The 144,179-nt window shown below is 34.1% G+C and overlaps 3 protein-coding genes and 1 non-coding gene across 4 annotated transcripts; 2 read left to right on the top strand and 2 right to left on the bottom strand.

Annotated features, from left to right (window-relative positions):
• Positions 1-25,291: 25,291 nt before the first annotated feature.
• On the bottom strand, positions 25,292-102,822 carry LOC129805066 (LIM/homeobox protein Lhx1). Its single transcript, XM_055852886.1, has 9 exons — positions 102,794-102,822; positions 102,538-102,703; positions 102,218-102,383; positions 91,012-91,207; positions 90,723-90,946; positions 61,064-61,248; positions 60,167-60,388; positions 30,257-30,527; positions 25,292-26,575 (listed from the first exon to the last, which is right to left on the bottom strand). Exons 1-9 carry the CDS (start codon positions 102,820-102,822, stop codon positions 26,316-26,318), a joined length of 1,719 nt encoding a protein of 572 aa, XP_055708861.1. The 3' UTR covers positions 25,292-26,315.
• A 10,183-nt stretch (positions 102,823-113,005) lies between these two features.
• LOC129803732 (beta-glucuronidase) lies at positions 113,006-123,646 on the top strand. Its single transcript, XM_055850490.1, has 5 exons — positions 113,006-113,065; positions 118,267-118,676; positions 118,742-119,401; positions 122,562-123,237; positions 123,300-123,646. Exons 2-5 carry the CDS (start codon positions 118,284-118,286, stop codon positions 123,536-123,538), a joined length of 1,968 nt encoding a protein of 655 aa, XP_055706465.1. The 5' UTR covers positions 113,006-113,065; positions 118,267-118,283; the 3' UTR covers positions 123,539-123,646.
• Positions 123,647-130,822: 7,176 nt separating this feature from the next.
• Positions 130,823-131,722, bottom strand: LOC129803737 (zinc finger HIT domain-containing protein 3). Its single transcript, XM_055850508.1, has 2 exons — positions 131,582-131,722; positions 130,823-131,519 (listed from the first exon to the last, which is right to left on the bottom strand). Exons 1-2 carry the CDS (start codon positions 131,659-131,661, stop codon positions 131,189-131,191), a joined length of 411 nt encoding a protein of 136 aa, XP_055706483.1. The 5' UTR covers positions 131,662-131,722; the 3' UTR covers positions 130,823-131,188.
• Positions 131,723-131,941: 219 nt separating this feature from the next.
• Trnar-ccu (transfer RNA arginine (anticodon CCU)) lies at positions 131,942-132,014 on the top strand. Its single transcript has one exon. It is a non-coding gene; the product is annotated as a tRNA-Arg (tRNA).
• The last annotated feature ends 12,165 nt before the right edge of the window (positions 132,015-144,179 follow it).

Raw genomic sequence — 144,179 nt, 5'->3', positions numbered from 1 at the left:
TGTAAAAGTAATTTTCCTTTATTTTGTAAGGAAATACGTTTATCGAGCCGTTTTCTAAAAGGTAATTTTGTGACCATTCTCAAAAATGCTGGGGCAAATAGTATCAGGCATGGGATATTATCATATTTTGATTCGCTTTGTTACGGGATTCCGGAAATTTAAAAAAAAATACTTAGATAACATATTTTCATAGGAAATTTATTTCTCTACACCTTTGTAAAACACCATTTTTTCTAATTGAACGATAAAAACGATTTTCAAGCAATTTTAGAAAAAAACACACAAAAGACTGCAAATCGTTTGACCGTGAGACATCATAAATTGTTTCGGTTTTTCTTTCTTTTTGCCCCATACATTTTGTTACTTTTTACCCCAAGTGGTCATTTTTAATAAAAAGATTTCTTGAGAGAAGAATCTTTGTAAATTCTAAAATAGATAGCGGATTTGTATTCAAAGAATCCAAGTCATTTAGGAAATAATCATCAGTGCATAAATTTTGAATAATAAGTAGGTAATAATTGATATATTCTTCAAGGAAAATATTTTAAAAATAGGGTAAAAATTTCGATATTTTTTATTTTCTAAATTCCTTGTTCGAATTCGAAGAAACATACAACATCGAAGAAGGTTTATGGAAGCTACTTGTGGTAAAAAATTTGAAGCCGCTATCTTATTTATCTCGGAAGATATTGAATTTTGAAATTTTCGATTTGTGACTTTTTGCCCCAGTCTCCCCTACACTAAATTTTAAGAGTCTTTAGATTGATTTTATAAATTATGTAGCATCAATTTAGAAACCTTATGGGTAAATTTTAGAACCAGTAAAGGTATTTCATGTGGTTCTCTAGGGTAAAGTGCTCTAGTTCTGAATTTTCAAAATTTCTTACTATTTTAGAAAATCCAAAATCTATTCTTTTACTGATCTTTTCCTTCTTTATTGTGGTTTTCTTTCTCTTTACTCATCTGTAACAGGTGGAATTCGCGGGGAGGGAGCAATAGTAGTACTTATCCAGGAGTCATATAGCCTCCATGGATTCCAATTAATCACCTAATGATATTGTACAGGGTTATTCTTGTACAGAGAACGTTTTGTCCTATTTTGAATACAATAAATTAAAAATGAATTGGATTGAATATTGTAGAGCGTAAGGCCTATTCGACACATGTCAACCCAGTCGACAGCCGGATCCCACCAGTCCTTATCCTTTATTATTTTGATATGCTCAACCAATACCATCTTTACAGGTGCTGAAAGGTTACTTTAGGGCTCTTGGTCTTAGGTAACTCAGTCTTCAGTGAGTTAGCATAATTCGCCGTGGACTGTTCATTCATTCTCATGAAGTGACAAATTTTAGCACCTTTAGTTCTTCAATTTCCTAAAATGTAGGAAATGATGACTAACATTTTGCTAGTTGTGTTAACATCTAGAGAAATCGAAATGTTGTAGTTTTCAAAGTTGAATAAAAACACAGAATATACGAGGAATTAAAATTAAACCCCATTTTAAATATTTCTTTTATTAAGAATCTATGAGATTTTAGTCCTAGGGTTTTTAAAACTCTTTCCCAAAAATATGTTTTATGGGTAAAATAGGATTTCTTATACTTTTATTTCGATTATCCGCAATTTTCCAATCACTGCCGAAATAAATTTACTCCTGTGAAGTTCAATCAAATAAAATGCAGGGAAGATTTTTTCACCTTTAGGAAAAACACAGGATTTTATATTCTCAAGGGTGGTTTTTCCTTCGGCCACTTTGGAAAAGAGCTGGGGCCCTCAATGGTTTGGTGATTTGTGATGTTTGATGGGTTGCAAAACAGTTAAACAAGATCGTTGAATTGAATGGCCGAGGGCTGCTTTCGTTCAAGAGTATATGGGGTGGAAAATCGAGTTTTGCCCCGAATCACCCTGCTGCTGGTTCAACTCAATGTGTTTGCTTTTGATAGAAATTATACATAACAATTTATACTGCATGCCTCCCTCTCCTTTTTTATCAGCCCATATGAACTACATATGTTGAACAATGCAAATATTTCAATGAATGGAAATTATAAAATAATATTTTCTCACCATAAATTGAATGATTTTTTTTTCTTTTGGAAAAACATTGAAGGAAATAAGGATATGGAAAATAATATACCTTAGAATTTGTAATTAGGGCGATCAACGATCAGGAAAATGTACACAAGGTCACGTGTAGAATTAGCTGGGATTGGTGAAAAGATGAGCATCAGCTGAAAAGTGAGCAATGCCTGAAAAGTCGTGTTTCCTGGCTGAAAATAGGAAAATTCCTCTTGAATTATTCAGGCCAAATGAGAGCAGAAATATGCTGTTTCATCATAAATTCCGCCCACTATTGACCCACCCCCTGCAGTGAAAAGTGCCCTCGTTTGCGACTAATCATCCCATTAGGCCACCCACCACCCTCCTGACCTGTCAAGGCCTCTTCCTTTGGCGCGAAAATCCAACGTCGCGTCGAGTTTCACGCGGCCACGTGTCTTCGTGTTTCGGGATGGCACGTGCGGATACACGTGCTTACTATCGCAGTTCCCGGTTCAGAGATTACCGCCCAGACTCCTGTCACAGCCAAAAATCACCAAAAAATCTTTCCACTCCAGGAATTTTCCAGGAGATCTAGAGAAGATTTTCATTTCAAGCTGTTTATAAATTACGCATTTGCTGTAAAGAAAAAAATAAATAATTTTATTTGCACGGGAAAATAGGACAATTTCGTCTCTTACATTTTTTAAAAATCCTTTTTTTTTGAAAAACTTCTTCCTGGGAAGCTCATAAATACTTAAAGGAAATTTATAACTAAAACACATTTTTAGACTATCCAAGAAGCATTTTTTCTTTTTATACTCTTGTAGAAGTCTCTAAGTAGAATGTTATATTTAGAACCAAAATTTTTATAATCTCCATATTCGTTCCGTTAGTGAGATTACTAAAAGTAAAGTGGTACAGTCTTAAGGGGTTACGCGGATCAAAAAGACTGGAAAATACCATATCGATCGCTCAGAATAAGAAACATATAAGTCGCAAAAGGCAAATTTTAGAGAAGATCAATTTGATACTGAAAATTTGCATCTTGAGCATAGGAGTTTTAAAATTGCAAAACCTCTATAACTTTGAAAATAATTAACCTTCAGGTATAATATTGACAGGGAAGGTAGAGGTTATAAAAGAGCATTTCGATGGAAAAACCGAATAAAACGAATTTTACAAAAAATCTAGTTATTCGACTTATATTCTGAGTCGTCGATATGTTCTCTACTTTTTTTCAATATCATAAATTTTTAATTTAATTTAAGTTTTTAAAGCATATGAAAGTTCAACATTTAAACTTTATTTTCTGAAATCTTTATTTAAAGATCTTAAAAATTCAGTCGTTCATTGGGACCTGATTATTGGAGACGATTTTTTGAAAAAACATACTTTTCTGTGGACAAGGTTTCTCAGAGTATATTCGTATGATGTCAGAAAACTAATTATTTCCAATTAGTTGATGAGTTAAATTCGTACTTGAATATGACATTTTTTTAAAAGAAACTTGGATTTTTAGCAGAATTTTATACAAAAAAAAATTTAGCTGTATTTTCCACCACGTCTTGTCTTGTAGAATAAACTGTGATCAAGTTAAAAAAAATTCTATCGTTCAAGTACAAGTTTAGCTCATCAGCTAACAGGAAATATTTAGTTTTGTGACGTCAAACAAATATAGGTACTCTAAGAAATCTTGTCTAACGAACAGTATATTTTTTCCAAAAAATCGTCTCCAAAAATCAAGTCCAAAGGGCTAAATTTTTAAAATTTTGAGATGCAAATTTCAGAAATATAGTTATAATGTTGTGCTTTTATAAGCTTAAGAGCTAGAACTAATTTTTTTTTATTTTATCGAAAAAATGTATAAAGAAAATGTCCTATATTTTAGTCTTCGAAATCTACGTAACCCCTTATGGGTTTTAAGAGCTTCTACAGGGATTACAAAGTCTTGCTTCTTAGTTATTTTGCTTCTTAAGTCAGCTCTTAACCCTTTAAGGACGATTGGAACACCGATGTCCCATAAAGAAAATAATTTTTCCTGACTACCTAAAGTTATTTTATCCTTATGTTTGTACATAATTGCAAAATGTAAGGTTCAAGGAATCTAGGATATTTTTTGGAAGTCTCCAGCTATTTGCTATGTAGTAATTTTTTAAGATAAAAAATGACGAATTTTTAAATTCTCATAATGAAAATTAATCTTAAATATTTTTTATACTTCCAATTTTTTTTAAGCAAAACCGTTTTGGGAAAAGAAACTACAATACTCAAACATAATATTAGATTGAAAATTATCATTCATTAGTATTGTCAGAAAAATTACTTATATTTTTAAACTATTTTTGTCCCTATCGTTCATAGAGACAAAAAATACACAAAATCAGATACTGTTGGCTTTTAGAAGGCCAAATATAAGACCTTTTACTAGTTTTGTACATTGGTTTCATTTTTATTGCTGATTTTCGGTCCATGAAAACTGTCTCGTCGTTAAAGGGTTAAGTAGTAATTTCATTCTGCTTTTTTTTACATATACCCCTCAATTTTTCCTTTCTTAATAGATTTCTTAAATAATTCTATTTAGTTCAATAGCCAAGAGGACAACAGTAGTACATCATACTATTCCCGGTGTAATCGTTCTATACCCATCCAATTTTGCCATTGCAGATAAATTTTATAAGTCAAATCTAAAAAAAGAACTATTAAAATTAATCTCTGGATTGGACTAGAATTGCCATGTCCTTAAAAAATAAGCCACGCCTCCTACAGTGGTCATCAACTAAACTTAATGCAAACTGACCAACTAAATTGACTTTGTTTTTAAATATTAGAAAATTTAATGTAAATTTGAAATGCTATAAGTGGGCAAAGGTATTTATAAGATAATACAATGGTTGTCTTAAATCCCCGCCCATTTATATGCATTGTCCATAACCGCCCCTAAATTTTACGCACTGCACCGAAAGATGGAAGTTAGAAAAAGAAAAGAAAGTAATCTCAATTTATACCAATTTCTATTTTTCCCTGAAAATCACGTAAAAGAAAAACTGCTGAAGATGGGAAATCTTCAAAGACCAAATATAACCTTTCATGATTCTTTTTTGCCATCAACATGATGTGGAAACTGGGAGAAAATTGCAAAAACGAAATGATACTGAGGTTAGCAAACCCATGGAACGTAATTCGTATTTAAGCAATTTGGAATTAAAGTGAAACCTGAGCCACAATCGTGGTCGGAAGAGCGTCAACATGAGGGGTTGAGGAATAATCAGGTTTTAGATTACTGAGCCATATCAAATCCTCAGGATCAGTTTTATGTTTTGATTGATCTGTCTATGTTTTTTCGAGGGATGAAAGCACTTCAGAGTCTTCCCCTGTTTATCTGGCAGTTTTTTTTTGCTCTCTCCTGGTGAACCCACATCGACGAAATGGTTGGATGCTGAAGAAGACTCTGGAGTGCTGGGTAAGAGGTTCTTTTAATCGGGTCATTCTCCATCGGCAAAGGCTTCCTGGTTGGCGATTGAGACACATTCCTGATTGGATAATCACCAGCAACTCCGACACGTGACCTCAAACGAGATAAATTATTCACAAGACCAATTGGGGCGTTTTTTCCATCCATCTCTTTGTCACATGTCTCCTCAAAGACTTTTTTCGTAGCGTTGGCAGGACGGAAAAGTGGGTGATAGTCGGAACATGAAATGGTGAGAAAAATACAATGAACCAGGCATTTAATTTTCATCCCTTTTGCACCCCTCGTTTGAGATTCTCTGAGGAAAGTATCGCATTCATTTTACAGTTTAGATTTAACCCTTTCCACAAATAAATGGAATCTAGTGTGGATTTAAATAAAAGTCTTACTTATAAAACTTAGGGAAATGTTGGCATGGTTCGCACAGAGTGAAGCTTCAAACAACGCAAATTTTCTCTTTATTTGCAAAGAGCTAGATCGTCATTTCTTATACATAAGATAGATCATTATTAAGCTCATGAAATGAGATGAGAAATGGTAGATCAGCTCTTTGCAAACAAAGAGAGAATTCGCATCGTTTGAAGGTTCATTCTGTACGAACCATGCCTGCATTCCCCTACTTTTCTACACTTAATTATTTAATTTTAATTCTACATTAGTTCAATTTTATTTGTAATAATTCATATTTAAAATCCTTTCAATTTTCGAGTTTTTGAGTCGAATACTGTAGTGAAAAGTGTCCAGTCCATGCTTTGCACAGCCCTAAGCTTCATAATGACTAAATTTTTCCTATGTTTTTTTCAATAAATGTGACTCCATTGCATCCATACTTTGAAAACTAATGGAAAGTGTCCCGTTTTTAATATATATGACGGAGTCATACTTATTCACAAACATATGAAAAAATTAGTCATTGCGAAGCTTGGGAACGTGTAAAGCATGGGCACTTTTCCCTACTACGACACTACAAAATTGATTAATTCCTTTTTAAAAAATGTAGTAAAGGCCTGTAAATGACTAATAAAAATAATTCAATGAGTTATTTAAAATAATGATTTAGTTATTATGCAATTCCAGAGTGCTTTAAAAAGTAGTTTAATTGGGTTTGCGGAATCTTCGTTTTTCCATTTTGTTTTTTGCACTTTTGTTCTTCCCAGTTTGTCTTTGCAATCTTTGCCTTCGATATTCTTTGTTTTTTGGAAACTTTCTCTTTGGTAACCTTGTCTTTCAAACTAGATATTTTACAATTTTATAAAAATAAGAAATTTACGCTGAGTTTGGAGTCGAACATCAAGCTTTTTAATGATTAGTCTTCACTGTTAGGGCCTTTAGGACAAAGGGAAATTTTCGGTATTTTTTAAAGTTATTATTAGTAAAGAAACAAAATGGAAAAAACGAAGATTCCCGATCCCATTTAACAAATAGTTTATCAATGTTTAGGGGATTTGTTCGAATCCTAGATTTATTTCAATATTTTAATCTAGTATTATGTCAGAAGATATCAAAATAGTATTTTTTGCATTTTCAAACTAGGGCTTATTTTAAGAATTATTGCGCTTTTTTTTATTCTGAACTTAGAAAACAATTTATCTGTGTCATTAGTCCCCGGCGAGTGGCCTTCAAAGTTGAAGCCAATTTCTTACTTTCACATACAAATGCGTATGGGAATTTTTCTGCACTCGTGATCGTTATGCTAAATATTTAAAAGTGAGAAGTTTTTCCGTATTATAAGATACCTTTCCATATGGAGGGATAAATATACTAAATTTTTGTTTAAATAATTTTTTTCCTCGGAGCACTGTGAGCTGAGTCCGAGATCAATTTAGGAATTGGCTTCAAATAGCTCCATATAAAAAGGCCAACTTGCCAGGCGCTTGATTCTTATGGTTTGAGAAATAAAGACAATATATAAGAATAGTCGTCAAATGAATTATGTATTTTAAACGATTTTATGATTTTGAAATTTTCATAATTTTAGAGAAATAATAGATGTCAATAAATCATAGTCTTTATTTAAATTTCCAGTATCTTAATATTTACTTATCTTAAGATCACGTTAAATTCCTGCAGTAAAGTTGTTAAATTTTAATCCTTTTTTTTAACATTTAATTAAATAAAAACATAACATATCGCTCTTATTATTTTATTAAAATATTTATTAGAGCTTTGATTTAAAACTCAATCTTTCAACATTTAGATTCTTCGCAATTCTAAATAGGGTAGAGGCACTTTTTGTGGCCTGTCCATACCTGGCCTGTTTGAATAAATCTTCATTTTTAATCTTTAAATAATTTCAAAATTAGAAGTTCGAAAATTATAAAAATTGTTTTCGATATGTAGTTTTCGGAGATAAAGATTTGATTTCAGTTAATTAGCAAGATGAATGCAAGACACCAATGCCCTTTCCGGAAGCGTCAGTCCGGAAGGAATTCATCCCTATTCACTGACGCTTCCGAAAAGGGCATTGGTGTCCTGCGTTCATCTTGAGATTTGCTACGTCAGTTTAAAATACAATTCAGTTAATTAGCTTTACTATAATTCTAACTTTTCTTTCCAGTTGTTTTTTTTTACTTTGAGAGATGTATTTTTTTCTGTGAATAAAACCAATTATCCTCATTTTTCCCCGAAAGACCATTCTCATAAACCCATTTTGAATTTTCCTCTTGGGGATCATTCTGCAAATTGAGACAAAAGAGTTTTATCCACACTTTGACCAACGCAACGGAAGAAAATTGCCTTTCAATCTTGGTGAAGGCAGAAAAAAAAGGAAGATGTGCTGGAAAAGTGGGTGAAGGAGGTGAAAAATGTGAAATGCAATTGAAAAGTCATTTGATGGATAATTTATAGGGTTCATGCTCGACCCTTCATGTGGGATTTCCCTTTTTCTTAGCACAGAGGGGGGATCTTTTTGTGCCCCTGTTGTGATGTTTTCGATAACAGATGCGCTTCAGTGATCCCCTGAGGCGATTTCAGCATAAACTCCTTCTCTCTGGCAGAATCCTCGAGGGTTCTGTGTTTTGTTTGATGCTCTCAACACTCCAACCTTTCCACCCTCGTGACACGTCCAGGACTTCTTCACAGAACGAAAGTCCTTAGTGAAAGGAATATGAAAAAAATGATGGTGAGAATACTTGAATCGCACGTAATTCATTTTAAAATCCATCTAACAGAAATGGATGGAAAATTGCTTCGAGAGCCATCCTAGAGAGAGACAATTGAGTTAGTCACTTGCTGAGCAAAAATATGCATTTTTCATAGAGTTCATCGAGTGCTGTGGATGAAAATTAGCGACAGTCTCGGAGTGGATGCCCGGGGAGAAGGTTACTCAACTCCTGGACCTCCCTTGGGGATTCATTGTACCAGCAAATATGTAATTTGTCGGTAACTTTAGTTACTTATTTCTCCTTTTTGCTTTCTTTATTTATTTCAGGGAACGCTCTCGAGAGGACATGTTTTTAAATTTAAAAAAAAATCTAAATAGGGTAAGTGTACTAAATTCCGGCCAGCTTGCAATTTCGGACACTTTTTTTGTTCCTCGAATTTCCATGAATTTTTAGTTTTTGTATACTCTACAGATTATACTTTGATTAATCAAAAACGAAAATAAAGACGCTAAACTGTCTACAAGGTTCCAAGCAACACTCCTTAAGAAGAAGGAATAAAAAAATAAATTTGTATTAAAAATATTACATTTCAAACTTTAGACTTTGGCGCTTGCATGCAACTATGCCGAAATTTGGCACATTTATCCTAGATTAGAATAAATTTAGCCACATTTAATATCTTGTGTTTTTTTTAATTTAGTTGTGAAGTCGTTAATAAAATTTAGACAGTTTTTTTTTTTGATAAAAAATAAATACAAAAACGTTTAAAAGTTTTAGGGAAAACCATTCATTTCTTTTTTAAATCCAATATTAGGCAAAGATTTAGCTGAAACTTCTTCAACAAGTTCCGCCCAAAAGTAATATTAAGCTACGCCCCCGCAGAAACTGTATGACACTTTAGCGACAATCCACTCGAACAATTTTAGATTAAGGAGGGACTTAAAAAGTGTTTCTTCTTAATCAAATAATTCTATGTGTCCTTTAAGACCTTAAATAAAATATAATAACAGTATATGGAATTACAAGTAGTACTAAATAAATAAAAAAATGTTAGTTGTTCTATGTTAAAGGTAAATAGTAGAAGATGTTTCATTTCCACGCCCTTTTGGAAGCCACACCCTCTCTTGTTTTTCATATTCTGTGATATTGTAGAAAATACTAAAAATAGGAAAAGTCTTCTCAGTAATTTCGTTTCCAATTCACACTAATTTAATTTTAAATTCGAAATATATTTAGAAATTATTTACATTTTCTTTTAAATTAATTATATAAATTAATTCTGTATTATCGCGCTCTGTGATAGGTTGAAGTGGTTGAAGCTTCACTGAGAGAAATCCGAAAAAGTTAAAATAACATTCCGGAAATGTTAATTTTACCCTGCAGTATTGATCCAAAATCGGTGTAAATATTACCCTTTTTAGGTGTATTAGGGGTTAAATTTACCCTTTTCATGTTAATTTTATCCTTAAAAAGGTGTAAAATTAACATTAAAAAATTTTGATATATTTTTACACCTAAAAAGTGTTAAAGTTATGAGAAAAACCGTTAATCGCACCCTCTTTTTTCTCAGTGTTGATAAATTTTGATTGTTTTCAAGCTTCGTCCAATCACGAATGCGATAGGACTAAAATTTTGTATATATCATTAAATATTTAATTATCTATGAAAAAAAGTTCTAGTTGTATTTTCTGTCCTTGATATAATGGAAAGGATGTTTTATTTTTGAATTTCTTAACCAACTGATAGCTCTCACAATTAAAATATTTGTAGCAATTTTAAATAATTACTTTATGTAACATTGAAAATTTTAAAAACACTTTAAACATATATTTCCGTTATATTTTCTATTTTTTTAAGTTTTCAATTTCTGGTCAGAATTATAACTACTTTTCGATTGTATATACTGAATAAATTCTAATTGATACTTATACCCTTTCCCTTGGCAAAAAAACTTACTCCGGGTTGTAGAGAAACATTTCAAGAGGACAAAAGAGCATACCAGGCCGATAGAGAAAGAATTTACTTTGGGTTAATTACTGGTGTACTTGGTAGAAATAAATATGATTCTGGAGAGGAATGAAGTGCACCCCTCAGTGATGCACCCTTGCAAATAAATTTCATATTTTCCCGTCACTGCTCTGCACCCTAACTCGGTGTACAGAATTATGCATTATTTATCGATCAAGCCTAGGACAATTGTGTGCAAGGCAATCTTTCCTCGCTTGGACAACAAATTGTCGATGAGCAATCTGTGACATTCACCAGTATTTTAATGTGGAGCACATCTGTCGAACTTCTTGGTGAGCAATAAAATATAAATTATGAGGTGGGTGGGTAGGATTGTGACTCTCTAATCGTCCCAATTCCATGTCAATGACTATCCCGGGGCTAATTTGCCCGCAAATCTCGTACGCCTGATCGCTAATAAATTCCATGGATGCCAGATAATTTCTGCATGCAATTGTCCATGCCAAAGCTCGATTAGGGCACAAATCGCAAATCTAAACCAAAATTTCGCAGAAAATATACCAACAAATTCATCATCGCGGCCACCAAAAATAAGCCATATGCATAATAAATCCAGCACGAACCATCTTCAAAATGTGGAGAAACATTTCACCTTCGCGGTATAAACAAACTTAATCAAGCGACTTAGGATTTCCATTAATCTCACCTGTCGAGTGGAACTTCTTTTTTTTTCTCCTTGCTGGTGCCTCAACAATGTTATTTAGGGTTGTGGCAGAAAAGAACTACGACGTTTTTTTCTAATTTATTCAAAAAAAAAATTATGAAAAGGGATCATGCTTTTTGAGGTTTAACCCATGTCTTGGGCTTTGCAGAGCAATATCTCATGGAGATATGGTTTGAATTAAAAAATGCGAAATTTAAAACTCCACCCATTTCCGCTCTGCGTCTTCAAGGAATGCACATAGCATGGAAATTGCCTTGTTCCCATTGACCAAATGACCAACAGAAGAATTCAAATTTAACCCCTTTACTTGATTAAGCGCGTGTGTCTTAAACTAAAATGACAGGATGAAATATTTTTGCTGAAAAATATTTCAGAAGAGTTTTTAATATTCTTTTTTATCTAAAGGATAGTGGCGTATAGTCTTAGTCAGAGAAATTCCCCAAAGCATTGTATAATCACATTTTATAGTATATTTATTGTCTCTCATGTAGTTATATTTGTACAGATGGCGCAAATAGATTTTCGAAACGACAATTTTAAATTTGTTTTGGAAGCAAATAATTTCCAAAACTGTAGATAAAATGCTATATAATTATTCGAAACAATGTTGATTTAGTATTTTTTATTGATCAATAAATCAATTATCGCTCGTTATACTTACAATTTCTTGAGCAACCCTTTAATTTTGAGTTTCTGGTAACAACCTCTTAATTTAACGGCAGAAAACACTGCAACATATCATGCAATATTGAAAAACAAATCAGGAAACTATAGCAGAATGCTTCCCATTGACTTCTCTCCCCATTTGCATTTGTAGGAAATCTCAGTGGAATCCCTCGAGAGAGAGAGAGTGAATTAATTTCCAACTATCTCTGGAGGGTTAGAACATTCCAGGAAATCACATTTGTGCCTCTGCCGAAGATTTCATTAGAGGCAAATTTGAGGGAGTTTGGGGTCCAAATCAGCCGCTAATTTTTCCGCAATTTTCCCATAATCGAATTCCGAGGAGCCTTTGTCGCCTCATCTCATGCTGCGATGCCCAGAATCATGGCAGGGAGGGTGAAACAGACACTCTGTGTAGGGTGCCAAGGAACACATGTCGAGGGTTGCACAACATCAACGCATTAGATATGCTCACGACATCCCCTAATCGTCCTCATGGTGGAATTTTATCCTTAGAAAGACCTGCTGAGACATTGTTCTACTGCAAGGGAGTTCACTTCATCAACTTTTGAAACATAATTTGAAAAAATAACCTTTATTTCGAGTTGCTAAATGCAAGAGGTACGATACATTAAGAAACAGTTAGTGAAAATAGAAATAAAATGATTTTGACAACATGGTGACGCTTTTATAACGTAAGATTTACGTTCCCGTGTAATATAAATCATTAGCGAAGTATTTAAAAATCATTGTCTATGCATTGTGTATTCTTTTAAATAGGAACTTTGTGCAAGTCCTTAAAAAATACTTATCAATTCCTTAATTAATGCATTTTTTCGCCGACTATAAAGACATCTGACGACAAAAAGTTGAAATTAATTAAGAGAATACGACATTTCAAAAAAAACACTACCTCAAAATGTTATCAAATGCTCGTTCTGTCATTCTCAAAATTATTTGTTTATGGCTCTGGCACACCTTTTAGATCGGTCAAATTTCATAAAATCAAAATTCACATCCCTTTCTTTCTTAAAAGCTTAGCATATGTCTATCCTACTCTTTTGTACTCTTCTTCTTCCTTTAAACATCACACCAAATTAAATTTGGTTCAGTCCAATTTTGAGACCGAAAGAGTGGGATAGACTTATGCAAGTCTTTTGAGAAAGAAAGAGAAATGAATTTTGCTTTCATTAAATTTGACCGATCTAAAAAAAGGTGTGCCGGAGCCATTAGGAATAAATTTACGTAGAGTAGAAATCATTTAAGTTTATAAATTTTTCAATAACATTCCTATCTGAATTTTGATATTGAAAGTTTAACACAAGAACCATTCCTTTAGTCCCATCAGTTTGTAACCCGGAAATGTAATTTTACTCAAAAGACGTCCAAAATCTTGCCTAAAATCTTATTTCAAATCTTTTCTCGAGGAATTAACGAACTGTTTTATTTGAATTAGGGTTTGTACTTCAAAAATAGGGAATAGAGCGCTACTTTCGGATTACTCAAACTTCGAACAATTCACTTTTTTCAACATGTTTTTAATGAATTTCACTAGTTCTAATATAATATTTTAATAGCTTGTTTAATGCCTCAAATATAGAGAAAAAAAACCCATGGGTCAAATCCATTAAAAACATAGAAAAAATAGTTGTCCGATGATGATGATCATTATCATCATCATTTTCAACAGCTTGTCTCTATTATACGGGCTTCAGACCTAAGGCTTAGCCACATGACTTAAATCCTTTAATTCCTTATTATGCAAGATTTTTGAAGAAATTGTTGCTTTTGGATTGGACATTAAGGGCAAGTTATCCATTGGATTTCGAAAAATCAACAAAATTGTTTGTCATTTAAATTTTTGAGGCCTTCGGGAACTGGGCTAAACCTCCAGTCTGAAGCCGGTATTAGGGTCACAGGCTTAGGACATTTAGATTAGCAGCTCACGTCTGTTGATCCTCCGTCACTTCAGAAAGATGTTCGGGTTCGATCCCAAGGCACTCAAAGGCAAGATCCCCTGATTTTGATTCAGCCACTTTGTCCTAAGGTCTGCTCTGAGGTCGAGGTCTCCTGACAATTACTTTCGTTTTTCTGGAGATTTTTTTCCTATTTAGTTTAAAGTCTTTAAGTAGTGAAAGGTGCTTTTCAACAATTTAATCTACAGTAGACTCGCTAATTCGGCTCTTTTAAGATCGGGCTACTTCTTAATTCGGACGACAGTTAAATTCGAAAAAAGTTTGTTGACGTTTTTCAAGTTTGATTATGATTATCAAATAAAGCAAATATTCTTAAATTTATCATGATTTGTCTTAGTTTTACGGCGTTATCACACTTGCACATTAAAATTTTAATATGATTCACATTAATTGTCGCTGGTGAGAGTCCAAATGAGTAATTTGTGTGTTTGAATAATTTTATATTCAAAATTTGATCTATTTGTTGATAAAAAGGTAGATTTGGCCCGCAAAATTTGATATAAATTGATTTATAGCATTAATGCGAAACATTAATGCGAAACATTAATGCGATTTTCTCTTTAATTTTTTAATGTGAAAAATATATGCTTTAGGTAGATTTAAACTTATTTTTGCAGGCCAAGTCCACTTATTTATCAATAAATAGAAAAACGCCAAATATTGAGTGCCTCAAAGACACAAATAACATATTTGGACGCTCACAAGCGACAATTAATGTGAATCACATTAAAATTTTAATGTGCAAGTGTGAGAACGCCGTTAATCTGATCTGGCATTATTAAGGGATTTTCATAAAATATAGAATATCTATGAGTATGTAAACTTAATATGTGCATGCAGATGAGCAAAAAATCGTTGCTTTTCAAAAAGTTTGTTGCCTGAATGTCTCCTTAATTCGGGTGACATTTCGGTCCCAGAGGCCCGAATTTGAGAGTCTGCTGTGGGGAAATTTTGCAAAAACTCTTAATAAGAACCTAGCGTTAATGCTGAGACATGGTATCTTGTTTCAACTTTTAGTCATCGAACGCTGACGTTTGTCTCATTTTAATTATTTTAAACGAAGTTAGTTTCTCTACAACTCTTCAAAATCAAGTGACTGAGTTAAGTACTTAATTAAGTTCTTAATAAGCACTTAATGTGTAATCTAGGTTAGAAAAGTTTAAAATAAAAGTTTAAACTTAAAGTATGCTTGTCGTGGCCTAAATAAGTTTATTCAACAACAAAACACTTTCTTAAAACCTCTACTCACTAACTAAGAGAGATTTCTTTAAAAAATACCTTTTTAAAGAAAATTTCCCCTATCCTTCTAAGCAAAAACGTCAGAATTTTTTAAAAAAGGCAATTTTTAACGAAAATTTCTTCTAGTGTGTAGACACCGTTAAGAGAAACTGATTTGTTTTTTATTCTTGTTTTGTGAATTTTATCAATCTGAAAAATATTTATTCCTTATTTCTTTTACATAATATAACCTTTAGTCAAGGATACTAATATTACCCTAAAATAAGAAAAATAAATATTACATTAAGAAGTTGTATTGAATTCCAAAGTACTTTAAAATGAATTTGAAATGTGAAATCGATGGAAATAAGTTGGTTTTAATAAAGGAAATAATGCGTTTTTTAGTCTTTAGTTTCTGAGATCGTAAGAAAATGCCAGGAGGGAGCTATACCATCCATGAAAATCAATTCGAGATGCCTTCTCGCGGGGAATTCGCTTGACAATTTCTGGCGAGAAATACTCTGATAGACCCCTCTTCCTATTTTTCCTGAACAAATGTTCAAGTCTCACATTTTGTTTAGAGGAAAAAAAGGTCATAAGGAAAAGAAATAAAAAAAAATAAGAATGACCTCTGACATTTTTATCCAATAAATGATTTCTTTGTGCCCAACCTCAATATTTCTGTCCTCCGGGTTTGGACACACTTTTTTTCCCGCCAAGCATCCAAGAGAGCTTTAAGCGTGTAGGGATGAATTTTTGGTGCTCTTTAATACCTAGCCCCCAGAGTTGGAACGGAAGCCAATAATGAAGCGATTTAAATGCATGGAACGAGCGCCACAATGTGGAGGACATTCAGGAGGGGTTTTGCTGCAAAAGGGTCGGATGGTCGGATGTGATATGAGCTGAGGGCAACTGGTCTTATCGCGGAACGTCGTAAACTTTATGCGCTTCTCACCATTTGACCATTGCTTTTATCACCACTTTCTGGCCCCGTGATCTCTAGAAGATTTCCCAGAGAATTCGGCTCTTGGGGTGGAAAATGCGAGAGATATCTGTGGTGGACGAAGGCAAAAGATTGCTGATAGGCCAGAGGACAAACACTCAAAAAGGGTGGAATTTTAATGAATTTCACCCCAAAGTCACCCCAAAATGAGGGGTTGCACGTCGCTCCTGGGAATTTTCCATAACCTCAGTGTCTTTCATCTCGTGTATGATGATGTCCTTTGTGAACAACCAGATGAATGCACTAAAAGTGACTTTTGTAGATGAGGGCGAGATGTAATAAAAATTATTTTTCTCTTGTTCAAATCGACTTTTCAGTGGCTTTCAGATCTTTAAACTAAAATTAAAGTAATTCCTGGACCTGTGTAAAAGTTAGACAAGGAACACAAAATATTATTATTATTTATTCATATTAAAAGGAAGGTATGACAATAAGAAGTGATGTAAATGTAGAAGCGAATCAGAGTTTTTAGAAGTGGAAGGTTTTTAGAATAACCCCGTAACTTATTGAATTTTCCATTAATTGAAGACGTTTCTAAGATTTTGAATTTAAATTTTTATATTTAAGCTAAGTTTTATATCATAGACTATTTTAAATTGGAATAGTAGCATAATTAAACAAGATTAATGTTGGTTATTCCTTTGAAAAATGAGAATGTTTTTTAGCACTTGACTGTTCTCAAGTGCTTCTGCATTATCGACTTTCTTTTCTTGGTTCCTGACTTGACTGTTTTCCAGTCTCAGCAGTCTTACTCGTTTTCCAAAATCTCTAAACAGTCGTGACAAGAATCAATACAAAGAAATGTCGATACCGTAGATGCGGGTGATCCCTAAGTACCCTCGTGGTCTTCAGACCATCTTTAAGCGCTTAAATTAAAGAATAACTTACTAATAAATACTTAATTAATAAATCTATTTTACATTTTTTACACTTTAATATTATGTGTTAAAGATATAGCATGGAAAGAAAACTTTAATTCTTTTCGTATGGTTGAATGCATTGCAACTGTTCCCATTTTTGCGCAACTGTAGGGTAAGTGCTCATAATTTTGGACAGTCTGCATATAAGCATCGATGTTCCAAGTTTGGAGTGCGATATTTTCAATACTAATTTACTTTTTTTGTTACTCTTTCTTCAGAAGGGTTGTTTAGAAACTTGGCAAGCTATTTATCGTCTTATTTTTACTAAAATTAGTTTTAATACGTTTAAAAATGAATTGATATGTAAAGGTGAATTTGACTCTTATTTTGGACAACTTGGTTATTAATTTGGACAACTTGGCTGTAAATTTGGACAGCTAAACCGCCTCAACAGGATACCCATTGTTCTTCATTTCATGAACCAATCTTACCAAGTCCTCTTCCTGTTCATGTAAGGGAAACGTAGAATGTCACAAGAAGCCCGGAAACTTTCCATATCATTCATTAAAGTGAGTTGACTTCGGTACTCCAAGTACGTGCGGATTCGCGCATTCCTTGACCTTTCCGGGAGCCTTTCAAGGCTTTTCTCGCTACATCTCTTTCGTAGAGATGATGCTCCTTTGTTTCTTAAGACATTTGTCCAACCTAGTCATCACAAAAGCTAAAATTTCGCAAAATTTTGAGAGAAAAACACCTGTTCAAAATAAGGAGTATCACATCACTGGTAAATTTCTTAAAAAATTTCCTATTTTTCACACGAAAAACATAATTCACAAGGCAAATCTCACTTCAGGTCAAATGTACAAATCACCACTAACGTGAATCAACACAATATTTAATGAATATTTAATAATATTACTCAAAAAATCCGAAGAAACATTGTTAGTACTTCACCACAGCTAATAAGACTGAAGTAAACACGAAGTTTTGTCATATTTCTCGTAAACAATTGCTCACATTGAATTTTCAACAAAGCAATTTCAACTCAAATCATATTCAAAATTTAACGTATTTAGTATTAAAATCTTCCAAAAAGAACAAATATTTAGATAGAATTCATTATTCATCAAATATTGGAATAAAAATCCATCATTTTAATCAATTTATTTTTAGTGTCCAATGTTATCCTCAAAGTGTCCAAAATAAGAAATTGGTCAAAATTATGAGTCTTTCCCCTACCTATTCCCGCTACGATTGCTCATATTCTCGGCACCAATGTACTTACCACGTCACTCGAATTGTTCACAGCACCAAACCTTAAAACTTTTATACAAATTCCCTCTTTTATTTGATTTTAAATATTTTTAAATTATGCTAATGAAATTTTAAAAATTACCAAAATTTTTGTTATATTATTTACATATTGTGAAAGATATTTAAAACAAAAATTTCGTCTAAAAGTTACTGAATTACTTACAATTTTTCTTTAAAGTAAAATTCTGTCGAGAAGTTTTGTGATTTTCTGGAATGCACCTGAAAGTTGGAAAAGGTAATCGTCTGTTGAATGTAACTATTTTATTATGATAACTAAGTTTTTCTTATTTTTCCGGCTTTTTTCTAGTTTTAGCTTTAAAAAAAATTGTAGAATGCTCAAGATCAAGGAGATATTTCCTCCTGACTATTCTTTAATCCCCAAAAACCCTAAAATCGAAGAGATTGATAGCTTTAGGGAGTAGAGAAGGTGGCAAGGGCGAGAAGATAAATGAAGAAGAGTACACTTGAGGGAATTCTCTGCTCATCTGCCATGAAATGGCGCGGCAATTTTCCAAAGCAAGCACAGGGGGAAAAGAGAGTTCCAACTACCAACACGCACATGGCCAGCAGAATTTTATGGGCTACAAATTCCTCACGATGCACTCGAGAGTGAAAGTGAATTTGTGGGGTTGAAAAAGATAATTAAAGTGCATTTTTGGCATTTCATTCAAACAAATTCCACCCGCCCATGGCGAATTGGGAGCACTCGCTGGAATTCACACAAAATCCAGGGGAAGATTCGACAGATTTCTGACTCAGTCTGGCCACAAATAAACCTTCGACAGCGGTTCTTTTGCAAAGTAAATCTCACGTGATTCAAACCCCTCTGTTTTTTCGGTTAAAACTTTTCAAACCCAGGTGCTTTTCGCGAGACATTTTCCCGGACTTAGGCACGTGTTTCAACCCTTGCGTGACCCACCTCGTCAGTCTCCTGTCTCTATTTCTGTCATTCGTGTCGCCTTCAATTGCAGGCAACTTCCTCGCCCGCAGAAAAGTCCCCGGAAGCTCAGTCCCCTTTCCACATAAATCGATTTAAAACGCCAGAAACAAAAGTTTTTTGGTGCTCGTGACTCAAGAAATGTCGATCACAGTCTCGAAAATTGACTCACTTGAGGATTTTGCGTGACTCTAAGATGTTATTGTCTCTCCTTAGTCCCGTAGAACTCTTGCACGCAAGCAACTAAGGAAGAGTTTTGAGATTCTTCAGAAGTTAAGGAGACTCCAAAGTTTGATTGATCAATTTAGAGCTTTCAAATTGTTGCTAAAAAGAAAAGAAAAATTTTGCGGGTATGGGATTTTTCTTTTTAGGATTTTGTGTGCATTTTTTTCGCTTTCGGTTTTTGTGTTTGCGATTTTTGATGCGTTCTGATCCTTCGTTTTCAATATTTCGTCTTTCACCATCTTTGATATTTCATCTTCGCTATTTCGTTTTTAATATTTCGTCTTCAATAATTCGTCTTTCGTATTTCGCCTTCAGAACTTCATCTTCAATAATCGTCTTTAATATTTCATCTTGAACAATCCGTCTTTCACATTTCATCTTCAACATATCGTCAATCATATTTCGTCTTTGAAACTTCGTCTTCAACAATTCGCATTTTCGAACAATTCGTCTTCAATATTTCGCCTTCAGAACTTCATCTTCAATAATCGTCTTTAATATTTCATCTTGAACAATCCGTCTTTAACATTTCATCTTCAACATATCGTCAATCATATTTCGTCTTTGAAACTTCGTCTTCAACAATTCGCATTTTCGAACAATTCGTCTTCAATATTTCGTCTTTAATATTTCCTCTTGAATCATTCGTCTTTCAGATTTCGTCTTCAACAATTTTTCTTTCATATTTCCTCGTCGAAACTTCGTCTTCAACAATTCGTCTTCGATATTTTATCTTTAATATTTCGTCTTGAATAATTCGTCTTTCACATTTCATCTTCAATAAATCGTCTTTTATATTTCGTCGTCGAAACTTCATTTTTAATAATCTGTCTTCAATATTTCGTTATTAATATTTCGTCTTCAAAACTTCATCTTCAACAATTAGTTTCCAATATTTCATCTTTGAAACCTCGTCTTCAACAATTCGTCTTTCATATTTCGTCTTCGAAACTTTGTCTTCAACAATTCATCTTCAATATTTCGTCTCGAATAATTCGTCTTTCACATTATGTCTTAAACAATTCCTTTTTCGTATTTCGTCTTCGAAACTTCGCCTTCAACAATTCGTCTTCGAAACTTCGCCTTCAACATTTCGTCAACGAAACTTTGTCTTCAAAACTTCGTCTTCAACAATTCGCCCTTTTGAACAATTCGTCTTCAATATTTCGTTTCCAATATTTCATCTTGAACAATTCTTTTTTCGTATTTCGTCTTTAATATTTCGTCTTGAAGAATTCATCTTCAAGATTTCGTTACCAATATTTCGTCCTCCAAAACTTTGTCTTCAGTAGTTTGTTTCCAATATTTCGTCTGTAATATTCCGTCTTAAACAATCCGTTTTTCACATTTCATCTTCAACAATTCGTCTTTTGTATTTCGTCTTCGAAACTTCGTCTTCAATAATTAGTCTTCGAAACTTCGCCTTCAACATTTCGTCAACGAAACCTTGTCTTCAAAAATTCGTCTTCAATATTTCGTCTTGAATAATTCGTCTTTCACATTTCATCTTCAATAAATCGTCTTTTATATTTCGTCGTCGAAACTTCATTTTTAATAATCTGTCTTCAATATTTCGTTATTAATATTTCGTCTTCAAAACTTCATCTTCAACAATTAGTTTCCAATATTTCATCTTTGAAACCTCGTCTTCAACAATTCGTCTTTCATATTTCGTCTTCGAAACTTTGTCTTCAACAATTCATCTTCAATATTTCGTCTCGAATAATTCGTCTTTCACATTATGTCTTAAACAATTCCTTTTTCGTATTTCGTCTTCGAAACTTCGTCTTCAACAATTCGTCTTCGAAACTTCGCCTTCAACATTTCGTCAACGAAACTTAGTCTTCAAAACTTCGTCTTCAACAATTCGCCCTTTTGAACAATTCGTCTTCAATATTTCGTTTCCAATATTTCATCTTGAACAATTCTTTTTTCGTATTTCGTCTTTAATATTTCGTCTTGAAGAATTCATCTTCAAGATTTCGTTACCAATATTTCGTCTTCCAAAACTTTGTCTTCAGTAGTTTGTTTCCAATATTTCGTCTGTAATATTCCGTCTTAAACAATCCGTTTTTCACATTTCATCTTCAACAATTCGTCTTTTGTATTTCGTCTTCGAAACTTCGTCTTCAATAATTAGTCTTCGAAACTTCGCCTTCAACATTTCGTCAACGAAACCTTGTCTTCAAAAATTCGTCTTCAATATTTCGTCTTGAATAATTCGTCTTTCACATTTCGTCTTCAACAATTCGACTTTAATTATTTCGTTTCAAACATTTCGCCTTTGTAATTTTTTAAAAAATATAATTCACTTTTTACATACCATTTCGTCTCCAGAATTTAGTCCTTCCGAATCGAATTGAATTTCCAATTCTCAAGCTCAAACCCTCTCAAAAATAAATCAAATTTCAAACACTTTGACACATCTGGGGTCGACTTTGCGCACAATAGCTACCCAAGATGATTAATTGGGATGGACCTGATGCAAAGAAGAAGGGCAATTGCCTACAATTTGTTGACAATTCACCACACAATTGCAATCCACCTGCTCAACTTTCGAACAACCCCTCACAGAAACAAAGGCTAGAAGGATCAGACATTTGCAATTGAAGTGGCGTATTTCGTCCTTTGGAGATGTTGTTATTATTTATATTAAAACTAGCAAGTTAGTATTTTGATTGCATATCCTAAAAATTCATTCAAATTTATGCCCCTTCCATTGCAATCGCGCGAAATGTTTCAATCCCATTGAGTTATTTTTTCCAGCAATTTTGGGCGTGTTTATGTTGGTGAAGGTTGTTATTACGTTTTGGGGGTGATATTTATGAAAATATTTCTAGCCAATTTCCCACCCAAAATTCGGTTTGACAAAAAAACCGCTCAATTCGTGACAAATAATTGCACAGTATTTGTAATTGGCAATTTCGGGAACGATGAATCCTTTTGATGTGCGAAAAATGGCTTTTTTTTTGTTAACAATTCAAGGGATGAGGTTTTAGGGGTTATGGTGTACTATTACTCCTAAATAGATTTTTTAATGGAATGGGAATTGCAAACAAAACAACAAACTCTCACGTATGGTTTAATTGAAAACAATTAGATAATTAATTAAACTTGTTGGTATGATTTGCAACAAGTGAGTCAGAGTCTTCATTAAATAGAAAATAATTTTCGTATTTTCTCATAAAGCTTCTCCCTTTGGAAGCTTTATTTTGAGAAAGCGGACTTTTCACCATATAACAATATATTTGTTTAATTTTTGCTACAAAACTTTTTTTCCTCGTTTGAATACCAATTGATAAGACAGATCGACTGGCGTTTTATTGACCTAAAGTTTGTTTATATTGCTTAACGAACCTGCATATAGCCATTGTTGTTGAGCGCTGTCAAATCTCCAATGATGATGCTTAACGAACCCAATTTCTTAAGATACGATTTTTTTGGAAATATTTTCTTTTATAATTTATATTTATATTATTATTTTATTTTATAATTGTATATCAAGCGCAAAAAATGATTTATCAAGTTTTGAAAAATCATTGTCATTACTCATAGTTTAGAAATTTAAGACTTTTGGTTACCCGTCTAAACACTTACTAAATTACGTACTAAACACTTACTAGTTACTGGCTTATAGTCTGAACACCGCGTATTAACATTTGTGCAGTTAAGAAGAATTCCCATTTGGATAATGTTGCGAATTAGGGGGTCACGGTCAAAATCCCGAAAACCAAAATATCGAAAACTTGAAAGTGTCATATCTACTCCCACGATTGTACCCGTGCTTGCTGGAGGCAAAAGGAAATTTTCCGTGTCTTGGGAAATTTTTCTACACATTATCTTCCATATAATTTCACCCTTTTCAAGATTTCGAAAATTCGAGATTTTGGCATCGGAATTTTGGCTTTCGGGATTTTGGCTGCCTCCGGAATTAGGTTATTCCATTCTCAGTTCATTTTTATAAAAAAGTTATGAAAAATATCTTCAAAAAACTTCTGTATTATATGAGTAACACTTCAGGCCAATTGATCAAGCATACTGCCTTTTACTCTTCGAACTCCACGTCCGCATAGAGAGCATTATGTGGAGCTCACAATGGAAAATTAACATATCCTAAGCTTTAATTAAGTTAAACTTAACTAATTTTGGAAATCTGATGTTTCGAGTTTTTGATGTCTGTGCTTCCAACCGTTACCATGCCTAGAGCCCAAACAGTTACACATAGAGACTTGGGCTCTTAGGGTGACCCCTCCATAAGTTAGCCCTGGGACCATTAACCTGCCTCATTTTTCTCCATCCCTTGAAAATCATGTACACTGGTAAAAATAAAATGGTCAAATTGACCCTTTTCAACAAAAATGGATCATATTTGGTTCTTTGAAAGGTTCACTTGAATCTTTTGAAATTTTGTATGCATATCACGATAGATTATGTTTTATCGTAAATTTATTACTCTTATCGTATTTCTCTCATCTGAGCGAACACCAAGACTTTTTCATTGCTTTTATTCGTTTATTCCGGAGATAAATAGGTGTCAAAGCAGTGACCCTTTCAACGGATCATCGGTGACCCTTTCATTTTTACCAGTGTATTTAGGGATTGCTCGAAAACACGTTGTGCGATTTCTTTTTATTTTTGCATAATGTTTTAGAAATTACCCAGGCGGACATTTCGTCCATATACGAAAATAATGGTTAAATCATCCCTAACAACAGTTTTTCCTAGTCAAAGATTAAAAAGGCTCTAAAGAGCGTATTTCTCAACGGAAAATGGTATCATGTTTGGGTTCATTGAAAAGGTCACCCTGAACCTGAAGCGATTCCATCCTTTACTCGATTCTATTTTCCGGTCAATAACCTAGGTATAATATTCAATACAACTCTCTATTGGTCTGATCAAGCTACTTTTATTTGTCGAAAGGTCAACTATTCTCTGTATACTCTGAGACGTTTCCGGGACATAACGCTCTATGACATTCGTTTGATCCTCGCCCGAGCGCTTCTTCTACCATTTTTTTAATCATGGAGCAGAGCTATTTTTTGCGGCGGATAATGACACAATTCGTCGCTTGACGGTTTTATTTAATCATTGTGTCAGGTATATTTGCGGCACAAACCGCCAGGATCACATCACTCCATATAGAAACGTTTTCAAAATAAAAACTAATTTTCTGCAGAACTAACCTTAAAACGAAATTTGTAAGGCAGTGCCATTTCCATATATTTGGTTAGCACTTTTTGTTCGAGAACTGCTGACCGACTCAGCAAAAATATGCCGAGAAAACGTTGCTCTTTTCAGCTATCTGTGCTCGCTGGGTTAGGAATTTTTTTAAAGTGTTAAAGTAAGTGGATGCGTTCCATATTTTAGCTGGGAAACTTAGAGAGATTATAACAATTAGCAAATACATTCTATCCAAGAAACGAACCAAACTAGGGGCAAATTTTCAAAAACTTAGTGATTCATTGCACAGTGGGGTGTTTCCAAAAAATCTAAGCTTAAAATAACCCTAGCTTTGCTATTGTTTGATTCTAAAGCGCTTACTGCTTACTAGTTCAATCAACTTAGAATATTTAAAACAATATGTACATCACTTACCTCTAGAGCGAAGCTCCCTTGACACGCATTGAAGTCAGAAAAAAATTCAAATTGCCCTTATGAAAGCAAATTTACGAGGGCTGAAAAATGTCACATGGAACGCCATTAATCACATGCAGATTGATGCTCACAAAAAACGCATTAACCGCAGTTACACAACAAACTTCGATGACCAAGAAAAATGCATTTTACTCAATTTTCTGATTTTTTTTTTATTTTCTCGTGTGATTCTTCTTTTTGTGTTATTTGTTTCTCTTCTTTCATTTTGCAATGGATTTCAGACGCATTTTAATTATAGTGTGTGTCTCTTAGACTATGATTTTTTTTCCATCAAATTATCAGATTTTTTCTTGTGATTCTATGTTTCTTTTTGTTCCATTAGATTAACAGGAAGAAAATGCAGTAGATTAAATGATTTTTCTTCATCTTAAGTCTATTTTCTTTTTTTTTTTTTTAGAAGATTTTCCGTGATATTTTTTTTCTTCAATTTGTGAGAATTCTCTGTGAAGAATTCTTTTTGCCTCTCTGGATTATTTCTCAATTTATAGGTTTTTTTTTATACAGGTTCCATTCACGATCTTCCAAAAGAAAATGTCCATCTCTTTGAGCTAAAATAGATATATTAGTGTTCACTTGAAGATAAACTTAGAGATGTCTTCATTTTCTCATCCTACTTTTGGAGAGTCTCTTACATTTATTTACACAATTATTTTACACCTATGTAATTTTATTAAACTACCACGTTTTTCTTTATCTCTTTTCTTTATTACAAATTATTTGTAACGAAAATGTTGAATATCATGAAGCATTCTAGGGATGAAAGGGAACAAAATTTTCTCTTTCATCCATGATTTTTCTTCTCTAACAAAAACCTCTTTCTTTTTTTTTGAAAAATGCATTTCTTTGAGGAATTTTTCAAACACTCCCGCGCTTAAAATTGTCTTTTAAATTGTCCTTTCTTTCCGGATCTTTCTTAAATGCATCACACACTTTCCAATCGCACTTTTCAATCCCTCGAAGCTAAAGGATTTTTTCTTTTGATTTTGCTTCAAAATGGAATTGAATTAAAAGTTTCACTCACGAGTCCGGGAAGAGGTGAAGGAATTCGCCAAGCCTCCTCGAGTGGGATAGGCTCCCACAGTCACTCACGCCACGTCCGAATCCAGGGTGTCGTCCAGGCGATCATGGAGATCAGGAGGCGGCGGGATGCCTCATTTTACCACACCAGCTGCTCATTCTGCATGTTCTGCGGCTCAGAAAAATTCCCAGCACTCAGAAACTCTGGGGATCCACCTCGAGGGCCACCTAGCATATCTCCACCACCTCCAGCACCACCTCCTGGGCCACCGCCAGGTCCCCCAGCACCGCCATTGCCGCCCGGTGGACCCGTCGGTTGGCTCATGAAGCCCGAATCAGGCGTCATACCCGCAAACTCCGACACCATGGGAATGGGACCCGCATGATCCATGGGGCCGCCTAAAGGATGAAAAACTTTGGTGAGATCTGATCAAAATTATTGGCTAGGAGCATTGTAGCAAAATTATTACCATGTTCAAAAAGCCGAAAAGTTAAATAAAAGTTTCACAATACGCTTTTAGTTCTTTGGGCCCATTAACCCTTTAAGGACGATTGGTACACCGGTGTCCCATAAAGAAACTAATTTTTCCTGACTACCAAAAGTTATTTTTTCCTAATGTTTGTACGTAATTGTAAAGTAGAAGGTTGAAGGAATTTAGGATATTTTTTGGAAGTCTCCAGCTATTTGCTATATAGGGGAGACCGGGGAGGTTTGGGACAGGGGTAGTGTGGGACAAGGCGATTTTTTCAATTAATTTTTGAAATAAATGGGATTTAACCATTACTATATCGTAGGTAATATTAAGATGTATCTTGACTAAAAGAATGGATATCCTCAGTTATATTGTTTTAATTCTATGAATATTTTTTTTAAAAATTGATAAAAATTGTATTTTTTGATTTCTCAGCTTTGCTCTTTGTATTTTATATCAGCGATATATAATCAAAAGTTTCTTATCTCATTAGGTAGCAGTATAATCTGGGAACACATTTTTATAAAAGTTTCAGAGATTATATACTCTTGTTTTTTACTTAAAGGTTTTAAATACCAAAACTACTCGCGGGGATGTTTGGGACACCTGAAAGGGAATGAATGCGACGTTGATTTTCGACAAGAATGTAGGTGGCGTGCAATTTTTTATTGTCAAAATGGAGAGTAATTCCCAGTTTCCACTGGAAATCTTCATCTTGGGAAAATTTTACCAGTAGAGCAGATGTCTCTAAATACAGAGACAATTAAACCATCAATGTCTTGGGAATAAATAATTTCTTCTCCAGAGGATATTCTACCTTTGCCCAATCTTGATAAAAACTATTTTTTTCGAAAATTTCTCGAATAGTATTACTCTACAATTCTCACAAATTCTCCAGAAAAGACAAGGCGAGAGCTAATTCAGAGAAATAATGAATAAACAAGTACAATGCAATTGTTGTAAAATCAAACAGAAATCCGTCAATGAGTTCAAAACTAAGAGTTGCAAGAAAATCTACTCGCCTGAGCAATTTGATAATCATGATTGCAATATTTAGAATAAAAGAAGAAAAGAAAAGTGGATGGAAAATAAGAAGAAAATACTTTAAATAATTGATTGACAATAAATGACTCTACTGTACAAATAAAATTGATATTAATTTCTAAGTGTAAATAAAAGATGAAACATTTTTATTTCTATCAGAAATATTTTTAATCTGGTATTTAGAATTAATTAACGTGTTCCAGTAATGCAAATTATGCGAGAAAAAACGTGTCCCAAACATCCCCTTTTGCGTCCCATACTGCCCCATATCGGGGAGATTTGGGACAAAACGTCACGTTAAATGTTTTATCTTCTCCAAGAAAACTCACTTGTTTTCCAAGTTTTATCGGGTACTTTTTATAAAGTCAATACCCATAAGTATCCTATATACTGCATAAAATTGTAATACACTATCGTGGTTTTTTGGAATAGTGTCTCAAAGTCAAAACATGAAAAAGTGTCCCAAACCTCCCCGGTCTCCCCTAGTAAATTTTTAAGCTAGAAAATGACGAATTTTTAAATTCTCATGATGAAAAATAATTTTAAATATTTTCTATACTTCCAATTTTTTTAAGCAAAACCGTTTTGGGAAAAGAATGGAAAAGAAACTACAATACTCGAACATAATTTTTGTCATTAGATTGAAAATTATCATTCATTAGGATTTCCAGAAAAATTACTTAAATTTATAGACTATTTTTGTCCCTATCGTTCGTAGAGTCAAGAAATAGATTAAATCAGACTTTGTTGGCTTTTCGAAGCCCAGATATAAGATCTTTTACTGGTTTTGTTCATTGGTTTCATTTTTATTGCTGATTTTCAGTCCGCGAAAACTGTCTCGTCGTTAAAGGGTTAAATGGAGGATATTTTGTTTCGAAATGTCCTGTTCGAATTAGAAATCCCCCACTGAGCCCTTCGGTTCTTTTGCCAATTTTTTGAAGTGTATTAACCACTTTATAATTCAAAATTTTTTCAAAAAATTTCCTGGAATATCCTAGATAAGTGTACCGTTTAAACTTAAACAGAGCAATTAGAAAATTTTTAATGTAATTCATGATTTACAATTATTTCAGGATTCGTTTAGTGATAACTTTAGCTCAGAATCCTGCGTTGAGATTGTTTTATACAAAATACAGGGACACCTCATCTTCTTGTCCTTCCTTGCTAACACAAAGTAGGATCCCGTCTAAAACAAAGTAGCCCATTACTAGCGCAATGCTATAATTAAAAGCATTGTCCATACTCTTAAAAAAAAGCGCTTTGCACAAATGCATAAAATAAGTCTTAAATAAGTACTTAATAAGTCCTTAAGTTACGGCATTTTCGACGACAGTAGCGATATCTGATGGCAAAAAGTGGAAACTGGAATAAAGAATGCGATCCTCTTATCAGGCCTGAGCTAAAAGAAAAGCCGAAGTGAATTAGGTGGTGCCTGTTGGCATTCTTCGAATTGCCGCGAAAATTCACGAAGGAAAAACGAGAGGTTTTTTAATGTGAAAATTGTTTAATTCCCTAGAGTTAAGTCGTTTTAACCAGAAAATCCTTTTAATAATTTAGTTGATTACAGTTATTTGGGTTAATTATGAATAATTGTTGATATTACAACAAAAACATTGGGATGAAATTTTGAGCTTGAAGACTCATCTTCTTTTGAGCTGTCCCAAAATTCAGGATAGGTTTGAGAAAAACCCTTTTGTACAACACTATTTTGGTTAATAAGTAATGCAAAAGTACATATTACAAGAAGGGACATGACCTGCTAATAAGGATAAAATAGAGAAGAAAATATTTTGTCGCATTTCAGAGATTTTTTGCAACCGCAGCGCCACCAGACGTTTGTCAAGTGAGTTATTTGTGTCTCTATTTCTCTCTCACAGTAGAATTGCGCGTGATTTAAGAACTTTCCATTTGAAGTGATATTTGCATTTAATTTCTTTGTATTTCTGCAAGATTCAAGTAAAAGGATGTGTAGTGAACAGCTAATAAAAAAATATGAAAAGTTTAAAATATGTTTTACAGACATTAGGGTAAATACTTAAAAAGTGCTTAGTCGAAAGACGTGTCCCAAATTGTAAATGGTTCAAAATTACCACATTTTATCCTATAGTGAAATATGGTAAAATTTACGAAAGAATGGAATTTTAACAAACTCTCAACAAAAAAGCGGTATACAAACTTTTTTTTTTGAACTCTTTAAAAGAAGTAGGGTAAAGTGGTTCAAGTTGGACAGTGGTACAAGTTGGACAATCAATGATACAATTTGGACAGGGCTTTTTGTCTTGATAAATTTAGTACTTCATTTTTATTTATATATTTTTAATGCTTTAGTTTTATAATTTGGTTCCTTGTGCTTAAAAACAAATTTTGTACTGTATTTATCAAGAAAAAAGCCATGTCCAACTTGTACCGGCGAATTGTCCAACTTGTAACACTAATTCCAAATTATATCACTTTACCCTATACTAAAGTCACGAGTTCAAATGTTTCTCAAAGCGGATGTTTTGTCACTGTTTTGAACATAGCAAGTTAAAGAAAGGTCAGCAGAAAAAGTTTATAGACTCACCTGGTGCATTAAATGGCATGGGTCCTGGTCCAGGATGTCCAGGAAAGAATGGTCCATCGTGTGGATGAAAAGGAGGTCCGCCGTAGCCAAATTCAAATTTTCCATCGCCGGCAAAGTAGGGGAAATTCGGTGGGACATCATCGAGACCTCCGGGAGACAAGTTCATGGGGAATCCGCGCATCTTGCGCGCTCCTCCAAAGAAAGGACCACGTCCCATACTCGTCAACTGCTTGAGGCGTCTCTCCTTGGACCGCTTATTCTGGAACCAGACCTGCCAAACAAAAGACGATCGTAAAAAAATTCGTTGAAAGAACAACAAGACAACTAAAAATGTCCATCATTTTTGTTTAGTTTTTGGGATCAAGGGGGCCCTTCTTGTGCCGACACAACACTCATTTCACGATCGATATAATGTGGATCGTAAAATGGGAGCATCTCAATGGGAAAGCCATGGAGTTGAGATTTTCAGCGTCTGCCAAAAATTTGCATTGATCCATAAATTTCGATTTGCAACAGAAAAAAAACTCTTTTATTGACTTCTCAGCATTTTAATGACACCCTCGAGATCATAAATTTTACAAGGTGCCCATAAACACGGAACGGTCTACAAAAATTCCAGATATATACACATTCTCTGGACCGCATCTTTTTTCTCTATGTCCTTCTTTGGACATCTCTTCAGATAGAATGATTGAGGAAGTTGCTGGGTTCAAGTGATGGCTTTAGGAATTGAAAAACGTGATCCTGGATTGATGAAGCACCAATTGACAACTCAATTTGTCGGTTTGTCGCATCTTCTTGCCATCCTCAGTCTCTTTGTGACCAAGAAAACGACGGCGGTAGAATTAGCCACAAAAATGTCAAACCTATAAAACCTTATTGTTTATGCCACGAAGAAGTTCCATTGATTCCAACGGAGAAAGAAAGACACGAATAATACACATTATAGAGTCATCTGTCTATTATTTATGGAGACTCTTAAGGAGGAATTAAGCAGCAGCACCATCATCATCCAAATAGTTCTAGTATCTCCCAGGTATTGTCGAGGGGACACTCATTCTTATGTTTCATTGACAAGGAATTCTAGTTTCTTGAGTTTTATAAATCCTCTTTAAGACTATTTGTGTTCCGCGTATTCTCGAAGTTTCTTTGGGTTCACGTATCCTGCTTAAGGACATGATAGGCCTGGGAATACCCCAGTAGCAAATTCTGACTACAACATATAAATCAGGTCATGAAAACGTTCTTTAAACGTTATTGAGTTAGCCTTGATACCTAACGACTCTCTTACTTCTCTATTACTTTAGTTTTTCGAAAATTTGGCTTAGAGAATTTAGGTAAATTCATGCCATATTCACGTCAGCAAAACGCAAGTAGTTTGAAAAGCTTAAAAAAATGCTTTTCTTTAAACCCACTTAAAGGTTCCCAGGCTTAGAATAAACATTCTCAAGGTTTTTGGGTATTCTCTATTCACAAAAAAAATCTTCATCATCATCATTTTCAACCGTTTATCAAGATGTTCAGGTTCGATCCCAACGCGCTCCAAGGCCAGATTTTAAATTTTATTCAGCAATCTTGTCGTAGGTCTGCCTCAAGGTCGACGCCACCAAAGAATGGCTTGCATAGCTTTTCTGTGGAACCGCTTTCTCACAGAAAAAATATTTCGTAAAATTGTTCGTAAATCTCAATGAGCATTTATCGCTATAAATAAGTAGAGATGTCTGATATCTATACGAAAATAGACTTTCGATATTTTCGACATAGATTTACACATTTTCACTCAAAAATAGATCATATTATTTCTTGTTTATGGATCTAAAAACAATTAGTCGTATTTTTTAAGGAGAAATACCAATACATTAACTGCAATTTATTAAATAAATTGTATTATTCATATTAATAGAAAATAACCGATATTTTCTATACATTTTTTAGTTAAGTTATTTTTTCGGCATTCAACGAACATAATTTTCAGATAATATACCTCCATTATGTTCATACATTATACTTTTTAGTAATAGCTTAATTACGTTGAAAATATGTTGGTTACATTTCAGACATGCATTATTTGGATATCAAATGCCGCTCGGGATAGGTTTGTGAATTCTCATTTGGGACTTATAAAAGGTTTGTAAATCGTTTAATCTACAAAAATAGTTCGTTAAAGTTTGTACTTTTTCACCGAAATTGTCCGTAACATGATCAATTGACAAGCACATTTTGCTCTCTTATAAACATTTGTTCGTAAATATTTGCCTAGAAAAATTTTACGAAAAATGACAAAATTTTACGAACATTGTGTATGCAAACATTTACGAAGAAATGTTTGTAAAAAAAAACAAAAAAATGCTTGTGAAATGATCAGGTTACGAGTGTGAAAAACTATAAGGAACTATCTGGGCTATTCCTCTCCCACCCGACGAACACCGGATTAACTCTCAAAAAATGTTTGTGAAAAAGTTCGAATTTTTACAAACTCTTTAGTAGTTTATGCAATCTACAAGCATGTCGTAAGTCCTCACACTGATAAAGAATTTTACGAAATATTTTTTTTTCTATGTACTTTCTCAAAGTTTCACGTATTTCCGAGATCTTTTTAAAGTTTTTTTGAGTTTGCCGAAACATTTCTCAGTTACTTGCCATAGATTTCCCCATATGAGCTACCCCTTGAATAGTCTCTTCGCATTTCTTTCTTTCATCCCAACAAATGCCGCCCGTGATCCAGGAAAAAAGACACACTATTCCCACTTTAGTCTTCTTTTTCATATCTTTTCTTTCTTTTTTTTCTGGTGCCTTAACCCACCATGGGACTTCTTGTTTGTCGCTCTGCACGACAGTGTAACCAATAATTTATCGATTTTATGTGGTGACGAAATATTTTGATGGCCATTCCTATTTGTAAAACCACACGGAAACATCATCACACCAGCAATCAGCCACACAAAACAACCTGCAGCATCGGAAAACACCCACAGATTGGCGGCATCTTTGACCTCACAGACACTCAAAGTCTGGTTCCCAGGAAGGTCGAGAAAAGCCAAGACAGAGATTAGAGATACTAATCATAGGATTCATCTGTTCTTGCAATAACACAACATAAAAAGTTCGGACTTGACAAATTTCTTCCAAAGAACTTCTGAAATAATCCATTGTCAATTGCTTCTGGAGGTCTTACGTTTAGTCACGTAGTTTTAATTAAATAATATGATAACAAATATTTTATTATAAATTATCGCTTAACGTCTTTTCATTGAATGAATTTAGGTTTGAACAAAATCAAATGGTAAAATTTTATTTAAAAAAATCTAAGAAGTTTTTTAATGATATTAAATTAATTCTTATGGCTCTGGGACACCTTTTAGATCAAGATGATTTCATGAAATCAAAATTCACTATCCCTTTTATTCTCAAACGTTTAGCATATGTTCGTCTCACACTTTCGCTCTCAAAATTAGATTGAACTAAATTGAAATTATTGTGATGCTTAAAGGCGTCTACACATTAGGAGCAATTTTCGTCAAAAATTGCGTTTTTGACAGAAATTTGACGTTTCCCCCTACAACGCTGCAGGGAATTTCCTTCAAAAAAGCAATTTTTGACAAAAATTGCTCCCAATGTGTAGAGGCCATAAAAGAAGAAGAAGAGTGCGAAAGAGGAGGATGGACTTATGCAAAAGGTTTGATATTAAAAGGGACCTGATTTTGGATTTTATGAAATTTTCCTGATCTAAAAGGTGTACCGGAGCTAGAAGCTTAAGTATGTCAGTCCCCAAATAGTAAATTTAGTTATTAAGATCTTTATATTTGATCATAAATAGATTTTTTTTAACGCTTTTAACTAACGTCACGAAACTTACTAAAATTTTGCCAGTTGGACAGCAGTCAAAATGAATATAAGTTTTAATTATGATGATAAATAAATTAATTATGATGTGCTTTACGATCATATAAATAAAAGTTCAAAAGAGTGTCCAGTTTAAGTTTTGACCAAATTTTTGACATATACGATCTATGATTCAGTGGTGTCTACCGTTTATCTGGTGAAATCGGTTATGGTAAATCTACGACAGGTGCAACCAGGCTTTAATTGAGGAGAAATACATAAATTGAAACACTAAATATTGTACTACAAGCCCCTGAAGAAAAAATTGTTTTCAACTATATTTATTTACTGCGTTTTTCCACATTACCGTGTTAATCAGCAAATATTACGGGTAAAAGAATTTGAATAAATTTAAATAAAAAATCAAGGACTTTTTTATGCAAAAATATAGCACAATTTGATCTAAATTTGATGAGAGTGATTTTTTGCAATCGATAATCATCTAAGAGGTCCTTCGTTTAGAAAGTCTAACGTATGACTTCTAGGCAATTCCCCAATATCAATCATATTGACTATCAAAGATCTCAGATAAAACTAAAACAATATGATAGGCTTATTAAAATTTACGTCTTGATGATTAGTTTTTGCTACTTGGGTCATGCAATTAATTCCTAAGAATAGTATCTTTCCTTATAGATACTATTCTTAGCTGCTTATAGGATTACGAATTAACCCTTAAAAAACCACAAAGAAAGTATTTCATTTTTAATTATCTCAAATTTTAATTAAGTTATGATTTATATTGCCCAAAGTTCTCATAATATTTAGAAAGTTTTATTTTGATAAATTAATGTGATTCTATTTTATTCTAAAATTCTTCTACATTATCAGTTTTTTGTGTTGGTTCCTTCCTCGACTGTTTCCCTAGTACTCGTAATGTTCTAAAGCCACCAAACAGTCGTGACAAGAACCAATACAAAGAAAAGTCGATAATGCAGAAGCACTCGAGAACAGTAGAGTTCTAAAAAAGCATATTCGTTTTTTATTGGAACAGCACCATAATTGACGTTTCTTTGGGTTGACAGTCATAACAAGAACCAACGAAAGGAAAGTCATACAAATGCAAATGAGAACAGTCATGTACTAAAAAAAAATGTTCACGAGAAATATTTTCCCTCTTCATTCTTCAATTGAATTGCACTATAATCCATTAACACCGGATATGTGCTAAATTTGAACTAAATCTTATAATGGGAAGTAGGTCAAGCCCAAATAAATTTCAAAATTAAGATAAAAAGGCGCAAAAGATTCTGATATATGTCTTTTTCAGTAAATACCTTACTAATCGGAGGCTTAAACTCCCAAAGTTATACGACAGATGGTGTTATCTCAACCAATTTGTATCGGACGATACATTTTATCTTTATCGTGTAGAGTCACGATGGTCGAGACAGGAACCAATGCAAAAGAAAGTCTATAATGCAGAAGCAGTATAGTGCTAAAATTATTTTTTCATTTCTCATTGGAATAGTACGATTAAAACATCCCGGAATTGAGGGAAATATTTAAGTATTTTCTACTTCTTAAAATCATTACTATTTTGTAAACCAAATCAGTAGAATAAAGTTTTAAAATTGATTTTTTTTTAAATGTATATCAGTCCAGCAGAAAGACTTAGGGCATAATCTGAAGAGTTTGCTGAGCTCCAGGAATTAATCTTTAGATGTAGCAAAAACATAATAACATAATAAAACAACAGTTTTTTTCGCTAATTTACTATAAAAACATAAGCAATTTTCTATGGCTTATGATCACCTAGTTCACGATACGTCAGTATGCTATTTTGAACTGATTGAGAAATCCTTTGAAAATCCAGATAAATCAATTGAAAATCATAAAATATCTCACTTGTCCTGCAAGCGGAAAGAGGGTACCCTGAAAAAATAAAATTTGCCATCAAGCACCAAATTCATTTCCACAAAAGCGATTTGTAAACGCGTGTCTGGCAGAAATTCCATAAATTTTCACCACTTTATGCCACCCATTACCACCCACACACCCCACTGAGAAAATGCTAAATTTATCCCATGGACCTGGGATGAGGTGAGGCCAGGAAAAAAAAGAGAAGAAAGACAAGGGGCGGCGCCGCCAACTGTCATATTGTTATTCTTCCCTTTGGTACAATATTCCCCGTGTTTATAGAGAGGCATAGGCTAGTATGGTACAAAAAAGGTATACAGAAAGATTATTTGTGGCACATTGGAACCCCATGGAGAGGCTCTTTCAGTGTTCTTTTGTAACCCAAAGATCCCATATGCCGCGAACAGACTTTTATCCAGCGAAAGGTGGAAGATGGAAGGAACAACAACAAAAAAAAGAAGCAAGAGATTCACTTGGGAAGAAAAAAGACAACATTTTATTACATCTCTTATCTCGCAACAATTTTTATTCTTGCGCTTTTTTATCCCAACTCCAACAGTTCAACAAACTTCTCAAGTTATTACCATTTTATTTAGTTCAATCGATATTGAACCCAAAAGCCTATATCCCAAACATCCTTTTTGGCCCCAAAGTAACCCCCTGACATACAAAAATTCTGGTGTATGCTACTCATTGTCAGAAATCTAAATCAAATAACAATAAGCCAGTATATAATGTCCTAAATAGACCTATGGCTTAACACTAAACCTACCGACCGTTTTTGGTCGTTTTTCGGTTAAGGGCAGAATCACATTGACAGTAAAATGTTCGCCGTAGCCTCACCGTATTTCGTTAATTTATGCATTTTCATTGGAATTCTTACGCAAATTCTCGATTACCGTATTACCTTATCTCATACTCGGTGGCACTAGGTGAAAATAATATAAGAAAATTGAAGAAATGAAACGAAAATTCAGAAGACAAATTTCTCGTACAGTTTTTTTGCTCACCGTTTATCGCATTTTCGTTTCATTTCTTCAATGTTATCAAATTATTTTCACCTAAATTAACGAAATACGGTGAGCATTTTACTATCAATGTGATTCTGCCCTAAATGACAAACCGCGGTAGGATAGGATACTCAACAAATTTGTCTTGAGCAAAAAATTAATCACTGAAAAATATATTACATGTTTATTTTAAGGAATTCATAAAGTTTGATTATGACATTGTACCGTTCAAATATGTGTTAATTTTAAACCAGTCAATTTGACCGGTTCTTTATAGGTTTAGTGCTAAGCCGAGGAACAGCTTAGTGGTAAACTGATGTATTTGTAGTTTAATCATTATTTTAATTAAACAGAGGTGCAGTTTAAAAAATTCGAAGATCGGTTTCGAAAACCAAAAAAGAGACATTCTTACTTCTTGATAATTCTGCGATGTGCCTGAAGTACATATTGTTCGAACTGCGAAGTGCTCCAGTGAGCCCGATCACAAGTAGATTTTGATTCTCCAATAGTGTCTTGGATGAAAGGTAAATGGAACTCTATTTGCACAAAAAGTCGTTGAAGTTCGAAGAATTCAAATTCAATTTCGAATTTTCATACTAAATTTTCGAACAAGTTGGGGAAAATTTATCAGATGTCACACTAAAAAGCTCGCAAAAGAGTTACTCATTGATTATGGAGTGATTAAATAATGGGACAAGAACAGTAAGCATCGTTGTTCTGTTATTTTTCCTCACAACAATGTGAAGATCGACACATCTTGACACTTGAGCACTTCGAAATTCGAACAGGATGTAACTTCCGCCACCTTGAGAAAGTATGAAGAAGTAAGAAAGTCTCTTTTTTGGATCTTCAAATAGATTTTCGAATTTTTTAAGATCTACTTCTGTACGGGAAGAGTGTCAAAATGTGTAGGTCTTAACTTTGTTGTGAGGAAAAATACAAAGCAATGGCGTCTATTGCTGCTGTCTTAATAAAAACTCCATAATCACTGAGTAAATCTTTTGCGAGCTTTTTAGTGTGACGCTTAATAAATTTTCTCTAACTTGTGTGAAAATTTAGTATAAAAATTCGATATTAAGTTTGAATTCTTCGAACATCAACGACTTTTTGTGCAAATAGAGTTCCATTTACCTTTTATCCAAGACACTATTGGAGAATCAAACTCTACTTGTGTTTGCACCCACCTGATCACTTCGAAATTCGAACAGAATGTGCTTCAGCCACCTTGCAGAATTATCTAAAAGTAAGAATGTTTCTTTTTTGGCTTTTCAAATAGATTTTCGAATTTTTCAAACTCTGTGAATTGTCAGGTTTTGTTCCCATGGTGGTCGATGGACCACCTGTTTGAATTTCGAAACATTTCGTAGTGTCTCGAATAATTCCCCAAAAAATCACTGAGAAATACTTTTGACAGCTTTTTAGTGTGATATTTCATAAGAATTTCCTCACCTTTTGCGAAAATTTAGTTTGAAAATTCGAAATTTAATTTGAATTCTTCGAATATAAACGGCTTTTTTGTTTTATGCAGAGTTCTAATAATTTTTGTCCAAGACACTATTGGAGAATGAAATTCCAGCTGTGGATGGGAACACTTAAGAGAAATCCGAAAAAGTTAAAATAACATTCCGGAAATGTTAACTTTACCCTGCAGTATTGATCCGAAATCGGTGTAAATATTATGCTTTTTAGGTGTATTATGAGTTAAAGTTACCCTTTTTCATGTTAATTTTACCCTTAAAAAGGTGTAAAATTAACATTAAAACATGTTGATATATTTTTACACCTAAAAAGTGTTAAAGCTACGAGGAAAAAAAGTGAATCGCACCCTCTTTTTTCTCTCAGTGAAGATTTTATACAAGAATATAACGCAATTCTGAAATTTTCGAATTTTCAAAAGTGCACGGATTGGTACAATATTCGTCAATAATTTTATTATCACACATTATTAAAAGCAATGTTCGATATTTTAATTCGAATTTATAAGTGAAGAAAAAATGCAAAATAAAACAAATAATTTGTCAAAACAGTAAAATATTGCTGACAGCGAATAGCATATTCGGATTTAGAAAATATTGTAGAGGATACCAGGGCATAATAAGCCAAAAATATGATTTTGTCTGTGCTTATAATTTATAAAATAACATGTTTGAATCCATCTGATAAATACCTCAATGAATTGGGAGGAAGTTAATTACTCTGAATAAATAGCAATTAGCTCAATATTCTAATTCTGCCTCGGTGTCCCCTAATATTATATTTGGTAACTTAGCTCGATATTGGAGATTTATCTTAACATTTAGTTTCAGTATCATTGAGAAATGAATTTTATAATGTTATTATTGATATTTAGCATAATTTGTAATTAGCTTAATGGCCTCTACACATTGGGAGCAATTTTTGTCAAAAATTGCTTTTTTGAAGGAAATTCCCTGCAGCGTTGTAGGGGGAAACGTCAAATTTCTGTCAAAAACGCAATTTTTGACGAAAATTGCTCCCAATGTGTAGACGCCTTAAAGGTCTTTGAAAGTATTTTGTCAAAAAAGAACAGTATGACAAAACTTTTATGCATAGGAGACCAGTCTTTTGACAAACTTTTAACAAACAGCGTCAAAAAGTTTAAAAACTTTTCTTTTAGGACTAGAAAGCTCACCAAATGGAGGATTTTTGATGTGTCAGGAAAATGACTCGGACACTTCAGCACAATGAACAGTGTAATGAGAATCACAAGTGAGTGAAAAATATTCTTAAATTTGTTCCATTCACCATCCGGATCGAATGTGGCGCTATGCCACAATAGAACCCTAACTAATGCGATTTCATCAGCATAAAATGTTACTCATTGTACAGCCTGTGGAGAGACCACAGAATCACTGATAAAAAATCAAGAAGAAATTCAACACAAAAATTCTTCCCGAGATACGCAAGAATATTTTTTAATTCTTTGCTCTAACAAAAAAACGTCCCACAGGAATTTCATCCCACTTGAGAGATCTCTACGCCACAAAATTACTGAATAAAAGCTTCCGTAGGCTTTCTAATTGAGCACAGTTTTGCATTCAAAGGTAAGTTGTCTTTCACCACAGGAATTCACAAGAATTACTTGTCATTTTACGACTGAAGCACATGGTCACACAAAGCCACAAAATCATCAATGAAACTATATCAATAAATTTCAAAGAATACCCTGTCGCGATATCATTTAACTTTTGATGCAATTAATAAAAGAATTCAGAAGAGGTATTGCGAAGTTTACAGGCTATTATTAAAATTCTAAACTTTAATGTGACAGAAAAGAGATAAAATTTGCCTGTAAAATGTCGGTAAATGTTGCAATTACCTCGATTTAATTTTATTTAAACGAGGACATTTTTATTTTGAATCTTTTGAACAATCTCTAAGACTTTCAATTTTAGCCAGGACACACTTGGGGGATTCAAAAAGGCAGTTGAAAAACTTTAGGTCAGGAATGAATCACAGTGTTTGAGTCGTTTAAGTAAATTAAGAAAAATACCATCCTCGAATAAATACTCAGAATATGATTTCAAATTTAAATGTGACATAAGAATAAGTGTCATAAAACTCAAATTTGAATTGTAACGAATTATTGTTGAGACGGTTGAGACAAACGCGTAATCAAAAAAATTGGCACAAACTTTATAAATTGCAGTATTTGAATGCAATTTCCTCATAAAGTACACACATCTCACCATTTCCCTCGTAGAAGATATATTTGCATGAAATATCACAAATAATTTATTATACTGTGTTGACTGACTAATGACATACGACGTGATTGATCAATTTGTCATGTGAGGGAGAGATGCACCAGCAAAAAAAAATCAATTTATCAGTAATCACAAGAAGAAGCTCCCTTTCTCATCTGCTTTCCCACGTCATTTGCCTTGAGATGTAATTTTGTGGAAACTTAGAGACTCGTGATGACAGCCTTATTGAGTGGTTTCCACCATTGTCTCATCATTCTATTTCAAACAAAATTACAGGTAATTTTCAATCCAATACATCATTATTAATGCCATGGCGATAATTTATTGGGAGAACTTTCTACGCCAGAAAGCTCAAAGAGGAAGCTTTTTCACAGAGGAATATCAATTGATGTCAATTGAGATTCTTAGGGGCCTTTCTTTAGCACCCAACCCACATTGTTCTTCTGGCCTCTGAAGAAAGCAACATCGAAGAATAATAGCAGAGTAATACCCTCTGATTCGCTGCATGAGATTAGAGGCCAGCAGTTAGTTTATTGGTGAGTAGCCACGACTCTACTTTTCCGGGAGTCAACCTCACCATGGAATCATCACGACGACCCGATAATGATTTCTGCATTTCATGATTTCTCTATTATACCAAGAGCCATTCCTCCATTTCTTTTCAACCAGACATCCAAGTACAAAAAAGCGACATAAAAGAAATGTGGCTTAACACTCAAATCGGCAGCCAAAAGATCAGAGAGACGAACCCAAGAAAGAAGGTGGAGGACAGCAGAATAAATCGCTCCTCCAATATTACAGGGACACATGCCGATTTTTATCGAACATTAGATATTATAAACATTTTGTTACTCAGCTAGAACCTTAACATAAAAATGCATTATTTTCTCATTGCATTGTCGAGGGACAAATCCGTGGAAAACGACCCGTCAAATCCTTGCTCTACCTGCCGATTTTACTCGGAGGTTTTTTGAATTGTAACGGTATATTCTAGTACATTCAGAGGAGATCTGTAGATTTTCGGCAGAAATTCTTCCGAAAATCTGCAGATTCTCGTCAGAATTTCTGCATAGAAAATCTGCATAGTCTCCATTTTCTCAACAAAAATATTGTTGAATCAAGAAACTGTAGCAGTTTCAAAGAAAATGGTATGCTCTGCTTAACAAGCATTACCGATTAAACATTTTAGATAAGTAAAAAGTTGCGAGCAATAATACAAATTTCTTAAAAATCGCCAATCGAATGATACAAAAAAAAACACGAAATTTAGGTCGACACTGTGTTTAAAGAAATCACTTCACTATTCTCTACTTATAACACGACGTTGCAGAATTCTTTATTTTATATAAACACTGTGAAATCACCAAGAATCACTCTATTAATTTTTGCAAACTTCAGTGAAAAAAATATTCCATCTTTTCTGACACAGCTGTCTGGAAGTCTGGAATGTAGAAAAAAATCTACAGAAAATCGACAAAATATCTTCAGAAATTCGTTAGAGTATGCATCAGGATTCGTCAGAAAATCTGGAAAATTTTCTGACGAATTTTGTCCCAAGCCCAAATAAAATTCGTAGGAATATCTACAGATTTCTCGGCAGATTTTCGGCAGAGGTGTAGATATTTTCTGCAGAAAACTTCTTCTTCTTCTTCTATTTTATGTAAGGCTGTCAGACTCACTCGGGTCCATATAGCCATGCAGAAAACTTAAAGATATCTGACGAAATTATTTGACGGGGAATGAAGTAGTCAACAATCAAGGTTTAAGGGTTATTCGCGACTAACTTCATGCAATATGTCATTGTCTTGTCAAATTAGACGAAGTTCGCAATTACATTTTGCACTACCTCGTAAAATTCTCAAATTCCCTCACAAATCGGGAGTTATTAAAGTTCTTGATAATGTTGAAAAATCAATTTTCAGTCAATAGAGACTGAAAGAAAAGCCGCAAGATCGAAAGTTGGTCCTTCGAGCCGGTCCTTCGAGAGCCCTGCGAGGTTCAGGTAAAATTAAGGAATTACAACGATGGAGGAAAGAGTTACAGATCATAGAGAATTATATCACACGCGGGTAACTCAACTTACGTATTTTTTTAAGTAAAGTATTGGTATTTACAGATAACGTTCCTTTTCAAACAAAACCGCCTCTTTGAAGTCATGTAATGAAGAATACCTAAAATGAACATACGCCCCTGTAATACTGGATGAGCAATATAAAAGCACCCGCCCAAGGAGTTACAGAGTCATATTTTGGGTGAAAATTTTCATCGATGGGTATTGATTGATGAAAACCAAGTCACTCTCCCTCCCATCACCCAAAACAGCCAATTTCGACACCACAATAAAAGCAATTTCAGCCCAACAATGCGACTCATTCTTGTTCCCTTGTTGCCTCTGGACTTGTTCTTCTACCTCACCATCCTCCTTCTACCCAGCTCCTCCAATCAGACCCCCAGAAGGAACTCTTGTGGAAAAAAAAATAGAGAACCCGGACAAACTTTTAGCCAAGTCATCGAGCACGAATCATGGTGAAAGAATTATTGGACTACTTTTTTCCACCAAGAGTCATCCTTTACCACTCAATTCCCTCTGAGATCCTCCCTCTGAGGCGGAAATGACTCTTGGGAGTTAAGGAATTGATGACAGGACACCATTACAGACATATTTTCAGCTTCTTGACGTTCAACCATTTTTCTTCATAGAAATTTTAAGGACCGTCGGGAAAGGACTCTTCCTTTCCCAACAGAAGGAAATGAAAGTCAAAAGTAAGTACTAGTAGACGTACTATTTAATGTAAACTTTTCTTAAAACGAAAGATCTAAGATGTGACTTTAATCTTATAACTAGAAGAAACGCACTTACGACTTAAGCCAAGAGACAACTTAGTAGAAAATGATGGAAATGTAGTTTAACCATTATATTCGAATAGAATTACGCTAAGCCGTCACTCGGCTAATCCTCAGGTCTGTCAAAGCCCTTATGCCATCTTCAGACCTAAAGTTTGGCCCGATGATATCGGAATTTAAAATAGAAACCTATTTTATCGGTTTTTCAAAATTTAATATATCTATTTTCCATGTTGTCCAATCTTATGGCCTCTACACACTAGACAAATTTATGTCCATATTGAAGAAAATTTCCTATGCATGTGTTGGAAAAATTCTTTAATATGGACACAAATTTCTTAAGTATGTAGAGGCCATTAACCCTTTAAGGACGAGAAGGTCAAAAATCGGGGTTCAGAAAAAATCACTTTTTCTGACTTTTTAGAGCAAAGCATAACTTTAGAAGATCATAGCACAAATTTGATTTTTGGGTCACCAGTGACCCAATCGTCCTTAAAGGGTCGAACGATAATTTTTCAAAAAATTCATGATTGATAAGATATTACAGAAGTTAAGCCATATGGCTAAGCCATATGTCTGAAGCCCATTTTAGACTCAATTAGCAAAGCTATGTAAATATTTAATTCAATTTATTCATTTCATTTTCATCTTTTTGCCCCTTTCGCATGCGGCCATCGCCATCTTTGCGTCGATTCCAACCTCCGGGAAAATAGAGACTTATGTGCTGGATAAACCTATGGCTTAAGCTGAGAAATGACTTAACGTAATTTTAATCAAAATAATGATTAAACTACATTTCCATTAGTTTTTCACTAAGCCGTTTCTCAGCTTAAGTCGTAAGTCTGCAACCAGATCTTCGGGAACTGGGCTAAACCTCTAGTCTTAAGACTGCTTTAGACCTAAATTTAGAGTAAAATCTCTCACAAAACGAATTTAATGGAAGCAGCTAAAGTGTCGAAAGCCAAAATCCCGAAAACCAAATAACGAATGTTCAAAATCCCGGAAGGGAAAAACTATATGGAGGATAATGTGTAGAATAATTTCCCAAGCCACAGAAAATTTCTCTTTGCTTCCAGCAAGCGCGGGCGCAATCGGGGGAGTATCTATGATACTTTGAATAATTCGTGATGTTGGCTTTCTGGATTTTCGCTTTGAGAATTTTCACCGGGACTCGAATTTAATATTAATACAAATGATCAAATGACAAGTTTAAATAGTCTAATATGATTCATTTCACAATAAACATATTTCGTTATAGGACTTTTATGAGTTGTGGTTCTATAAAAATGTACTTTCTTTTTATACAGTAGAGTCTCCTAAATTCGAACGCTCGGGGGGTATTTTTGACATTTCTCACCTCCCAAATTCGAACGATTTTTTCAAAACTAACGAAATTGGTGTGAGATTAAATTGTACTTTGAATCAAATTCCCGTACTTTCTCGCAAGTCTTAGTGATAACATACTTCCTTTCCATTTTACACGACCATAATGTATGTAAACATTCAGGAAGAAGCACATAAATATGATTTTCATTCGCCAAGAATACGAACTTTATAACATAACCTCACAATTGACATTTTGAATCCAAACGGCGTTCGAATTTGAGAGATTCAGATTTGAGAGACTCTACTGTACAAGCTTCAGACTTAAGGCTTATCCATGTGGTTTAACTCCTCTAATTTCTCAATAAGCAAGATTTTTGCAAAAGTAATGACATAGAATTGTATATTATGGATATAGACCAATTAGTACAACATATTCAGATAAATTAACGTTATTGTTTGTGTTCTCGAAATTACAGGATTTCAGGGAGTGAACTAAATCTTTAGTCCAAAGACCTATTTATACGGGATTAACTTCAGACCGATGGCTTAACTTGTATCATTTCACTTCTATATGAACTGATTAAAAAAAAAATTATGTAATTGCTTGTATTTAAGAAACTCCAAAATTCAGGAACTGGGATAAATCTCTGGGATAAAGATACCTCTGGGAACTGGGATAAAGATACCTCTCTATCTTTTGAAATGATGGGTGATTCATCTTTAAGGGATTCTACTTTTTTTTATATTGCGAATATTATGGCTGTTTAAATGTAAGAACCGACTGTACATTGTAAAAATGGAATGTGTATATAATAAATAAAAAATAAATACAGTAGAGTCCCGCTATAGGCCATCGCTCTATAGTCCACAATTTATCGACCGTTGATTTCAAATCACTGAGGTTAATTTTTTTTTGGTCCGCGACATGCAATGTTTCCATAATTATTTTAATATTTTTGGCAAACTTTATTGAGTAGTTGTGATAATTGTGATACATAATGAAGAGAGTGAGCACAAGTACCACAATCGCAAAGAAAGTGGAAGCCGTCGAGCAATTTCAATACTAAAAATCGTTGATAATTTTAAAAAATTACATGGACTATAGTGCGACCCAAGTGTCAAATCTGGAACCAAATATGGACTATAGCGAGACTCTACTGTAAATCTTTGTTCTGAATACAGCTTTAGCAATCTTCCATGTAAGAAATTGAACAAATATATTACCCTGCAAAGTCTTCAATGTCTTTTTACACCAATCAGCAATTCATAATAAACTATTTAGTAGTTTTTCTTGGAAACCAAATTCACTTCAAAACAAATGATTTTCCGAATTTTGATCACGCTGCATTTGGCCTATCACGCGAGTTTTTTTTGGCGGGAAAAAAAGTGAGTGAAATGAGTGAGGGAGCGAAATGGAAAGGGTTTTTTTTTCCATCGCTGATTGGATTTCCATTGAAGGTGTAATGCGTGGAGAAATAGGCAAAAGTGGGCAATTTGAGGAAAAAAAAAGTGGCTCCTTGAGGGGGCAGAAAATGATTATTGGGAAAAAGTGCGGTCTTTCTCTCCCCCGACACACGTGAATTGATCATCCACGGTCGTGTCTGCCGGGATGAATGTGCAAGAAGTTAAACAGTGAGAGGCCCAAATGCCGCAAAGTTTGATGTGGCGTGGTTTTATTTGAGTCTCTTATTATTTTAAAAGGCATTGAGAGAAACTGGGTGGACGGACGAGTGTACGGAAACTTCTTTTTCATTCATTAAATCGATGTTAGATGATGATGTGCTGCTTTTATTATATCCATCGACGGGAGGTGGTCTCCAACTTTTTCCACCATACTTCACTGATGTTGGATGTTACGTGGTTTTGGTAAAAAGAACAAGTACGAAAGTATAAGAGTGAAGTTTTGGTTTTAGAGACTTTTGCCCGATGCTGGTTCGCCAATTCGTTCCGCCATATGCTTCAATTTGTTGGTGTTTCTTATGCTTCTCCATTGCCCTTCCATCTCGCAACTCTCGCCACGACCAATATGCTTCGAATACATGTTGATGTCTTATGATGAAATATCCCAGCCCCAACAAAGGCAAAGGCAAATGGAAGAACATATTTTTATCTCTTGTCTTTCTTTGGATAAAATCGCGTATTGCAAGCCCAGCTTCTTGTGTTTCATTGCCTCCTTTTTTGCAACAACTGCCCATTGCTGCCATATAAGATGGTTTATATAGAAATGTAGAAAACCGCAACCAAATCTTCATCATCTTCCTCCTTCTGGGCGCTCTCTTATGGTTTTCAAGTACACACAAGATGAAAATTACGTGGTTTCAGGTGGCAATTTTTCTTTCACAATATCTTGGTAATTTGTAGCCAAAATGGAAGAGTTTACAGAACGCTATTTTCTAAGCACAAAAAGGCATTGGAAAATAGAATAGAAGACATAACTTGAATGAATGTGTCAAAAAAGTAGGACGTCATTAACGAAATAATTAACATAAAACAAAATTTTGCAGTACACTTATACCTTGAAATTTTAATATTTACCTCCTTAATTAGGATTTTTAAAGGCTTGTACAGATGTTAGGATAATCCGAAAAACTGTTTAGCCTCTAAAATTTGACAGTAAATATTTATTCGAAACTGTCATACACTGAGGGCTAAGGATCATCAATTAGAGGTCATTTGCATAAATTTCCTTTAACTAATCTCTTACTGCTAAATTTTACAGACTAAATATTCTCAAGGATCAGCCTGAGTCTATTTGAGACCTTAAGATGATTAGCCTATAAAATTTGGCAGTAAAGATTTATACCAAATTGTCATACAATTTAAAAATTAGAGAAAAACGCCCAGTTTCAAAAGTGCCCTAATTCGAAGGTGCCCTTACTTCCGCCTGTAGTCGTTTGTCAAAACAATTACCGTAGATGCGGGTTTAAACACTGAAGGTTGATCTTTAACGATCCTATGTATCTATCATATCTGATCGATAAAGATCAATCTTATATATCCAAATTAAAGAAAAAGTTACGAACAGCAGATTGGGAAAGTCACCTGCATCTATGATATACTAAATATTTGTTTAACCCTTTAAGGACGAGTGAGTCAAAAATCGGGGGTCAGAAAAAATAATTTTTTCTGACTTTTTAATGCAGATGCAGAATTTAGATGGTCGTAGGAAAAATTTCGTTTTTGGGTCACCGGTGACCCAATCGTCCTTAAAGGGTTAAACTCTATTGAAGCATTTCTTGGAATAGTCAGTTATGAAAATAAAATTGCATAATCAACTCTTTATTTAATAAAGTTCTACTAATGGTAATTTCGCAAAGGCTGTTTAAAATATAACCCATATTTTTGGTCGAATTTACAATAGTAGATTAACAAAATAGTAGGTACTATTAATATTTATCATTCAAATTTTAGATAAATTTTTCATAAATTTATTATTATTTTTTTAGGTGATTTAACTTGCAGACAATACTGGCAGAAATAAAGGATCAACGAAGATCTTTTTAAAGCATCGATTTTTTTGACATGTATTTTCCTAAACGAATAAAAACAAAGAAAAAGTTGCCTTTAAAGTTCGATCAGATGAGAGATATGTTGTGAGTAATAAGGTTATGATAAAACATGATCTAATCTAAGCATACAAAATTTCAAGAGATTCTAATGAACCTCTCAAAGGATCAAACGTAATCCATCCTTACGAAAAGGATCAAACAGCTTCCATATTTGACCCTTCTGTTTTTTAATGAATAGGAAAAAAATTATCGAAATTATCAAATCATTAAGGAGTTACGTGGGTCGAAAATATTGAAAAACAGCATAGGGGAAGTGCAAATGTTTCGTACGATCCCCAGCTTCGTAATGACTAAAATTTTCCAATGGTTCTGAATAAATGTGACTCATCGCACCTATATTTTAAAAACTTAGGGAAAGTGCGCAGTTTTTAAAATAATATTGCGGAGCCAAATTAATTCAGACACATATGAAAAATTTATATAGTTATTATGAAGCTTGAGACCGTGCAAAGCCTGGGCACTTTCCCTACATTCTCTAATTTTTTTTTAAATAGAATGGAAATTTGTCATTTAAAATTATGCGCGTCATAAAAATTTAGTTGTATGGACCTTATGCTCAAAGATCTCTTTGTAAAAGAAAACTTTAAAAAAGATTATTCAAATTAGGTTCGTTTGAAAATACAAAACCAATTTTTTTTTAGTGAGCAAAACTTTTACTTAAACAAAGTATTTTAAAAATATTGAAATTTGGAATTTTTGAAAAATTTCATTAAAAAAATACAACTCTCTGTTACCAAATAAATTGTGATAGAGAAAATATAAAATCTTTCGTTCAAGAACTAAATAATTTCTTTCTAGCAGAAGTTTGCGAGATTTCATTTAAATTGGTTCATTAATTTTCGAGAAATCCTGTGTAGGGGAGGTGAGGCTATATTGTTTCACGTTTCTTCGCATATTTTTAAAGGAAACTGGGTTTTAACATAATGTAATTTGAATAGACAAAACCGTTGTGGTTCTACAATAAATAATTGTAAGGACCGTCTTCTTTTGGAAATAGGCAAAAAAATCATATATCAATGTAGCCCCACAGCTCAAAGTATCCCCACCTTCCCCTACTAATTTCTTAGAGGAAGAAAAGATTAAAGCTTATGCTTTCTATTAGCCCCTAATATCAAAAAAAAATCTAAAAGAAAAACAAAAAAAAAACAGTTTTCATTGGGAATTAGAAGACCCACTTATGCCTGGCGCACATTAACTTTTGTTTAGTAAACATATTTTTGACATTTCAATGAGAGTGAGTGAGATCTACATCTAGTCATCTCGCTCACTCTAATAGAAGATTTTGAAAACATGTTTATAAACAAAAGTTATTGTGCGCTGGGCATTAACCAATTAAAATCAATTGATAAATTAAGAATTATTTATATAATCGTAGTTTTAATTAAAGGAAATATCAAACCTAGAAGTAATGCCATTTTACTAAAAAGGATTAGAACTAATTCTTTTATATTCGTGAATTAATGTTCTGTTATTAAATCCTTATCATAAAATATTTATCTCAGAGTCTAGTAATTAATTATTTTAATAACTCATTAGATTTATTGTCATTCTGAATGCATATTTTCCGATTCTGCAAGTTTTAATGACTTCAAGAGAGATATAAAAAATAGTTGATTCTACAATAGTTCTTTTTAAATTTCAATCGTTTCAACTTTCAATAGAAAAATAGGTAAAAAGCACTGTTTGGCATTTTTTTTTTTAAATAAAATTACTTATTTTCATCGCAATTATGGGTTAAAATTTAACAACTAAGAGAAATCATGCTTCGGGTGACTCAAGCTTCGGGAAACTCAATTTTTTTCTATGTTTTTTTTATGGATTTCACCAAAAGCTTTAAAAAATAATATTATAATGGCCCAAATTAATTTAAAACACATTGAAAAAGTGAATTGTTAGAAGCTTGAGTCGTCCGAATGTAGCGCGCTTTTCCCTATAAAACAGATTTTATCAAATTGTGGGAGGTAATTTTTTTGAAATTCTTCATCTTTTTATTGCACTGCTCAAAATCTTTTTGACCTTGCAAAAAACTTTCTTCTTGGGTTATTTCTCTTTTTTTCTGTGCCCCGATTCCACAAACACTAGAAGTTGATGATGACTGTAAAATTGTTGATGTACGGTAAGGGGCGAGAGAATCGTAAATAAATGAGAGATGATAAAAATCAGAAAAAAATATCCGCATTTGAGAAGATTTTAAGACATGACATGCAAGAAATGAGATGAGATTGACGATCATGTTGGTGTTCTTTCGATCATCATCGAAAAGTTCTTCCCCAAGATAGTGCCATAAATGTTGACAATTCAACTAAAGAAGCAAAAATGTTTCATCTTCCCAACATTTATGAGGTACTTTGAGGATGTTTTACATCACACAAAATTCGCCATTTCCAAAGCGATCTCATCATTTTATGGCCATCATACTCTTGGTATTGTGGAAGCTTGTCACTTGGCCTGCAACATTGGCACCCGAATCATCATCTTCCAGCGATATTATACATAGTTTCATGCAAAACGTGATTTCTTTTAGCTGAAGTAATCAACAATCTTACAATATATGGCCACTTTATGAAATGACATTGATCTACAAACACGAAAGAGTTAAACTTTATCGACTATTTTGTTTATTGCCCAACAAAGAGTTGTGCATTTTACAGTAAGGGGTATAATCGTAAAATAGTGCACAAATGAATGAGGAGAAAGAGGCTAAAGGAAGACTTGAGACACCAAAAGCATCTCAAGAAAAAAAAATATTGAACCATTTGAAGGAGAAACAACAAAAGCTAACCACAATTTGTTGCTATACTTATGAATTTTATGGATTTTTTTTACATGGGTCATTTCTCTTGAGAAACAAAATAAAGTAAACCAGAAGAAGGAGGTTTGTTTGCTAATTTTCCGCCAAAATGTTTCTTTTTTTTTGTTAACAATTTTGAAGAGTTTCATAAAAATGTCTTTGCAGATTTTTTTTTGCATGAAATCATTTGCCAATATTTTTCACTTCACGCTAACAAATTTGAGTCAAGGCAACCAAATAGTTGTCGCATTTAAGCAGATATTGCCACAAAATATCCTAAGAACAACTATGTTACAGTATCCCTCAAATTAAACGCAACACCCAATGAATTGACGAGTGAAACAAAACATACAAGTTTGTTGATTAAAGTGCCGATAAGTTGAGCTACAAAACTTTGTTAACAATCACCAAACATAAACAGTGAGTGAGATGGCGTGCAGATATTTATTTCTTGGACAAATTGCTTGCTAAAACATTTCGTCATGTGTTCCAAACAAACAAGCTCGTGAAAAATAATACTCTCTTTAGACGCATTTTGAAAAATAAAATAAAAAAGAAGAAAAATTGCTTTGTTAAGCGCCACCCTCTTAAAAGACAAAAACAAAGCCTTCAATGTGACCAATATGTTGCAACATGAAGAAGTCACACGACACTCCAACAAATCATTTAACTATTATTTGCAGAAAAGTGCAACGAAAGGAATTGAATTGCAACTTAAAGTACTTTTCAAAAGCAGTCTCCCCTATAAGGAATATTCCACATTGTTCCATACAAGCCTCTATGGAATGTTCCATCTGTTCTCTTGGATTATTACGCTCTGGTCTCCATGGACAAATTAGCAAAGCTCAATGAGAAAGATTAGAATCTTTTAAAATAATGTTGTTTTGGTAAGTATATCGGCCAAAAGTTTCTTGACAAAGCAATGTTCGAGGAATCCAATGGAAAAAATGACAGAAAAAAAATACTTTTTAAAATTTTCTTTTTGTAAATGAATTGCCTGTAATCCATAGATGTTATTTATGTTTCAAAAAAAAAAATTAATTTGATTTCATATCAAAAATAATTCTTTTCCAAAAGTTGAATATTTTTCATCGGCCAAAAGTTTCTTGACAAATTTGAAAAAGTAGCTCAAAATTGTCAAATGTGTCCAATCAACATCCTGTTACCGGTTATATTATGAAATCATGTTATTTAAGAGGCAAATGGTCGGTTTGCACATTTTTAAAGTTATCAGGGGGCATATATATGCATACAGTAGAACCCCGCTATAGGCCATTGCTCTATAGCTCACAATTTATCGACCGTTGATTTCAAAACACTGATTTTAAGTTAGGTTATGTTTTTTAGTACGCGACATGCAATGTTGTCATAATTATTTTAATATTTTTCGCAAGCTTTATTGAGTAGTTGTGATAATTGTGATCCATAATGAAGAGAGCGAGGACAAGTACCACAATCGCAAAGAAAGTGGAAGCCGTCGAGCAATTTCAATACCAAAAGTCGTTGATAATTTTAAAAAAATGATATGGAGTAGTGCGACCCAAGTGTCAAATCTGGAACCAAATATGGCCCATAGCGAGGCTCTACTGTATAAGCATATATCCGATCCCTTCAAGCAAGCGCGACTCATTATTTATAGGGCTAAGCAGTCTCCCATTCTCATATTTCCCTCAAAAGGCGCCACGAGAAGCAAAAAGGGCGCCAAAATATCGTGTCACATGTCAACAGGAAGAAGAACTATAAGAAAAATATTTTCTTTGACACAATAATTGAGACATTTAGACACACGCATCAATTTTTCATTGATGACATCCAAATTAGTCATAGCACGAAGGCCATTTCCTCCAAAAGAAGCTCATTCGGGGGAGACTTCCGGAAATTAGAATTAAATTATCACTCTACAATCAAGCACTTGATAAATTCGACAGTAATTTGTGAATGAACGAAGGGAAAAGGTGCGTGAGAATATACTTAATCCACCCACTATAAACCCATCATAACCTCAATTGAAAAAGAGGTAGGAAAAAAAAATTGCAAAAGCATAAGATACACTCAACACACAAACTGGTCAACAATAAAGCAAGAGAATTTTCTCAAGAAACCATTAAATAAATTCTGCTTGGAGGTTCTGAAATTTTTATCGTTTTTCAGCGTTATTTTATTGACGAATGTAACAAAACGCGCGCGTGCTTTTTTTTACACACCACCACACCATATCTTTTCCACATTCTTTTCATTGCGATGCTTTTTGTTCTGGGAGAACCATTTTTTTTGTTGTTATTCGCCCTCGTCGCCACACTTGAAGAATGGAAATCTACTGAAGCAGAAGTACACAAAAGAAACAAAATAAAAAAAACTGAACGAAAACAAAAACCGTAGGGAGCTTTTACAGTTTCTCACCCACATTTTACACTCAAAATCTTAAAAAAAAAACTTTGTGTTTACTGAAAGGAGACAATTTGATAAAAAAATAGACACAATAAATGAAATCTACGTTTCGTTAAGTTTCGTTAAGCATTTGAAATGGTTAAGATTGCTTAGAGCAGAGGCGTGCAAGAACCGTTGAAACCGAATAAACGTCAAATGAAACATGTACGTCAATGGTCAAAATGCTACCAGAACAAACTTATTTTGACGTTTATTCGGTTTTTAACGGTTTTTGCACACCTCTGGCTTAGAGCTTTCGATTATAATAAAAAAACATTCGCCAAAAATAGTATCTTAAGTTAATGTCGGCTCTTTACGTTTTGGCGAGGTAGGGGAAAGTACTCTACCTTCGAACATTCATGCCTTCGAATGACAGTGAATATTGTTCTTAAGTAGTTATCTTTATATCCTGAGCTTAAATTAAGACGTTCATGGCACTATATTCTAAAGTAGTTATACATGTATACAAGGGCATGACATTTCCTGTTTCCCATATGTTTCTAGCGGGCCGAAAAAACTTTTGGATTTATTAGCTGTTTCCTGTCAGTGTAGAATGAAATTGCAAAAAATATAAATGCAAAATAGAAGCCAACTTAATATTGAATAGGCAACCGAAAACCCGAAATTGGCAACCTACGTAGTTTTGGAGATATCTCGTGAAATGTCTAGGAAAACAGAGAAAAATTTACACTAAAACTGGTCGCATTTTTCAGACCTCATGTCACCCCCTGCATATATAGAAGCTTAAATGAAAGATCTCGTGAAAAGCTAGGAGAGACCGGGGTAAAATTAGCCACTAAATGAAATTTTTCATTGCGTATAATTTCTACAAAAAATGTTTGTATGAGACTGGTAAATATTTCAATGAATAGTTCTGCCCCGGTCGCCCCTACAACACTTTAAGAGGCGTTATAATCGAAAGTTAGATTTTCGAAATTTCGATGATAAATATATAATCGAAATCCATATTCGATATCGATCAAATTTCAGTATGTTATACGAAATTTATTGCCCGTGTGTTCCTTTTTTTTAATTAGAACAGAGTTTTTTGTGAAAAATATTACGAATTATGAATAATTTAATTTGTAAATTTTATAAATATGTTTTTTCTTGAGGGATATTCAACTGACATGAACTCGCACCACATTCACCATATTTGATGCCCTTCAGAACACTTTTATTACAAAATTTCCCAGTCGCACCCCAACTTTAACGAATGATACGACGATTAAAGGGAAATTGTTGTAGATTTCGAAGAGGAAATCCCACAAGAGTCCTCAAATGTTTCCACAATCGCTTTCTGTATGTCGTAAAAATTCATTGAACGTTAATTCAATTTGTCCCAAACCAATATTTTCCGACTTTGATCTCAGTTTGAAGGTGATTCCACGAATGAGGGTGACATTCTCAGCGAATGTTTATCTCACTCCCCCGAACGAAACCCCTTTTCAATTCAATTTCGTTGCACTTTCCTGGTTTCCGGCAAAAAATGCGAAAATGAAGGATGAATACACCTGATGGAAAATTGAGAATTTTTCCTAGCCGAGGAGGAAAAACTGTGCATTGCTGATGAGATGAAAATTGGAAAAAGAAGAAAGACGAAAAAATGCAATTTATTTCCCACCAAGCAACACATCATTTGCAGAGGAAATTTTCCTTGAAATTAACATGTCACCAGGTTTGTCTGACACAAATCTTCCTGCCATCTTTGCTGATTCTTTTTTCTCAACTCTTTCCGCTGGGTATTGCAGAAAATATCACCATGGAGGAACCGTATGTTGGTCAGGAAAATTGTCAAAGTTTTTCTGTTATAGCACAATTAATAACAAAAAAAAGTGACAAAGTGTTTAAGCTTTGCGAAATGCTAAAAGTCGTCATTTCGATATACCCTAAAAAAATTGGTTTTGCATTAATTGTTTAGACTAAAAGGGTTTAATGGTCCAAGCCAGTATTTTGAAAAGTTCAAAATCGTTTGAAATTAATTTACAAACATCGGTTCACAAAATCTGAGCCGCCTCTGGCACTCTGGAGGATAAAAATAAATAAAACGATCCCCTTTGGAAAAAGCTTACGATACATCTGATGATTATAGTTAGCGCAAGGTATCCTAGAAACCAAGAGTCGGTAGACCTTGGCAGAGGTTCCGAAAATTAGGAATGAGACTAAGTATATTGAGACCTCCTGGAAATGATCACACGGAAAAGGAATGTCACCGCTCTCAGACGGAGAAATTATGGATGATCACAATCCACCAGAATGTTACAATGCTTAGAGATCTGATCAGTCACACTTAGCACAGTCACGGAAGATTACGTGGAAGGCCTCCGTAGACCGGGGAACCTCATTCCCATAAGTTACGGCTATACGCCTTAACCAGGAGCAATAGAGTATTTTTTGGCGTGAGCTTGCAATATCTTCGAAGAGTTCACAGAGTGAGTACAATAAACTCTTTGGTTAATAAGAGAAAGGTGGTCTATTCAGGAGAAAGACGAGTTGAAATTGACGCACCGTAATCGGATCACAAAACAGCTTTTTGGATATTACAAGGGTCTGTGACTTTTTAGGGTTTATATGGAGGCCATTCCGAATTTCCCAAGACTCTATCAGAAAACACTTAAAGATCATTTGCGTATAGGTGGCAAGAGTCGGAGGCAACCAAAATCCCGAAAGGGCCAAAATTCCGAAAACCTAAATTCCGAAAGCCAAAATCCCGATTGTTCAAAATCTTGAAAGGGAAGGAATTATATGGAGGATAATGTGCAAAATAATTTCCCAAGACACAGAAAATTTCCCTTTAGCACTTTTCAGAATTCGGGATATTGGCGTTCAGGATTTTGGCTTTCGGAATTTTGGCTTTCGGGATTTTGACCGGGATCCGGTAAGAGTAACCGAGTAAGACTAATGAAAGGTCATAGATAAACAATGAGGAGATAACTGGGCCCAACAATGACCCGCTTCTCCCTCTGAGTGCGTTCACTGAGGTAGGACCTAACCAGAGACACGGCCGAAGAGAAGAAATTGAATTTGTCGTACGATTTAAAGTTTGGCAAGGAGATACATAATTTTGCAATAGTGAAGGTCAAATGAAGGTCATACCAATGTGATTGAAAATAACAAATGTAATTAATATATTTGGAATTTACACTATTATATCCAAAAATGAACGGTCAAATGTCTAATGGTTTCATTAACAAGTTATTGGGACAAGTAATCATTAGACCTTATATCGCTATCTACTACCGTTTGGCTTCTGCCTTCAAGACTTCATATATATCATAAAAGCGACGGATTATATACATTGCTGTCTCTACAGAGTTCGAGCAACAACAGACACAAATCCCGGAGGAATCCAATTCTCGAGAAATTGAGAGCACAAGACGAGGGCATGAAAAAAGGAAAAACTTCAGTCTATTATGCATTGAAGCCTCTCGGATGTGCATCAATGCAGGAGGAACTCATGCGAATCCGGCAGCAGTTTGTGGTCTCCGAGTGAGACCCATTGACTCTGAACTGAATGCAACAAATTCTCCTATAACATTGCAAAATACCCGGACGGCAAAAAAAAATTATCCCAAATATAAATCTAGGGTGGAATATTTTTTTGCCTGGCTACACCATCATCTCGATTCACACAATTAATCACCAGAAATATTTCGAGAGAGGCAATCCGAGGACAGGGAGAATTCCAACCATTCCAACAAGAAATTTCAGTAGCAGTCGAAGATCTTTGTCACCCAGCTGCTGAGATAATCGAGAAGCAAGAAAAAAAAAGATGAAATTGACCCCCAGAAGGAGGAGAACACGAGAGACACTTGAGGAGTCTCTTGAGGTGCCTTTAATCCTCACCGCAGCTTTAAGATCTCACCAGAGGCGCTCACGCACAAGAAAAGACGATCGTCGTGTGTCGGTGAGAATGGTCCAAAACTGATCTTTTGGGATATAAATCCACTTGGAAGCCCTTCAAGGGTCCAATAACCATGAAAAATCATTTTGAATTATTTCCTTGAAAATCCACACCGAACAATATAACGATTCCTGTGCCCTATGAGAGGCCTCTGCGTCACTTAAATCAACAATTGTCGAGAGCAAAAATTCTCAGAAAAAAAATACGCAGTTTACAAAATATACCATCAATATCTCACACAGAAACAACAATTCTCACGGAATTCCTTTCACTTTGCATAATCTCTTTGATATTTAACGCGACACGTGCATCTTCATTGAATCGCCGTAAAATCTGTCTGAGACGATCATTTGGCAAAGATGAAAAATCATAAAATTCATGAGAAATATGGCGAATTGGGAAGATGAATGGCAACTTTTTTGTTTTCAAATTTTGTATTTAGTAAAACCTCAGAAAGTTTCTCGGGCAGAATTCGTGGAAAAAAATCTCTATGTGCCTCTTTGACTTAGGAGAGAAAACGATGAATGCTAATCAACATGACAAGATGACACAAATTTCAATTCAATGATCTGCCTCTCGGCTTGCACTGTTCCTCATATGAGAAGCTCATCTCGTGATTGGAAGTTGTGAGATGTTGAAATTTATGTTCAAGTCCCATGTCACCTGCTACTCGACAGTGTTAACATGACACCGAAACATTTCTCGCCTCGTCTGCTTTACCCTTAGCTTCGTCTTGTGCCACGGTTCTTTTTGGTGTTGATGCCAAAGATGCCGATGACATCCAAGAATGAGATTAGGGACCAAACACTCTTAGACTCTTTGCATTTAAGAAGAAAATTGAGACGTAGAGTCTCTTCAGGGCTGTGGGAAGTTCCACCACTGCAACTAATCCTATTGAGAACCGATTTTCGCGCTACAAAGAATTTTTGCGATCTCTTATGTGAATGTGCATGATCACAGCTAAGAAGTCATAAAAAATTATCATTACTTGCCTAATGTTGTATTACCTGGTTTTATATGCACAAATATAAACTTTATGCCTGCGAAAAGGTATGGAATAAGCAGCGAAATAGAAAAGACTTTGTTGAATGCTCAATATGAGTTCGAAGCTATGCTTATCATGCCCTGAAAATTAATAATAATAATAATGGTGGCACAATATTCCATTGAGGAACAATACCTTTTCCAAGGGGTGAATAAGTGACTCACAGAGTGTACTGTGAGTAGCCATCGGCAAAATTGTGCCGATCTGAAGCTAAAAATCGGTAGATCGTCTTTATTTTGCTAAAAATTCAACAGATCGGCAGAATGTGGCCAGACAGCGACAGATCGGCGTGTTCTTTAAGAAAAATCGGCAGATTATTTGCCCTTAAAAATTCAATTTTAAGTAAAATTTTTCTAAAAAATCTTGACTGATAAGAAATTATAGCAGTTAAGCCATATGGCTAAATTTTAGGTCTGAAACTCGCAATACAGTAATGGGTCTATTAGTCCCATTTAAATTTAAATACCTTTAACGCCAGACAATTCCTACTGCCTAGTAAATTCTTTACGCTTTGATTTTATCCCGCCAATGTGTTGCTGACATGAAGTATACGGCTAAATGCGAAATGTCAGAAAGCATTTCACTAACTGTAACTGTGGATGCAATTATTGCTGATTAACATCATATTCCTTCATGACAGAAAAGAGACACGATAAGAGGAAAATATTTATGAGTTTTTAACGAAGGCTACTTTATGGGGGGTCACTAAATATCTCAAGTCGATATCTTTAACAGTTTGCGTCTACTTGTCACCGCCATCTGCCTCAATATTTCACAAGTACCGACCAAAATGCTGATTGTATACTAAGGTAATTGACTCTCAATACCTTTTTTAATTACAAAAAAACTGAAAATCGATAGATAACAAATATTGCTCCCTCAATGTATACGAGCAATAAGATGTACTTCTAAAAACCGAAGGAGAGGAAAGCGAACCATTATTATTTATTTATATTTTATGCACATTCAACAAACGAAAAAAACACCAATAACAAAAGCGACGATCATGAAACGGCAGCCACATCTCTCGGAGATCGCTGAATAGTAAAACATGACGTGAAGTGATCGCATCATAAATCATGTCGATGCGCGCGGATACTTCTTTAAGCTCAATATGCTTCAAGACTCTTTTTTTTTTACTATACACAGCTCCTCTCCCTCTCACTCTAACCAAAAGAACCACCCATTCTTTCTATTCACATTTCTGTGGATTTTTTTTCACCATGATCTCTGCCTCTTGTGTTCTTTATTATTTATTGCCACTCTATCTCATTTTTGCCCAAGATCCTCGCGCGGACAGAGAAAATGACGATCAATCGATTTTCTCGGAGAGTACGTTGATTGTGATGTGAGACGACTTAAGAGAATGGGAACAAAACACTATGTCGAGAAAAGTTTTTGGGGAGAAAAACATTCAAAAAATAACCACAAGATCATCATTGAGCCAATTAAGATCATTGATCCTCAGTGCGCCTTCTCAAAGGGCCCCCCCCTAAACACTGCTTAACTCATGAAAGAAGCACTCACCTGAATCACTCTCATGGGCAATCCAGTCTCCTTGGCTAGTTGCTCACGAATATGTCTTGTGGGTTTTGGTGTTTGACTAAATGCCGTCTTGAGGATTTCCAGTTGTTTAGCCTTTATCGTCGTCCGTGGACCACGACGCTTTGATCCACTTCCACCGTCATCAGGACTCTTGTTCTCTGCCTGAGAGTCCCCACGACCATCGGGATCACCATCAAGGGAGCCCTAGCAGTAACATAAGCCAAACTCAATTCTCTTATTGAAAAAATTAACTTCCTGATCGCAATTAATGCATTAACACTGCAGCGCATGTTATCTAAATGTGACAACATTTTCGACATTTGTTACACTGGAATATCTTTTAATCTAACCGAAGATAAAACCGATAAAACATCTTCATTAGGAAATTCTTGGCATTTTTAACACTTAAATATTTTGTTCATTTGAAGACAATATTTAATTCTCTTGCAGAAAAATGAACATTTTAATTGCAAATAACGCATGAAATAACAATAGTACATGTCATTTCAATGTGTCCAAACCTTCAACAGTTGTAGCATTAGAAAAAATCCCATTTAAAAAATAGAATTAAATAAGACCATTAATTTATAATTATGGAATCAAGTTAGAGTGCATCAGAGTTTACATTTATGCATGTCTTCATTACAGACTGTTTACTCTGCCCTTGTGTGAGGATTGAATCTCAAATGAGGTTGCGTCTTCTCAACTTCAATTAATTCACCAATTAAGTGCATTTCTTCAGTGAATAAAGCATCATTCTTCATTATTACAACCCTATTCCTGATATACTAAGTCTACATTAGAACAGGGTAATGGCTCAAAACTAATAATAAAATTTTATTGTACCACATTAATGTAGAAAATTTCACAGTCACTCACCTGATCTGAATCATCATGACCAGTTTTACTGTCTGTGCTGATACTTTGTACTGAGAGATCTGATGTACCTAGCGGTCCTGCTGAATCTGGACCATTTGGCCCAAGAGGACCTAATCCCATTGGTGGTCCTCGCAAATGTGTATCATCGTCATCCTCGTCCTCCGATCCAGAACCCATAAGAGAATCTACCAATACAAAGAGAAAAAAACAAAAATAAAATACCTGAAGGTAACACTCAATTGCAATTCAAATACGCAGCCTAAGAAAATCAGACAAAACACAAATCACCAAGAAGCACGTGTAACATAATCGGTTAGGGTCTCATCAGTCTTTTTGCCTTGCCACTAAAAAATTTTCGGAATAAAAATTTCACGAGCAAGAGCTACGTGAAAAAATGCGACATTGAATTTCAAATGAGAGCAATAATTAACGAAATTTAGTCATATTCAAATAGCCAGATCTTATTTTCCACCTCATGCCACACTGTTTTGATTTATTGCTTTATTCACACTTGGGCAAACTTTTCAAAATAACAGAGTACATTTTTACTTTCAGGACTCCTTTAATGGCCAATTGAATCACTAAAGACGCAAATTAAATGCAAAATTAGCAGTTAAAACCAAACTTGCAAAGTTACACTATCAAAATGCACCTTGGTAATCATAATGGTTTGGCGATAAATTTAAAATTGAAATGGACGATAAGAAAATGTGTAAAAATATAATTGAAAATTTATCAAAAACATACTTTTATTGATTGAAACGGTGATTTTTCTGAGCATCTTGAAATTGCATGAAAGAAATACTATGGAATGTCTTTCGGAACATTCGCAAATTCCATAGGAAGTTTCCACAAGGAGTTTGAAGAGCTCCTCTCAAAGTCTTCACTTTCTCCTACGAATTTTCCACGGATATTTCCTAACTTCTAAAATTCATGGAAGCTTGTGCTATAGGGTTTCAAACGCATAGCGATAGCCTATAGCCGATCGCCTGCAAAGTTTCACTGTGGAAGATAAATCTGTGGATTTACGGGAGGGTTCCGTGGAATTATTATCTTTCCAAGTAGAATCCTTGACGGGGCTTACTAAAATAACGTTATAGGGGCGAATGAACACTTTTTCGATAGGGAACCCTTATTGACACTCTTGTCAAAATGTTGAAATTTATTTAATGTATCTAGTAAAATATAGGTAATATGGCATTTTTTCATTAATTTACGGTTTTCGATAAGGATAAGTGTTCAAATTTCGTATTCCAAATGGTACAGAATATGGTGTCAAAAGGTCCTGACACAAGTTCTTAAAATGTCAATAGGTATTCCTTTCACTCTACTCCTAACTTATAAAGGAAAAATCGGAAACTCAGGGTGCCACTCATTTCTCAACTACCTCGGAGTGAACTGTCCACAGCGACTGATGTTCACTCACCGAAGTACGGAGACAACTAACACGAATAAAAGCCCCAGCAACCTTCAGTACCCATACGTATGGATCATGGGTTGGGTGTGTCATAGGAATGAAGGATTAGAATTAGTGGGTTTGGCCTTCCACTGGGTTGACAATTGTCAAATGTGTCATACGCTCTACACAAGACTTCCTGGAATGGAAGACAATACTGTCGCACTTGTATTTTCTCCCTAACGTTATAATTCTTGCGAGCAACACGCAAAACGATATGGTAGCTATATTTTCAATTCAAAAGTAGAATAACTGAGCGTTTATCTGACAGAGACATTCTCCATGTTCCGAGTTACCAATTGGCAACGGGGAAACTGAAATACCACCGAAAATGGGGCAACACCGAACACTAATTTTTATTTCGAAGCTACACTGATTGTGAGAGAAAAACGGAGGTGCGATTAACATTTTTTCCTCATAACTTTAACACTTTTTAGGTGTAAAAATATATCAACATTTTTTAATGTTAATTTTACACCTTTTTAAGGGTAAAATTAACATGAAAAGTGTAACTTTAACCCCCAATACACCTAAACAGGGTAATATTTATACCGATTTCGGATCAATACTGCAGGATAAAATAAACAATTCCGGAATGTTATTTTAACGTTTTCGAATTTCTCTCAGTGTAAGGTAAAGTGCCCTCACTCGACTGGTAGAATTATTTATTCAATTTTCAATGATTATTCGCGATTTTAAATCAATTTCAGAGAAGGGATTTTGAAGAAAATGAAAAAAAATATCATTGGAAAAGTCGTGGAATTCCTTATTTAAATCCACGGAATTCTTGAAGGCTATTTCATAGAAAAGTTATGGAAACGTTCGTGCAGAAAAGTCCGTGGATATCCGCGGACATTCGTAATTCGTCGATCACATTCTAGGGAACCCTACGCGGTTTATCAATCAGCGGACATTGCAGAAACGACTGCAGGAAATCCAATGGAATTACCACGTCCATTGGCTATAGGGTATGTCAAATTTTCAATCAATCTTTGACATTTCAAAAGTGTCAGTTAGAATAACGAATTTATACTGAAAAATTTAACAATGTGATCAATGAATTGTTAACCCAATGCACTTCAACCCTTTAAGAATAGCCTCCAGTGGTGAAAATATAAAAATGAAGAAAGCACCAAGAGAAATAAAACGACAGAGATCATAAATTAACTATGAATCTTTGCGGCCTGGGAGGATGGGAGACGGTGGAAAAAAAAGGAATAAAAGAGACCATTAAAAATTGGTTGTGGATCAGCGATTAATATTCCATTCCCATCGTTAGCCCAATATTCCAGGCCAGCCGCCAACGATAGAATCTCATGCTCGGTTGTCCCATTAATTTACTTTACGATGCTCCAAAGCATCATTTTCCAAACAATAATTAGCATCATCGTAAGTCACAATCGATGAAAAAAAAATTCCACCAAGAAAAAATGAAGAAGTGAAAGCAGTGAATTTTCCCTGGTGCTATCATCATAGAATTTCCATAAATTAGCAACGCTGTCAAGTCTCGTTTGAATATTACCCACCACAAGGGCAGAGAATTGTCCAATGGATGATATTCGAAAGTCAGAAAAAATTTCAATAATTTATTCATTTTCCTATTTCATGTCAGCCGCACACGCTCTTTCAACCTTTTCTTTAGGACTTCTTCATTTTTTTTTTGTAGTCCCCTAATATCCCTCCCCAACAGTTCCAAGAGACCCAACAACTCCAGAGAAAATGTAATTGGATTAAGATTTCAACGGTGAAAATTGAAATAGATGTCACTTGCATATCAGCAGCAAGTGTACCTCATCAGAATCACTTTGGAACTCTTAAGACACCCCGGGGTGTCTTTTATTTTTCAGCCTTTGTGACCCTGTCGACAGGAGAAACACAAAATCAAAAGCATATAAGAAAGGAAGTGCTAAAAGATCACAGGGACGTTTTCGATTCCAATTCCGTAGAAGCAATTTCGAAAAACTAAAAATTATTATGAACGTTCTAAAATTGATGTTGTCGCGAGTTCATTTAAAATTAAAACTGAAGACTTTTAGACAAATACTGCACCTGTAGCTAAACCGTTATGGTGATCCCATTTTCGTATTTTGAATACTTCTTCTTCTGTTTCCTATTTCTTCTGTTTTGTTTTGTTTTCCACAACAAAATTAAGACTGAATCATAACATTCATGCTGATACTCGAGAGACTTCGAAATTCGAACAGGAAATCGTCGGTGGGATCAGCAACTGTGCTAACTGCATTTGCTTTGTGTATACGTTCCTCGGAAACACCGCGCAGTGTTATGTCGCTTTCAACGATGCTTACACAAATCAAATCGTCTCCTCAAAATAAAATTATTCTAACTGCATTTTCTTTGTATCTGCAATCGTAGCAAACGACGCTTCAAGATGCGTCATTAGCAACAAATGCTGATACAAATTAAATGCACTTAGGACAGTTTCATTTTGAGGAGAGGAAATGCAGTTTGCACAATTGCTGATCCAACCGCCGAAATATTTCAGTCACCGCGCGTGCAAAACGAAAAGTACAAACGGATTTTTGTTTTTGGCTTTCGAAATTGAAATTCGTATGCTTTCTCTCTCCAGGGACTATTATATACAGGGGGGTGACATTACCTCTGAAAAATGCGACCGGTTTTAGTGTAATTTTTTCCCTGTTTTCGTACACATTTCACGAGATATCTCCAAAACTACGTAGATTGCCAATTTAGGGTTTTCGGTTGCCTCTTCGTTATTAAATTGGCTTTTATTTTGTATTAGTATTTTTTACTAATTCATTCTACAATGACTGAAAACAGCTAATAAACTCAAAAATTTTTTCGGCTCACTGTAAACATATGGGAAACATAGGAAATGTCATGCCCCTGATTATATATATGGTTTTTTAGCTCATATATATGATTTATGTTTTTACTTTTCCTAATTTTTAAACTTTGCATTACATTATATATATTTTTTTAATATCTCTCCCTTGTTTTTTTATTCTTTGTGCATATTTTCAAAATAAAATGTTATTGTGTGAACGCTATAAAAAATTAACATTCATGAACAAATTATTCATAAGATTATAATTTTCAGAATTCAGAAAGTGATTTTTTTAATTTTTCATAAATCTCTAGCCTTCAAATTTAACTAGGATCTTTGTTTTCAATTTTAAAATTAAAGTTCGGGAAAAGTTCCCATGCTTCGTGCTATCCCCAGCTTCGTAAAGGCTAGATTTTTTCTATATTTCTCAATAAATGTGACTCATACCATCTGCATTTTAAAAACTAGAGGAAAATGACCAGTTTTTAAAATATTTTGCGGATTCACATTTATTCAGAAACATAGGAAAAATTTAGTAATTAGGGGAGACTGGGGCAAAATTTGTCAAAACGAAAATTTCAATATTCACTATTTTCTAAAATAAAAGAGACTGAGGCTTGAAATTTTTATTATAGATAGCCTTCATGAACCTTCTTAAAATTACAAAGTTTCAAGGGATTAGAGGAAGGTTTATGTAAAATAAAAAATAATAAAATTTTGAGCCCTATTTTTGGAATATTTGGCTTACAGAATATATCAATACTGATAAGCTAAATTTAAGCACATTTCTCGTTAAGATAGAGAAAAATTATCTTCAACAAAGTTGTAGAGGAATAAATTTCCAATAAAAATATCGTCAGTTAAATCAGCATTTATCGTAATTTCATTTTTGCGATTTTGAGATATATACATATTTGGAATCAGCGTAATTTTGTTTATTTAACGCACTTGTGAAAAAGAAACTTTTATAAGCTCAATAAAAATTATTTTAAACAAAAATTATCGTAAGTGCCCTTAATTAACAAAAATTTATCAGAATCAAATATAGAAAGACAGTGCGAATAGTGTACCATGAAATCATTCTAATTCAATATTTGCGAGAAAAAGTTAGAAAAAATCCCTGCCCATCTGTCATTAATTCAAAAAAAAAACAAACGACGTGGCGCACAAAATTTATTCAATAAATTTTATGAAATAAAAGCTTTTAGGGACAGGGATAACAGTATTATTGACTAATTTAGTCAAATAAAGGCGCTTATTATCCCTAGTATAATTCAAATTGATATAATGCATTTTAGAAAATTGTCGTAACTTCCAGAATCTCTGTACATTGGAAGTTACGACTTTATAAATGATGGAAGTTACGATAAAATATTATTGTGTTTCTTCTAACATATTTGTCAATATTGAAGCTTTTAATTAATTTTATAAAGATTTTCTCGAGTTAACTTACAGTTTATTAGTGTCACTTTTATTATTTTGACTCAAAAGTATCGCATTCGGGGCTCATTTTTAAGAAAAATAATGCTGAACTGAAAATTTCGTCTTCTGAAAAGTTGTCAAAAGCAAGTTACGACAAATGCTGATTTAACTGACGATATGTCTGTTTGATATTTTTAACGTTTGTGAGAGTAAGGGCAGAATCACATTGACAATAAAATGCTCGCCGTAGCCTCACGGTATTTCGTTTATTTACGAATTTTCATTGCAATTCTTACGCAAATTCTCGATTACCGTATTACCTTATCTTATACTCGGTGGAAATAGGTGAAAATAATATAAGAGAATTGAAGAAATACAACGAAAGTTCGATAAACGGTGAGCAAAAAAAACTGTAGGAATAGTTTGTTTAGCTCACCGTTTATCACATTTTCGTTTTATTTTTTAAATTCTCTTATATTATTTTCACCTATAGTGCCACCGAGTATGAGATAAGGTAATACGGTAATCAAGAATTTGCGTAAGAATTGCAATGAAAATACGTAAATTATTGAAATACAGTGAGCATTTTACTGTCAATGTGATTCTGCCATAAAACGTAACAAATTATCCGAAGACTGACAAAATTTGCCCAAAGCAATTTTGAGAATCTTCACAAAATAGACTTTTAGAAAATGTTTCGAAAATCACATTTCTTTCGAGATAGAGGAAAATAGTCTTCTGCAATGTTGTAGAGCAGTAAATTTCCTATACACACAGAAAAATTTTGACTCTAAATTTAAGAATATATATGATCCTGGGAACTTAAATTGGACGTGAATCCCCGAGGCGTTTAAGTTTAGAAGCTCTGAGCGAAAGAAATGGGCTAGAATCCCTAGCTCTTTCAAGTTAAGAGATCGGGAACTTAAGTTCTGCATTAGCTGGAAAATGAAAAATGTGTACATATTTGCAAATTGCAACTAAAACTAAATGATCAAGGATTTAAAATTAGGGCATTGGCATTCATTGGATGGGATTTGAAATTAAATTCCTGGGTGTTTCTGTTTAAGAATTTTCCATTTTTCTGTGTGTAAGAATATGCTCATTATGAAACGTTTAAGTTTTCTCAGAGCTCGTGAAAGAATTAAATATGCGTTTTGACAAGTTTTGCCCCAGTCTCCCCTACGAAGCTGAGGATCTAGCAAAGCATGGGCAGTTTACCTTATAGTCCTATTACTCAATTGATGACAGAGTTATCAGTTTGACTTTCATTATATATCACTTCATTACGTCCATTCAATTCATTCATTAATTTTCAACCGCTTATCCCTATTGGGGTCGCGGGCCCATGACATCCAAATTAGCAGCCCACGCTTGTCGATCCTCCGCCACTTCAGGAAGATTTTCGGGTTCGATCCCAAGGCGTTCCAAGGCAAGATTCTGAATTTGATTCAGCCACCTCGTCCTAGGTCTGCCTCGAGGTCGACGCCTTCTCACAATGGCTTGCATAGCTTTTCTGGGGAATCTTTTCATTATTCATTAAAAGTGTGTAGCTAGCTTTAAAAATTAATCTTAAATTATCTGTGATAGATATAATTTCTCCTGGATCCTGAAGGAGTTCAGAAAATTGAGAAAATCGCTGTTGATGATGGGCAAAAGTGTTGAAATGGTGAAAATGTTTCTGGCGTCTTTGACTCCCCACGATTTCCAAGGGGGATGCCTCTTGTGAAAAGGGGAATGAAAAGTGTGTGTGAGTGCTGATAACGATTTTATGTCAAAAACACTCCCGTACTCACTAGGAGGGCAAAATAGAGCAACCGACAAAATTTTCATTCCGCGTGTGTTGATCACATTTCCCTCATAATTCTTTCATGCTATTCTGGCTATTCATCTTATTCGCCAAAAGTGATTCAAGAAAACAAGATAAGACAGAATGATTTTCTACACAAGAGGTTTTTCCGACAAAATAAAAGTGGTAGGAAGGCAAGGTTTTCCTGCAATTTTCACCTGTTGTTGGAAAAAGGCGAATTGAGTGCAAAAGAAAAGGAAAAGGTCGAAGGTAAACATGCAGGTTGAAATCAAATAAATATCATGGACAATAGAAAATTCTATAACTCATGTTCTCACACCCTCAATAGCCCAACCCCAACTGTGATAGTCATTTGGAGGGTTGTGTGATGGTTGGAAATCTATGTTATACAATGTGTTTGCTTTCAATTCGAGACACATGCACCCGTTTAACTCAACACAAAACAGTTGTGTGAAGTAGTGGGAAATTCACCCTCGAACAATTGTACAATTTCCACAACCCTTAAACTCTCCAAAGTCCCTTCGACAAGACCACCTTTAGTATTTCCGAGAGGCAAAGAAGCAACAACAACATAAAAAAAAACTTCAAGAGCAAGAGACGAGGATGAACAATGTTAGGGGTGAGATGGAAAATTCACCAGGGGAAGGAAATTCAAGTGAATTTTAGCTGAGTGAGAGAAAATTATTCTGGGCAAACACTTGAGAAAATTCACTGTTTTTGTTTGATATGAATACGAAATTTTTCCCCGGAAGACAGCATCTTCGCCCTGATCTAATGGATCTATTACATTGAGAGTAAATAGGCAGAAAAAAATCCTGAGAATGGATGGATTGGAGCTAAAATTCAGCTACTAACTTCAGCCATAAGTGACATGATAACTTCTTTTCGATAGTATCGACTATCGATTCTGAAAAATTTAACCGATAGCTGCATTTTTTGTAGCTAATACAAATATTTATCAAATGTCACATCCTATAAAGAATGTCAGAATAAATGTTCTAACAATAGGGGAGACTGGAGCAAAAAGTCACAAAACGCACATTTTATTTATTTACAAGCTACACGAGTGCATCAAAAATTTCTAATTAGCGCAGTTTTATAGGAAATTTACCGCTCTACAACTTTGTGAAACTAATATTCCTCTATTTTATAAGGAAATACGTTTATCGAGCCGATTTCTAAAATGTAATTTTGTGACAATTCTCAAAAATGCTGGGGCAAATAGTACCAGACATTGGGTATTACCATATTTTGATTCGCTTCATTACGGGCTTCCGTAAATTTGAAATAATACCTAGAGGACATATTTTCATAGAAAATTTATACATATACACCTTTGTAAAACACCATTTTCTTTGCGAGAAAAGTGAGATAACGAGAAAAGCGCTTTTCAAGCTATTTTAGAAAAAACACACAAAAGACTGCAAATCGTTTGACCAATGCAAACAACAAGCGACGAGACATGGTAATGACGTTTCTTTTCGCCGTGAGACATCAGAAATTGCTTCGCCTTTTTGTTACTTTTTGCTCTATACCTTTAGTTGTTTTTTACCCCAAGTAGCAATTTTTAATAAAAGGATTTCTGGAGAAAAGAACCTTTGTGAAATTCTAAAATAGATAGCGGATTCGTATTCAAAGAATCCAAATTATTTAGAAAATATTCACCATTGCATTAATTTTGGAAGATAAGTAGGTAATAATTGTTATCATTTGCAAGGAAAATATTTCAAAAATAGGGCTAAAAATTTCGATATTTTTTATTTTCTAAATTCCTTGTTCGAATTCTAAGAAACTTACGACATTTAAGAAGGTCTATGTAGGCTATCTATAGAAAAAAAATTGAGCCGCTATCTTTTTTACCTTGGAAGATATAGAATTTTGAATTTTTCGATTTGTGACTTTTTGCCCCAGTCTCCCCTATGTAAAAAAATCATCATTCACTTACTGTAACAAGTACAGATTTATCGATACTATCGAATCGATAGTGTCGAAAAGTTATCATTCCACCCCAAGATTTTAGTAAAAGGGAGATCAAATTGACCGCAAATTCTCTGATATTCCGACAAATAGAAATGTTGTTATGCAAGTTTCACAATTTAATTTAAACCTGATCCTGCTAAATCTGACGGATTTTGTAGACTGAAAAGTTCTAAAAGACACCAACGAAACTCTTCCTTGAAGAAAATTCCGAAAAACTGATCAAAAATTAGAAAAGTATATGCTCTTTAGAGTTTCAGGAGCTTAGGGGAAAGTGCCTATGCTTGATACCATTGGAAGCTTCGTAATGACTGAATTTTTCCTATGTTTCTTAACAAACGTAAATCTGCAATATATTTTAAAATCTGGCCACTTTCCCATAGTTATTTAAAATATGGTTGCGATGAGTCACATATATATTGTGAAACATAGAAAATTTAGTCATTACGAAGCTTCCAATGGTATCAAGCATGGACACTTTCCCCTACTTGTGAAAGTTTCTTTCAAAAATTCGTCAATAATTCAAAGCCTTGGGTAAAGTTGACTTCAGACTAGAGGTTTAGTGGGTTTAGCCTAGTTCTCGAAGGTCTCAAAATCCTAATTAGCGAGAAATTTGATTGCTTTTTGAGAACCCTAGGAGTCACTTGTCTTAAGAATCCTATACTAAGATGAATTTTTCCAAAAAATTGATTGATAAGAAATTAAAGCAGTTGAGCCATATGGCTAAATCTTAGGTCTGAAGCCCGTGTAAACGGTTTATGATTATTTCGGGGCAAATGTGGAAAGCTTGAGAGATTCCCTTAAAGCTTTTCTAAGAAGGCATTGTAACTTTCTTTGAGAAAACGTCATCAAAAGCTTCCACGGTTATCCCAAAAACCCAATTTAAGTTTTTAATATTCTCACTGTGCAACGTTTTAATTAAACGTTAAATTTAAATTTGATCATTTTTGAAAGCTTGTAAGAATTAATTAAACGCCTTTCAAGTCAGTCAGGCATATTTTTGAGTGAAAATGGTTCAAGATGAGTTGAATCTTAATAATAATAATAATAATAATAATGCAGGCACAACATTCCATGAAGGAACTAGGCCTTCCTGCAAGGCGATTACTTGACATGCATTATTATTTTTTTCTTACATGGATGAGGTTGTCAGTCCTATGCTCCGTGGAATTAAGTGCAATTAAACTCACTTGATGCAATTCGAACACTTTTAACGCCAGAAAAATTTCCTTATGACCTAAAGGGGATTCGAACCCGAGACACTTGCGTTGCTTGCGTTTAGTACTCTACGATTTGACACATTGAGTGCCCTGAATCCAAGTGTTCTTGAATTATTTTTACTTGTGTACTTTTTATGTAGCATATCGTGTAGGGAGGGCTACGGCCTTTCCCTGCCTTCCCTTTGCTATGACCATATTCTTAAATTAAAAATTAAATTGAGGGCGTGGCCTATTTTTTGACACAAAAAACCCCTTTGTCCTACTACATTTCCTATTACTTTTCATATGGAATATAGACCTAACTTAGGTATTAACTTACTCCCTTAATTTAAATGTCTTTGCAAAAATTTAATTTAATCGGCTCTCCGATTTCGGTGACAGCTGTCAAACACAAGAAAAAACCAAAACATTTTCCTTGTTCTCATGGGTCTTTATCTGTCATTTTCGTGTTCCAAGTAACCGAATATCGAAGAGCCCGGATGATGATCAATAAAAAAAAGCTCAATATCGCTGATACCGAATTACTTTGCAATTTTTAATATTTTTAATGTAATAGCAGTATAAGTTTTAAGCTGAGAAACACCCTCGATTGAGGTGGTTGGAGAAATTGACAAAAGCACTCGCATTACGCGCGTCTCAGCGATCAAACGCTGTTTGGACAAGCACTTGAACACTGTGCTTAAATGAGAGATGGTATATAAACATAGAAGAGGGTGTATGTCACATTGATTGTTGTGTATTTTTGTGCCCAGTCTAACCCTCGAAATAGACACTCAAATATACTGGTAATTTAATTTAGGGAAAAAAAGACTTGAGCAAATTGAAAATCATTTGTCGTCACTTTGTTGTGGGACGGTGAATTTCCAAACACACTTTTCTCATTATCTCATCAATTTTCCGTCTCATTGCAATTAACTATATACATACATATGTACGAAATACATATGTATATAATACTCTACAAATTAGGGCTGGACTTTATGTGGAAAATTTGCGGTTTTGTAATCAGTTTATATGCTCTATATCCATTAAATGGTTTAATTTGCATTTGTATAACTCTATGTTTACCTTAAATCGAACTTCTATAGATGGTCGAATCTGCAAAACACACAGAGTAAGTCCGAAACAATTATACCTCAGAAACTCATTGTATTCGAAATAATTTCGAAAATATATGTGTTTTGTTCGAATTTTCAAGAATAAAACAATCTTATCATCCTCAAGTAGATCTTGAAAAATTCGAAAATCTATTTGAAGATCCAAAAAAGAGACTTTCTTACTTCTTGATAATTCCGCAAGGTGGCTGAAATACATCCTGTTCGAATTTCGAAGTGCTCAAGTGTCAAAATGTGTCGGTCTTCACATTGTTGTGAGGAAAAAAACAGAACAACGACGTTTACCGTCCTCGCCCAAGTATTTAATCACTCCATAATCACTGAGTAACTCTTTTGCCAGCTTTTTAGTGCGATATTTGATAAATTTTCCCCATCGTGTTCGAAAATTAAGTATGAAAATTCGAAATTGAATTTGAATTCTTCGAACTTCAACGACTTTTTGTGCAAATAAAGCTCCATCTGCCTTTTATCCAAGACACTATTGGAGAATCAAAATCTACTTCTGTTTGAACTCAATCCGTCACATAGACGTACTGTTATGCCCAATATTTTAGCCGAGACACTCTTGAAGTGATTATAACAGAAAGAAGATTTTATCCCAGGACCCAACCACTATAAGGAACTTTCCGAGACTCATTGATGCATGACATAGTGTTATTACGAAATACCGTAATTTAAACAGTCCTCTTCAGATTTTCGAATCGATATTTGAACGTATTTTCTCTCGAAGACACAACATTTGTAAATGGAAGGAGTGTGACATTTAGACAAATTTCACAGGATCTCTGTCTTGTGGAAATTATTGTTAAATGTTGATTGTATGAAAAACCTTCTAACCTTCACCCCAGCAAAGAACCCTTTCTACAAATGCCTTTTCCAAAAACCATACCTTATCCCCTTTTCCAAATGTGACCTGCATTTGAGATATATAAGTCTGTGGCAGACTCAAAAAGCAGCGAGTTTGTGTTGGTCTCCCCGGGAAAGTGTCCATCAAAAGTGAGGTAGAGTCAGGCGATATTCAACCAAAATGAACAGGCAACTGACAGGTTGTCAGACATTGTCCTGAATTTCCAGGCATACGTCAACATTCACATTGGGCATCCAGTGCAAAAGTTGCGGGGGCGAGAGGCAATGAAGTGCACTGCAGAGACGTGATATGGAATCAAGACAATTGTGCAATAAACAGAATCGTGCCAACGGAGGAAAAATCAAACTTTTTTCTCTTGTTAATTTCAACTGACACCTCAGTTGTTGCTTATGATGTTAATTCGTGATTTCTTCGAGGCTGAAGACGCACGAGAATTTTGCTATCTTGCCAAATTCTTCATGACACCTCAATGGCAAATTATTTAGAATACCATTTGTGGATTTGATTTATTTCGAGGTCTTCCAAAGAAAATTATTCAACACAGAATGAATTCTATTTAGGAATAACACGTTGAATAATGCAGCTATTAGAAAAAAGGAGAGTGATAAAAATCTATAAAACGTTTAGTACATGTACTAATCAAGGTTCCAATAACGGGAAACCACAAGGTTCACTTTTTTGCAATAAATATGTGACAAGATAAAACAAATCTATTAGAACAAATAAACTAAAACTGATAATAACTGCTTGGAAAAAAAATTGCAGACGAATTTAATATAGAACTTTCATAACAATTAAATATTCGTAAATCAGCCAAAAGTGATCCTGTGTTTTTCTTGCTAAATTTGAGAAAAATATTAGTACTCTCAGTACTAATTTTAGTACTCTCTACTCAGTGAAAAAAGGTTTAAGGAGTTTTTTTTGTAAGTATTATGAATATCTACAACTTTAACAGGATTCAAGTTTGTCGAATGGCATTGGTCCTGCCACACTTTAGGCTTACTCAAACGGGGGTATTTTAATTCGAAATCTCCCTTTCGAAATAAAAAGCCCACATTATTCTATTTTTATTTTTTCCAAAAATTAGCTACCACATTGTATTTTACTTTTCAAGCTTTCATCTGAATTCTTATTAAATTTATTTTATATTCTTTAAGTTTTAATTTCTTGTAACAAAAGAGGAGGAAAGCGTCTCAGGTTTGCGGAATGTTCGAACTCACAGAGCTCCCCGTGAATTATCTTTTCGCGAAGTTGTTTTGTCCATAAACGTGTATTTCCGTTTTACTTTACGTTTCCTTTCAAGATTTAAGCGAATCGGTTGAGAAATACACCTACCAAATTGGTTTAACTTTGATCTTCGAAAATTTGATATCGAAATTTTTTTCAATGGTCGCATATTCGAAAATAAAAGAAACCACTGGAGCTGTTTGAAAGAAAAACCCAAAACACGATTTTGGAGGAGATTGAAGGGCTCTCTTTTCGTGGCGGGGCCGTGGGGGGGTTCACAGAAGACTGGAAGTTAATAGGGGAAAGTACTCTCCCTTCGAACGTTCATGCCTTCTAATAATGTGAATTTCTTTAATTTTCCCAAGCAATGTGTAAGAAAAATATAAGGAAATTTACATTATTCAAAGGCATGACTGTTCGAAGGTGGAGTATTTTCCTTTTAAGTTGTATTACCGTTTAACCTCCAGAACGGTAACAAGCTAAAAAAAGATCTGATTAGGCGCTCTCTTTGAGTTCGAGCAATAAAATATCCCTTCTAACACCTTTAGGTTTTAAAATAAAGTAGTAAGGCCATCAATCTTTATATTATAGCTAAGACACGCTGGGGGATTATAACATACGATAAGGAGATTTTATCTCAGAAGCAAACCAGTTTGGGAAATTTACTAAGACTTAATAGTGCATGCACAGTGGGTGCATTTAGTAATACACTCGTTTATGAGAGTTTCTTCTAAAAGAGAAAAAGTTGTTTCTTCTCCTTGATTAATTAGACTAATATCAAACTTAAATTCAATATTATAACTAACTCTATGATGTACTATTTTTTTTAACCTCAATTTTTCTCAGTACATCGATTTTCAAGGCATATTGGCAATGTTGAGAATCGAGAATCTTTAAGAAAGATCCCATGAAAGTTTCAGCAGTGCATAACCATTTTCTTGGGCGTTCACCAATCTCGATGGTGTGCAATTGACTGAATCGCAAACTACTGGCTTTTCCCCTCTTGATCACATGGTGGGATCTTTGACTCAATTCTCATGGGAGTTTTGCGGATGGCGTGGAGAGACGTTTGGAGGATTGTGGTATAGAGATTTGTCTGAGATTTACTATGCTTTAAAATGTACAAATCTCTCTGCCACTTCTTGATGAGCTCATCATACGCCTATCATTTTTTTCATGTTCAATGTTTTGTCTTCACCAACATTGTATACAAATGTTGGGGAATATTTCATTTTTTCACTCTCTTGGACCATAACTTTACGATTTGAAGATCAGCCTGATTTTTGGGGTGTTAGCAGTAAGAAAGAAGAAAAGCAAGAAATGACGAGAAGAGTAGTTTTATGATGATGATCTGACCATATGGGAAGTTATGCTAAAGGTACAAATTCACGTGATATTAATCAAACAGACAAACAGACTAGTATTATCCGAGTGGGTTCTACCTTTAAACCTGAACACTTTTTTTTTACTGTTTGCTGGTCGAGGACAGGGCACCGTTTTTGGTGGACAAAAAACCGCGGGTGGAAAAATATTTAGAGAATTTTAATTGTTACCTATCAAATACTCATGCCCAATGGCACTCTCCACCTTCGGTATTCGCCCACAAAACTCCCTTTTGGTTCTGCAGAGGGGCCTCCCTTTTCAAATTGTTTCTTCTCAATGGCAACCGGCAATTTTGAATGCCGGAATTTATGCCACAGACACATTTGAGGTCTATTTATAATGGAGCATGACATCGAAATTAGCAGTTGTTATTTATGGATGAAGAGCTCGAAGGTCCATCTGAAATGCACACAATTTTTCTCAGATATTTCGGATATCGCCCTTTTGCAATGGAACTGGCATTATCTATTTTTAATAAATTTTCCAGGTACACATTTGAGCATTCACAGCTGGAGATTGCTGAAAATACATTCGAATATCGGTTTCGAAATCCAAAGAAAAGGTAATTTGACTTCTGGATTTATCCGTTTTTTTGTCTGGACTACTTTCTGTTCTAATTTCGAAATATCTCGATACCAGTTTAGCCTTGTAGTGTTGAAAGGTAAGCCTGGCAAGCATAAAATTTCATAAATTGTCCAGCCTTGTGCGAAAAGTGTTGTTAAAAAATTCGAAATTGGGTTTTAATTTTTTTTAACATTCACAACATTTTGCGCAAATATATTTCCATCCAAAAGTAGATCTTGAAGAATTCGAAAATCTATTTGAATATCCAAAAGGAGACTTTCTCACTTCTTAATAAATCCGCAAAGTGGCTCAGGTACATCCTGTTCGAATTTCGAAGTGTTCAAGTGTCAAAATGTGTCGATCTTCACATTGCTGTGAGAAAAAATAACAGAACAGCGATTCTTACTGTTCTTGTTCCATTGTTTAACCATTCCATAATCACTGAGTAACTCTTTTGCCAACTTTCTAGTGAAATACTCGATAAATTTTCCCCACCTTGTTTGAAAATCTATATGAAAATTGGAAATTGAATTTGAATTCGAACTTCAACGACTTTTTGTGCAAATAGAGTTCCATTTACCTTTTATCCAAGACACTATTGGAAAATCAAAATCTACTTGTGTTTACACCCTATAGCTCTATTTAATTTTTAGCGAAGACACTTTTGAAGAAGCAAACTTTAGATGTGAATGACCGGAATCTTGCAATTCATAGCTCAGCGAACACAGTTAACTAGAAAATGTACTCATTTCAGCAAAAATATACTGAAAAACCCGAAATAATCTTGATTATTCCGTGAGATGGCTGAAGAACTTCCTATTCGAATTTCAAAGTGCTAAAATGTCAAAATCTGTCGGTCTCTAATTTGCCGTGAGGACAAATATAACGTCAGTTAAGTCAGCATTTGCCGTAACTTGTTTTGCTCTTTTGCGTGGCTTGTAATTTGCAGCAAAATTGTGATATTTCTCAATAAAACGTTCATAAACATTTCCAAATATCTAAAAACAGTGTTAATCATGCGATATTAAATAATTGGTAGAAAACTTCGAAACGGGTTTGAATTTTCGAAAATTAACGACATTTCCAGTTAACTGTTATTTGAAGAATTAATCTTGTGTGTGCATCTAATGCATATTTAACATTACTAAAATTCGTAATTTCTAACTATATATTAGATCTCGATTTAATGGGACCATTCCTTGAAAGTGATTTAGAAGAATAAAATTATTTTTAGAATTATGTATTATTTTTTTCATGTCTATTCTGAATATCTGTTTCAGTGATGGTACTATTCATAAAATAAATTTACAGAATTAAACAAAATGTATGGACTGTTTTATCTGGATACATATGAGCCCGAAAATCGCAAACAAATTACATAATGTGTATTTTCAGTACATGACTGTTCTCATGTACTTTTGCATAACTGACTTTTCTTAATATTTCTTGTCACTACTGTCCAGTGGTTTTGAAATACGACAAATACTGAAGAAAGCAGCCATGACAGGAATCAACACAGAAAAGTCGATAAAGCAGAAGAACATGAGAGCAGTCATGTACTAAAAAAAAATGTTCAGAAGATGTACTCTTTTCATTTCTCATGGAAATACAAGAAATTCCGCTTTGATAGAATTTTTTGGGACCGAAAAAGACCTTCAAATTAACTACAATGACACAGTGAAATTGCATATCTGCAGGAGATATCTTTGGGATAAGTTATAGATATGCTGTGATATATGGAAGAAATTTTTCAGTCTATTTTCAGCACGAACAGTTCGCATATTATTTATATGCATATATATATTTGCATACATTTAGGGGCATACCAAAAATTATTTTAAAAATGAGCTCCCTATAGTAGGCAATTAATATCAAATTCTTTGAATCCATTTTCTCTCAAGCCGGAACTCCCTGTAGTACCATAGTGCTCCTTCTATTGCAAAAGTGCGATACTTGAGTTCATCCAAAGGGAGAGTGAAAAAATTGGTGAAAGAGAAAAAATGATGAGCTGAGACCAAAATGTGCTCTAGAATTATGTGTTGGGTAATTTTCATAGGCTTCATCATCATAATTATTATTACATGCGGTGGTTCACTCCACATATAAATTGTTTTGGAATGTATTCCTACGATGGTAATCACGAACCGTTTAACTAATTCGGCTTGACATGAGCAATTTCACACCTTTCAGCTTTTTGTGTGAATTTTTTTTTCACCTTTTCTCTCCCCATCTCTCTCACACATCGTCTCCCGTAGGCAAAATGATATTCACACTAATTCGGACTTTCGGAAGAGATATCTCTTTCCTCTCTGCCAAAAATGTACAAAAATCAACACGGTCGTTTTTAATATCAATTTATAGGGTGAATAAAATGGTCGAAATAAACCACCCACGTATGAAGTTCATGAAGAGTGAAATTTATCTGAAATATACTTTTAACCATTTTTTCTTTAAATGTTCATGCTTCTTCCTCATAAAAAGCGAAATTAATTGAGCACGCGGGAAAATGCAGAAAAAAAATGTAGATTCTTTCCAATTCATTTAATGTTATATGAGAAGAATTAACTAATCACCATTAATAAGTGATAATCCGTGATATTCTGGGTTTAATAACTATTTCCTATTAACACGGACAATTTGTTACTTTAGCGAAAATTTTAGAACAATATACGGGGTAGTTTTAGTACATAATCTTAAGTTCAAAAACAAAACCAAAATATGAAGACTTTTTCTAATTATGATAAAATATAAGTTGGAAATGTTCTAAAAGATTATCAAAAAATTATTGAGATATTTCGACGTTTTAGTACAGACATGCAATAAGGTGTGTGTAGTATACCTTTTAAAATAAAGTTTATGAATCTTTAATAAATACTTATTTTTAAATCTTTAGCTTGAAATTGAAAGTGTCTGATCTTAAAATTATATATAGGATTAATTTTAGTACTAGAGGAAGAAGTACTAATAAAGAAACAAATGTTAGGCCAGTAGATATTCTATCTATACTATATACTTTCTACTTATATCAAATTAATAATATTATTCTTAATTCTATACTTACAAAGGGACTATAGCTATAGGTTTAGGTATAGGACTATAGGTTTAGAACTTTATAATTAAGCTTCAACTAAAATATCATAAAACAATAAGTATGCAATACTTTTTTTATAATCCATCCTGTAGGGAAATTCTGTAATTTTCGTGGCATTGTCACGCGTGAGTTCGAAACCTGACAATGCCATTCGATTTTTTTTTATCATATCATATGAGTTCGAAAATGCAATTAATTGATCTTTTAATGAAATCCCTTTACTTGATGATTTTATTAAAACACAGCACGTCTTGGTTGATTTGTTTAACAAAATTCATTGTCATTTGAATTGCCAGAAATCTCAAATATGTGACTTCTGACAATGCCACGTGAGCTGAAATGGCAATGTCACGGTTACAGAATCGCATTTTCGAAAAAGCTCTCCTAAGATCCGAACGCAATTTGTCATATGGCATTGCCAGAGCGTTACAGAATTCCCCTTCTGCTCACTTTGTCAATCATTCATACAGGATTTGAATAATAACTCCATTTTATATCACAACTTCACTTTAGTACATCACTACTAAACAGTTGTACTAAAATTCCTCAATGTAAAGGTACAATGTAAAGATAAGATCCTCCATAAAAGGCCGTTTAAAAATGTTCCGAATATAGCCGTTCCCAAATTTATGATTTCAAGAAATAATCTAAAATTATAAAGTGTACTAAATTTTCTGTATTGCCTAATTTTTCTTTATTAAATTTTGAAAGACTAGTAGACCAGAAAAAAATTAATATCGAACAGATAACTGTGATTAAATCTTCAAAATAAGTAATTACACAATTAGTCCTTAATACTTGATTATTATGCAGTTGTACTAAATTTCTTAAAATCAAAGTAAAATAATAGGGTAGGACAGGATAATTCGGAATCATATCTATTTTGGAATTTCGAAATTTTCTCAGTGTTTCAAATGATCAAAGAGTAAAAGTAAACTATGAAAAAGTACTTGTACTTCTTCGTTGTTTTTTTTCCATTTGGCATCTAAAATTGTTAGAAAATCTCAAAGTTCTGAATTAGACATTATTCCAAATCACCCCATCTTACCCTAAATTGTAAAATATTTTCATTTCCCCTCGTTTTCCACACAGGTATTCACGTACTTCTGAAAGATTAACATCGCAAAGAAATACCTTGTATTAATAGCTTGCCCATTTAAGCACTGTTCTTTATTATTTAGTGATTCCAAGATGATGCCTTCTGTAAATTGAATTCGCTGGAATACCCACTCTTAATTGCTCTCTTTTGTGACATTTTGGCTGTCGTGTCTTTTTATGGCTATTTTAAGATCTTGATAACTTCTTCGGCCAATTTTTAATTGCTCAATTTGTGATTTCCAAAAGTCTGCCGTTTTTTTTGGCAAAGGTTGTGGGCTAAAGGTGAAATTGTGAAAGAAGAAACTCTGACTAAAAGTTGTTTGTTTTACATGAATTTAAAATAATTTTTTTTCCAGCAGCATAATCCACGTAAGTTGATTTACGTGGAAAATCAATTTGTGGCCTTATGATCTTTTGTTTGGATGAGGCTTTCATTGGAAAGATGATCCTAATGAATTTCTTTTTAAACTTGTGAAAACAGGGTTAAAGTTGAAGAATCCGGAAATTGGTAAATTGCTGAGAAGAGACTCAAAATTATCTTCAAATGAGCTTCAGCTGATCTTGAAGTTTTGCCGAAAAGATCAGCTTTTGCGTGATCTCTTTACACTTTCGAAGAAACTTTAAGGTGTTCCATTCTTCGTTACGGTCTTCTATCTTGTTTCTAAATATTTTCCACCTCATGGGATTACTGAAGTATGAAAAGACTGTGGATTTTCGACCAAACAAATCCATGGAGAGTTGAAGTTTTCTTTTGACTGGATTAGAGCTTTAGTCATCTGAGATGTTTATTTACCGATAATAATCACTATATGTTGTACCAGAAAAGAAGAAGAGGAAGGTATATCCATAAACTGCACACCTTGGGAGGTGAAGAATAACAAGGTGAAAGGGAGTGAAAACATGAAAAGTCGTTAAGCCACCGAAAGCAGATGAGGGATGATGGTTTTTTTTTTGAAGAGAGGAGAAAAAGCCAAAAATCCAACCAAGTCTCTAATCCTTTTTCCCCATATTCCTTTTGCCAATTTTGTTGTTCTTTCCTTAGGACATCAGCATAGGGAATTCTCATAGCAAAGAAAAAAAAGAGAGGAGGCTCACACGATTAATATCTCGTGTCTTGGCGGTTTTGTCATGAAGGATAATCCCGTTTGGGGTTTTGGTTCCCTTTGGTGTGACATGTTTATGTTGTGATTCCGACATTCGGCGTAAAATGATCCTCACAGAGGATCCTTGGTGACAAAATTGATAGTGGTGAGAAAAGGGAGTAGTACAGAAAAAAAACTTCAAGCTGGAGGATGATTTAAAATGGATTTTAAGGGATTTTTAGGGCCTCTTCTTTACTCCTCAAATTTCCCGCTTAATCTCATGAACTGTAAATTTTAAAATTAAGGCATTAACACATTGACTGACAAAACTTGGAATTGCTTATTGCTTAGCTGAGACACATACCAGAGACGTACCTAAAGTTAAGGGACGTAATGATTGTGAATTATGCATTTTTGAATAGATTTTAATACACAATATTTCCGTACAGAAGTAGATCTTGAAAAATTCGAAAATCTATTTGAAGATCCAAAAAAGAGACTTTCTTACTTCTTAACACTTTCGCAAGGTGGCGGAAGTAACATCCTGTTCGAATTTCGAAGTGCTCAAGTGTCAAAATGTGACGGTCTTCACATTTTTGTGTGGAAAAAAACTGAACAACAACGATTACTGTTCTTGTCCCATTATGCAATCACCCCATAATCACTGAGTAACACTTTTGCCAGCTTTTTAGTGTGATATTTGATAAATTTTCCCCACCTTGTTCGAAAATTTAGTATGAAAATTCGAAATTGAATTTGAATTTTTCGAACTTCAACGACTTTTTGTGCAAATAAAGTTCCATTTACCTTTCATCCAAGACACTATTGGAGAATCAAAATCTACTTGTGATCGAGCTCAATGGGTGCAAACACAAGTAGAGTTTTTTGATTCTCCAATAGTGTCTTGGATAAAAGGTAAATGGAACTCTCTTTGCACAAAAATCCGTTGATGTTCGAAGAATTCAAATTCAATTTCGAATTTTCATACTAAATTTTAGAACAAGATGGGGAAAATTTATGAAATATTGCACTAAAAAGCTCACAAAAGAGTTACTTAGTGATTACGGAGTGATTAAATAATAGGACAGAAACAATAAACTTCGTTGCTTTGTGTTTTTCCTCACTTCGAAATTCGAACATTCTACATTCAAAAGTAGATCTTCGAATTTTTCAAAATCTACTTACGAATGATAAGAATATCGAATTATATCAGAGTGATAGGTTAATTTTCTTTAGGGAAAACTTGGCATTAAAAATGAATGTCGATATGCCTTTGATTAAATTAATTTTCTGCGATAATAACAAAGAAAAGACACACCCCGTGTGCTCACAGATGGAGCTGTCTTAAAAGAAAAGACATTCGAAGATCGGTTTCGAAACCAAAAGAAAGTCATTCTTACTACTCGTTTCTTCCGTGTGGTGGTTACAATAATTCCCTTCCTAATTACTGAGTAACTCTTTCCCCTCTATCAGGTAAGGTCTGAAGACGGTCATCACATTTACAGTGATTACAAAGTTTCTGTTCGTTTAAAATTGCTTTTGTCCATTTAATTATAATCTTACTAATTTTTTTTCTGAAAGAAATTGTAAATAAACGCAGTAAATGTAAATTTAAATGCAGAAAAAGTGTATTTTCGATGCGTACCTTGACACATGTTAACTGTTAGAGGGTTAAGAGATTCATAGACCTTCATTCGGATACAAAATGACAGATGTCCGCATCGTGTTATCCGAAAGGATTTTTTGAGTTTGTTCAATGTTTGTAATATAAGAATAAAATAATTAAAGAATTAATAAAAATATATATTTGGAATATTTTTTTTGTTTTTATGATCAATTTGTTAAACAAAAGCTCTGCAAAATAATTTATTTTCACTATTTAAACTACAATTTAAATTGAAACCTCGTCGAGATGTCATCCGAATAACTCCGATCCGATTAAAGAAGCCCATATTATATAGTACTGAGTTCTTCAAACCTCAGCAATATTTTGATCAAATAGAGTGCCATAGCAAAGACACTTTTAGAGAATCGAACTCTGACTGTGAACGCACCCACTACCCGTCTGACCAGATAAGCGTAAATTAAAGCATGAATTAACCCTTATCTTTCATAACTTACTTTTAAGGAACTCTCATAGAAAATACCCCTTACCAAATATATGTAAACGACACTGTTTTGCGCTCGTAGTGGCGAGCATAGGAACTAATAAAATAGTGTCGCCGGCCGTGTTACTCAGCTGTCACTGACAACATGGATTTTTTCCAAGAGGATTTATTGTTTTTAAAGTTATTTAAAGGTTTTCACTCCCTGTACCCTGTACCCAGTACCCTCTGTCAAACTCGAGATACTTTGTAATGCGAATAGAAGAGCATATGCCACCTTGCAGACTTTATCACAGAATCAGAATCTTTACTTTTGGTTTTTGAACCTGGTTTTCGGAATTTTCAAATTCCCTCTGAAAGCAACACGTTACGTTTTATAAGAAATTGTTTTTGTTTGAAACTGTTTCAGAAACTTCTGTAGTATATTAATCGCGACTTGTTATTTGTACCTCAGACCATCGAACTAGGTCAAATATGGCCAAATATAGAATCGGTGATAGGCGTTTCACGGTTCCAGAACTTTAATACTGAACAAATAATAAATTATTAATATCGGTCTCAATAAATCAAAATTACTTTCTTGTCATAAAGAAAAAAAATTACGTTAAAAGTTTTATATCTGGGTTGTTCGTTGGTATATGTCTCGGCTAATCATTTGCTAATTTTTACGCTTAATACGTCGCAATGTCGTAACTCTTGACTACAGTAGACTCTCGCTAATTCGGCTCTTTTAAGATCGGGCTACTTTAAATTTCGGGCGGCAGTTAAATTCGAAAAAAGTTTGTTAACATTTTTCGAGTTCGATTATGATTATAAAGTGAAGCAAATATGCTCAAATTTGTTATGATTTATTTTAGCTTTGATGTAATTTTGCATTATTAAGAGGTTTTAATGAAATTTATAATTAGCAATAAGCATATAAACTCAATATGAGTATGCAGATGAACAAAAAATCGTTGTATTTCAAACAATTTGCTGACCGAATTTCTCTCTAATTCAGTTGACATTTCGGTCCCAAATGCCCGAATTTGGGAGAGTCTACTGTACAAAGGATCTTAGATTCTTATTCGTGACTGAAAAAATCGCAAACTTAGCAAATTTTAACGAAAATATTTGTAAAGCAATTTTTTTTAAAAGGATATTCTTCATCGAATTTTATATAACTTTTACTTTTGCAAAAACCTTTCATAAAATAGCATTAACAAATCTTTGCTTTTATAAATGCATTGAATCTCAATGATTTCTGAATCAATCCCATAAGGCTGATCTGCAAATCTCTTCTTTTCCAATTTCCATAAATCGCCCATTAATAAATTCAGTCTGTATTCCTTGAGGAGTGAATATCACTTCTGCCACCACGAAAAATCGATAACTTCACACAAATTTGTGTGATAGTGCAAAAATCACCTTCTTGCACATGATCTTCGGATCTCTTTTGGGATTCCATGCTTAGTGGGCACACGAAGATTCTTATTTTTTTTTGCCATCTCCCTCATATTCTTTGGGATCCATCTGAGGTCGCGCGGTATCTTGGCTTTTGTTTTGTGAGCCCCCGCAGAGCCCCCGAGGTCACAGCGGGGTTCCAGGTGATTAGTTCAGGTTATGGGCGAACGGAAAGTGGCTCTGGTTGCGTCTCTCCCAAGCCACATACACACATTTAAATCTCGCGAGGAGGAACATATTCCCTGCCCCAGACAAGAGTAAGAAGATACCCAAGACACCAAAATATCATCCGTCTCATTCACACAAGTCAGCAAGAAATTGGACAGACTCGATCAGCATGCATGAATGATTGTTCGTAAAGTGTGAAATGCTGTTCTCACAGTTGTTTCCTCAACTCCTCGCCCAGATTGCAGGGCTCTTGTTTTTCCCTTTTTGTTATTTTTTTTTATTATTTTCTTATTTCTTTCCCTCCTTCATCTTCTGTTTTGCCTTGAGTCTTTTGCCTTTGAGCCGCCCTTAAAAACAACCACAAAACAATCGTCATTTCTAACCACCGGATCGCTTCTTGGGATTTCTTTAGCTGTTTCTGCCTGATCACCGTTCTGCATCCCTTTTCACCGCAATTACCCAGACATCATCCATCAAGAGTCGCTTTGAGAAATTAGCCAAATCATTAGGATGTGAATATATCGGTGGAGATTTAAGATTGAAGGATTGCGGTGGCGTCAGACGTAAACGTGTAACCGAGAGACGTTCAATAATTGTGATAATTTTTAACTCTCTACTAAAGAGTAAATTCCTGATAAATACTTAAGAACGTCTTTTGTGATTAATTTGCAGATTTTCTTCTATTTTAAAAGTGTCTCGGCTAGATTATTACACTTTGGCTGTACTGACTAAAGTTTGATTCTCCAATAGTATCTTGGATAAAAAGTAAAAGGAAATCTATTTGCACAAAAAGTCGTTGATGTTCGAAAAATTCAAATTCAGTTTCTAATTTCGAAAATTTATGAAGCATTACGCTGAAAAGATCGCAAAAAGATACTCAGTGATTATGGACTGATTAAATAAGATAAGATCTACACATATTGACACCTAAGCACTTCGAAATCAAGAAGTAAGAATGTCTTTTTTTTGGCTTTTCAAATGGATTTTCGAATTTTTCAAACTCTACTTGTGAATGGTAAGTTTGTGATGTCTTTATACGGATGAATTTCGAAATGCATTCCACTACTGTACTATATACTGGTGAATCTCGGGAATCCTCCCCCATGGTTCGTTTCTGAGATAAATTGCCTGTCTTTCTATTATAAATTTCCTAAGCTTGCCCTAACTAAAATATAAAATCTGGCAAAGACTTTATATTTTATTTGAAAAAGTTTCGAACTTCATTTACTCAGTGCTTCAATAATTTATAATGCAATCAGACCTTGAATTCTTTGCTCAGGAATATAGCGGTTTCGTGAAATTTTGCCTGGAAGCAGCTTTCTCTTCCACTGTGTATCAGAAAACCATGAATATGTATGTGAGTTTACGAGAGAAAGAAGATGTATTTTGAAAAACAAAGAAAACAACTGATTTGAAACTGCATGAATGTCAAAATGTTCGAACATTAACAAGCGGAATTTTCGAAGAGGTAAATTTTTTTGGCCGAAAGGCAGAAATGCAACAGGCTTCACACTTTTGTTTCGAAATGGATGTTTCGAATCAAAATGAAAAATTCGAACTAAGTTACCATTGTTCTTGTCACAACTTGATCAGTGTGCCAGATTCTGTGTATTCACAATTAAAGTTTAAAATTTCGGAAATCAATTTCAAAAGAAAAAAAAATTAAAACTTTTAGATAATACCGCTCTGTTCGAATTTCAAAATGTCTCGAGACTCAACAATGTTTTAATTTTAATACGGAAAAAATCAAAGCAACTAAGTTCGTAATATTCCTCTTCCTATAATTCTAGAGATTACCCCTGAGTAAGTACTTTAAGAGCTCTTAACGGTGACGTATGAATAATGTTCACAAACTTATTCCGAAAATCGAAACAAAATCGTCTAACTTAATTATTAAATTATTTACTGAACAATAGCTATCTTCATTATCAGATATTTTCTAACAAGAAGAGTTTACGAGAGAAAGAAGATGTATTTTGAAAAACAAAGAAAACAACTGATTTGAAACTGCATGAATGTCAAAATGTTCGAACATTAACAAGCGGAATTTTCGAAGAGGTAAATTTTTTTGGCCGAAAGGCAGAAATGCAACAGGCTTCACACTTTTGTTTCGAAATGGATGTTTCGAATCAAAATGAAAAATTCGAACTAAGTTACCATTGTTCTTGTCACAACTTGATCAGTGTGCCAGATTCTGTGTATTCACAATTAAAGTTTAAAATTTCGGAAATCAATTTCAAAAGAAAAAAAAATTAAAACTTTTAGATAATACCGCTCTGTTCGAATTTCAAAATGTCTCGAGACTCAACAATGTTTTAATTTTAATACGGAAAAAATCAAAGCAACTAAGTTCGTAATATTCCTCTTCCTATAATTCTAGAGATTACCCCTGAGTAAGTACTTTAAGAGCTCTTAACGGTGACGTATGAATAATGTTCACAAACTTATTGTGCAAATGTTTCGAAAATCCCAGATATTTTGCGCGAATAGTGTGTCATTTAACTTTTAGCCGAGATACTTCGGGAGAATAAAACTTCAAGAATGAAATTCCAGCAATGAACATATGAGCACAGACTATTTATTTTAGCCAAGGCACACTCAGTTGGATTATAACAAACAGTAGGAAATTTTATCTCAGAAGCAAACCACTGGGAAAGATCTGATGAGATTTTGCGATGAATTTCAATGCTAACCCAAGAAGCAAAATAGCTGCCTTATAGAACCAAGTATCAGACAAGTCTTTTAGTGCACTTTTAAAAGGCTTAAAGTAAGAATTTTCTGTTAAAATTCCTATAGAAGCTCTTAAGATCCTTAAGAGTGCGCCATTTTACTTATAGTAATCTCAGTGATGCAACCAAGAGTGTTATAAGCAAATAAAAAGATTTTAGGTTCTATAATGCCTTTCTTAGGGAATTTTACAAGACTACATTAAGAAAAAATTGCTTCTTGGGAAATGTCCTCGTTTAAACTGGTTCTGAACATTTTACTGCTCAAACTCAAAGAGGGAGAAGTTATAATTGTTATTTTTTTTAAACTTGTCCCGTCCTGGAGCTTAAACGGTAAGAAATATCAACTTCCAGTCTTCGGTGACCTCCAGTAATGAAACAATGTCTCCAGGCGTTCCCCCCCCCCCCCAACCCTGCATCTTCTCCAATACCATGTTTTTTGGTTTTTCTCAAAATTGGAACAAGCTTTTTCAATGATTTTCGGATATGTTTTAGAGATAGTCCAGGCGAACATATCGTCCAAACATACCTATGACCGGAAAATGCGCCATTTTGAATTATTGATGAACAAGTTAATCACTTTTAAAGCTCATTTTCTAAACGATTTAATTAAATTTGGATTTTTTGGAAAGGTATTGAAATTTCAAACTCGGCTGCATCGGTCTTCATCGCTAGTGAATCGGTTAACTACCAATAATTGAATATTTTTAACGGTAAGAGATATCGGCATCTGGACTTCGATGACCTCTTCATAAGTGGACATTATTCTCAAAATTTACCTAAGCTTCCTTTTTGAAAATATGTAATTTACCTAATCTTTCCGTACAGAAGTAGATCTTGAAAAATTCGAAAATCTATTTGAAGATCCAAAAAAGAGACTTTCTTACTTCTTAATACTTTCGTAAGGTGGCGGAAGTTACATCCTGTTCGAATTTCGTAGTGCTCAAGTGTCAAAACGTGACGGTCTTCACATTGTTGTGAGGAAAAAAAACTGAACAACGACTTTTACTGTTCTTGCCCCAGTATTTAATCACTACATAATCACTGAGTAACTCTTTTGCGAGCTTTTTAGTGTGATATTTGATAAATTTTCCCCAACTTGTTCGAAAATTTAGTATGAAAATTCGAAATTGAATTTGAATTCTTCGAACTTCAACGACTTTTTGTGCAAATAGAGTTCCATTTACCTTTCATCCAAGACACTATTGGAGAATCAAAATCTACTTGTGATCGGGCTCAATATCTTCAACGTGACAAGTACCTAATAAGAATTATACAAGTTTGAATATTTGATGTTAAAAGCCTGTAACTTCCTTAAAATTGGCATAAAATGAACCTTTTGAAAGATAATTGTTATGCAAAAGGCTTATAAAAGAGTTTATGAACATCCAGATATGCATCTTTCAGAATTTTGTTATTTAAATTAAGAAACAGATCTCGAAATAAATCTTAAATTCTCCCTAAATTCCTTCCATGGCTGTGCTTGGAAACGTTAGCAAGAATGGAAAATATCGATCGATGTTTTAAATTCAGAGAATATAGCTTTCTTTGGTAGAATGAGTACATCGTCTTGAAATTCGCCATTTCAACCCTCCATGGCATTTTTCATTCTCATCCCCCAGCCGGAAAATTCACCAAACCCCCGGGAAAAGCGTCTGAGGAGCGCGCAGTCACACAAAATGGAGAGTATTCGCACAAACTCTAAGAGCCTGCCGAGAGCTTTTGTCATGCACAATATTTCTACAGGGCAGAGGGAAAAGTCTGCGAGGGAAATGGAAAATGTGTAGGGTGGTGAAGTTTTATTCCTTTTGGGGCTGTTTTTTTTGTGTTTCCTTCATATGTGTGCACAAAATGGGAAAATTCTGAAAGAAGGGAATTTTGGCATGCGCTGTAGATTTTTGCTTGAAATGGCATGAGGATGGCTTCCGAGAGACGAAAGGACCTGAAAGGGGATTCTCTTTCCCCATTGGCTATGTCAATTCAATATTCTTTCTCAGGGGGGTGAAAGTTCAGTGTTTTTTTTTGTCAAAGTCGCTAAAAAAAATCTTTGAAGTCTTGCTGGAAGCACCGAGGGATTTATTCTAAATGCAAAAGGACTTACCCGTAAGGGATGCTGGAGGACCGGCTGCCTTCATCTGTGTGTAGTCATCTTTGCACATAAATCTATTGTCATCCAGCACGTAGAGGTGCTCCCCCGTGCTCAGCTGCTTCCTGCAGACGCAGCACGTGAAACAATTGAGGTGGAACACCTTATCCCGTTGACGCCTCACGAGATCCGATGGAGCTATGCCCTGGCCACATCCGCTGCACTTTGTGCCGTAGCGTCTGCAAGAGACAGGGTTTATTTGTAGGGCAGAAGCAAGGATATTTCAGACATTTTTCTTTCTCACCGAAAAAAGTCATTTCTGCAGTAGAGCTTCGCCTCGCGGCTGAAGCATTTGTCCGTGAGGGGTTGAAGGCATTCACAGCATCTCACACAGGATGCATGCCATCCACGTTCTAACACATTGAGTAGGAATTTGTCCAGGATGGGCTTATTGCATCCCGCACAGGGGTCTCCAACCCCCACAGGAGGCTCGGCACGACCTTCAAGAAAGGAATTAAAGGAAATGAGAAATTTAAGAAGACTTCAGTTTGTGGAACTTTCATCTTCAATAAGTTTCAAGGGTTTCAAGTTTGCTGAATTTATCTTCTGACATTTCTAAAATACAGTTGAGAATCTTCTTAATTCATTAGGAGATAATATATGGGAATAATGTAAATATATACCGTTTTCTTTTGATACTTTTTCGTATATTCCTTGTGCACTATTTCCGATCATAATACTACTTCCTGTCTCAAATAAAAATGAGGAATTGTTACCTTTAACATTTCATCCTTAACCGATTTTTTCTTGGAACACCTTGGTTAATTCTATTACTTAACAAACATAAATGTAAAAGTATTCTTTTCAAAAATTGAAGTATCTTCTTTAAGACCTCAAAATTGTTAATGACTGAAAATATATTCTTCTGTTTATATTCAAACTAGATAACTAAGATTTTCATTTATAAAATTATATTTTATCATTAGTTTTTAATAAAAATCTTTTTAGTAATTGGCAATCATTGTCCTATTAATTAAAGATATAGTAAATATATTGAGACTAGTCTCTTCCCTTAAGTCCTTGCAATAAAGGAAGTAAAACACACCCTATCCTTGGGTATCAATCAACAATCAGTCAGCAGTCAGCAATGTTTAGTCTGATTCTTGTTAGCATCCTGCGAAGGAGAGCAAATTAAAATATGTGCTCTAAGTCTGAAAAGACTTATCCTTTCATAAATTTTCTCCCAGGATCCATAAATATATAAATAAAATTAAATAATTAATTTTTACGTAATTAATTCTTTAAATTATATTATAGTCCATATCCATGTTTATCCTGAACATCTTCTGCTTATATTCAAAACAAATCACTGAGATTTTCATTTTTTCTGAGACTTTTATAAATATTAGAATTTACATAGGGAAACTGGGGCACCACCAAACACGGGGTAGCACCAAACACGGGGTAGCACCAAACACTATTTTTTATTACTAAACTACTTGGACTATTTCGACCATTTCTTCAGTGGATAAGCATACCTTAAATTGCCTATAAATTTCTTTAAGTCTTATCTTCTGAATTCGAATATCTAATTAAAAAATCGTAGTGTTTGGTGCTACCCTGTGTTTGGTGGTGACCCAGTTTCCCCTATTTATAAAATTAAATTTTACAATTTATTCTTTTTAAAATCATTAGTTTAATAAATGGTATACCGGTTTCAAGAGTTTTTCCGAAAGAAAATTTCACGTAGTTTACAACAATTTTTCGTTATCTGCAAGAAATTTTCTAGCAAAATATTTCTATGATTTCTAGGTTTATCAACGGATTGCTTTAATTACACTAATTACAGTATTAAAGATAATTCAAATTATTTCTCAATATTCTTTTTAAAGAATACACTATTAAAAATAATTCGAATATTTACCGGGTAAAAGCTAAATTTTTTGACTGCCCGTAAATACCAAAAATAACATCTCCAGAAAAAACTCTTCCTTTATCACTTTTTTAAAATTTTGCACATTAATTAATCACTAAGTATTATCCCAAGAAACTTCCACAAACACTTTTCTTATTTTTCCAGGAGTGAAACAAAAAATTTTCATGAAAAACAATCTCTAATCATAATGGTTTCCTTCAATAATTCTGTGAAAAATGACTTTGATAAATTTTGTTCCAATATGCAGCGAGTGATTTCATTCAAAAATTCTTGATGAAAATTACTTTGATTTGGATTTTTTTTTTTTTTGAAGAAATTGCCTACAAATTAGACAAATTTTCTTCAAAACCAATCTTTTTCTCAAAAATCCTTATCATTTGTTAACCCATTCAGTCAATGTAGCAGAAATACTTGAGATAGAATTTTCATATTTTGTGATTAGTTTCCTACAGATTAATAGATGAATTTTTTGAAAACAAAAAAGATTATCTATTATGGAGGCGCGGGGAGCCCTGCCAAAGACACGTCTTAACGGTCACTCAATTTAAATTCTTTACATTAATTCATTACAAACTCTATTGCTTTAGATAGAGTAACTATCCAAGAAAAAACATTGGCAACCAGAATTCAAATCAGGACAGAGGAAAGAGGCCAATTTTAACAAATTCAACGGGATGTCGTTTTTTCCGTCCGCCATTTTGAGCGAAAAATTTGCATGACCTTCCGCGAAGCAAGAAAACAATAACAAAATGTGTTTTCATCTCAGTCGGACTATTTTTCTCAAGTAATTGAATAACCAATGTTACTAAAAATCCATTCCCGACAGCAATTCGGATAGTAATTGCTCAGGAATAAATCATCAAAATCACTCAATTTGCGTATGATGTATAATACCATGGTTGGGTTAATGGAATAAAAGTAGAGTGATTCGCAATTCAGCGATTCGAGCGGCATTTTGATGATTTTTCGATTTTTTTTATTATTACAGAACTACAGCATTTGCGAATCCCCAGAAATTTTAAGTATGATAGTTGCGTTTAAGAACAAGAATGGTACATTGCGCTAAAAGAACATGTTAAAACAAAACAACCCGAGGAAAGTCAGAAGATTATACTAATAAAATGTTATTTCTTTATCACAATGTGTTATTGAAATAAAGTGTAATGCCCAACGCACAATAAGTATTGTCTGTAAACATGTTTTCAAAATTTCATACAAGAGAGAGCGAGATGACTAGATCTCGCTTTCATTCACTCTCACTGAAATGTCAAACACATGTTTACAAAAAAAAGTTATTGTGCGTTGGGCATAATAGTGGCAGTTTAAAAATAAAAACGGAAAAATAAATATTTTAAAAAACGAGAAAAAAGTTTAGGTTTTGTTTTCAGTCTTTACTGATTCAAAGATTTATTACGTCGGATAGAACTTATCAAAAAAATTGGAAGATCAAAACTTTGAAACCAATGAAACACAAAATTGACAATAAACGTGTGAAATGTGAAGCGGTTTCGAATAGGCTCGATTTGGCTTACAACTTCAAATGCCTTCAAAAGTCTTTGATATGGATATTCCGAGCACTCATAGCCGTAGATTTCCTGACAGAAAAGCCATTCGAAGATCGGTTTCGAAAACCAAAGAATACAATTTTGTTTCTCGTTTCGTCCGCGTGGTGGGTTAAGTTTAATTTCTGTTCGGATTTCGAATAGTTTTGAGTGTTGACATACATATGTAAGTCTTCACGCTGGTTACAAAAAAAAATAAAATTTGCAAAATAGCTCTTTAAAACTTCTTAGTGTGATATTTCGTAAATTGTTATAGCCTTGCAGGTTTGTATGAAAGTTCGAACTTCTGTTTGAAACTTTAAATATTTCGATATCAACAAAAGATTTTTGTAGAATTAAAATTCTGGCTGTGATCATACCAATTCTATCACTAAAATAATTATGTTTTCAAATTTTATATAGGTTGATGTCACAGTACAGCTTGTAGGTTACAATGAGACTGTATAATTTTATGAATAAAACGAAAAATTTCCAATTGGCAAATTGATCAGATATGAACATAATAAATTGGAATATTAAAATAGTTAGGTATAGGGTAAATGTGCCAAATTCCGGTCAGCTTGCAATTTCGGCCACCTTTTTTGTTCCTCGAATTTCCATGAACTTTTTGATTTTACGTACTCTAGAGATTATACAATGCAAAAGAATAACAAAAAATGTAGCTTTGACAAACGAGATGATCTGAAAAATGCATTGGAAGAATTCCTGAAGGTCAAGGAACTATGAGAATGAAGGTGGCCGAAATAGGGCACCAAAGCTATGTCTATGTTTTATTCATTTTAAAATGTATTAAGAATGATTTTAGAGTAAATAAAGACGGCAAGCTCTTTACAAAGTTCCAAGCAACACTCTTTCAGAAGAAAGAATAAAAAAAAATCAATTTGTATTTAAAATATTACATTTCAAACTTGAGACTTTGACGCTTGCATGCAACTATGCCGATATTTGGCACACTTACCCTATTAAAATGCTAGTAAATATCAAATAGATTAATTAAATAAATAAAACATTTTCAAAACCGACAATTACGGAAAAACAAATCTATTTATAACACACGTTAATCAAATAATATGGCTATTCTACTTTTCGATTATCCTCATGTCTATAAAGTCATTGTACTGCTGTCTGTAATTGCAAAATTACTGCTTGCAAATTAAATTCGTTCTATTTTTAAAAATCTGAAGTAATCAAATCAAACTTGAATTTAAAGACTAGAAGGAGATTTCCGCGCCATCTTACGTTGTACTAAATAACTTCTACTTTAATTGTAAATATCACACTACACACAATTTCGATGGCAAAAAGATTGAAAGAATTGTGTCAAAATCAATAATATATGTAAGAAGTTGTATAGAACTATTACATAATTGATAAGATATTTTTTTTATGTTATTCTTGTTTATTTACAGTGAAAAGTTCAATTTGTTATAGTTTCCGGTTCTTCTTGATAAGAATTATTTGGAGAATGTATATGATGCCTCATGACAAATTAAGAAATTTATGCATTTGAAGTGATTTACATTTTCCAACTGCAATTACATGGATTTCTTTTCAGGTTTTAGAATGAAAACAGTGTGAAAATTCCATCCATTTCTCGAAATTTTCCTCATACGTACCCAGAAAAAAATCAAGCATGAAATTTTACGATATTATCGCTGATTTTACAAGGATAATTAATGACTAATGCTGCATTTGAGGTGGATCAAAACACAAACACTTTTCATGCAGATCTCCCGCCAAAAGTGACTAATTAATATTTACGATGGTCTGTCAGACAGATATAATCGTAAACTTCCAATATTTTCCTTCACAGAAAAATTCGTGGGAATTTGAACTTGAAGCTTATCTCAATGACAAAATATTGCTTACATTGGGACAGATTTTCCTAATCCCTTGTAACTTTTTGACAACAAATTTTATGTGACATTAAAGTTATAAATGAACGGAAGTTGGTAATCATAATTCTTATTATAGATGAAAATTAAACCAAGCTATAGAAAATTTGAAATTGAAATAGTTTCAAACGCCAAAGTAATTAAGCCATTTTGAGAAGCATTCAATTGAAAATCAATCGATATTTCTCCAAACTTTCCCATTAAATTTTTAGCTGTACATTCCAATAGTCGGAGGGAGCTTTTGTGTAAAGTTGGACAATCGAGGAGTCACGCACTGAATCGTCTGCTAAATGAGCTTTTGCCAGCCACACGTCATTTGGAGTATAAACAAAAGGAAGCCGGTTGGGGGTGGATTCCCCTTTTGAAAGCTCACTGAAGCTCATACAAACTAAATTATGCTGGCGAGAGAATTCAATGTTTGGTCAAGTGTTTTAAAGCTCAGCACTGCAAAAGGGCTTTAAAGACTTTTTGGTTACATTTACTTCTTCAACAAAACTTACTGACATTTTCTCCAACATTGAGGTGTCTTATTTGAATTTCTCTTGGCATTTTCTTATGCAAATCCTATTCAGAGGATTCCATTTCAATTTAAATGCTACAAGCCATGCTTTTATATTTAAACAGACGGGTCCTCAACCTCTGAATTCGACTTCAAGTGAATTTTGGTCATTTGCAATTTTAGTCACGTCTCCAGATGAAGAAGCTATATACAGGGAAGGATAACTTTAAAGCTCGCACCCTCAAGCTTCAGAAACAACCAGAAGACGAACCCTCTGTCTTTTCCTTTTGGCACTTTTCGCGTGTTGAGGCAGAATTTTCATGAAAGCAGTGAGTTGAATTGCAATTGATGGGCAAGATCATAAATTACCACGTCACACAAGACCCACCATCAATCAATCACAAGAACGTCGAATTTGTGCCCAGGAGGTTTTTCTGGGCTGAAGAAGAAAAAAATGCCACCATCTCCACGATTATCATTAAACGGGTGCTCAGACAAAATGCTAATGAGGCTCCCGGAGCGATTCCAGTGCAACTGAAAGATGGTCAAGTGCGATCTGCACTCTATAAGTCACTGGCCGACGGACATTCTGAAAGTTGCATCCTCTTAAACAGTCTTCATACTAAAGACTTAAGACCTCAAACTATCTTTATACGGGCTTCAGACCTAAAACCTAACCATATGGCTTACCCAAGAAGCAAAATAGCTGCCTTATAGAACCAAGTATTAGACAAGTCTTTTAGTGCACTTTTAAAAGACTTAAAGTGAAAATTTTCTGTTGGAATTCCTATAGCAGCTCTTAAGATCCTTAATAGTGCGCCACTTTACTTATAGTAATCTCAGTGATGGAAGCAAGAGCGTTATAAGTAAATAAATAGATTTTTGGTTCTATAGTGCCTTACTTAGGGATTCTACAAGACTATTTTAAGAAAAAAATGCTGCTTGGGTAACTACTCTAATTTCTTATCAATTAAGATTTTTTGGAAGAAATAATTTAGGATTGAATTATTAGGGACAAATTACCAATTAGATATTGAAAAGGGAAGAAAATAGGTTGATATTTGGGATTTTGAGACCTTCGGAAACTGAGCTGAACCTCTAGTCTGAAGACGGTCTTAGCACTAATTTATCTACATGAATTTACGTATTTATTTATTTAAGAATTAATAAGGGATTAAGAAAAAAATACAATTCGCTTTGTTGCTTAAGAATTCTACACTTTCAGGAACTGTCATAAATCCCTAGTCCAGAGGTGTGCAAAAACCGTTGAAACCGAATTAACGTCAAAATAAGTTTGTTATACAGTAGACTCTCTCTCAATTGGGCATTTGCGGCAAAATGTCATCCGGTTTATCGATAAATTTGGGCGTCAAAGCCTTTGTAAATTCCACAAAAAGCACTCAATTGTAAAGAATCACGATAAAATAGGAAGAACTACAGCGAATTTGAGTAAATTAGCTTCATAATTAAACGTGAAAATTGACAACAAAATATTTCGCCCGATTGAAAAAGAGCCGATTGAGCCAGAGTCTACTGTAGTAGCGTTTTGACCATTGACGTACAGTGCTGTCTCTCTATATGCACACTCTCTATATGCACAGCTTTTGTGTCGGTTGCATTCAAAATCAATTTGTTTACATTTTGACAAAGTACTAAAGAAAATTATTTTCTTGGTAACTAATTTTTCTTGTTTTTAATTTTCTTAATTTTATTTTTTCTGTCTCATATTATATTTAAAATAACACGGGAAAATCTAGAACAATAAAAAAATGATAATTTATTAAAAGAAAGAAAAAAACCGTTGGGAATTTCAAAAAAAGTTGTGCATATTCAGAGAGAGAACTGTCAAAAAAAGTACCCAAACTGTGCATATAGCGAGACAGCACTGTACATATTTCATTTGACGTTTATTCGGTTTCAACGGTTCTTGCACGCCTCTGCCCTAGTCTATACCGCTTTGTAAACCTGGGATTAGAATTGAGACTTAAACAATAAATTAAATAACCCGAGAATTATTTCACAGAGATCATAGCTAATGGTGCTATTCCAATAAAAAATGAAAAGGGGGAATCTTTCTCTTGAACATTTTTTTAACACATGACTGTTCTTATGTGATTCTGCGTTATCGATTTTTCTTTGTTTTGGTTTCTGTCACGAATGTTTTCCCCAGCCATCACTGGCTCTGTTTAGTAATAAATTTTCAATGAGACAAAACCACATTAAAGTGAAGCCCCAACCCAAACCTGTACGAAAATCTGCCGGAATCCTAAAGTGCAAGATAACGTACTCGCCGCTGTAGCGCTGATTGTTTTGTCATTTCAAATTTCGATATTCCGTCATACTTTTAATCGTCAACAACAGTGTGTATACTCAGCTTTTCGTTATCCGGCACTTTGATATCCGGGTGACATCTGCCAAACACTGACAATTGACGTATTCAAAACGTTTTTTACAAAACATGCAGTTTTTCCAAAGTGAATTAATGTGTTATTTTCATTTTATCAAAGTTTTTGGCATACAATCGTGCTACAAAATAAAACATAAACACATTAATTAATTAATTAATTAATTAATAACACGAAGAAGATTCTTTTGTTTTTGACAGAAAATAAATTCACACAGCACAAAATGTCAAAACCGTTAACCAGATTCAAAAAACCTAAATTTCATTCTGTCCCCACGTCGGATAACGAAGAGTAGTGTATAAACGTTTGCTCCAAAAAGTGAATTTTTGATTTTTTTTTGTGGATTTTCAGGATGAGTAATATAATACAATAATAATAATAATTGATATAATATAATAAAATATTGAAAAAACACTAGTGAAAATTGGTTCTAATTCAGACTTTACATGAAACTTTCCTCACATAACCTCAAATTTTACATTTTAAATCCAACTGTTATTCAAATTTGAGTTCATGTTTGAGGAACTCTACTGTACGATTCTAATTGTGAAAAAGTAATACATACATTACATAATAATAACTTTTGATATAAAAACTTACACCACTTTTAACCGCTTATCCCTATTGAAGTTGCTTTAAAAAACTTTCATACAGTGTCCGCTCTCTAATCATGATCGTCGTAATCCTGACGAGTTATCGATGGTTACATTTAAAATAATTTTGAGGTCATGTATGCATGTGTCTTCACCAATGAAAATTAATTATCCTGTGATGTTTTTGTTTAATAAATGAAGTATAATAGCGTAGAATTTTCTAATTATGTCTTTTTAAGCTTCTTTAAAACTTTTATTAAAATTCTAGAAAAAAAATCTTTGTATTATATTTTCGAGATGTTGAACAAATTCAAAAAAATCATCCGGATTACGAAGCGGACTTCTGGCATATTGTCTCCCAATCATCCGGATTACAAAGCGAGCACTGTAATTTAATCATGTCCTGCACAACTTCTTAGCAAATTTGATAATGATTTGTTAATAATTTAAAAAAAAACAATATTCAAAACATTTTTAAATAAAACACATTTTTGACGTTTTATTGTATTTCCACAAAACTATAAAAGATTTGAAATAAACTCATGGATAAGAAATAAATTCTGTCAAAAATTGCGTTTTTGACAGAACTTTGACGTTTCCACCTACAGCAATGTGGACTATTTCCTTTGGCTATATGGACCCGAGTGAGTCCGACAGCCTTACATAAAACAGAAGAAGAAGAAGAAGAAGGACTATTTCCTTCAAAGAAGCAATTTTTGACGAAAATTGCTCCCAATGTGTACAGTCCTTAACAAATCATTTAAACTACTTTGAGAACTGCATAAATTTTTAGGAAGTGAAAATTCCCTTGCGATAAATATTTTAATATTAAAATGCCATATTCAAAAAAAAAATCTAACATTATTTTAACTAATTTTATATATTATTTAGATCTCATAATAGAGTTATCTCTCTTAAAATTATGATGAAAGAAAAACACGAAAAGGAGAAAAAATGAATATTAAATAAAATTGAAAAAGAATGTTAACCTTTCTTTTGAAAAGTGTCGTTTTTTTTATATTTATGTTACTACAGAATAAACAAATAAAAACGGTGTAAAAAAGTCATTCTTGACATTCGCTCAGATGTGAGAAATATGTTCCGATGTTCCGAATAATAAGTTTATGATAACATTTTTTATGTGATAAGCATATAACTTAACTGATGAATCATTCAAAAGAATTAATATGATCCATCCTTTTAAGAAGGATAGCATTAGTTTTATCAGTAAAACAGCTTCGAGGATGATTGTTTTTTTAAAAAAAAATTGAAATTTGTTTTTTTCTTTTATTTCTGTATTAAATAACTCAATTTTTAAGTGACTATAATTTTCTAACGAACCACCAGAAATTAAGTAATTGAGGCATCGTTTTGCAGCTAACATCATCACATGTCAAACGCAATATTAAGTTACTAGATGCAATGTAAATTTACGTATTCTGCACACATTAAACTCCCTCTGGCGATTACACCAGTAATTCATCAGTGAATAGCTTAACAGATCTACTATAAACTAGTAACTCTAGTAGACACTCTAGTATTGGAGATAATTAGTCTTGACACTATTTCGGTTTTAAATCTAGAAACTCTTTAATTTAAATTCGGAAACTTTACGATTTTGCAGTATAGTGACCTATTTCTTCCTTTGACAAATTTGAGAAATGGTTTCCAAAATCAATGCTGGTTTCCGACGATTTTTTAAGAATCACTGATTTTATATTTTTTCAAAAAATAGATAATTTGAAATTATAAGAGCGGAAATTTTTTTTAAATTATTGTTTTTTCGCACATTTTTTAATCTTCAGCATAAGTTGACAAATAATATTCTTTGTGGAAGTATTTCCATTTCATATAATTCCAAGTCCTGAACATCTACTTTTTCTATTCTATGTCGGTTTATAAATTACAATACGATTTTATAAAAATATTAACCGAATTTCTGATTATTACCAAGTAGGGTAAAGTGATATAATTTGGAATTAGTGTTACAAGTTGGACATGGCTTTTTTCTTGATAAATACAGTACAAAATTTGTTTTTAAGCACAAGGAATCAAATTATAAAACTAAAGCATTAAAAATATACAAATAAAAATGAAGTAGGGGAAAGTCCTCTCCCTTCGAACGTTCATGCCTTCGAATAATGTGAATTTCTATTCTTTTCGTAAGAGATTTACACTAAATTATCATGGAATTATCAACAATTGATGATAAGTCAACTAATATTTAATAGAAATGTGTAAGTCTCTTAGGAAAACTAAAAGAAAATTCACATTATTCGAAGGCATGAACGTTTGAAGGGAGAGTACTTTCCCCTATTAAATTTATCAAGACAAAAAGCCCTGTCCAAATTGTACCATTGTCCAACTTGTACAACTTTACCCTATACACCGGCAATTAAGTAAGTCCTACTGGTAAGTATCAGGAATAAGTTAGTTCTCCATGTAAAATTATCCTACAGACTTGAAATAGTACGAAATGGAACCACCGCAAATGATACTGGTAAACAATTTCACAAAGTTCTTAATAAAGACATTAAGATCATAACGCAGAATTTTCCTAAGGTAATTTTATTAAGACCAAAGTAACTTCTAGGACAGATGAGAATGTTGACCACCTTACCTATGTTGTGTTGTGTGTGCTGCAGCACTGATCCAAATGCTAGGAGATCCTTAGCTGGTGGTGCTCTTGCACCAAGGGCGTAGGAGTCCCCCAAAAAGGACGCCAGGGCGACAGCCCTCGGGGGCGCTTTTGTCGCTTCGGTCAAAATTTTGAGTGTCTTTCCACGCTATTCCACACGTGAGAAACACCTTTATATTCTCACACCACGTCCTCCAAATCAACTATCCTTCCCTCTAACTCTCTCACAAAATTAACCCACTGCAATCCTTGGAGTCCCAAGGATTAACACCTCTAGACACGTTCCTCACAATCTATCACACATCCCATCCACTAGGACACTTTGCATCACACACGTTATCACTGCACATCTCACAGTCCAGGTGAGGGATCACTTCCAGGAGTCCCCTTGTGTTTTTCTTCCGGTTGACTCTGAAGAGCGTATTCCGCTGATGTTCCCGGCGCGTACAGCAGACACAGTCCGACTGACTGCACCGAGTCCGGGGCTCATGTCAGATAAGTCGAGAACCGTGAGTGGCCAGCGGCGGTCTCGGCGGCTCAAACACATGGCGCTCTCACCTCGTGTGCCGAACAAGAGCCAGTCGCATGGGAGGGCGTTGCTAAGCAACACCAGGCTCTGGCCTCACTCAATTCTCCAATCACTGAGCACGTCTTCTGGGTGGGAACTGCCTCACCAACTACTACTAGTTTCCACCCAATCTCAACTCAGCCGAGTCACCCTGTTGCTGGGGAAGCTCCTGCAGCTGGAGTATCTCTCTCACATCCCTTGTCTGGCCCATTTTGCATCCCTTACTATCATCCTTCTGCGCTACTCCAGACAGTACCCTTTCTCCCTCACTCTTCAACATCTCAAACCTCCCAAATAGAGTCCTCTCGAGACTCAACTCTCCTACGCATAATCTTTGATCCTCGTACGATACGCGTTGCAATTTTAGAGTGTGGGTCAACATGTGTTCAAAAGCATTTGAAACTGTTATCACTCGTTTCCTTGCAATCGTTAACCCTTCCCAACTTTTATTGAATCGTTATTAATATTTAAAAAAAAAAGTTAAACACAGTGTCCGCTCTCTAATCCGGATCGCCGTAATCCGGACGAGTTATCGACGGTTACCTTTAAAATCATTTTGAGGTTATGTATGCATGTGTGTTCAGCAATGAGAATGAATTATCCTGTGAAGTTTTTGTTCAATAAATGAAGTATAATGGCATAGAATTCTCTAATTTTGTCTTTTTAAACTTCTTTAAAACTTTTATTCTAATTCTCGGAAAAACCTTGTATTAAATTTTCAAGACGTTGAACAAATTCAAAAAATTCATCCGGATTACGAAGCGGACATCTGTCAAATTGTCTCCCAATCATCCGGATTACGAAGCGGGCACTGCACTTCAAAGCACGCACAAATTGTTTTAAAAATTAGAATTGTACTTAACAATGTTAATTGGTAAAAGATGAATAGAAATTTTCATGCAGTATTTCCATAGGGTAAGTGTGCCAAATTTCGGCATACTTGCATGCAAGCGCCATAGTTTCAAGTTTGAAATGTAATATCTTTAATAGAAATTGATTTTTTTCATTCCTTCTACTTTAGGAGTGTTGCTTAGAACCTTGTAAGTTTATCGTCTTTATTTACTCAGAAAATCATTCTTAATACATTTTAAAATGAATAAAAATGTAGACGTAGCCTTGGTGCCCTATTTCGGCCACCTTATTTCTCATAGTTCTTTGCCCTTTAGGAATTCTTCCAAAACCTTTTCCACGTCATCTCGTTTGTCGAAGCTACATTTTTTGTTATTCTTTTGCATTGTATAATCTCTAGAGTATGTAAAAACTAAAAATTCACGGAAATTTGAGGAACAAAAAAGGTGGCCGAAATTGCAAGCTGGCCGGAATTTGGCACACTTACCCTATTTTCCTCTATTTTCTTTCACTATTCTATCACGAGAAATCTTTTTACGGATCTTAAGAAAATTTACAACCTTTTTCTCCACGAGAGGGTGTTGTTATGTCCCGCATGTGGCGCTGGAAACTGTTCTCAATCTCTTATTCTTAAGCTTTCTGAAATTCCAAAACTTCAAACTCCGTACAAATTAATCTTATTAATATTTTTTTTAAGAAACACATAGAAAAACATTTTTTGAAAAAGAGTTCGACACGGTTCTAGAACGATATTTTATAAGAGTTCTCGACAAATTTTAATGTAAAATGAAAGGAAAAAAAAAAGAAATGATGAACCACCTTGATATTTCATCTAAGATTTTAGGTCATTTCCATTTTTTTTTACTGACCAAAACAGAAAAATAAACTTGTGGAAAGTGGTCTGGCATTGAATGCGGCAACCTTTGAACATTTATTTTTTTTTTCTTTTATTTCCCAAAGCAAAAATAATATTTTGTAAATCGAAGTTAGGGTAAATGTCCTAATTTAAAACCATTTCCAGACGCTTTAACTTTGACAGAAGATTAAACACTTTAAGTTCATAGAATTACATAAATTAGCTCCTTTACTCTTCTAGAATGGTACTGTTTAGTGAAAATTCTTTAGATATAATTTGAAAACTTCTTAAATACAAGAAAAATACACGAGCGTAAAATGCTTCTATTGGAAACAAATTAATCCAAATGGAGACAAGGGAAAGTTTCTAATTGGAGACAAACAATGTTAGTGAAACCGCGACGAAAGGCTTCCAAAACCTTGTTGAGTTGCTCCTGAGTGCAGGATTTGTTCTTATTTCTGATCTTTTCACCTTTCCCATATAAAACAATAAAAAATCTCTCCAAGAAAATCATGCTTCCGGAGTTTCCTATTGAAGCATTTGCAGAAACTTCAGAAAAACCCTTTTTGTTTACGAAATAGGTAATTACTTCATTTGAAAACTTCACGTACCCTTAACAATAAAGATTAGCACTTAATTTAACTAAAATTAGCCATAAATATGACATAAATGTTAAACAAAACAAATAAACAACAGTCACCTCATTGTGTTTTTCATTGGAAAACATGGTCGATCGATGAAAAATTCGATGGTGAAAAGGTACACTTTTAATTTTTCTGAGAAATTAATAAATTAAAATTTGTGAATATGAATTGATTTTCGCTTTATTTGGAGCAAAATTAACTAAATAATGAAACTGTGGTACAGAAAATCTATAAATATCGCTCCTTGGAAATTACAAGGGGCCACTCACTTTTTGGCGATTTTTAGGTTTTAAATGCACTTAGACAGAGAATTTAATAAAATTTCAGATGATATGAGTCATTAAATTTCGTTATTAAAAAAGTTTGTCGTAATTTTACCCTTTATGATTGCTTGCGCGATTTTGTTTGAAGTCAAGGGGCACAAAATAGATTTATCGTTCAAATTTTTGTGAAACAAGGGACTAACTCAAGCAAGTTGATCCCGTGTCATTCTAATTTCATGAAAATTTGCGCATCATTTAGAATGACAAAGAGCTAACTCATTAAAAAGAACATATTTTAAAAGGTAAAAATATATATGTTTCGATGTTTATAATAATGCTCATACATATAGCAAAGAATTAAATTATTTTTATTAACATACTTAATTGAGATAATTATTTATACAAAGTTGAATCTTTCATGCTGTCTCCTGAAAAATGACTCAGATTAAGTTGGACCCTTGTAATTTCCAAGGAGCGATATAATAATTTAGTATTGTAATTATCGTGAAAACAATGACGTTTCCATTTGGCATAGCGAAAAATTTCCATTTGGAGCAGGTTTTGAATTAGCTTAATTTACCCTAATAGAAAATAGTTAGTTGTATAGCCTATAAGGTAAAGTGCCCTCGAGTCGACCGGTTCCTCGTCTCGACCGGTGGTCAATATTTGAATGTTTTAATGGTGAATTTCTATAAAATTGTCACTGATTCCTATTTATTTATGGAATAATTGACCCATTAATGTTAGATTATACGCCAAATATTAGTGAAAATATAAATAAATTGAATAAATAACTCTACAGGTCGACTTGAGGGCGCTTTACCTTAGTTCAGAGAATAGGGTTTTTGCTTTGGAAAATAAGAGAAAAATGAGGATTAGTGTTAATACACTCAGGGATCAGCCTAAAATTTGGGGGATCAGGCTGAGCTTCTAAATTCATGAGGTCTAGTAAAATTTACGAGGATTAGCGACATTAGCGCCAGTGACACAAATATGAAATTTCACTTTGGGTGTTTTTGGGTGCTTTTCAAAATGTCAATTAAGATGCATTAAGATTGTAGTAATGAGAAGGTTCGAGTGTTTCTATCTGTATAAAAATCCATTCATATTGCACTTAGGAAGTCTTTCAGTAATTAAAATGTGCTTATTTAATTTGTGCATATTTTATTAGAAATTTTTAAGGAATTAGTGTCTGAAAGAAATTTGGTCTTCGATCCGGGTTTTTTTTTATAAAAATATCCAGATTGGTCTGAGAGAGCTAGGAAGGAGCCGCCAGGACAATATTTTAACCACTATTTCCACATATTCAAGGCCTGTCATCCATCAAGAACGAAGCTTCGGAGAGCAGTTTTCCGGAGATATTCCCAATTAGACTAAAATCTATTCAAGTTAAAAGTTTGGGGATCTCAGTGACGCAATAGGCAAGACTGTTGGCTCTTGGGCCTATAGATCCCCGGCTTAACTTATAGGCGTTCCTAAAGCGAATTACGACCAGCAGATTCTTCCAACACGGATGCAATACGACATTGAAACATGATTAAATTGTAACAAACATTTCCTGGCACGATTAATAATAATAATAATGTAAAAGCTCCGCCACAACCAACGCCATTTTGTCGATAATTTGCATTGGAATAAATTTTATTGCGCTAAAATTTTGCATAAATTCAAAATGATTACAAGCCAAATGTTCCAAGTCTGGTTTTTCAACCCTAAGTTCACTTTTAAACATAATTATTTTATAATGAAGATGTTAAAAATTAATTATGCATAGAGCAGCAAGGTTCTCATTAAATTTCTCAGCGTTCCCTGCTGACGCCATTTTGACATTTTTTGTCTCTTTTTTTCATATGTAACAATGCGCCATCTTACAGATTTCTGACGTAATTTTATAAATGAGGCAACCAATTGCAACGTACATCAATTCGTGTACATTCTATATTTATCAATATGAATTAAATCAGATCATTGAAAGCCTCCTTCTCATTTCCGCCGTACATTTGCACCATTCTTGCTCTCGCGATAAAAATATATAGCAATGATTTGCGTTAATTGATTCCGGTGGCGGACAATTTGTGGCGCATCACGATGTGGTTTCCACAAATTGGCGCACATCGTGCAATTGACCACTTCTTGTAATATTCTGTACTACTGGAATCGTTTTCGCCATCGAAGGTGTTCCTCCTCATCAACCGGGAGAATGTTTCTCCACCCTTTTTCTAGCTCTTCATGTGCAATTTCGCAATTGAGATTGAATCTCAGTCTCCCTGAAGCACCACAAGAGAATCCTTGAGAGACTATCAGGAAATTTTCTTTGCCAAACAACATCCTGTGTTGGCGCCCACGGCCTATTGCTATATATTTTGTTGTCTTTCAATTTTTATGCTCCTCAATGGAAAATTGAATGTCATGTGTCATCTTTTCACACGTCAGCATTCTCATGAGGAGTTATTTTTGTCTCCGCCTCACAAACCGGCGATTTTGTTTTTTATTTTCTTGTCTTCACAGTAAATAAAAATACAAGATTCTTTCCGTTAATTCCTCTTTTGAATTATAGTCGCGGCAATTTCCCGACAGATGTCTATGTATAAAGCTCACAAATTCACCACAAAGCTCAAAAAGCTTCCGTTCATAACAGTATCTCACACATAGGTAGGTACAGACTTCCCTTTTGGAACTGGAATTTGCATTTAGCAAATATTTGATGGCATCATTAAGAAGAATGTGTAAATAGGCAATTGAAATTCCTGGAGAGGTAAACATGAAGACATTATGAATAAATGAAGAATGTACTTGGTTTTCAGTCCAGGCAAATCATCTGATCTTAGAAGCTGTTTGAAGAAGCTATTCTTATCGCTCTGATTCACTGAAGCAATGTTAAGCTTCAAATTACCATTGAAATGTTTCAGAAAAATTGGAAAAATAAATGCTTTTGGTTTTCATTATATAATCTTCATACATCAATCATTTATAAATAGAAATAATGAGTAAATAAATTACTATGACCAATAAATCAATCATAAATAGGGGAAGGCAATTAGGCTTCGCACATACTCTGGCTTCGAACACTTCATATTTTCCCAATTAGATAGTCTTAAGTCACCAATTTCCTGAAAAACTAAGTCAGATGCATTAAAGGACAATGGGATATAAAGTGTTCGAAGCCAGAGTATGTGCGAAGCCTGATTTTTTTTTCTAAATATTGGGTGTACAAAAAAGTTCTCGCTGTTCACCGATAGACGATGCTGTCAAAGTCTGTACGTACTGGCGGTATTTGTAACCAACGTCATAATGATTCTTCACTCAGAAAACAGCTCTGTGGAAACAGCTCTTAATTTAGCTCTTGATACAAGAACGGGCATTTGTGTGTTGAGCTTAAAGACTATTTTACTTGAAAGAAAGCATTTATTTTAAAACATGCTTTGGTTCAAGAACGTACAGTCTTTGAATTTTCATAGATGGCAAAAATGGTCTCTGGAGGAATTTTAAATACTAAGCAGTTCTTGAAGCAAAGCATAACGTGTTTTGATTTTAGTATCAGATTTTTGCTGCTGTATCGCAACAATATTGACGTACACTCACAATTAAAAAAAGCAATAGAATTTCACGTTTTCTTTATTTCCCTACCACCGTATACACTTCTTAATTTATAATATTTCACTTTCAGTATATTTTTCCTAAAGTCTGAACGAAATTGATCAATTTTGGACTAAAACAAAACTCACATTTGGGCAGATATTTCTCCATACGACTATCGCTGAGCGAGATGCCCGACATGTTTACAATTTTTTTTTCACCCGAACCATATCACAAAAATCTTCTAATTTTTCCGCTATATAAGTTTTCAAAATAAAAAATCACCTTTTCACAACACTCCAGACACTTGAGCGAGCTCGTGGGGCACAATATTCTAATTTTCAGGAAAAAAATTTTCCTATTTTTCGAGCATAAATTCTCCAAATATCCACATAATTCCTATCGGCACTGTATTTTTTTGCACCACAAGACACTTCACTACTTGTAGAGGCTTCTCCCCACAATTTTCACTATAATTTTATTGAAAAAACTCGCGAAAACAATCACAACTTTGCGAATTAATTGCACTGTGAATTATTTTGTCTGTCATTTGACAGCACTGGAAGCCACTGAAAATTTTCTAGAGAGACGGTACTCTCTCTCGCTCAAGACACGGCAGCTCTTAGATGATCTGTTTTAGAAAACATAGCTCTTGATTCTAAGCACGACATGTTTAGGTTGATTCGGCTCTTAAAATATTCTTACAGACAAGAGCTGCATTTTTGCAAATCCCATACAAAGTTAGAACTGCCGTTTTCTGAGTGTTTATCAATAGATTCTAATTGGTAGTACATTTGTTTTGGAAAAGTGTAAAAAATATATTGACCAGTGCACAATAACTTTTTTCTGTAAACATGTTTTCAAAATTTCCAATGAGAATGAGCGAGATGACTAGATCTATGTTTCATTCACTCTTATTGAAATGTCAAAAACATGTTTTCTAAACAAAAGTTATTGTGTCATTTTCTTCAAAGAAAAGTCTCGTTAGTGGTTTTAGCAAATTTTCAACTTATAAAATCTGCTAAAAAATTGAATTTAAATTTTTTTTAATCTTAAAATATATAAAAAGAACAGTTCTCTTCTTTATTGGATTTTTCACTCAAGAAAAGTCAATTTTGTAAATGTTTTAGACGTTTTGGAGAGATTTTTCTGGAAGTGTTTCCGTCTTTGCTAATAAAATATGAGATTATAAAAAAAATGATAATTGGTTTTAGAGTAAAGGCTCATAATTTGGTCCAGTCTGCTTATAAGCATCGATGTTCCAAGTTTGAAGTGCTATATTCTCAATACTAATTGACTTTTTTGTTACTCTCTTTTCAGAAGGGTTTTTTAGAAATTTGGCAATTATCGTCTAATTTTTAATAAAATTTGTTTTAATACGTTTAAAAATGAATGGATATGTACAGGTGAATTTGACTCTTATTTTGGACAACTTGGTTATTAATTTTTACAACTTGGCTGTAAATTTGGACAGCTAATCCGCCTCAACAGGGTGCCCATTGTTCTTCATTTCATGAACCAATCTTACCAAGTCCTCTTCCTGGTCATGTAAGGGAAACGTAGAACCTCACAAGAAACCCGGAAACTTTCCATATCATTCATTAAAGTGAGTTGACTTCGATACTCCAAGTACTTGCGGATTCGCTCATTCCCTGGCCTTTCCGGGAGCCTTTCAAGGCATTTCTCGCTACATCTCGTTCGTAGAGATGATGCTCCTTTGTTTCTCCAGGCATTTGTCCAACCTAGTCATCACAAAAGCCAAAACTTCACAAAATTTCGTGAGAAAAACACCTGTCCAAAATAAGGAGTTTCACCTAAATGGTAAATGTCTTAAAAAATTTCCCATTTTTCACACGAAAAATCTAATTCACAAGCCAAATCTCACTTCAGGTCAAATGTACAAATCACTACTAACGTGTATCATCAACACAATATTCAATGAATATTCAATAATATCACTCAAAAAAACCGACGAAACATTGTTAGTACTTCACCACAGCTAAATAAGACTGAAGTAAACACGAAGTTCTGTCATATTTCTCGTAAGCAATTGCTCACACTGAATTTTCAACAAAGCAATTTTAACTCAAATAATATTCAAAATTTAACGAATTTAGTGTTAAAGTCTTCCAAAAAGAACAATTATTTAGATAGAATTAATTGTTCATCAAATATTGGAATAAAAATCCATCATTTTAATCAATTTATTTTTAGTGTCCAATTTTATCCTCAAAGTGACCAAAATAATAAACTGGACAAAATTATGAGCCTTTCCCCTATATTGAAATTTAAATAGAAAGTTCGTTGAAATCTTCCTACGAGTGTTATAAAAAAGAAAAACTGAAGTTGCTTTTGATCGCAATTTGCTTTCTCAAAACTATTTAAAGACTATTTATGAGCTATTTTAACCACTTAAAATCATCAAAATCGGATTAACATAAAATTTATATCGATAAATTGTCTGAAAGCTGTTTTTATTTAGGAATTTCGTTTTGGGACATAATTTTGAAAAGCTTGAAGTGCAATTTTCTCTAATAAAAAACAACTTCAATGACTAAGAACGTTTTTGTATCGCTCTGCCTAAATCTGTCAAAATGGGCGCAAAAATGGAATTAAGAAAAACAGAGTTTCTATATTTTCTAAAGATTTATAATAAGTAGCTTCTATCTATTTATTTATTTTTCAAGCCTATAAATAATGGTGTTTGAAAATTCAAACAAAAATTGAAAATTGATTAAGATAACGCCATCTAACGTATAGCTCTGGGAGTTTAAACTATCGATTAGTAAACTATTTATTGAAAAAGACATATATGAGGCTCCATTGCGACTTTTGAAATTGTTTTAAACTTGACCTACTTCCCATTATAAGATTTAGTTCAAATTTAGTACATATCCGGTGTCATATGGATAATATTATGGATTATAGTGCAGTTCCATTGAAGAACGAAGAGGGAAATATTTCTACTGAACACTTTTCTAGTACATGACTGTTCTCATGTGCTTCTGCCTAACTGACTTTTTTCGTTGGTTCCTGTTACGACTGTCATGAAAGGCACCAACCCAAAGAAAAGTCAATTATGGTTCTATTCCAATAAAAATTAACATGCTTTTTTTTTGCACTTTATTGTTCTCGAGCTTCTCAAGTGCATCTGCATTATCGACTTTTCTTTGTGTCAGTTCCTATCACGATTGTTTGGTGGTTTTAGAACATGGCGAGAACTGGAAAAACAGCCGAGACAGGAACCAACACAAAAGGAAGTCGATAATGCAGAAGCATTTGAGGACAGTAAAGTACAAAAAAACTGTCCATTAGAATGGCACCATTATGCAGGAGCACATGGGAACAGTCATGTACTAAAGTATTACCCCTTCTCATGAGATAAATGTTCGAGACATCTTCAAAATCAGTGCTGAAAAGTGCCAATATTTCGAGGAAATTTAAAGCCTACCTTAACGTGAGTGAGACGGTTGGAAGTGCCGGGAAACTTTACTGTGCCATCATCTATAGTGCCTCATCGTTTGCATTACGCAACGGACGCGTGCCTGGTGTTCTTCGCGTCTTTCCATCTACTTGTCCCACGTTTCCCGCCAACTGCCTGCGACGTCTCTTGAAGGCACGGTGGATCCAGAATAACGCAAAAAAAATCCACCAACTCCATGGGGCAGTGGGTTCCCTGGGGAGGGCGATAGAGGCGAAAATTTTGTGAAGCTGGTGGCATCGGGTTAGTCGGCATTGTGAAGTGTGAGAAAAAAATCAATAAATTCCCAGTGTCGCTGAACTTGGTGAGAATGTGTGCGCAATGTTTGAAGAGCCATGTGGCCAGTTAAAATGTTTGCTGGCAGTTTTTGCTGGCGGGTGAGATTCTGGCGTACGATCCGGACTCTCCCATCGTGAGTCCATTAACCCTCTCGCGGCTCAAATCATCCCGCCATCATCCACGATCTTGCATCCAGTCCTGGCCACTGGGTCAACCACGAAGGTGTCTTGGTGCTCATATATAAAGACACCACGATCGCGCTCTTCGAGGCAGTTTGCTGAGGAACTCCAGCAAAATAGGATCTGTGTGTTCAGGTGAGTTTTGCTGAGTGATCATTTCTGGAAAATCCCGTTTCAACCACCATTTCAGTCGCGGTGATTTCTGTGAAATTGAAGACAACACCTCAAGATTCGTGCCTTAGTAATTAATCAATGTTTTGGTGTCTCCCAATTAAAAAAGTCATTGCCACATATTCCCGTCTGGATAGCTAAATATCACTTAACGTGGAGTTTAACAAAAAAAAAGTTAACTGAAATGTCAAATAATTAACCAAAAGCTTTAATTCGCCTAAAAAATATTTTAGGTAATTTTTAGAGCTAACAAAATTCTCAAAATTGATTCTGTGTTAATAAGAAAGGGGTGGAAAAGCGTGTCAGCTTTGCTAAATGCTCGAATTCGTGATTACAGTGCTACCCTGAGAGAAATCCGAAAAAGTTAAAATAACATTCCGGAAATGTTTATTTTGCCCTGCAGTATTGATTCGAAATCCGTGTAAATATCACCCTTTTTAGGTGTATTGAGGGTTAAAGTTACCCTTTTTCATGTTAATTTTATCCTTAAAAAGGTGTTAAATTAACATTAAAAAATGTTGATATATTTTTACACCTAAAAAAAGTTAAAGCCACGAGAAAAAAAGTTAATCGCACCCTCTTTTTTTTCTCAGTGTATGTCCTTAAAAATAATCTGTTCATAACCGATTTTAACCGATTTCTAAATCACCTCGAAATTCATATAAAAATGTTTCAGATTTACTTAAAATTTATGATCGGTCTGAACCAATTTTAGCACATTCAGGTTACGATGATCCTTGGACAATCCCGCAAAATTGCTAACTGGTTGATCTCTAGACCGGTAACAGTTAGATAGAGAAACAATGAACAAAATACTCAAAATAAAATCCATGGATTAAATACAATTGTTTCTCCTCGAACATCGAGCAATGATAAAAAAATGTCTTCCAGATAACACCAGAAAAACGCCTTAAGATCATCCAAGTTTTTAGAATATTTTCGTGTGTTAATTCAGTGTTGGAAAAATTAATTAATTCTAATGGGAAGACCACCGAAAAAGTGTCTGTTCGCAAATATTTGCTGAGGTTGAGACTCGCAATAAATAAATCCTTATACTTGAGACGGGCTATTAATTTCATTTTCAAAAGTCATTTACATCAAATCCAGTCATAGGAGAAATGAAAAATGCCAAAGATCATCAATTTCAGGTGTGATTTATGATCTAGCAAACGTGTCTCATTATCACTAAAGTTTTTATCAAGGTCGTACACACAAAAAATTAATCAAAACATGATTTTAATGCTACTGCAATTAAAATAATTCTCTCGAGGAATAGTACTAAAAATAAAAGATATAGGGAGTTCCTCTTTCAAAGAAATTATCGGGACCAAAAAATCCCGCAAATTAACTCCAGTAACACAGAAAAAATAGCATACCTACAGGAGAGGTCTTTGGAATAAGTTACGGAAATGCCGTGATGTATACAAAAAAATTCAGCGCCAACGGCACAAAAGAAAATGCATGTCCAATTCACCGTGTGAAAAATATTTAGGGAAATTTCAAAAATTATTTTATAAATGAGCTCCCAATAGTAGGCAATTCAATTTGAATCCGTTTTCACTTAAGCCGGAACCGGAACTCCCTCTAATGCGTTCTCAGTCTTTTTAGTACAAACATAAACGTTTAGTACTAATACACTGAGAAAAAAAGAGGGTGCGATTAACTTTTTTCCTCATAATTTTAACACTTTTTTGGTGTAAAAATATATCAACATTTTTTAATGATAATTTTACACCTTTTTAAGGGTAAAATTAACATGAAAAAGGGTTACTTTAACCCCTAATACACCTAAAAAAGGTAATATTTACACGGATTTCGGATCAATACTGCAGGGTAAAATTAACATTTCCGGAATGTTATTTTAACTTTTTCGGATTTCTCTCACTCAGTGTAGATACATTAGTATTATTCGAACGTGTTTAGAGTTCTCTGTTAAAATATTTGAAATATAAATTTAATTTGTTTTATAAAATTTATATTAAATTTATATAAATTAGAATTTGAGGTTATGTGAAGAAATTTTTGCGCGGAGTCTGAATTAGAACTAGTTTTCTCTGGTGTTTCCTCATTATTATTGTATTATATTAACTTCCGCACTAAATTCCATATATTTCACAACAAATTACATTGATATATTCTTTAAAGTTATTTATCTTAATTTAGGGAAAGCAGATTTCACATAACTTCCGTTACGTTTTTGAAAATATTGTTCAAATTTGAGGAGTGAGAAATGTCATCTACACCCCCCAAATGTTCAAATTTGAGGAACTCTACTGTATAAAAAAAAATATTAAAAAAAAATTTTAAAAAATTATCAAAGTCGTACATACAACGAATTTCATTAAAATGTGGTTATAAATACATGAACGTTTAGTACTAATAAATATTTTGTACTGATCCCAAAGCTTTTGGTGTACTCTACTGTAACCATGTGTAATAGAAATATAGGTGTTATTATTTTTATTATTTTTTTTATTTTTTATTTTTTTATTTTTTTATTTTTTTTTTAAATATCACAATTGTAATGACCAACGCACAATAACTTTTGTTTTGTAAACATGTTTTTGACATTTCAGTGAGAGTGAATGAAATGTAGATCTAGTCATCTCGCTCTCTATCATAGGAAATTATGAAAACATGTTTACAAACAAAAGTTATTGTGCGCTGGGCATAAAAGGGATGACTCTATTATTGTGATTAAATAAAGTAATAATAATAATAATAATTATATAAGATGTAAGAATCAGACCAAATATTTAAAATGTTAATCAAATTACAAAATTATGAATTTATAAAAATGTACGCAGAGACAAAGACAAACTGAAATATAGTTTCAATATAAAAATATAATATTAGTCAAGATTTATGAAATACAAAAAAAAATAATGAAAACATTAATTTGATATAAAAATAAATTTTAGAATTCTAGTTTGAAAGGCACGAATAGTTCTAACACTCGAATTCCATCAAATACTAAAAAAAACTAATTAATATATTACGCAAGTTTCAAAAGAAGAAAAAAACAAGAATCTTAAAAAGTAATGGCCTTTAAATTGATTTAAATTAAACTGTCAACAACAATAAAATATTTTTTAAAAAGATTCAGATTGTAAGAATAGAGAAAAAACTTAATAGTGCTACTTCAAATAAAAATGAACATTTTTTTTAAACTTTACGGTTCTCGAGCACTTCTACATAATCGACTTTTCTTTGTATTTTGGTTCCTGTCACGAACATTTGGTGGTTTTAGAACACTGGGAGTGGAGAAAACAGTCAAGATAGGAACCAATACAAAGTAAAGTCGATAATGCAGAAGCACTTGAGAACAGTAGATTGCTAAAAACAAAATATTCAGTAGAAAGATTTCCATTCCTTATTTTTCATTGAAATACCACCATTAAAATTGTTAAAATTGCAAAACTCCTCTTTTAAGAAAAATAATGACAGATCTCATGAGAATTTCTTTTCAAATTCTACCTGAAATTTTAACGTAATTTTTTGTTGCATTTTAAAAAATACAACAATAAAAAATTAAATATTTCAGTAGTTTTCTCAGAAATTCATGTCAAACCTTAACAATTGACTGTCTATTGAGGATGGTTTGATACTTCAGCGTCGAAAAGGGATCCAAAAGGCCCGAAGTACTTCTGGTACATTCAGGAATATAGTCCATTGCTGGTTGAACTATTGCAGTTTAATGGCACAGCAATTGTGAACTATTCTGAGTCCTATTACAAAAATCTCATAACGTTCTTGATTAATAAAGATTTTTTGATAAGTAATTTTTGGCAGAAAAAATCTAAATGGTCAAAAAGTATTCATAAGATGATGATAAACTGATAAACAGCGCAATTTTGTTTAGTAAATAACTCAAAATTTATCAGAAACCACTCTAAATTATAAGTCAGATGACTAATTTTCACTTAAATAAGAACAGTTAACTTGATTTTTCTTGACCACTTTTCATAGTTCTGTTCTCAATCTTGACTACCAAGATTATTAAGACGGCGATGGACCTCGTAAAGTTACGAGTCTTTAGATTTTTTGTGATAATGAAACATTTTGTCACTCAATTTCTATCTATTTAATTATTATCTACAATTTGTATAATTCCTAATTACTTTTAGAAGATAGAATAGATACGGTTGACTTAATCGTAACGCTTACGGATGGTCTTCAATTAATCTGATCTGTTGTATACGATCAGTAAAGACCATCCTTAAGTGCTAGAATTAAAAAAGCTTGTGTAAGTGTAAGGGTTTATAGACTCAGGCTGCTCCTAGAGAATATTTAGCCTGTAAAATTTAGCAACATGCGATTAGGCAAAGGAAATTTATGCACAGAGTCCCTAAGCAATGATCCTAAGTCCTCAGTGTATAACAGTTTGGGATAAATCTTTACTGTGAAATTTTATAGGCTAAATATTCTCAAGGATCCACTTGCGCCTATTTGGGCCCTTAAGAAGAGCAAGGGTACAAAGTCACCCGTAGCCTACGCCTGTCGATCTCCCACCACTTCAGAAGTTCGCGATCGATCCCTAAGCGTTCCTTTTGGTGATGTTTTCAAGAAAATTTAGATTTGTGCTTATCAGCATTTTTATTCACAGATGTATTGCTTAAACTTAGATAAATCGATTCAATATAATGATATAGAAAAAACGTCAACACATTTTCAATAAAAAAATATTTCTTATCAATGTTTATTTATTCTTTTAATCCGACTCGTTTTACTTCGAGCGACTCTTTCCATGCAGAAAATTCTTGAAAACTTCGTGAACAATAAGAATCACAGTAAATAAACAATTGTAAGTTTCTTATATAAACTTTTACGGTAATTCTTTAAAACAAATTCTATTAAGAACTCAGTATGCATTGTAATTGGTTTATTGTTCCATAAACGTGGTACAGAAGATAAGCCAAAAATTCTTATCATTCGTCACAAAAGAAAGGGAACACTAAAATTGCGCATTGAAAGCGCTCACGAGAGTATCGTGGAATATTGAAGGCCGCAAAATTTGCTGATAAAGTAACTCTTCTAACAAATTTTATACCATTAGAAAACACTTTTCAGTCGATGGCTGACCATGCATAGAGCACAATACAGACTTTTGAATAACAATAGCAAACCAGTTGGTAGGCGTTTAAAGGTTCTATCTCATTTTGCAGTGATTTCATTCGCGATTATGGGAATAATTGGATTATTTGGAAAAGTGGTTTTCACCCTTATGATTATGGCCACACACCATCCGCCCGCTTTCACGCGGGGGCTTCTGTATCCCCGAGATTCGGAGACAAGAGAAGTAAGGTGCTTAGATGGAATGTGGAACTTCATTGCTTCAGATACTCGACATCCAGCCAAAGGAATAGAGGAGAAGTGGTACGAGCGTGATCTGACTAAAGTAGGACCAACAATTCAAATGCCAGTGCCTGCCAGCTATAACGATATCACGACAAACTCTTCACTGAGGGACCACGTCGGAACTGTTTGGTACGATAGACGGTTCTTTGTACCACAATCTTGGGCCGATAAATCCGTCTGGATACGGTTTTCTAGTGTTCACTATGAAGCTATTGTGGTAAGATCTTCATTTTGACTCCTGCGCCGAAGATACACTTAGATTTCTCTTATTGTCCATTTCAGTGGATCAACGGAAATCGAGCAGTTCGACATGAAATCGGACATTTGCCTTTCGAAGCTGAAATCACAGAACTTTTGAACTTCGGTCAAGAGAACCGAGTAACCGTTCTCGTTGACAATGTTCTCATCCAAACAACTATTCCACAAGGCAATGTCCTGGAAGTACCCACCGACTTCGGCATGAATCTAGTGCAAACCTACACCTTCGACTTCTTCAACTACGCCGGTATCCACCGATCAGTACATCTCTACACTACCTCAAAAATCCACATAGAAGACGTAATTGTGTCAACGGATCTCGATCAAGATACTGGAATCATCAATTACAAAATTGTTGCCAATGACACAGAAGACGACAACCTGATTGCCTTTATCCAAATCTCCGATGCAGACGACAATGTTATTGCTACGAATACCACCCGTTGCAATGAACAAGCCTCAATAGAAATTCCGGACGTTAAACCTTGGTGGCCTTATTTGATGCATCCTCAGCCAGGGTATCTCTACAAAATGGAAGTCTTTCTATCTACGTCTACGGTGAAGAATATAGATATCTACCGACTGAAAGTTGGAATAAGGTCGCTTAGTTGGAACGCAACGTCTTTCCTAATCAACGGGAAACCCATCTACTTCCGTGGATTTGGACGGCATGAAGATTCTGATGTAAGTAACTATGAAACAAAGCAGCCTCTTCACCTTTCTTATGCTCTTCGTCCTTGCTAGCTTGCCTTATTTACTTACTTAAGTGGCCACTTATGTCCCTTTAAGAGACAAGGCCTCCTGCACAATACCTCGCCATTTATGTTCTTTCATCTCGTCCGGGGACGCCCCCTTCTCCTCGGCTCCTCCGAATTTCGCTCATACAGTTTCCTGGGCATCCTCTATAATGGCATACGGCAAATGTGACCGAGCCAGCTCAGTCTTCTCGCCTGAATAAAGGCTACAATGTCGGCCTCTCCATAAAGCTCCTCCAGTTCGTGGTTCAACCTTGTTCGGAATTCACCTGTAGTTTCCTCACAGAAAGGCCCGTAGATTCTTCGTAGGACCCGTCTCTCAAAGATCAGCAGCTTTCTCTCCTCTATGCGGGTTAACGGTACTGTTTCCAGACCATACGTTATGACTGGCTTCAGTATGGTTCTGTATATTTTGATCTTTGTTGACCGCGAGACATTCCAGTAACTTCTACTCCTCGCCGCGAGTTTCTCAGTAATCTCTATTCCGACTTCATTACCCAGCAACGAAAAGATTCGCGGTTATAGGCTGCGACAGTGGCGGCCTCCTAATTTGTTCGGAGCGCGGTGGCCACCATGATAAACTTCTTCTAGTTCAGAGCGGTGGCCACCACTCTAGCGCCACTGACTGTACATTGACTAGTAGTCACAAAGGGTCACGCTATGTTAAATTCCCATAAGGTGACTGGTAGTTGTTCAGGTATTCTTGCACTGTGGTACCAAACGCGAACTTTCGTTGCTGGGTACCCGTCGTCAGTACCGATCCGAGGTATTTGAAGTCCTTAATAACCTCAAAATTCCACTCGTCCAAAGTGACATTCTGACGGGATCTGGATGCTGTGTCGCCAGTGACCATGTACTTTGTTTGACTTTCGTTAACCTTGAGTCCCATCCTCTAAGCTGCTGCTGTTACTTCGACGAAAGTCTCCTTAACCGCGAGTGTGGAGCGGCCCATGATATTGATGTCGTCCGCATAGGCCAACATCCGCGAGGACTTATTGTAAATGCAATGCATGACTTCTCATTATACCCGGATTTCCTCACCGCATTTGCTAGCTCGCCGTCTGCACCCAAATCTTAGTTCTTAACTCCTTAATTCAAGGACTGTGTACCTAGCCAGTCAGTCTTCCGGATGAATGCCATTAGACAGGCTGGCTTAGAAGTCGGTCCGATATAATGTAACAAGTGATTGTAGCGGTAACATCCAAAAAAAAATTTCCATTATTTCCTCTTCCCATTTACGAGTAGATAAGGCTCATATATCTCCCTATCCTTCTCTATCCTTTCTGTATCGAGTGGTTGTGCTACTGTGGAAACTGGTTCCCACAGGTGGGTTACCTCTGTGAGACCAGTCACAGTAGAACCGATCGTTGCGGAGATCGGTGGTATTCCAGAGAAATTCCGGTCCTTCCCGAAATTTGCTTCGCTTCCGCCACATGATGAACGAAAACACAAAGTGCATTCTATGTTAGGCAGTCGAATGGTGAACACTACGGCACAAACTGTGATCCATGTCCAAGAGCAGTGAAACAATTTCGGCACGTTGTAAAGAATAAAATTATGAAAATCAAGGGAGACTCAGTGTTTCTGGACGGCTTTTGATTTGTGATTTCTTCCCACGTGAGCACCACTTTATCCAGAAACACTCGTCTTGTATTATTTGAGACTGGGGAAGTCGCATACATAATGTAGGATCGTTCCCTCTGTGTTATTACATCTGTTACAGTTCATATTACACTGTATGTCCCTCCAATCTGTTGAGGTGTTCGTTTAGATCGTGTCCGATGAGAAGATTAGCAAACCGACGCCGTATAACCCCTTGACATTAATTCCCCCTGTTTTAGTCTTAGAACTGCGGTTTTGGAACACGTCTGGACATTCTGGACAAGTGACAGTTTTCTGTAGTAGCTCAGACCGCTTGGTGTTTTGAAATACTCCAATCGCAGGTTCGGAATCAATAAATTTGGCTTTCCCGCTTGCTACACGGTAAAAAATTTCGGCACGTATTTGTTCCAAAAATTAGCTCGTCCACGGACACCGAAAATTTTTTGAACAAATTTGTACCTTCTAGGAGGAACAAAAAGATACCCAATATTAGAAATGAATTTGTTCCAATAAGTAGCTCGTCTAGTATAAAAGCGTATCCCTCCTGTCACACTCAGTCACCCGTCACCGAAGTGAAGCGGACGCCAAATCTGTGGCAATTTTCGTGCTACATGGTTTCACTTTTTTAATTCGAGATTCCCTTCCCCTCTTGCTGCCAGCACTTGCATATGATTTCGTCATGCACGCGTCTGTATAAAACACTCTTAAGTTGATTCTTATTTGATGTTCCTTATGAACTTTCGCCACCGAAATCCATTTCGACTGAAGTATAGGCCTTAACTGTAAGACGAAATCTTTTACACGAATTTGTTCCCGACAATGGAAACAAAAATATTCCCCATATGAGTAACAATTTGGTTCCAAAAATTACCTCGTCCACGGACATCGAAAATTTTTGGAACAAATATGTTACAAATGTAGGAATAATATTGTTATAAAAAAATATGTACCAATTTGATCCTGACAGTGGGAACAAAACAGCTGAGTGCAACAAATTCTGCTCCAAATTTCGGGAACGAATTTGTATAAAACGAAATCAACTCAAATTTGAAGACATTCCACTGTATCAAAACGGTTCCAAAAGAAAACTTTAACAAAATTGTAACTGTATTTTGTAACGAAATTGTAAAGGAAACTTTTTGGAACAAACAAATATCTTCTCTAGGTACAAATTGATTCCAAAAAAATTTGTTCCAAGGAAAACTTGTTCCAATATTTTGGTCAGTGTCCAAAAGTTTTTACCGTGTACCTCTAGGCGGTCCGACTTCATGATCCCAGCTACCCCACAGTACCCTGGTACACACGAGATAAGTAGGATAGATAGTTAAGAAGTACGGCTGTGAGATATTTATTTTCCAGCCAGAAACGCCACGCTCTCTCAGACGCCCTATTTCAGTTAGAATTAGAATTGATGTTACCGTAGCCTGATATTCTGCCCAAGAAGCACCGATTCACCAGTTCAGTAAATAATCTGTATTTTTCCACAGATCAGGGGTAAGGGCCTAGATCTAGCTCTACTGACTCGCGACTACGACCTTCTACGCTGGATAGGAGCTAATGCATATCGAACCTCTCACTACCCTTACTCAGAAGAAGCCATGGAGTTTGCTGACGAGAACGGAATAATGATTATCGATGAATGTCCTAGCGTTGACACAGTGAACTACAACGAAGCCCTTCTGACAAAACACAAGTCCTCAATGGAACAGCTCATCCATCGAGACAAGAACCATCCAAGTGTTATCATGTGGTCAATTGCCAATGAGCCCCGTACTGCTGATCTCATGGCGGACGGCTACTTCGGCCAAGTGGCTAAGTTTACGCGAATGCTAGACCCTACGCGACCCGTAAGTGCAGCCATTGCAGTTCCTCTTACAAACGATCGCGCAGCTCGTCATATGGACATCCTTATGTTCAATCGCTACAACGGATGGTATTCGAATCCAGGAGAGCTCAACATGATCACAAGTCGAGTTGTAGAAGAAGCAACAGCTTGGCACATGAAGCACCAAAAACCTGTACTAATGTCAGAATACGGAGCGGATACGGTCGAAGGACTCCATCTTCTACCACCATTCGTGTGGACCGAAGACTACCAAGTCGAACTGTTTTCTCGTCACTTCAAGGCCTTTGACATCCTCAGATCACGAGGTTTCTTCATAGGTTAGTACATCTATAAAATAACCTAACCTTTTCGTAACTATCTCGAAAATTACCCATTCCAGGAGAGTTCATTTGGAACTTTGCTGACTTTAAGACAGCACAAACTGTCACAAGAGTTGGTGGCAACAAGAAAGGTGTCTTCACACGAAGTCGTCAACCAAAAGCCGCAGCTCATCATGTACGGAGACGATACTTCAAACTCGCAAGAGATTTAGAAGACGCTCCCATGCCCGAAGATCTCTTCCCATACCTCAGCGACACCGGCTCGTCTTGTGGCCAAACACTAAAGGACGAACTATAAACCATTTCTCATAAATCGCGAATGACATTTCTTTAAAAAAAATGTGTGATCTGTATTTTCTATTACTTTACACACTGACAGTTCTTTAGGTTCAATAAATACTAAAAATATATTCTGAATTTCTTTTTTGACGGAAATTTCTTGCTTTGATTTTAAGCTTGAGATTTGCCTCTTTCTAGATTATTGTAGTAGAAAGTTTTTTGCATTTAAATGGAAAATTAAAATTCCGATATGACGAAAGACTGAAAAGAGTATAAACAAAATTTCATTAATATTTTAAGTATTTTCCCATTAGTCAAAAGAATATAAGTAAATATTGCGGTGAAGAAGGCCTGAAAACTTTAATCAGTTTAGCCAAAAAAATAAATATTACTTATTTTAATTGAATTCTAATAGCGCTTTGTATATTACAAACTCGCCTTTTTTCAGTATGTTTAAAGATCATCATAGAAAGGTTTAAAACTACTGACAATTTTACAGAAGTCTGACAGAAAAGTTTATTGCATTTTGACATAAACGCTAAAGAAATTTAACATTTTAAAATTAAAGGCGCTGGCACACCTTTTCAATTGAGTAAATTTCAACCGATTGAAATTTTACCTCTTACTTTTTCAAAATTAAATCAAAGTTGTATCTTTCTGTCAAATAAAATTGAAAATTAAAATTGATACTTCAATTTCAATTTTAAATTTCATTTGACGGAAAGAGACACCTACATCTGATTTCATTTTGAAAGAGTAAGAGGTAAAATTTCAATCGATTGAAATTCACTCAGTTGAAAAAGTTGTGCCAGCGCCACAAAGATCGTTATCGAAGAGTTCGATTAGCGTTATGAACACACGTTTAATGATTAATTGATTAATGCCTCTAGTATTACAGCATATTTTTTGGATCAGGAAAATTTTATGAAATCAAAATTTATCTATTTCTCTCTCAAACGCTTTGCATAAGTCTATCCCACTCCTTCGCACTCCAAATTCGATTGATCTAAATTGAATTTGTTGTGATTTGCAAAAGAAGAAAATTAAGAGTACGAAAGAGCAGAATACACTCAACTCTTCGTTATCCGGCTGACGTGGGGACAAAATGACATTTTGATTTTTTGAATCTGGTCAACGTTTTTTTCTATTTTCTGCTGTGGGAATTTGTTTTTTTTCCGAAAAACAACAGAATTTTCTTTGTGGTGTGTTTATGTTTCATTTTGTAGCACGATTGTGTGTCAAAAACTTTGATAAAATGAAAATAACACATTAATTCACTCTGGACAAACTGCATGCTTTGTAAAAAATCGTATTTGAATACATCAACCACCAGTGTTTGGCAGCTGTCACCCGGATAACGAAGTGCCGGATAACGAAGAGCCGAGTGTAGATATTTGAAAAGTTTGAAGACAAATGGTATGTTAATTTTGATTTCATGACATTTTACTAATCTAAAAGGTATACCACAGACTTAATGGATCCAGAACGGTTTTAGATCAGGAAAATTTTATGAAATCAAAATTCAAATCCCTATCTCTCTCACACATTTTGCACAGTCTATCTCATTCTCTCGCACTCCAAATTCGATTGAGCTAAATTGAATTTGTTGTGATGTTTAAAATAAGAAGAAGAGTGCGAAAAAATGAGACAGACGTATGCAATACGTTTGAGAAAGAAAGAGATGTGAATTTTGATTTCGTGAAATATGTCTAATCTAAAAGGTGTGCCGGAACCATAAAGATCTTTCTTATAATTGAAGGGATATTTCTACAAAACAAAAAAAAAAGAAAATGAGCAAGAAATTATTAACCATTTTGATCACACAAAAACCTAAAATTTTACTAATGTGGATCTACTGCTTTTAAATTTTCTATTATGGCTCCGGTACACCTTTTAGGTCAGGAAAATTTCATGAAGTCGAAATTCGGATCCCTTTCTTTCTCACATGTTTTGCATATGTCTATCTCATTCTTTCGCACTCTTCTTCTTCTCCTAAACATCACTCCAAATTCAATTTGGCTCAATCGAATTTGGTATGCGAAAGAATGAGATAGTCATATGCAAAATATGTGAGAAAGAAAGGATTTCGAATTTCAATTTCATGAAATTTTCCTGATCTAAAAGTTGTGCCGGAATCATTACTAATTAAATTCATGATTTACTGCTCATTTGTAGTGCATTTCTATAAATTATTAAATTTATTATTTTTACGCGAAGAATTAATTTGAGGAAGAATCTATTTTTCGTTAAACCATTAGCTAAAACTTCGTAAAATCAAAAGCAAAAGGCACACTTCAGAGATTTTAAAAACTTTTCTATTAAAAAAGCACTATTAAAGCAATACCTTTCTATAGCTAATGCGACTAACAAACTAACGAACTAATTAATGACTATAAACAGCTTTTCCTGTTATAAAAAATCAAAATAAATTAGGTAATATTCATTATAATTTGATTTATTTATGTTAGATATCACTGTAAGTACTTTTGTTCAGACAATTAAGTAGTATTTCGACTATTTTAGTAGCACTTTGAGGATTCAGAAGCTTTGCGATCGTATACAATTTGCATTTATTTTGGATATTTTAGTTTTATTTTTTTTCTTAGCTCTGAAGCTTGTATTAGGATTATTGGTTAGAGGTCCTTTGGACAAACTTCCTTTGCCCAGTACTTTAGTTCCAAATTTTGCAGGCTAAATATCGTCGGCTCCAAAGAAGACTATTTGTAAGTCTAAAATGTAGACTTTCCAGGACAGAGATTTAAAGTTTGACAGCTAATATTTCGACAACTCAGAATATAAGTCGAACAACTTGACTTTTTACAAAAATCGTTCGCTTTTTGGATACTTCCTTATGCCCTGTACCTTTCCTGAGAATATTATACTTGAAAGATAATTATTATCGAAGTTATAGAGATTTTAAATCTCAAAAATTCTATACTCTACATGTAAAGTCTCATCTTCAAATCGCTCTTCTGTAAAATTTGCATACTGCAAGTTATTCGTTTCTTATTCTGAGCGATCGATTTATTTTTATTAATTTCACTGTAATGACCAGTGCACAATAACTTTTATTTTGTAAACATGTTTTTGACATTTCAATGAGAGTGAATGAAACAGGGATCTAGTTACAGTAGAGTCTCGCTATAGTCCGTATTTGGTTTCAAATTTGACACTTGGGTCGCACTATAGTCCATGTAATTTTTTAAAATTATCAACGATTTTTAGTATTGAAATTGCTCGACAGCTTCCACTTTCTTTGCGATTGTGGTACTTGTCCTCGCTCTCTTCATTATGGATCACAATTGTCACAACTACTTAATAAAGTTTGCCAAAAATATTAAAATAATTATGCATGTCGCATACTAAAAAACATTACCTAACTTAAAATCAGTGTTTTGAAATCAACGGTCGATAAATTGTGGACTATAGAGCGATAGCCTATAGCGAGACTCTACTGTATCTCATTTTCTCTCATAGAAAATTTTGAAAACATATTTACAAACAAAAGTTATTGTGCGTTGGGCATAATTAGTATATTTTCAACTATTAGAATATTTTTTTATCATACTTAAGCATTGAATATCTTTTGGGTAACTCTATTTTTAAACTATTTACATTTACAGTAAATGTATGAGCAAAAAACTCAATAATTGAGAACGTTGATTTTCAGTTTTTTCTTATAACATTTGCAGGGCTAACTTAATTAAAACAAAATTTTATCAGGATGTAAATTTAAGGTTTCTGCACACAATGATACCATCTTTTTGTACTATTATAAGTAGACTTACAATAGTCTTCTTTGTAGTTGACGATACTCTCGAGGATCAGCCTGAGTCTATATAAGGCCTTATATGCTGAACTTATGAAATCGGCTTAACCCTCTAACAGCGTTTTCTTTAATACGCGAGAAAAAGTTATAAGAAAGTGTTTTCTAGGATAATTATGATCCAATAAAGTCGAGAATACCATCCATTCTTTATGACAAAAAACAAACGAGCAGTAAAAAATTCTAAATGGGCAGTAAAAAATTAAAAATGAGCAGTAAAATATCTAATTATGGTCAGTAAAAAACTTAAATCTTTACAAAAATGGACCTAATTTATATATTTAACATTTAAAATTGTTGCAGATAGAATGAAAAGCCCTTTATTTTCCCTTTGCCAAAATTTGGACGATAATTTCACTGTTTCAAATTTTTTTGTTACTGATCAATTTTAACTTTTTACTGCTCATTTATTCAATGCCATTCTTTATTATCTCTTTTAGTTTAGAGGCGCTAGGTGAAAAAGTATAAAAAAAATTTGAAACTCTTTTTGCTACTAAAATTCACATTTTTACTTTTTTTTAATTTTTTAAATAAAATACACAAAATAGAACGACATGTCTTTCAGCAAAAAATTAATTTATTTTAGTCACATAAGGTGCAGGCATTACTTATGGCTACATTAAAGACATATCTTCTTATAGCTGTTGATCTTTTTGACCAATTAGAGCGAAATTTCAAGACTAATTTCTTTCATGTAGTTTCTGTCGATATATTCAAATGATTTTGCTAGGAAAATCCCTCAAACCCCGGAAAATATGTGATTTTCCCAACCATGTAAAATTCATAACTTGTGGCCTCTTTTACGAACTTATGGCTACGATTTCAAATGATATAAAACAAACTTTGTAATAAACTAATTTTAATACAAAGAAAAGAAAGCATTTTACGCACTTTCATAGGTTTTTTTTTTTATTTTTTGCCAAGTTTTTCATAGTTTTTCAAATATTTTTCTCATAATAATCGGATACTACTCCCCACAAGTGGCTATTCAATCCGACTTTCGTGATGTGAAAGCTAAATTTGCATCCTTTGAGTTCAATAATAAGGCTTTTCTTTAGTTTTTTTTGTATTTTTCATGATCCTAAAAGAGAAAAAGAGAAAAAGTTAGGTTATTTACAACAAAATGCAATTTCATGGGGAAAATCAAAAAGATCATACACACTACTCATTTATAAACAATTTCATGTTACAACTTTTACACTTACCTTAAATTTTATTAAATTTAAGCTAGAAAACTCAGATTCACTGAATTAAAAATACAGTAGAGTCTCGCTATAGGCCATCGCTCTATAGTCCACAATTTATCGACCGTTGATTTCAAAACACTGATTTTAAGTTAGGTTATGTTTTTAGTATGCGACATGCATAATTATTTTAATATTTTTGGCAAACTTTATTAAGTAGTTATGATAATTGTGATCCACAATGACGAGAGCAAGGACAAGTACCACAATCGCAAAGAAAGTGGAAGCCGTCGAGCAATTTCAATACTAAAAATCGTTGATAATTTTAAAAAATTACATGGACTATAGTGCGACCCAAGTGTCAAATTTGAAACCAAATATGGACTATAGCGAGACTCTACTGTAACACGATTGACAACTCGCTAAATCAAATATCTGTGAGGGCGCCACACGTCAAATGCTGTGGCCACAAGTAAATAATCTTATCAAATTGGTCATAACTTATGGTCTTGTCATTATTTTATATTTTTTGTTTAATAAATCATCTAAATCAAGTGGTATAAGAAAATATAGTTACTAAGACAACAAGTTTTGTAAAAAATACTAAATATTTTTTATTGAATATATAAAATTTAGACAATAAAAATTGTGAGTTCGTTAGTAAATTTTGTTAACGATATAATGTATATTTGACCGTCGGGCGCATCAGTGAAATAATTCCCACAAAATAATTAAAATTCCATCGAAATATAAAAGTAAATCCGTTTAAAAGTTGCATTTAATGATAGCACATCAAATATTCCTTATTTTGTGGTTTTTCGAAATTAATTTGTGGGAAAAAAATGAAGATATCTGCGAGGTGGCCACATAGACTGGCCATAAGTAATGCCGCCACCCTAATTTTAAATCGGTATTTTTATGGAAATTGGAAATGAGTTGTTTTTGCACAAATATTTTTTGTTGCTCTTTCTCTGACCAAGAGATGTTTGTAAAGCGGTCTTTAGATTAGAGGTTTAGCCCAGTTCCCAAAGGTCTCAAAATCTTGAATAGCGAGTGTTGCAGATTCTAAATTTGAATTTAAATAATTATGGGGGTCAGCCTTTATAGATTAGAGTTGCTTTTATGGTTAGGAGTTGCCAGATAGAAAAGAAGCGTAGAAGTGTCAGTTTTTAGAGGGAATTCTGCTGCAAAGGACGCTAAGAGATTGATTGCAAAAATTGAAAGATTTTATAAGTAAAATTAGAAGAAAACTAGATTATATGTCACAAGAGGAAGTTATTTATAGGATAGAAAATAGAGACAAAGATTTCTGAAGGACGAACACGAGAAGGATTGATCTCTGAAAAGTTGATGAAAAAAATTACCTGTAAGTAGAAAATCCAGGAGATATTGTAATAAAAGTTTGAGGGATCTCTATTTATAGGGCAATTAGGATAAAAAAAAGTGAGCAGGAATTAAGGGAGATTTAAGAGGGCACCTTTGAACGCTCAGGTAAAGAAAGAAAAAGATAGGTTAGATATTCAATGGCTGATCACCCCTTTTTTCAGATCTTTAATCCCGTCCCGATTATTTTCAATCACATAGACTTTGATACGGTATTATTTGAAGAATAAAGAATATTTCCGATGGAAGAATTTGTCAAGAACAGCGAGCATTTTTATTGCTTTTTGAGAATCTATAATGTCAATTATCTTTAATAATCCAATCCTAAGTTAAATTTTTACAAAAAATAGTGATTGATAAGAAATTAGAGCAGTTAACTCTTTCCGGACCACAACATATCCAGCGAACGAATTTCAGTAAAACTCAATTTATTGTAAGTCTTATTGGTCAAATATGATACTTTTGTAGAGAAAGAATTTTCTCCGCCTCTGGGAAATTGGAAAACTCATGGGAACTCTCGTCCCCTAAAGAACGCAAAAGATATAGAAACTTGGACAAACTTCAATTTTCCAAAAGCCAATAATATCAATTTTGTGAATTATTTTTGCATGTCAAATGACTCCTTTACAATGTTGATCACAAAAACAAGAAGAATTATTGACCAGTATCTTGTGGGATGTCCAGGACGTGCTAAAAAGGACACCCAGCTCCTGCTTTAAATAAATAAAACCTTTAACTGTCTCTATAAATATGATTTTTGTGAAGATCGTCTTGAGACGGTCTTACCTGATAGAGGGTTAAATCCAAAGACGGCTTCATTATAAACACAACAACGATTAGACTACTCTTCGTGGTCTTTTTTTTTGCCCATCTAAAACAGTGAGGAAATCTCAAAATTCAGAATAAGAAATTATTCAAAATTAGTCCATTTATTCATAATTTTTTATCAGTCTTTTGGCCCTTGTTAATTGGTTTTCTTCGTTTAAATTTTTAAATTCTTAAATATGTCCCTGCAAACATTTCCGGAAGCCTATTCATTTTTTTTTACCATTTTGGCGCGTTCATCGATTTATGTTTCGAACAATTAATTTTTTTCAAAGTGTTATAAATGAATTTGGCCCATTATTATATAATGTTTCAATAGCTAGTCCAATGCCTCACATTTTCAGAAAAGAGCTATGGGTGAAATCCATAAGGAACATTGAGACAAAATTGAATTGTCGGAAGCTTGAGTTGTCCGAAGGTAGCGCGCTTTCTCCTAAGTACTAATTTTAAATCATGTGATGTCTTCCTGAGCTCCAGGCTCAACAATCTTCAGAGCTTCATCTGCAAATTCCGTGAAGAGAGGCTCCTGCATTGCTGCCTTCATAGCTTTCTCAGCATTTTCTGCTGAATCCAAATCCATGAGCAGCTTCCTCAGATGGGGATTCTTCAAGAGATTTTTCAGTTCTTCCGAACTCTTTAACATCTCCAATCTTTCCTCGGGAATTGTGTCTTCAGTGGGAAAGAGGATTGTACGCCTCTCAGGAATTTTCTCATTTCCATCGAGTTTCTCAGATTTTTCGCAGGGCATTTCCTGGTGGACCTTCCAGCAACCGACAGAACAGCTACAAATACTCAATTAAAAGGCAATTTCTATAGAAAAATATTTGGCGGCAAAAATACTCACTAAGGTATCTCACATGTTGAACATTTGTATTTTCCTGGATTTTCCTCACAAACTATACAATTGTGCACTTTTCTCTCCATCGCGGGAAATGTAAACAGAATCAGCGTGGACGTGACAGTTGATAGATGTCCACGATGGTGAAAATGTCTCAAAGTGGTGAATATCTCAGAAAAAGGCGCGAATTTTAAGTTAAAAAACTCGTTTATATGTTTTTTGTTAAAAGAACTTTGAACATTGTTGTAAGATAATTATATATTTTCGTGATATGAAGGAATTTGCGGTATTTTGAAGTAAAATAGGAAAAGTGGTGAATTTCGTGAGGTACCAAGTGTATGTCAGACTTGGCACAGTGTTTCCAGCGCCCCAGTGGCCTAATGGATAAGGCATCGGCCTCCTAAGCCGGGGATTGAGGGTTCGAGTCCCTTCTGGGGTAAAGCGTTACCATTTTTTTTTCTTTTTTTTAACCCCTTAATTACTTCTTTAGATTGTAATAACAACTAATACTAACAGAAATAATAACTATTTTAGACAAAATTAGCTTTTACAGTTGGCTTGGAGATGAAAAATATTCCAAGTAGCATCCAAAAGGCGACTAAGTACACGAGAGCATGCACAAGATGTTGCGGATGACTGTAGAATGTACAGTGGCGTATCTAGGGCAAAGAAAATGTAAAAGTGACCCCGGGGGCTGAGTCTCAATTGGCGCCAAAATCGAAGAAGTTATGAAAACCATAAAGATTAAAAATTTAAAATCAATCAACTCCTTGCAGAAGCCAATAAGTTCATGTTCAAAGAAATAAATCGGACCCATTTTTTTTTAAATAATTAATTTCGTAACGCTTCTCCTTTGAATTCTGGCAAATTTCATAAAACTGTATCAAAATTAAAATTTTTGTGATGTCTTATTTTGAGCAATTTCTGACCTATTGCAGTTACCTTTAGAAGCAACATTAATTGGATTAATTTATTTACTATACTGGTTTCATTTTAAAAAATCATTTAACATTGATTGAATCCTAAGAAGGTTTTGACAATTTTGCTTTTATTTCCTAAAATACATGAAGGAAAGTTGAATGCAAGTTCACGGTGAAGTTTACTGTCTCCAATAATTCACTTTAATAATTTTATTTACAGTAGACTCTCTCAAATTCGGGCATATGGGGCCGAAATGTCAGCAGTATTAGACAGAAATTCGGGCGACAAACTTTTTGAAATACAACGATTTTTTATTCATGTGCATATAGATATTGAGTTAACACACTCATATATATCGTAAATTGCATGAAAATCCCTCAATAATGCAAAATCACATCAAAACTAAGACAAACCATGCCAAATTTGACCATATTTGATTCATTTGATAATCATAATCAGACTTAAAAAATGACAACAAACTTTTTTCAAATGTAACCGCTGCCCGAATTAAAAAGTAGCCCGATCTTAACTCTTTCGCGTCCCACTTTTATTCAGCAGATGAATTCATGCAAAATTGAGTTTTTCCTAATGCTTTATGATCAAATATAATAGTTCAGAGAGGAAAAAAATTTTCCATTGCGTGAAAACTCGGAAAAACCCCGGGTCATATATGACCCTGTTGTCCTCAAGGGAAGTGTATTTACCTTTTTCAAAATCTATATCACGGGCTTTTTAAGAGTTTTTTTTGCTTAAAGTTGTTAATTTGGCCAAAACCATGGCAAACTGGATTGCTTTGATGAACACTGTACTCCTGGTGTTCAAGGAATCTTCCTGGAAATCCCTTGAACAGTCACTGTCACAATATTTTGAGTGGTATTTGGCAAAAATAAACTTATCCACATATTTATTCACACACAATACAATTGCACAATATGAAACGCTTGCAGAATACTCTAAAATATTGCAAAATATGTTATAATTCATCAGATATAAGATGAAATGTCCAGGAGCAAGATGTCCCACCTGCATTTCACAAAGAAAAACAATGTCCCAACTACATTTCGCTGCAGGTTTGGGACGAAAACACTGTTACCCTTGGGGACTATAGGGTCATATATGACCCGGAAAATTCTACACGCTTTTTTGGAAAATTGAGAGTAATTTATTATATCAAAATATGCAATATACAATCTTTGAATATTCTATTTTGTGTTTCTAAAGAACTTTTTGCTGAAAAAAATAAATGAATATAAAAAATTTTGAAAAAGAAAAGTCATTTCACAAAGTTCGAAATTCGTGATTTTTGATCTCAAATATTTTCTTTTCCTGAATATCTGGAGTCTTGAGAAAATTAGCCAAGAATCTTACATCCTTCTATTATGATGTCGTGCACAAACCGATAGATTTCAATTAATGTAAATAGTCAAAAGAAATTGTTTTTTTCCCCGGGTCATATATGACCCTAATGACGCGAAAGAGTTAAAAGAGCCGAATTTGCGAGAGTCTACTGTATGAGACTACAGCGCCCCTATGTCAGTTTTACGAATCTCATCTGCTCAGAAGTAGAGTTGGTAAATTTCAAGAAATTTCATGAATTTCCGCCTAAAGTAGGTGGCGACTGCTGTGAAATTTGTGAAATTTTACCATCTCTACTCAGAAGATTATCAGTTATGTAAAATAGAACAAATATTTCCATTTTAAGAAATAAATCTGTTTAGCAAAATCGGTGATATAGGCACCCAAGTACCATAAAACGGCAAAAACGGTTTACCTAGATTCCAGGCGCAAAAACAAAATTAAATCAAAATGATAAGTGTTTTTGTAAATCATTTGGCAATAGAAATAGAAAAAATAGGATGAGAACACAGGGACAAAATCACTGTTGCACAGTGTAATTGACTTTTTCTTCAACTTGTCATCATCCTGGAGCTTAAACGGTAAGTGACATCAAATTCCGGTCTTCGGTAAGCTCCAATAAAGAAAAAACAATAATCTGCAGATATTCTTTTTTTCCTCATGCCCCTTCATTTCCTACAAAAACATGTTTTTTCGGTTTTTTTTTCAAAAATGGCTTCTACGATTTCTTTTATTTTTGAATATGTTTTGGAGGTAGTCTAGGCAAACATTTCATACAAACATATCAATGATCTAAAAAATTGCCATCTTGAATTTCTTAAGGAAGAAGTTTAACTACTTTGGAGGGCCTATTTATTCACATATTTGGTTAATTTTAGATTTTTTGGAAAGGTCTTGAAATCAGTGGCGAATCGGTAAAATATCCGTAAATGACTTATCGTATTTATATTTTTTCTTTATATGTAAACTTGTAACTCATACCAGAACATTCTAAAATACGCATTTCTTTACCAATTTTCGATTTTGAAATACTTTTGTGATTTATGAATCAATTTAATCGTTGGTAGACCATTAGGCAGTAAAAGCGTGAGGAAAACTAATTCACGGAGAACTCTATCTCGTGAGTTCGCGCATTCCGCAAAACTGGGATGCTTTGAAATCTCTTTATATAATTATATACAGTAGACTCTCTCAAATTCGGGCATATGGGACCGAAATGTCAGCCGAATCAGACAGAAATTCGGGCGACAAAGTTTTTGAAATGCATCGAATTTTTATTCATGTGTATATAGATATTGAGTTTACACACTCATGTATAACGTAAATTGCATGAAAATCCCTCAATAATGCAAAATCACATCAAACTAAGACAAACCATGCCAAATTTGAACATATTTGATTCATTTGATAAACTTGAAAAATGACAACAAATTTTTTTCAAATGTAACCGCTGCCCGAATTAAAAAGTAGCCCGATCTTAAAAGAGCCGAATTTGCGAGAGTCTACTGTACCTCTTAAAATTTAAGCCAGGATCACTTTCAGTTTAAGATTTTTAAGGGCAATAACGTGATCACGATCTCTAAAAACTCAGCAGAAATTAAGGTTCTTCTACTCGAAAAAAAAATTAAACTAATCGCGCTTTTTGGTTAAATCCTTAGCACAAAAATTTAGCAAAAGTAAGCTAAAATTTCCATCTTTTTAGCTTTTATTGTTACTGTGCGTGTAAGACCTTAAATTCAGATTTACTATTGAGCGAACTTCAACAATTCCTAATTTTGTGACAATTAAGACTTTTATTGTCTGATAGCCCTAGTACCTTGTTTTGGGCGATAAAAAGCCCAAGTACGCAATTGGCAGTGAAGAAAAAGCCGCCAACATTCCAGTGTAAACGACCGCTCCACAATTTCAGTACGCTATCGTTTTAGCCATGGTGAGGCTGCTGGTGGCTTTCTACCGGATGCAGAGGTCGCACCATCATCAAAGACATGGAGCGGTGTGTCGAGTGAATTGGCATTTCACGTGCATCTCGCACTCTCTCACTCTAACTTGGCGGAATGTGTCTGTGGAAGGTGAGATTTCTTCCACCTGAAAATCATTCATCGCCGATTTCTCAATGAAATCTCTCCCACAGTCTCCCACTCTCTTTTTTTCCTCTACTTCTTCTCCATACCTCTCTCACTCTCACATATCCACTAACTCAATGCGGATGTAGAGTGCGCCACAGATATTCACGGAAACTCCTCTCGCGAGATGCTTCCGTGCGACCCAATTCACCCCAAAAGTCATCTTCAGGAACTCGTAAAATAGCATCAGGATGCTAAAGAAATTGAATTGAGTTCGAAGGAAATTATTCATTCGCGGAACGTATGAGTTTTTTTTTAAATCCATTTTACTGACGTAATTAAAAATATATCAGCAATTACCATAAAAAATGCCCCAATAAAATATAATGTAAATAAATCAGCAAAAAATACTGTATGAATAAATCAAGATAATTATTTGTTCAACGAACAATATATTATTCATTTTAATCAGGAAAGGCATCTACACATTGGGAGAAATTTTCGTGAACCATTTTCTTTTTGGCGGAATTTTGACATTATTCCCTAGTAGGGGATAGTGGGGCAGCTTTGAAATTGGGCTTCTTTCTCTGATTTTTTAAATAGAATTTAGCCTTGTCATGATATAATTTAGCTCAGCAAACCAATTGCAAAGCTTAACCATATCATGATAAGAATCAATTCTATTTCAAAATAGGGGAAAAACCCTATATTTTAGCTGCGCCAATTCAAAGGTGCTCCACTACCCCCTACAAACGATGTCTGTAAAAAAATATGAAAACTGCCCTCAATATAGAGAACTTAACGCGTATTTTGTAACATAGGCCTTGACGATCTAAGACACATCTTAGTAGGGTGCTGTAGAGATATAAAAGGTAGGGAAGATAGGAGTGAAATTTTGTGTGAGGATGGAAAAGGAATAGATTATCTGAAAAGATTAGAGATTGCCAGAAATACCAATGTTGACAATAATGTATAAACAATGTATTTACAAAGGTCCAAAATGGACGCAAATAAAGAATTATTATTATAGAGAACTTAACGGGTGCAAAAGCTTTGGAGCTTTGAGACAAGCTTTCTTGTTTGAAATAAATCGGTTTCTTATTTTAAAAGTTTCAAGTTTCAAAGAATCATACGTCTTTTTGAAAGCCTTGCTATAAGAAGTTTTCAAAGAAAAAAAAACCCTAATGAAATATAGTGTGACTTTAGTAATGTCAAACCCCCTATGAAAAATTAGCAAAATTATTCAGATCTTAACACTTTAACCCCTTTGATCTTTTTAGAACAAAAGAAGCTTTTTATCTTATTTATCTTTTTATCCTATATCCATCTTTATCCTATAAAGCTTATCTTGAAAAAGCTTCGGCCAATTTTCAGAAAACCGAAAAACAAGGTTTTGGAGGGGTCAGACCGAGGGTGTATCATCGAAGGAAGTCGATATATCTTACCGTTTAAGCTCCAGAACGGTGACAAGTTAAAAAAAAAGACGATTAGGGTGAAAGAAATGTCTATTGACACTTTAAGAACTCATGTCAGCACCTATTAACACCCTACTCTGTACTATTTGGGATATAAAATTTGAACATCTCTGTTTATAGTAAAAGGTATATTACAGAAAAAACGTTATATTACTTATATTTTACTAGATAAATTAAATAATTTTCAAGATTTTGGCAAAAGTGTCAATAGTGGTTCCCTTTCGAACAGACGTTCCTCCGACCCTATATCACTGTTTTCTCTTTGACGTCGAGCTGGGAAATTGATACCTGCTCTAAATATTTCAAAAAAGAGCTCAAAATTTCAATATTATTTTATTTTCTAAATTTCTTTTTCGAATTTTAAGAATCTTGTGACATTGAAGGAGATCTCTGGAGGCTAACTTTGGAAAAAATTTTAAGGCGCTATCTTTTTTTATCTAGGAAGATTTTGAATTTTGAAATGTTCGTTTTGTGACTTTTTGCCCCAGTCTCCTCTACTGCCACAATTACACCCGTTCTTGCTAAAGCCAAAGGGAAATTTTCTGTGTTTTGGGAAATTAGCGCCTGGGATGCTTTGGCAAATTAGAATTGAAAATCTAGTCCTAAAATATTGAGGTCTATTGTTCAAATCTCAATATTCAGGCCTTTATTAATGTCTGTATTTAGGTGTTTATTACTACCTTAATGCATGGCGCTCTTACTGTATATCAAATAGATTGCTATTTTTCTGTCCTATTCTCAAAAAGTAATCCGGCAAATTATCACTTTCATAAATTTCAGCATTTACGGATAAATATCTAAATCACGTAAGAAACTATTTTTAGTTTTTTTTTTATTTAAAAACTTAAAAACCGCCAGTAACAGTTGTATAAAATTAATAGAATTAGTTCAGATTATACCGATATTCCTTGAAAGCCACTTTAATATCGAATCGGTAAGATAACATTCAAAATCGGTAAGGCTTCGAAATAAATAAAATGCAATAAATTTCATGAATTTAATATTACTCCAATGACCCAACAATTAAAATAATTCCAGAAAGTTCTGGAATTCAATAAGAAGACAAATTCCCTGTAAGTAATCAAAATTTTCTCAGAGAAAAAAAAAGTTTATAATTTAATCAATGTGCATCAGAAAGAGCAATTGAAGAAGCAATGTGAATAAATTAAAATTCAAAGAGCAGATCGTCTAGGGCAATAAAGAGTGTCTAGAAGATTTTTCATTGTAAGAAATGGTTAAAAAAAAAGAAAAAAAACTTTTACTGACAATTCAAATGGCATGAAAATGCAAGTGCACGTGCTGGGAAATAAAAATTCTCCTCATTCTCATGCTCGAGAGAATCCGCTATACGAGTCATTCTGAGACTGAGCACCTGACTGATTTGCCCTTAATTGCAACTCAATGGAATTCAGAGTAGATTTTGAATGGGGCGCTTGTAACTTCTGCAACATTTGACACTTTATGACGTGCTCAAACTTACCCCTTCCGCTTCAGGAAAATTGATGAGACTTCTAGGAGTCCCTCTAATGCCAAAAATAGTCGCGTGCAGAAAAATAGATGAAACAAGCCCTGAAAATTGATAGAAGAAAAGCAAGTCAATTGGCTAGATTCAAACGGAAATTCCAAAGTGTTCGAGAGACATTGCAAGAAATTGTGTGAGTATAAGATGTGGAGGTATATCGTGGGGAAATACTTGGTAATTGATGAAGAAATTCAAAGTGTGTCACGGTGTCTGCTCACCGTGCTAACAATTACACACACAATCTTATTAATTGTGGAATTCCACTAACGGAAATAATACAATTGAGAGCCACACGAAGATGTTGGGCTTTCATCTGACCAAAAAATCGCCGTTTCACCGGTTTTCAGCATTTGCAAGATTGGAACATTCTTCCGGTACTTCGATGGCATGGCTATGCTCAATAAACTGTTGCAGCTGCTACTTTGACAAAAAGCCGTTAATTTAAAATATTTCAATAAACTGTCAAAATTTCTTGTCAAACTTCGTTTCAAACTGAAATTAACCACACTGAGAGAAAAATTATGAAAAGACGTAGCACAGAAATGCTCCTTCTTCAAATTTTGAAATGTTCTACACTCAATTATCATCATCACCATCATCATCATTTTCAATCGCTTTTCCCTATTGGAGTCGCAGTTTCATGAGATCCAGATTAGCAACCCAAGGCTTGTCGATCCTCCATTACTTTAGGAAGATGTTCGGATTCGATCACAAGGCGCTCCAAGGCAAGATTCTGAATTTGGTTCAGCCACCTTGTTCTAGGTCTGCCCCGAGATCGATGGCTCCGCACAATGGCTTGCATTGCTTTTCTGAGGAATCTTTTTCTATTCATGCGCTCAATAATAGGGGAAAGTGACCATGCTTGATACTGTAAAATAATGTCCAAGGTTTGTGATTATTTTCTGATTAACACACAAACCGAAGCGATTCTTCCACTATGACAAAAAAATGTCTCACTTATTAGGTTCATAATCCAACCTCAAATAGTTCCTGGAAATCCTTAGATTTTCCTCAAGAAGAAAATGAAAATTCAGTAGCGATTTTTATACAAGTTGGGTCCGGGGCCTTCCTGTATAATAATTGATTCGACAATTCGGAGGCCCATTTTCACTGTAAAAAATTCACCGGATACAAAAAATTGCACATCAATATTTAGACGGAACTCTAATCTATCTACTTAAATCGTTTATATGACTGGTTATTAGTTTTAAAATCACTTTTATGTAATTTTTCTGAGCCATGTTTTTATGACATTAGGGCGCTAGCGAAAACCATTTTTTCACTTTGAGTCCGTGAAAATGTCATTCTGCAACCTTAAAATTCAGGCAACAGGGTTGAAGATTATGTCAATTGTCGATAAAATTGGCGGATTGCAATATGTGTAATTATGAAATAATCACATCTAATGATATAGTTGCCATATTAAAATTATCATTCATGGATCCTTCTTAAAATATAGGATGGACGCAAGTAGAATTTATGAATTTGTTACCACCCACAAAAACAGTGTCCACCAATTAAAAATATTTTTACATAAATATTAGTACTGATGAACCCTCTATGTGCCTATGATAGTAGTTTTCCTGTACAGCGACATTAATTAAGAAATACTTATGAAATATCATGTATCGAAATTACAGTTTTGGGCCTATTTTTGATTTTTGCTTCCTGAAACTAGGAAAAAAGAGCTAGGTTCCTAATTTTTTTAGGAAATGTGAGGCTTAGCACCAGCTATTGAAATATATTGCGATGAGTCATAACTATTGATTAACATAGGAAAAAAATAGTTATTATCAAGCTTGGATCGTATCAAGCATGGTCACTTTCCCCTACACTAAAATTTCCATTTCAAAGAATAAAAGTGTAAAATTAAGCTCTGAAATTACCCATTTCTGCGTACACTTATTTCATTCATTCATTCATTTTATTGTCATCTCTCTCATATCTATCTTATTACAATTTTTTTTACAAACGTTTAACTTAAGTAGTGAGCCAGGCCATAATAGAGAGAGAGAGAGAGAGAGAGAGAGAGAGAGAGAGAGAGAAAACCATCCGTCATGCCATAAAGGCAGTTCGACTGATGGTGGGAATTAAATTAATAATCTAATCTATATGCGCCAGCATATAGATTAGATTTTAATCAAGAAGGGGTTGATATAAACCACACAAGTATTAAAATAACACACATTTTTAAATAAAGGTTATTGGTATTACATGACGACAATTTCTGAATTCAAAGTTCAAAGTATATAATTTTGTCTCCAAACACTTTAGATAGAGATTTCTAAACATGTTTGTCACGCTATTTTTAAGCTGTACAAAATAAATTGTTACTAAAAAAACTAAAAATTTCATAATTAAAATAAAATTTACCCCAAATTTCCCTTTGCTGAACTTTTAAAATCTAGTTCATATAAAAAGATTAAAAATAAAGCAAATGAAGAAAGTTAATAAAAGTAAGAAATAAAAAATAAAATATAAGGATATTGAAAATAGAAAAAAAAAACAAAGAAGTATTTTTAGCTATTGTTTTCATGTAAATTCTTGTAAATCACATATAAAGGATATTATATTACATTTAGTAGAGATTGTAGGAAGCCTCGGTTATTCTTACATTCAATGAGGCTTTAATTTAACCCAATTTAACCTCATGAGTGTTGGAACAAGCCTCGAGAACTTCATATGGGAATTTTCTTGTACTCGCGACCATTACACGAAATATCTTAAAAGTGAGAAGTTCTTCATATTATAAGATCGGGTACTATTTAGAGGAATAAATATACTATATTTCTGTCTAAATAGATTTTCCCTCAGAGTACTGTGAGCTTGGTCCGAGATCAATTTATAAATTGGCTTCAAATGGCTCCATATAAGAAAGTCTACTTGGTAGGGGCTTACTGGGGCGTAATCCAAAGTCTCATTGTGGATTTATTGGTTCGAGTGTTGGATTTTAGTTGTGATAACACTCATTTTGTGTTGTTGTAACACACGGCCTTCTAAGTTGAAGCCACTTACTCACATTCACATACAGACTCTTATGGGAATTTTTCTACACTCGCAACCGTTACACGATATATGTCAAAATTGAGACGTGCCTTGTACACAGGACTCTATGCCTTGTAAAGTAGGATAAATATACTAGATTTCCATCTAAAAACCTCTTCGAAACTTGAAGTTTAACCTGAGCTTAGAATCAATTTACGAGTTGGCTTCAAATAGCTCCATAGAGAACAAGCAACTACACTGAGAAAAAAAAGAGGATGCTATTACCTTTTTTTCCTCATAACTTTAACACTTTTTAGGTGTAAAAATATATCAACATTTTTAATGTTAATTTTACACCATTTTAAGTGTAAAAAAAACATGAAAAAGGGTAATTTTAACCCATAATACACCTAAAAAGCATAATATTTACACCGATTTCGGATCAATACTGCAGGGTAAAATTAACATTTCCGGAATGTTATTTTAACTTTTTCGGATTTCTCTCTCAGTGTAGCAAGGGGCTAGCTGTAACACTTAATCTTCTATCAGTGTAGTCCAAAGTGTAGTGTACAAAAGCCTAAAAAGTCTAAAGTGTAGAAAAGCCAAAAAAAATATACTTGGCAGGAGCTTACTCGAGCGTAATTCAAAGCTTCATATGAGGGTTTATTGGTTCGAGTGTTGGATTTTAGTTGTGACAACACTCATTTCGTGTTGCTGTAACATTTAATCTACTATCAGTGTATTTCCAGGTGTATAAAGTCCTAAAAAGTTTATAAGGTGAAAAAAACTCAACTTGGCGGGGGCTTGCTCGAGCGTAATCCAAAGCCTCATCTGTGGGTTTATTGGTTCGAGTGTTGGATTTTAATTGTGATAACACTCATTTCGTGTTGCTGTAACACTTAATCTTCTCTCAGAGTAGTTAGTCCTAGGTGTAAAAAGACCACCAATGCCATCAAGGCCATCAATAAGTAGCTATGACATCAACAAGGAGCCTATAAAGTCCTTTAATAGGCTATTTCATATCCTCCAAATACTTCAAACTCGTTTTAAACTCACTTTAACACTTAATACGGTTTAATTTAATACATAAATGTATCACCAATATGTCTCAGCGAGCAGTAAGTGATAAAATTTAGCTAAGAAAGATGGTTTTTATTTTGCAGAGTTCGCTGTGTTATGAAGCTCAATTTCAATAAAATATTGAGCTAAGTTGTGACAACATTGATTACCTATTGTTTCTCTCAGTGTAAGAGTTTGTTTTTGCACCAGAGGGTAAATTCTTGGACACTGAAATTCCATCGGCAACCTATTGGCCATTGACCTTGTAATTATTTGTTTATTCTGCCACTTCTGTCTTGAATATCAATGAAGAAATCGTCAAAATTCCACAGATATTTTCACCGATAATTGCTTAGTAGATCCCATGCATTTTAACACAAATCTTTAGACATATTGAAAGACATTTTTCGGGAACACCTTCCCGCCAATTTGACGACTTTCCTCAACTCAGACACTCTAATTGCATTTTCATCCCATGCACAGTTTCTCCAACGCATTTTTTTCTTTCAAAAGCACACTCCTCACGCAAAGAGATTAATAGACAATTTCTCAATCGTTCCATTGATACAAGATTTTTGTAGACAGATTTTTTTTTCCAATCCTCATGAATGAAATATACACGCGCCTGAGAATTTCCTACACAGCAGAGTCAGAGGCAACGCCCAATGCAAAAGTCTCATGTTGACACTTTAAAAAAATTCCATTAACCATGTCATCATTGTCTATTTCTGTACAAAAAGTATTAAGAAAATCTGAAGGAAAAATACAAAGGGATTTTTTTTTTTAAAGAGTGGAAAAACTTTTCGCGAATTTTCAACTTTCTTTAAGAAAAAAAGTGCTGATTGGAAAGACAAAAAGTTGACTACAAAACCTTCTTTTTACTTCATGGAGAAATTTTGCGCGAAAGGTGTATTTGGTCTTTTTCAGGGATGATGAGAAATTTTCCAGGCACTTTAGGGGATGTTTTCTCATCTTAAAAATTGTACACCAACTTCGAGTATCTTCAGTGAAGTGAAAAATTAAAAAAAAACTATTGTTTGCAAAGGGATGTGCAATGGGTTAAGAGGTAGGGCTCTTGATATGCATTTGTCCCGGGTCCGAATCGCTTTTAGATCGTCAAAAAAAAATCCGATCAATCCATAAAAGAAAATTCATGACCAATCCAAGTGTGAAAGGCTATAATGTGACCAGTTCTAGAGGCCAAACAATAAGAGATACCGACT

This window comes from Phlebotomus papatasi, chromosome 2, assembly GCF_024763615.1.
Source record: "Phlebotomus papatasi isolate M1 chromosome 2, Ppap_2.1, whole genome shotgun sequence".
In the NCBI taxonomy this organism is placed as follows: domain Eukaryota; kingdom Metazoa; phylum Arthropoda; class Insecta; order Diptera; family Psychodidae; genus Phlebotomus; species Phlebotomus papatasi.
The sequence above is the reverse complement of the archived record's forward strand: the minus strand, read 5'-3'. Positions and strand labels throughout refer to the sequence as shown.

Coding starts and splice junctions, on each gene's coding strand:
- LOC129805066 (XM_055852886.1), bottom strand. CDS start 102,822: ATGCGACTGGCTCTTGTTCGGCACACGAG. Junction 61,249..90,722: donor TCCTCCAGCATCCCTTACGG/GTAAGTCCTTTT, acceptor TTGTATTGGTAG/ATTCTCTTATGGGTTCTGGA. Junction 26,576..30,256: donor CATGCCATTTAATGCACCAG/GTGAGTCTATAA, acceptor TTCATCCTTTAG/GCGGCCCCATGGATCATGCG.
- LOC129803732 (XM_055850490.1), top strand. CDS start 118,284: ATGGGAATAATTGGATTATTTGGAAAAGTGGTTTTCACCCTTATGATT. Junction 118,677..118,741: donor TTCACTATGAAGCTATTGTG/GTAAGATCTTCA, acceptor TGTCCATTTCAG/TGGATCAACGGAAATCGAGC. Junction 119,402..122,561: donor GACGGCATGAAGATTCTGAT/GTAAGTAACTAT, acceptor ATTTTTCCACAG/ATCAGGGGTAAGGGCCTAGA.
- LOC129803737 (XM_055850508.1), bottom strand. CDS start 131,661: ATGGAGAGAAAAGTGCACAATTGTATAGTTTGTGAGGAAAATCCAGGA. Junction 131,520..131,581: donor TCAACATGTGAGATACCTTA/GTGAGTATTTTT, acceptor GAGTATTTGTAG/CTGTTCTGTCGGTTGCTGGA.